Raw genomic sequence first — 144,179 nt, forward strand, 5'->3', positions numbered from 1 at the left:
CATTTATTGATTTGCATATATTGGATCATCCTTGCATCCCGGGATAAATCTCACTTGATCATGGTGTATTATCATTTTGATGTTTTCTGGATTTACTTTGATAATATTTTGTTGAGGATTTTTGTGTCTACGATTATCAAAGATATTAGCCTGTAGTTTTTTCTTTTTGTGTTGTTTCCTTGCCTGATTTTGGTATCAGGGAAATGCTGGTCTTATTGAGTGTGTCAGAAAGTCCAAAACAATTCTTCTTCAGTGTTTTGGAATAGCTTTAGAATTGTTGTTAGTTTTTTGGGGGGTTTTTGTTTGTTTGTTTGTTTTATGTTTGGTAGAATTCAGCAGTAAAGCCATCCAGTGTTGGGCTTTTCTCTGTTAAGAGGCATAAAATACACACACACACACACACACGCACGCACACTTAAATATCACTTCCCACCTACTATAATAGTTATAATTTATAAAATGGAAAATAACTAGTGTTGATAAGAATGGGAAACCTTGAAACCTTCGTGCATTGACAGTGGTAATATAAAAGAATCTTGCCATTATGGAAAACAGTTTGTCAGTTCCTTCCACAAACAGTTAAACATAGACTTACTACATGAAATAATTCCACTCCTAGGCATGTACCCACGAGCATTGAAAACATAAGTTCACACAAAAACTTGTACAAGAATGGTCATATCAACATTATGTATAATAGGCAAAAAGTGGAAACAATCTAAATATTCATCAACTGTTGAATAGATAAAATGGAGTGTATCTATATAATTAAATACTATTCAGCTAAAAAAAATCATAAAGTGCTGATACACAGTAAAACATGGAAGAACCTTGAAAATATTAAGCTAAGTAAAAGACATCAGACACAAATCCCACATGTTCTGATTCAGTTTAAAGGAAATTTCCAGAATAGTCAAATCCATTGGAGTAGCAATTTGACTAGTGTTTGCCAGCATGTAGGAGGAGAGGAAAATGAGTAGTTATGTGGTTTCTGGAATTAGTAGTGCTGATGGTGACACAACAATGTTGATATACTGTAAACCATTAAATTATACCTCTCTAAATGGTTAAAATTATGACTTTTATGTTATATGAATGTTAATTAGAAAAGAAAAAAAAATCTTAACAACAAAGAGAAATTCCCACACAAGGCAGGTTTGGTGCCACAGTGCTACTCAATGCAGTTCAGTGATTGCATTTGTTCAGAGTAAAAGCAGGTCACATTGCTATTAACATTGGAGTCCAATACATAAAACTCTTTCACCGTAACTATATGGAGTATATTGTATGTATATTTATTAAAATAGAATTAAGATGAATTTCACTGACACAACAAAATGGATCTAATTTTTTCGTGTGGAAAAAGGAACGTGTGTCTTAATGGTTACATGCCCCACCTGCTGCTTACCTGAGTAAATTTCCTCTAACTCAAAGATAATTACTTTCAAGGAAAGGAAGCCCAGAGGAGTAAGATCCAGAAGAAATAACATGAACTGAAAGAACACAGAATTATTTCAATAAACCCAAACCCAAGATTACAGGAAACTCTCATGTGACTCTGGGACTGATGTTTGATTTGAAAATACACGTATTTTGCTCCTACTCTTTCCTTCCCCATATCACACCCTCCAGAGCACCTGTCAGTAATGGATAGTTCTGAGGAGGGTGTCTCCAATGGGCAGGTGCTCCCAGAGTTATAGTTTGTATTGTAATATTTGAAACTCACTCTTTTCTGCCCTCTATTATTATTTTTGTAATTTAACACTTTATTATTTTGAAAAGGAAACAATTTTTAGATTATGGAAAGAGGAAGTGAATTAATAAAATAGCACATCATGCATAAAAATTGCGAATTCATCTCCAGTCTAAAGATTAGGTAATAGGCAAGAATATACATATCCAGGAATTTACCAGGAATTTCCTTGGTGTTATTTAAACCAAGGTGACCCGTATGTATATTTTTCACAAAATAGTCACTGTTTGCGAAGGAATTCCTCCCTTCAATTGAGTTCAGGCCTAATCAACAAGTAGTGATTGGCCAATAGCTAAACGCAAAGTGCTGTGCTAAGTTGGGGAATACAAAGCAGAATGAGAAAACATTTATGACCTCTAGAGAAAAACAAATATCTTTATCTCAGAGATAGAAAGAGATTGACTGATTTGGAGGGAGATGTTATCTTGAAGAGTATAACAAGTTCCCCTATAATTCTACTCTTTATTACTATTTAAATACAATTGGAATTTTGAAAATATGTAAAATTAATATAATTTTATAAATGCTTTTATTAAAAATTAATATAATTTTACAAATGCTTTTGTTAAGAATAAAAACTTTATTATTAGAAAAGGAAAAGGACGCAGCTGGAAAATTGAAAACATTTTGGTTATTTACTGTGAAAACAGAATCGAGTAACAGCAAAAAGTGTATTTCTGGAATGGGACCTTGACAACTCTTTTTAACACTCCACCACTTATTGCTATATGACCTTGAATAAGTTGCTTAAACTCTTTGTGTGTCAATTTCTTCATTTGTAAAATTGGAATAAATGTTTTTTTGAGACAGACTAAAATGTTGTCTAGACTAGAGTGCAGTGGCATGACCACAGCTCACTGCAGCTTCAACCTCCTGAGTTCAAGTGATTTTTCCAGACTCAGCTTCCCAGATAGCTGGAACCACAGGCACATGCCACCATACCTGGCTAATTTTTCTAAAGTTTTTTATAGAGACAGTGTCTCACTGAGTTGCCCAGCCCGGAAAATTGGAATAATTTGTAGAATCTTCTTCCTAGAGTTGTGAAGATCAGTTGAGTTAATGCAAGTAATGTACTTGACAGGGAGCTTAGTCCATGTAATCACTCAATACTAACAGTTCTTGTCTCACAAAAAGTTCCTTACATCCGTCTGGCACCAGCTGCCTCTCTCATTCCTGATACTCAGGTTATTATTCATTCTTCAGTTCTCGGCTCAGACAATATCTTTTCCATATAGTTTTGTTGACACCACTTTGGGGATAAAAGAGTGTTGACACCACTCCTCTGCTTGCATGTTCAGGCCTTTTTATGTATACACCTTCTTTACTGACTGAAATTACTTGCCTGCTACTCTGCACTTTTCATGACACACTAAATAAGACAGGAAGGGTATTCGTCTATGCTCAATAGAAGATAGAAATATAATGGGATCTTCATATATATTTGCTGAATAAAAAATATAAGGGGAAAATAGCAGATCTAATAATGCAGGCCATGAGGCACAATGGAACGGAGGAGAGAACCTTGTGTGAGAAGAGACATAATTAAAACAGGATACAGGAGGGCATGGAGGGACATGAAAAAATGATTGGATAAAAAAGAGACAGAGAGACACAAATGTTTGTAGTAATTTGTGACAAGTGGCTTTGATTGTGCATGGCTTAATCTTTTAGGGCATGAAGTTATTTCATTCTCTGTAGCCTACTGAGAGTATATACAATAATACATGTTATAAGGAATCCCCTTCTCCCTTTTTATACATTTTTAGACCTCCTGTGATTTGAGACTTTTCTAGAAGAATTTAACTCAAGACCATATTGGTTTTTTTTTAAACATAGTGTCTGAAATCAGATAACTTCCTGCAAGGCTAATGCATTTATTTTTGGAATACATAAGCTTGATATCATTGTTACCAACAGTGCTCAGAGTTGATTTTATTTTCGTTCCAACAGAAAAGGAAAAAAAGCAACTTCTTTCATGCTTTCATGCCACTCTGCATCTCTCTACCTTCACAGAGTTTCTCAATAATGGCAACATTTCCAATTCACCAATGGACTAAGAGATCACTGAGGCTAAACTAGCCTTATTAATCTTTATACCTCGGCTCCTAGCTTACCTCCTGGGAACATGATAGATACTCAGATACTCTTTACTAAAATACATATAGAAAGTGAATATAGGCCTGCAAAAAAGACGGTCTATCACCTGGAATAAAATCTAGGACAGCCCATATCTGAGATCTCTAAACAACCTAACTACAACTACCAAGAAAAAAAAAATCCCTCGATTTGAGATTTATTTTTCATTCCCATTTTTAATATGTTCCAGTTAGTTGAGGAGCTAAAATAAGTGACAAGAAAAATCTAACCTAGGTATTTAAACAGAATTATTCTGAATGTTGTGAGCTACATTTGTTTTTTACCTTTTATTGATACATACTATTTGCACATATTTATCGGGTACATGTGATATTTTGTTACATGCATAGAATGTGTAACGGCCAAGCCAGAGTATTTAGAGTATCCATTACCTCAAGTGTTTATTATTTCTGTGTGTTGAGAACATGTTAAGTCTTCTCTTTTAGCTATTTTGAAATGTACATTGATGTTAACTATCATTAACACAGAGTAATTGATATGCATAGCAAATAATATTTGCAGTAGGATATCACATATTTACAAATGTCATTTAACAAACATTTTCCAATTACTTTCTATATACAAGGCACTGGTCTAAAAATATCAATTCACATAAATCTTTTAAGAACCTTAAAAGGATATCATGGGACAAATTTAGAGCTTTCTTTTGTGTTTGTGAATGAATTGATTCCTTTTCCCTACATCCAGCAGAAATATTTGAAGAGAAGAGTATTACCTAAGAACCAGAAATTCCCTTTCTGTGTTTCAAAAGATATCAAAAGATCTAAGGAAGATGTTCACATCAAAAATGAGTATTGTAATATTTATCATCTATGATGCACTTGCAAAAAAGAAAACAATAATAATTTGAAGATTTAAGTGAATTTTTTATGACATTGGATTACCACACATTTAGAATAAAGCACCAAATAAATTGTAGATAGAAGGAAATGGAATATTTGTAGGATCAAGATAAATTTAGCTTGTCATAACATAAAGCAGGCATCAGGATAAAAGCTTGAAAATATTTTCATTTCTCCTTATTTATAACTTCAATTTACTGCAATGATTAACTGTAGGTAAAAGGCTTAGAAAGAGAGTACTGAAGTATAGACGACTTGAAGTGCCACAAAATGTTAGCTAATGACACTGACTACTTAGGAAATAGCAGATTGGGTCTATATTTATAGATCGTCAATGACAAGGAATTTGCAGATATTAACGAATATAGATTTGAACATAAGTTGCAACAACCTTTCCTACTTTGAGATGAATAGTGCATGGAAGAATAAAATGCAGATATTAATAAATCAGAGGAAAACATTGTACCAGAGTATAAAGTTGGCAGATTTATACCAATGAACTTGAACAAAGCCACAGAAGGTCTGCTTGTCAAATTTACTGGGTGACAACAGATCTGGAGAAATGGCTGATACTTTGGATAATAGCATTAGCATTTAAGGTCTGTTTAAACTTCAGATTAACAAAATTAAATTAATATATGCACATATCAGTTGGGTGTTCTGCTTGTATATCACCTCTTAATAGAGCCATTTTGACCAATCATTTCTAATGTGACCTTTGGGATTTTCTACTCGTCATCACTTCATCCTGCTTGGCTTTTGTTATAGCATCTATTTCTTCCTAATGTTTTCCCTATGTATTTATTAGTTCATTTTTAAAATCTCACTTTACTGGAAAATAAATGCATGAAAATAGCAATCTGTTTAACTTTGTATCACTAACAGTGGAAAAAGAAACCTCAGGAAATATTTAGTAAAATAATAAAATGCCCATTGATGCTCTTCTCTTAAAAAGAAATTTAACTAGTGCAGATTGGGAAAATACGACAATATTTCTTGTAAAACATGATATACATAGAATAATAGAAGTACTAGGTCCCAAAAAATATTTTATAAATTGCAGAAATAACAGATGGTTTTGCTGCTGATTAATCCATTGATCTTTCATAAATCATCTAATTTCCCCAGGAACAGCTTGCTCGTTTATGAAAGAGGGTTAGTAATAGCTAAGCCTCAGGGGTTTAAAAATGCATATAGAAGAATTTTATAAACCATAAAGCACAAAACAAATGTGAAAAATTATGATTGGAGGAGGGTGTGAGGTAGTTAACTAAATCTCAGTGTAAACCATTAGCGTCTTGCATGTGTTGAAAAAAAATTACATATACGAATTGGTTGCATTCAAAAAATAATGTACTTTTTGAACTGGCAAGACTCAAACCATATTAATGTTACTTCTTCCCAGCTATGCAGTTTTCAAGATATTGACAATTGTCTAAAGGAAGACCAAACAGATATAGGTGGGAGCTACTGTCATTTGAACAACATTGAAAAAAAATTACTTAAAGAAAGAAACATGATGGCATATAAAGGAGAGCTAGGGCTGTGATGTTTATTTTGAATATGTGAAACATTGTCATGTGGAAGATTTATTCTGTGTAGCACCAAAATGCAAACAAACTAGGGATTAGTGGTAAAAGACTCAAAAAGGCAAATAGTGGCTTAAGACCTTGGTTTAATGTAAGGAACAGTTTTCTCACCTTTAGAGCACTCCCATAAGGGTGGAGGTAGTGAACTGTGGTGGTCACATCCAAGCTAGATGGGGGCAGGTCAGCAATGTTATCACGAGGCTTCTACTCTTAAGCTGAAGTTCAGAGATTTGCAGGCTCTTCCCAAGTGCAAGATTGTAATTACTCAATGGCAATATTTTTACCATGTTTATTAAGAATAAAAGGATCATGAATTCACATTCTAACGAATCCTGGAATACTTATTATTAGAGACAAAACCAATGTATGAGAGAATGGCAGGTGACGTCAGCCCTGAATCAATGAGAAGAAGACCCAATGGGGTGTGGTATTCACCAGAGAGAGCACGTCTGCTTAGATGACTGCATCCTACAAGGAATATTTACTATAGTTTAGTATATTGGTGGTCTGCCTTGCTTGACAACATTAACTGTGATCATATTTATGACCCTTGGTGTCCTGCAAGAATTTGTTGCAGTATTTCATATGACAATTAATTGTTGCAAATACAAATTCCAGCTTAATAGATCCTTCAATTCAAAAACAGTCTCATTCTCCAGTTTTAAGAAGAAAGGGAAGAAGGCAATGCCTTAAAGACGAAGCAAGTGCTATGCTGGCAAATGTCAAATGTTAAAATAAGTTTATATTAAATGTTAAAGTATTGCCTGGAATGACTTTTCCATTATCCTGCTTGAGAAACGCAGAGGCGCCTCCTTATTACTTTATATTTGCTTTACAAAGACAAATGTATCATCATGCTCTGTATTAACTGTATGTTGACATTTTGCCACAGAAGGATGCATGTCTGCGCATGGTTTATAATAAGTGCACGTAAACAAAGAGAAAATAAGTAGAAAAGGGGAGAGATTTATTAACTCCTCACAGAAACAGATGAAATTAGTTTTCATTACTTCTTCTTTTTTTTTCCCCCAGCTTCAGCTCTCCCTCAGCGCGGGAGGAGGCTGTGGGCTGCCGGCTGAGTGCTGGAATGAGGAGTAATTGAGCTTCAGCTGAGCCGGAGGTAGCTTTCTCCTCCCAGTGTCATTCATTGCTGCAGCCTCCAGTGCCCAGTCCCTAGTTCCCGAGCTGCCTCTCTTCCCGGTGCAACATAGCTCGTCAAGACAGCAAAACCGCCGCAGAAGTTGCCCGGCAGAAGACTCCGGAGGCATTGGCTCAGGAACTTTTCACGTCATCTTCTGCTCGGGAGCCCCTTCTCGCCTCTCCGCGCAGCCTTTCCCACCGCAAATCCTCGGTGCTCATGGGGCAGGCGGAGAGGCGCTTGCAGCACTGAGCGGAACCGGACTCTAGCCCGTGATGTCCGGCACCGAATTGGAGGGCTGCCCCCCTTGTCGCAACTGGTCATCTGCCTCGGAGCTGAATGGAACTCAAGAACCCTTTTTAAACCTCACTGACTATGACGACGAGGAATTCCTGCGGTACCTGTGGAGTGAATACCTGTACCCGAAAGAATATGAGTGGGTCCTGATCGCCGGGTACATCATCGTGTTCCTCGTGGCTCTCATTGGGAACGTCCTGGGTGAGTCTCCTCCCGGGCAGACCTCCCGGGAGCTGTCACCTCCCCTCCGCCCCGGGCTGCGAAGGCTCTAAAGAGACCCCTCCCTCCCCCTGGGAAGCAAACAAAGAGGTCTTTGCTCTCGGGTGGGGTTTTCTAATTAAAGAAAATATAAAAAGTTTTCTGATTTTCCAAACCAGGACCGAGCCCTGGAATGGGTTATTCCCTGTTCTGCTGGAAGGAGGGGGAAACCGCGTTTCTTTTTCCGAGCACCTATATTACAAGCGCAGGGAGAGGGGCCGCGACAGGGATCTCCAGGTGGATTTTGTTGAGTGGGGGGAGGAATCAGTCATCCCTTTGTGTACTGTGGCTGGGTGCTTCAGAGGGGTTGGGAAGAGGCAGAGCTTGCAGAATGCAAAGATGCATCCCTAAGGAGCAAGCTCTCTTTGGCTGTGGAAGTCACAAAGCTTTTGTGAGCTAGGTGGCATTGCCCTTTGGTGAGGAGGTTTAGCCTCAAGTCAAGAGATGGCAATGAACCAGCAGGGAGTAGAGACAGAGGCAAAGCAGGGAACTGCACTCACTCAATGAAGCTGAATTAAACAGAAACCATGCCTAGAGCAAGAAGAAGGAGGGGCATGGGAGAGAAGTAACACAGAGATCTCAATCATCCATCCATCCATTCATTCATACATCCATTCAGCCAAATATTGTTGTGTTTTATTTTCTTTTCAGTCTGCTTGTTGCCAGGCTCAGGAATTATTCATGTCAACTGTTTGTTGTTGTTGTTGTTTTGTTTTCCCCAAAGATGAGACTAAGCTTAATTCTGGGTTCTCTATTTGTCCCTGTCTAGGTCTGTATGCAAACACAGGTGTCCTCGACCACTCCCCTCCCTCTGAACAGTTTCTAAGGGTTGGGGAGGGGGTGAGATGGGAACATAGTGACTGCGATGGTGGAATGTGTCAGGGCAGGAGGAATCTACCTCAAGAAAAGGGGCTTTGGAAGAGAAGAATAACTTGAAATAAATTGTGAATGGAAGGAGAGTGTACCTTGATGAATGAAGAGTAGAAGGCTGGGAGACTTTTCACATGCAGAGGGCAGTGTGGAGGAAGTCTCTGCTGAAAATGGAGATGGAGGAGTCTAGGAGTTACTCTTAATTTTCAGTTATAACAGGGGAAGAAGGTGAGTGAGGTGAGATAGGCTGGGAGGCTTTGCAGTCAAAAGCAAAGAACTTGTAGCTTCAATGGAGACTGTCAAGGAAGTTGACAGTCAGGCTTTCAGCATTCACCTGATTTTTATCTTCTCTCCCAAGTGTGTTGGTCTAGGTAGAAAGCATCCAGAGCAGTCTCTCACCAACTCAGCAGGCAGAATATATGATAGTTTGTGAATGAGAGTAATTCTCCAGAGAGTTGGTATGATATTATTTGAGGAGACAAGAAACCTTTGAGAACTTTAGTACATTTTAAAAGATTATTTTTAGACTGTTTACCTTTGGTTGATTTTTAAAAGAAAAAATGAAGGAAATGTTTTTAGGATGCTAACAAAATGAAACAAAAGAGGAAATACACATGATTAGAACTGTTGCTATAAGCATATGTCTGTTGATAATAATTGCAATCTTGCTTTCCTTCTTCTTGTTACCCATCCTTAAGATTACATCTCTTAAGACACATGGCTACCAGCATAGCAACATTTTGCTACATTATGACAACACTTATTAATAAACGAATAATCAAAATTGAACATATATTGAGTACCTATTGTGTGCCAGATCCCTTCATTTACATTCTCTCCCTTAAACATCAACATAAGCCACATTAGCCAGAAGAAGAAACAAGACTTAGAGAAATAAAACAACATATTAAGGGACATAATTTAGATTCAGTTCCATTTCTTCTGACCTCAGATCCAGAATTCTCCATTGTTATTCCACTCTAGAGCTAGAAAGCATACAGAAAATAGATTCTCTGCTCCTGATTGTCTGCAAGCTTATTGGATGTGTTCCTCTTCTCCCCTGCATCGATGCCCACTGCCAATAAAGTACAATGAGGGGTTAATGGCACTATCATTCTCTTCACCAAAAAACCTGTCCAGAGAAGCAGTATATATATATATATATATATATATATATATATTTATGAATAGCTATAAACAGCAACTATTTGCCTTCCTTATTTTAATTTTAGCCTGAATCTTTGTGATAAACTGTGCTCTTCTTTGCTGTTATTGCATGTTTACTTTGCACAGGCCTTGTAATGAATAGTCTCCATAGCATAATTGCACAGTTTAGACTTACATGTTTGCTAACCTGGGAAGTTTTAGTTTCAGGAAAGAAACACCTCTACGGTAAGGCTACTTGTTTCATAATGTCAAGGAAGATAGCACTGTCCACAACCCCAAGTGCTGAAATGGCCAATTCCATTCAACCTAAAAAGATTTAGTCAAAGCACTCTGCTCTCAAGAAACTGACATCTATTTTCCTCAGTACTGAATAACACTGAAATCCTCTCTGTTTGAACTGAAACTCATTCTTTTCTGCCATACTTCCTGAAAGTTGATGAGGTTTAGGTTTGACATTAAAAGAAATGAGTAGTGTCATTACTCACAGACAATTTCCTGCTCTTTGATGTCACTGTCAAACTTGCAAAATGAATTAAATTGAGAATTGTTTTTTTTTTTTTTTGCCTCTCTGGTACAAGTAATTTTACACATAGAGTGGTAGGACAGGATGTCACATGATTTATGCAAAATAAAGATACAACATTAAGTATGACGGTGAAATACCAAGAGGTTAGGCAGAAGATGTAATCACTGAGCCTGAAGGCTCAGTCACCATTTGTACTTTCATATAACTAACTACTTGGAAAATCTCAATCTTTTTGGGCTTGAAAATATAATGCCATGTGTTAGAAGTCATTTTCCTTACAGTGTCCTTTCCTGAAGTGATGTAATTGAATGTGCTATGAGTAGCATGACACATTTGTGATTGTCCTCATCTCTTTTTCTTCTCCTCAGAGTCCCTCTCTATCATTATGCCCCCTCTCCACTCTCATATACTCCTTTCAGAGATGGAAAGCAGTTTACTGAGGAATAATGATTTAAATAGAATTTTAGGAGTATTTACTTTCCAGTGAAAAGCTGTAAGCATGTTTATTGTGGAATTTTAAGTTTCAGGGAAGGAGCATGGGGTAAGGTTCTTTTTGGAAGGAGTATCTTTTCAGTATCTTCAAAATAATGCCACCTATTAACTATTCCTAAGTATGTCTCTTATTACAGCTAAGTAGATGTAGCAACTTATTCACTTAGTGCATTTTAAGCATTAGTATTTTTTTAAATTAATGTGTATATCAGGGGGAACCATTGGGGAAATGTAAAGAAATATAATTGATGTTAATTTTTTCTCCTGATTCCTTGAGTGAAAATTTGGGGAGAAATGTGTTCTAGTCAGTTCAAGCATTAAGTAACTAGGGAAAATGATCAATTTTCCACCTTTCTTATATCTGCATTCAAAGATATCATAAGTTTCACCTGGTATGCTTCTATCATATCTGTTATTGTCTCCATATGAAAAATGGGAAACATGTAATAAATGTCCACATCAGTCCAGTTATGTTTCTTGCTTCTTGTGTGCCATTAGCAAGTTATTGAACTATCCAAGTCAATTTTTTATAATTACAAATTAAGATCAATAATGCCTACATTGTGGAAATAATATTAGGATGTAATACACAGATATCCTCTGTAAGGACATATAAAGGAACACAGGCACATGCATATTTGTTGACACATAGACACTAATTAATGTCAATTTTTATCTCTTAATTTTCATGACTGAACTTTTTGTGATGTGGTTTATAGCCAGCTTCTGCCCTCATGTCCAGTCTATATCTCTGTAGCTCTCTGTTGCCTCTGCCCCAGCCTTTTCCTTTATTGCATATTTTCCTAAAAGATGTGAATAAAATGGTGTTGGCACATGTTACTCTCCTTTTCCACACTAGCTCCACCCACCCATCCCTTTCATACTGATTACTTAACATTGCCTTGTTGCCTTCCCATGAAAGCCATTTCTAACTATTGGGATAGTTTGCTTTCTTTCTCAGCTTAAATTTTCCTGCGTGGTTCCCATTCGTTTAGAGGTTTTGTGTTGTTAATAGACAGGTCTATCACTTCTAATGTTTTAAATAACACACACATTGGTAATATATTTATTTAACTCATACATTGTTAAAATACATAGTGAAGTATTCATAGTTAAATTGCATTGTCCATTTGTCCATTAAATAATTTACCCAATAATAATTTATCCAAATTAGGTGTGTGGAATGGGAAAATATTTGTAATAGGTTTGCTTCCTACAGGCTTAATTGTGTGTCATATATGTAAGTGGTAGAGTTGCAAGTTCATGCTACTACTCTTGAGGCTAGGTACATTTATTTTCTGCTTCTCCTAATGCCCATTTTAGTTTTGTGGGTGTTTGTAAATCTATCCTTTCCTACACAGGAAGCAAAAATGAGTTTCTAGCCTCTTTTCAGATGTAGAAGTAACACATCCCTCATCTCTGCCAAGACTCAATATAAATCATGAACAGTGACTCTAAAAGGTAATATTAAATATTAAGCTTTAAACCTATTATACATTTTAGTTGTAGAATGCAAAAATTCTTATCTGAATAAGAAACTGATACCTATGCATTTTTGCTAAAATCTTAATGCTTAGTCTTATTTAGTAAATAAATTATATCTTTGACTTAAAATCCCAATGATAACTTTTAAGATAGCTATTTCATAGATAACAGCAACATTTATCATGGACAGACAATAATGAGAATACCACGTTCAACTGATAGTTTAAATGTAATGAGTTCTTTCTGTATTTGAAAAGATATATTTGGAAAACGGGATAATAAAAAAATAGCAATTTTTGAGAGACCAAATCTAAAATTTAAATACAAACACAATGCTCCAGTTTTTAGAAAACTGTCTGGATCTTAGTAGTGCTTGTATAATAAATTGTATCGTGTTTTATATTCATTTTCATTAATTTGTATTTTAGATTGTATTTGAAAATTGTCAGGTACTGCAGCTGTGTTAGCATCCCAAAGTCTTCATGTTCTCATTCGGCTCAGAAACATCCACTGCTGATGTTATTTAACTAGTGAAAGAAGACCCTTCCATGTATTTTTCTTATAGTATTCTGACATCATCTACACCCTAAGCAATGCTGGCTTTCTTAAGTGATGGTTCACTGGTATGGTTCAGTCAATGACATGTGATTGGTGGAACTGAGGGTATTTGTCTCCAGTTCCTTTTCTCATTGCAAAGGAAAATGATGACTATTTACTGAGTACTGTATGCTAGGTCCTCTGTGTCGGGCTCTACTCACATATACTCTATTGATGCCTTACAACAAACTTATAATGAGGAGATTAATAGCTTTTACAAATAAGAAAAATGAATTTCAAAGAGCAATGTTAAGTTACTCAAAAGTTTAGTCAGACAGTAAGTAGTAGCACTAGGTTTCAAATATGAATTTAACAAATTCTGTGGTCCGTGTTTATTCCATTACTTCATCCTGCCTCTTTCCCTAGCTTCTAACCCTGACTGGAGAAGCAGGGGAAAAGGAGGAAGGAGGAGATCCTTAGATGTGCCCTCTAGACCATTTATGGAGTTGTTTGGGCATGTTGCCATGCTATTTTTCTGATAGACTACAGTTCTTCAGCTCTGAGGATGAGCTCATTTGATAAGTTAATCAAGGTCAGGCTAGGGTTACTTTACAAGAGAAAATTTCAAGGTAAAATAGGTGCTGCCAAAAATGCTTTTACCTGTTCGGGGGGTGACTCACTGGAAAAAAAAATATTAGGTAATTGTGGCCAAGAATTACTTTGTTATTGAAAGTGCTATCTTTAGACACAATTTGAGGCTGAGGGCCTAAACACTTAAGACCTCATATAATCTAAAGATACTTGTTTATTTTTCTGTTGGTCATGCATTTTCAAAGAAATGATATTTATTTAAACAAATAATGTTGCCACTGATTAAATCGAATAGGTCCATTTATTTATTTATTTATTTATTTATTTTTTTAGAAGGAGTCTTGCTCTGTAACCCAGGCTGGGGTGCACTGGTGCAATCTTGGCTCACTGCAACCTCCACCTCTTGGCTTGAAGCTATTTTCCTGCCCCAGCCTCCCCAGTTGCTGGGATTATAGGCATATGCCACCATACCTGGCTAATTTTTTTTGTTTTTTTTTTTTTTAGTAGAGACAAGGTTTCACTATCTTGGCCGGGCTGGTTTTGAACTCCTTACCTTGTGATCCACCTACCTCAGCCTCCCAAAGTTCTGGGATTACAGGCATGACCCACTGCGCCTGGCCTTAATGGGTCAATTTCTGTATCACCTGATAGTGTATCTGGAGCAGAATAATGCTATATATGAACAAAGAGGCATTACCTGTCACATCAGACATGAAATGACCTTTAGACACCGACTCTGGAACACTTTGAGATGCTATTGGATGAAGCATATGGCACATATGGCCAGTCTTTCGAATTGCTGACTCTGAGGATAAAATTTGTTCATTTCACCTTTTTGTTCACACAATGAGAAGTGATCTCTTAACCAAGTAAATGGATTAAATTGATATTTAAAATAATGTTAAATTTCTTGCCAGAAAAACTGTTTTTTCATGAACAAAAAACAAACTGCTCAAACTAAATGACTACATCATTATTCCTAAAAAATATTAAGAGATTATTATTACTGGGCCTTTACACATAATTTACATTCAATATTAAACACATGAGAACAATGTTTAATATTTATATAGTATTTTACTCTTCAGAAGATATGCTTTCCATATTCTGTCTCAGTTATTCTTCACAACAACATTATGAGGTAGAGCTTTTTTAATGAAAAAAACTCATGTGCTTGAAGTGATTTAAAATCACTGTGGAAGAAAAGCCTGGGCCTGCAGAAAAACCAAGTGGTTGTGTGTCAGCTTGGAAAAAGCTTGCAAATTTCCTGTATTTCAAGAGGCCAGGATAAGGCATATAATTACCGTTTACTGGTTTTCAGCTATGCTTTCTTCAATATCTGATTTTGTCAAAACTTCAAGGAAAAAGTCACATTACCACACTTCATAAACTTGTTAAAACTAAAATAAAATAATTTCTATGTTTTAACTTATAGTAAGAGTTTATTCTCACAAGTCCTCAAAATTTCAATTATCATAGTCTTTTTCTGTAGACGGAAGTCCATGTGGACTGTTATCATTCTGAATAGCTAGGCTATGCCAGAGTAGCAAAGAAACACTGCATTTTCATTGGCTTAGTACCACAGAAGTTTATGTCTTGCTCATGTAACCTCTAAGGTGGGTTCGAGAGTCTATTTTATCCAATGAATGATGGTTCAGGCAGCCTCCAGATTTTGTGCACCATCTCAAAAAGGTGGACTCTGTGGTAATCAGTTTCCAATGTGGTTTCCAATGACCACCACCCACCCCCAACCCCCACTTCCTGGTAGTCACACCATCGTGCGGTTCCTTTCCATATTATGCCAGAATTGGTCTGGGTGACCAATAGCTTATAGCAACAGTGAAACGATGTCACTTTCAAGATTACATAACAAAAGCTTACAGCTTCTAGCTCAAGTACCCACTTTCTCTCTAGCTCTTGGATCTCTTCTGGAAGTAAGCTGCCTTGTGGTGAGCAGCTGTTGGCTGGAGTGAAAATCTATAGCCGGCAGCCAGAGACGAAATATTGTCTGTTAACAACCTTATGTGTGAGCTTGGAAGCAAATTCTTTAGACCAGGTTGAGTCTTGAGATGATGACAACAGCACTGCTTCCCCACCCACCCCCAACTTGACTGCATCTTAGTAACAGACATTGAGATGGAACTATTCAGCTAGGCTTCTTACAGATTCCTGACGATTCAGAACCTTTGACATAATACATTTTTGTTGTTTTGACTTATGTTTCGGGATAAGTTGTTGCACAGCCTCTGAAGTGAACTAGAAGAAGCATACTGGCTCTTAACTACTTTTGCCAAAAATTAACACTTGTCAGTCATGCGCATACTCATTTGGCCCAAATCAATCATATTGTATCAACCTAACTACAAGGGAGTTGGGAGATGGTAATGTCTCTGTCACTGAAACTGTACAATAGTTAGAAGCATTTTCAACTTGCATAGACTCCAAACAAGAGAATTTGAAGGAATTCATACCACTAAGATAAGCTGATAGGTATATCATTCCAATTTGGTTCTCTGAGAATAGAGGTAATTGATAATATTAAGAGCCTTTGTGCCAATTATTGTGCTAGGATTGTGGGTACAAAGGTAATAGAATCCAAGGAACCTGTACTCTTTTTGAAAGACAGACACATAAACACATACTTTCAAAATAATGTGGTAAGTGCTGCTATGACAGATGGGTACACAGAATGTAGTCAACGTATTTGAGAAGGACACTTAGCTCTACTGGGGGATTAGAGAGAGTTGCAGGAGGAGATGACACCTAAACTGAATTTTAATAGATGAATTCAAGTTACCCAGGTGAAGAAAACTGGGTAAGGATGTTCTAAGCAGAGGAAACAACATAAGCAAAATCAAAGAGGCGTGAAATAGAATGAGCTATGAAGAAAGTGTTAGGCATTGGGTAATTCTAATGTAAGTGCAGATGAGGAGAGTCTGAAAATGAGGCTGAAGCAGTAGATAAGGATTGGCCATAAAGACCTTGTGTACAATTCTTAAGATCTAGGCTTTGACCTTGTTTGGGGGAGCTGTTAAAGGATTTTAAAGAGTGCCATCACTGGTTTGCATTTTCCATGAGAGCATTTTGAGGATAATATAGAGAATAAATACAAAAGGGGAAAGACTACAGAAGGTTTTCACACTGGGGTTTGCATCCTGTTTTGGCTCATCTGATGGCGCTTGTTTTAATGAAAACAAACAAACATACCAACTGACAATAAAGAACATAATGCAAATTCTCCAGATAATTACTTCCAGGAGCTTTCTACGTGCTGCATAAGAAACAACGGAAGAAAAAAATAGAGTAAATGAAGGAAAAGGAAGAACGAAAAAGAAAGAATACGTATTGGAAAAACTGGCTGTTTTTGTTTTGCTAAATATTTAAATTGGCCTCCCAAAGTGGTAGGATTACAGGTGTGAACCACTGCACCCAGACTCAAGTTTTCTTTAAGATGTTTTAATTATATATTTCCTAGAACATATATGCACGAATCTTGCATGCCATAGCTTTATTAATATTTTCCAATATTCTACATGTTGTTTACTATAACCATTCTTATGATTAGTTACAGATTGGGGTTTCAGTGAATCGCTGTAGTCCCAGCCATTTCTCATTTGAGCTTCTACATCACATTTTGGCCTCACTCTGAAACTCAAAGATTAAAAATTTGAGATCTAAGAAACAATATTTTCCATTTTTAAACTAAGTCCCCACTTTTTTCTAAATTTTCAACAACTTTCTAAACATTCTCACTTGAAAATTTATTTTAAATGACATTTATTTCATTCACATAATCAATGAAGTTGCTACATTGACCCCAGGTCAGCCCTTAGCAAATTTCAGTGAACATTTCCCTACAGGTTGGCATGGTAACACACTTCAAAATTTCTAAATCTGTGGAACAGCTTAGAAGCTTTTATTTACTATTCCTAGTTCACAATGGAAATACAATAATGATTAAACATTGTAATATCCTTTTCTAGATTCTTAGTGAGTTTTTATTCCTACTCAGTGGCTCTAAAATGAGTTTATAAGGCACATGGTTCGTAACCATGTGAGATCTTGATTTTATCACTACATTGCTAGAAATGGGGTCAAAAAGCCACTGGCTTTAATAATGTAATTCGTCAATTTGGAGTGAATCTGATGAGTCAGCCACTTTGGTAGAAAACCATATTGCTCATAAATACTATTTTGAAGGTAATTTGTCTTTCTTAAAATGTGAAGACTGCTAATCTTTCTGGGCAGGGGTATGGAAGCATGATTAAATGCTTAAGAAACCATTTTGTGATTACATGCAACTAAATCAACTTTTCATTATTAAAAATAGATAAAACCTTAACCTCTTCAATTACAATACTTTATACAAAAGTTTCCCAATTTGACATAGACTAAAGATTAAAATACATTAACAAATCTTACCAGCTGGTTCAGAAAAATAATTTCATAATTAATTGAAACATTTATGTGTTTGGGTTTGATTTACACTTTGGACACAGGAAAACCTAGAGAGAACCTTGTTATTTGAAATCATCAGAGAGGGTAATGGTGGCTCAGAAATTCCTGAATATCAGCAGATTTCCCTAGTTTGCAAATGTGTTTGTTATTTTTTCCCCCAGGCATAATGAACTTTATAACAAGAAGCCAAATCATCTTAGAGAAAAGGGGGAAAATAAAAATTTAAGAATGTAAAAACATAAATAAAAATGTGTGCATACCTCACACATGTACACACACAGTTTGGGGATTGGATGATATGAATAATATAATATACCCTAATTTTTCATGCAGGATTGAGAAAGTATCTTCCAGATATTAAAAATGCTAAAAACTGGACAGAAGGCCTTGAGTTTCCCAAATTCAAGACATATTTTCAACTATCCCCTGAGTAAATGAACTATAACCTTTACAGAAGTAAAAGTGATAAATAGATTAAAGATGAATAAGTCCTTCAATGAACAGCCATGCAAGAAGGAGTATCCCTTGGTTGATTGATCATTGTAGCATAATTTCTTTTCCTTGAACACACAATATTCCTTGACAATATTTCCTTGAACAGAATACAGTGTTTCCCTAAACAATATATGCCTGCTCTAGAGTTTTCACAATTGCTGATCCTCCTATGGTTGGCTCCTGCTCGGCACACAACACATTTTCTTTGGAGTTCTCTTAGAATGCCAGCTTTAAATCACTACTCCCTCATGTACTGTGATAGCATCCCATTTTAGTTTTTGTCAGATTTGTCAAAGATCAGATGGTTGTAGATGTGTGGCATTATTTCTGAGGCCTTTGTTCTGTTCCATTGGTCTATATCTCTGTTTTGTTACTAGTACCATGCTGTTTTGCTTACTGTATCCTTGTAGTAGTATAGTTTGAAGTCAGGTAGCATGATGTCTACAGGTTGTTTTTTGTTGTTGTTGGTTGTGTGTGTGTGTTTTGTTTGTTTGTTTTTGCTTAGGATTATCTTGGCTATGTGGGTTCTTTTTTTGGTTCCACATAAAATTTAAGGTGTTTTTTTTTTTTTTTCCAATTCTGTGAAGAAAGTCAATGATAGCTTGATGGGGATGGCATTGAATCTGTAAATCACTTTGGGCAATATGGTCATTTTCCCAATATTCTTTCTTCCTAACCATGAGCATGGAATGTTTTTCAATCTGTTTGTGTTCTCTCTCATTTCCTTGAGCAGTGGTTTGTAGTTCTCCTTGAAGAGGTCCTTCACATCCCTTGTTAGTTGTATTCCTAGATATTTTATTCTCTTTGCAGCAGTTGTGAATGGGAGTTCACTCATGATTTGGCTCTCTGTCTGTTACTGGTGTATAGGAATGCTTGTGATTTTTGCACATTGATTTTGTATCCTAAGACTTTGCTGAAGTTGCTTATCAGCTTAAAGAGATTTGGAGTCTTCTAAATATAGTCAGGTTGTCTGCAAATAGACAATTTGACTTCCTCTTTTCCTAACTAAATATGCCTTATTTCTTTTTCTTGCCTGATTGCCCTGGCCAGAACTTCCAGTACTATGTTGAGTAGGAGGGGTGAGAGAGGGCATCCTTGTCTTGTGCCTGTTTTCAACGGGAATGCTTCCAGTTTTTGCCCATTCAGTGTGATATTCGCTGTGGGTTTGTCATAAACAGCTCTTATTATTTTGAGATACATTCCATCAATACCTAATTTCTTGAGAATTTTAGCATAACAGCCTGTTGAATTTTGTTGAAGACCTTCTCTGTATCTATTGAGATGATCATGTGGTTTTTGTCTTTGGTTCTGTTTATGTGATGGATTGCATTTATTGATTTGCATATGTTAAATCAGCCTTGCATCCCAGGGATGAAGCCAACTTGATAGTGATGGATAAGCTTTCTGATGTGTTATTGAATTCGGTTTGCTAGTATTTTACTGAGGATTTTCACATCAACGTTCATCAAGGATATTGGTCTGAAATTTTCTTTTTTAGTTATGTTTCTGCTGGGTTTTGGAATCAGGATGATGTTGGTCTCATAAAATAAGTTAGGGAGGATTGTCTCTTTTTGTATTGTTTGGAATAGTTTCAGAAGGAATAGTACCATCTCCTCATTGTACCTCTGGTAGATTTTGGCTGTCAACCTGTCTAGTCCTGGACTTTTTTTGGTTGGTAGGCTATTAATTGCTGCCTCAACTTCAGACATTGCTATTGGTCTATTCAGTAATTTGAGTTTTTTCTGGTTTAGTCTTGGGAGGGTGTAAGTGTCCAGAAATTTATCCATTTCTTCTTGATTATCCAGTTTAAATAAACCAGAGGTGTTTAAATAAACATAGAGGTGTTTATAATATTGTCTGATGGTAGTTCGTATTTCTGTGGATCGGTGGTGATATGGCCTTTGTCATCTTTTGTTGCAACTATTTGATTCTCTCTTTTCTTCTTTATTAGTCTGGCTGGTGGTCTATGTATTTTGTTGATCTTTTCAAAAAAACCAACTCCTAGATTCATTGATTTTTTGAAAAGTATTTTGTGTTTCTATCTCCTTTGGATAAGTACATTTTTTAAAATTAAGCATTGCAGGCTTTAAACTTCTTCTATATAAATATTTAAAATAAAACTTCAATAATTTGAATTGTGTTTTTGATTATTTTGTTTTATATCTTCAGTAACTTACACATCAACTATTTTATAGATATTCTAGTAATGATTATGAAAGACCATTTGAAAATCTTTCCCCAACACTGAGATATCCTTGACATTACTAAGTGATTTATACCATGAAATTATATTGCTCTTTTCAAGAAAAGCAAAATGAAATTTACAAACTTTGGTAGTTTTTTGTTATTTTGTTTTCTCAAGTAAGATGCACCAAGGTTTCTTTAAATGATACGCTGTATTTCTGCAATGACCGAGAAGAATGTGTAATTTGCAAAACACTTACTTAAACTCTTTTTGTTTCAGAATATTTCTTTGTTGTTTTTATAAAAGTCTAAGCAAATACTTAATCATCTGTGTCTGAAATGAGGTGAGACAGCTGAGACAGAATGTTGCTATGACTCTGTACTTTGTATAATAAAAAGGGACAGACTTATCCCCACCTGAGCCTAGGATATTTCCAGCATACCTATAGAACCTAAGATTTTGGAATCCTCTGTCATTCTCTTCCATTTCTCTTGACTTGTGCCAATTCTAGGGTTCTGGACTGTGCAAAACAATTGAAAAAACAGTCACACTTTCAGGTGGAGCACAAGACCAGTGTTGATAGTAGCCGCACAGTTCTAGACACTTTAATATAGAATATAAGAGAAACACCAAGCCCTTCTGTGTGATTCTGGCTTTCAAACTCCTAAAATGTTCATCATTACCAGTTTTTAAAAATCAAAGTGTGACCTTACCTAAAGGAAGAAAATATTGGTAATTCGAGCAGACCCTAGAACAATTGAACCAAACTAATTAATTAACCAAATTAATATTGAACCAAACTAATTAATTAACCAAACTAATTAATATTGAACCAAACTAATTAATATTTATTATTATTGCAGATCAGTAATGACAATAAAATTTACAGAACAGATTTTTTGGCGTTTTTATACTTCCCTTATAACATAACTATTCAACAAAAATGTTTGTCATACACTGTTTTAGTTAACGCTACAACAATTAGTGTGATAGGGCTACTATTTGCTTTTTTTTTTTTTAACAGGTAGTGACATTCAGTATTAGAGAGCTGCTATTGTGTTAGTTGACCAAATACCTTTACATATTATCAATTGGCCTTTCCATTCCTGAGTTGGGAGTAAATGCAGTCTTACATTCCCCACTTCCATTTCTCCTTTGACAATACAGCTATGCTTATTATCTGTGTATCACATTGAAAAAATATGACCTGTGGGATTTAAACAAAACACAGTGTCATGCACATTTTATGATAAACTTAACCAAAAGGGACTTGAGTTCCATAACTAATTACTTTGCCTCAGAGAACTGCAATTCCTTGTAGGTACCTGGTCACAGGTACTAGAGGGAAAGAGGAGTGAGGAATACAAGAGCAAGTGTGAAGTCAGACATAGATTTTATCTCTTGGCAAACAGGTATTCGGAAAACTGCTCTGAAGGCTGCATTAGCATCAGCAACAGTAGAATATCTGCAGATTGTTAGTTTGCAGTCATGCAAACATATCTTTATCATATAAAGGAAGGCAAAAGCAACATAGAGCAGCAGAGGGATAAATCCAACTGTAGCAGCAAAAGGTACACAGAAAAATAAAGCATCCTGAACCAACACACTGACTTTCTAGTGCTTATCTAATTTGGAGCTATTTCCTTTTTTTATTTCATTCAGCAAATATTTATTGAGCACCCACAATGTGTAATCTGTTCTATTACATTCTGTGGAGGAAATACAGAAGTCAATGAGGCATGGTTCTTACCTACAAGGAATTTCTAATCTTGTGGGGGAGACTAACATGTAAACAATAAACTATAGCATGAGGATTATTGAAGAGGCATATGATAAGTCTTAGAACATTGAAATATAAGAGTTGGGTTTGACATGGGGAAAGAAATACTTCTTTGCTGAGGAGGTAGCATGTTGAGATACTATTGTTGACCATTTTGAAAAGTTCCGAAGAATGAAAAATTCCACCTACATTGGTGAAGTAGTAAGGTTAAATGCGAGACAGCTTGAAGATACAAAAATAATTATGCATAAACCATTCCAAAAATCATTCAGGGAATTCCAATAATACACAGATTTTTTCAACACTTTTCTGGGCAATTTTGAGTAATAGGGTCTCAATCTGCTCTGCTGCTTTCAATTGTTTTTGTGGCCTTTATTTTGTGGGTATCTGGCCCAGTCTTGTCTGTAGTGTATTATGGTGGATTGAATTAAACATATTTTGCAATCCTTGGAGTGATTTTAAAAAGACTGTTGTGTTATATCAGAGTTTCCAAAGGGGGATTAATTTGGGGCAATCGTAAGAATGGATTAAGGTTTTAAGAGACCAGACAGTGGGAAACCAACTCTTCAGGAAAGTTATTGTGAGAATAAAGTCAAGACAATGGGATAGAATATGAAAATAAAATGAAACAAATACGAGACACACTCTGAAGGTAGAAGTTGGCAACTCATCAGATGTGAGGAATTGATAGGAACAGAAAGTAACCTACTGATTAATAGAAATTTTCTGCCAAAGAAAGTGTAGTGACTATTCTCAACAAACTGACACAGGAACAGAAAACCAAACACTCATGTTCTCACTTATAAGTGGGAGCTGAACAATGAGAACACATGGACATAGGGAGGGGAATATCACTCACTGGGGCCTGTCATGGGTCTAGGGAAGGGAGAGCATCAGGATAAACAGCTAATGCATACAGGGCTTAATACCTAGGTGATGGGTTGATAGGTGCAGCAAACCACAATGACACATATTTACCTATGTAACAAACCTGCGTATCCTGCACACGTATCCCAGAACTAAAATTAAATTAAAAAAAAGAAAAAGTTCAGTGATTGTCTTGTTTTTTTCTTAAAATAGGAAATACATAATATATATCAACTGTAGTGTGTGGGTCATGATGAATTGGACAAAGATATGTATTGGACAAAGATATAGTTTGAATTGCTAGAAGAGTATCCATGTGCAGTTATCCAGAATAAATTAGGGCTTGTTCCCCAACATACTATTAACACAACATACTATTAACAATCAGTCAACTACTCTGAGATACTTGTTTTTCTGTGTGCTATGCAAGCAATATATATAGTTTATGTGAAAAGTTTTAAGAAAATGTCTTATTTAATAATTAAAAGCTTACAAGGGAATGTAAATCTCTTAATGTGGCAAGACCTTTTTGTCACAGTAAATAAATTCACTGGTTCAAAAAATATTTATTATGTGCCTATTGCAGCAAACAAAACAAAGCTCCTTCTGGTAGGGAACTTATATTCTAGTAGCATTTAGTATATATTTTGACAACTGAACCAACAGGATTTGCTAATGAATTGCCTTATGGGTATAAGAGAAAGAAAGGACTCAACATTTTCATGCCAGGTAGGTTGATGGGGGTGCCATTCACTGAGCTACGGGACTGTGGAGTAGGAGAATGTTTGAAGCAGGGAAGGAGAAGACTCAAAAGTTTGGTTTTGAGCATACTAAGTTTGATACAGTACAGATAAGTGTATGGTGGCCATTTGAACATGAAAGTAGGAGCTCAGGTAAGGAGTCAGGTATGGTGAAATAAACCTGATAGTTATAACCAATATTATATTTTATGTCTGTAGCTTTTTATACATTAACCATATATATCAAAGACTATAGAAGGAACTGTATAGTGAATAAGAAATTATACATAATCTCTTTTTTACAAGTTATTTTGCTCTTGGTTTCCTTCTGTGTGAATCATCACAGCTACATTTTCTTAAATCTTAAAAGGGATTACTTTGAATGATGCATTTACAAATCCAGAAAACAAAAACTGGGGTACAAGGTAAAAATTCTGATTTCAGAACCTATGCCTGACTCATCAAGTCAGAATTTCAGGGAGTGAAGAACCTGGAATCTACACTTTAAATAGGGCCTCAGTTCACCAAATATGAGAATTCCTATGACAGGAAAAAGAAACCTGTTATATTTGATGGAAGCCAATTGGCAAGCCAGTAGTTTTACATTTAACAGTAATTCTGTTGTGTCAATGAAGAGCTATCAATGGAGAGAAGATGAAAACACCTACCTTGGAATGGAATTTGGCAAGAAAATAAGAAATGACAGCAAAAAGACCAATAAGAGGAATCAGAGGCAACGAACAATGGAGCAAACCTGTGGGAACACAGAAAGTTTCTTTTTTTTTTCTTTTTTTTGAGGTGGAGTTTCGCTCTTGTTACCCAGGCTAGAGTGCAATGGCGTGATATTGGCTCACCGCAACCTCCGCCTCCTGGGTTCAAGCAATGCTCCTGTCTCGCCTCCCAAGTAGCTGGGATTACAGGCCCAGCTAATTTTTTGTATTTTTAGTAGAGATGGGGTTTCACCATGTTGACCACAATGGTCTCGATCTCTTGACCTCATGATCTACCCACCTCAGCCTCCCAAAGTGCTGGGATTACAGAAAAAGTTTTCTTAGTGACAACTTTATAGTTACATTTTCAGTTATATTAAATTTAAAGTAGAGTTATCAGTGTGTACAGTGGAATAATTTATTATTATATTAAGCCAACAATATACTTTAAAACTTACACAACTTTACAAAAAGAAGGACATCTCAGAAGTCTGGGCTACTGAGAAGAACTCATTGCAAAATAGACTAGCGCAAAGTATTATTCTGTATTTTCTAGCTTATGATTGTCCATATAAAGTCAGTCTTCCAGGATTAAAGTCAATGTCACTTCTTTTTACTGTGTGTCCTTTGAACTATTAAAATCTGCAACATATTGATATACAGAGTAAAAATAATTATGTCGTGGAAAGAATTGAAGGGTTGTTACAAATTTAAGGGTATTTCACTATATACAAAAACATTGTGAAATACTGGCACTAATTTAGATCTAGTAGCTCTGATATATTAAATCATAAATGTCAGAAGTTATTGGTCACAAAATAAACACTAGAATTATATGATAGTCTAAAAAACATTAAAAAAACTTCAGCAATAATATCGAAGATATGGAAGTACTAGAAGAATAAGGATTAAAACAATAAGTAAAAATCTCCTCCAAGGACTGGTCTACACTAGGATTTTAGAAATGCAATTTTTTTTCACAGAAATGTCCTTAATCCTCTATATAGAATGAGGAGAAAACACAAGACTTCAGCAAGTTCCATCTAATCCACTGCAGACATATGGTTACCTATCTTCTCTTCAATCTATTGGAGTTTGCAAATATACTACCTTCAAAGGGTAGGTGTTACCAAAACATTTTGTGCAAGATTTCTAAGATTTGAAATAAATTTGCTATAGTAGGTTAGAGATGAGACATTTTTACTTTAAACTGCAATAATTCAGATTTAAAATTTGTAAGTCTAATTTTTTTCTCTTCATTGCAAATATGTCTTATGTATACATAAAATCCTGTGTATACTTATATGAATTTTAAGGAAATATATGAGGCATTTAGTAATAGATAATTTGAGTCTCTTTTACATTCAGTTCAAGCTACTCAATTTTTGTTTTCATTCCAACAAAAATATGTAGAATCTATCTTAGCTTTTGCTAAGGAAATAATTATTGGCTGGGCACGGCAGCTCACATCTGTAATCCCAGTACTTTGGGAAGCTGAGGTGGGCAGATTGCTTGAGCTCAGGAGTTCAAGATCATCCTGGACAACATAGTGAGACCCTGTCTCTATTAAAAAAAAAATTAGCTGGCATTGTTATACACCTGTGGAGGCTGAGGTGGGAAAATCACCTGGGAAGTTGAGGCTACAGTGAGCCATTATTCTGCTACTGCACTGTAGCCTGGTGACAGAAAGTAATTAGCTTCAACACTGTGCATACACACTTTTCTGCACCAAATTATTGTTTTGTATTTACATAGAACATTGATAAGTAAGATAAATATTGATTGATAAGAAATTTAAACTCATTTTTTACTAAATCTAATGGCCTTCCTCTTGCATGCAGTCTCTAAGAATCATTTGTTAATCTACATCCTTAATATAACATAAGAACTGGGTATATGCTCTAGTTATTGGCCATTTTTCTGCTAAATATTATCTTTAGCACTAAGCATGAGTATGAGGAAACAATATCTGTGCTCAGATTTAAGAAGTGAAGAAAATATACTGGAGGTCTTTTGGACTGCAAGGACTAGTGACTGCAAGGTCACAGGGACTGATTCCTTTCAAAGTTCAGGGATAACCATTTTCTCAGAGAATGTGTCAACATCTTTCAGCCTGGAACTTGATGTTCTGCTGAGATATAATCCAGGGGATGTGTTGCTATTGAATAGGTAAAAACTAAATCAGAATACTGAGAGAATATTCATTTGTTGACTCATTCATTCATCAAACACATATTGAAAGTCTATTAATTGGCAAGCACTCTTCTGACATTAGAAGGAGCAAAGATAAAAAGGATATCATTAACCTTAAGTACATGAAAGCATCACGGGAAAGACAGAAATGCAATATATTAAAGTAAAACACAGTGTAGTGTTTACTATTAAAGAGATATAAACAGAGTACTGAGATATAGGATCATATAGATAACATGTGCTTAATGATGAGAGGGAAACATTAACTTCAGGAGGCAGAGCAACAAAAAAGTGAATGACAAAAGGGGCAAAAGAAAAAGCAGAAAGTACTGCAGAGGCAGGGCATAAAGAAGTTAAACCTTTGCTACCTTTTATTATGCACAGAATGACAAAGAAAAAACACAAACAACAACAGCAACAACACAACTTTGGATTTGAAGGTTTTTTGTTTTTCTTTTTTGTTTTTTTCCCCTCCTATTCCAAGTAGTAAATCTTGGGATTTATTTACCTTCTGGCAAACCAGAGTTTATAGAGGCATTCCTGTGATCCCTACCTCACCCCATTTTTCTGTTTTACTTATGAAACTTGATCAAAATAATGACTCCATATTTCTCATAAAATACATTACTTTAGTTTTCTATTATTTCTTTTTAGTTGATTTAAAAAATAGGTCATTCATGACCTATTTACATTAGCATCACTAATTTTAATCAAAGTAAGAATATGATAGTACTGTGTGAATTCCAGTAATATAAATAATAAAGGATTTCTCTGATCTTTCCTTCTTTGCTCCTCCCTGATGATTGGTTCTGAGCTTTTAATCACATCAGCAATGTACCAGAAAAAGGACAAAAATCTCAAGTAGGTTGTCTGTCTCTGTAACACCCAATAAGGTTTTTTTTTTTCGCCTCTAACAGACTTAAAAATAGTGCCCTAAAAATGTTTTGTTTAATTTACATGAATTATCTTCCTTTCTCATGATCATAGATAATTCAGCTAAAAAAAGAAGAAAACAAAAATAAACATTGTGTTCCACATTTGTATGATTAACTTTATTAGGAAAGAGAAGTCGAATCTTAAAAACCTTAGAATGAGGGTTTCCAAGCTTGTTTACAGGCTTGAGTTTTATTGACAATGCCTTTAGGATGCATATATTATTAGAAATATGGTTTATTGGCCAGGCGCGGTGGCTCAAGCCTGTAATCCCAGCACTTTGGGAGACCAAGGCAGGCGGACCACGAGATCAAGAGATCAAGACCATGGTGAAACCCCGTCTCTACTAAAAAATACAAAAATTAGCTGGGTGTGGTGGCACGCACCTGTGGTCCCAGCCACTTGGGAGGCTGAGGCAGGAGAATTGCTTGAACCCAGGATGTGTAGGTTGCAGTGAGCCAAGATTGTGCCACTGCACTCCAGCCTGGCACCTGACAACAAAGCAAGACTCAGTCTAAAAAAAAAAAAAAGAAAGAAAGAAAGAAAGAAAGAAAGAAAGAAAGAAAGAAAGAAAGAAAGAAAGAAGAAAGAAAGAAAGAAAGAAAGAAACATGAGTTATATACAAGTTTACCTATTTAAAAGTCTAATAGGAGAAAATGTTTTATGTTTCTAAGTATGTGGCTTTCCTTTAGAAGATAATAATGCTTTCATTTTGAGCAACAATAATAAAAGAAGTAGAGTTCCTTTTAAACACATTTTTATTTTATAACTGATTCTGTTTAAAAAATAGCATACATATAATCTAGAAAAGCAAATTATTTCTTGAAATTTTAAAAATTATTCTATGTATAATTAAATATAACTATTCATTTTCAAATTTCAAATAATAAAATATATCTGAGATGCAGATTAACCTTTATTTATAGGTGTGATTTCTACCTCACTGTGGTACTCCAAATGTTAATGAGTCTGATTTTCTAATAACATGATAAAAGAAGTTATAGAAAAAAATTGAAACTTACTTTGGGATGTTCTGTTGTGTTCTGTTCAGCTTAGTAGTATTCAGTTTCTACAAGTTTGGTATTTAATTCTGTGTCTTTGACACTCAGTAGGCTGGAAGTATGTCTATTGGGACACCAAAACAATGAGACATTAATGACAGTGCTTTATCATTGAATCTGGTACATTTTTTTTAAATGAAAGAGATGTTGGTCTCTTGGATTTCTATAAAATAACACAATTTTATGCCTTTAAATTAAAGTACAATCATATGAGAAGACAAAATGAGATTAAAAAGCAAACACGGAGTGACTCATCTAAAATATTTAGAAACCTAATAATACAGACAGAGATGCATTAGTTCCTCTAGTCATTGTGTTTTCCAGTAAAATGATTATCAAACTTACTAGGAAAATGATAATCATCAAATTATTTACTTTCATAATTAAAGGCAGGAAGTGAAAAGAATGAATGAAGAGGAAACACAGTAACTATAGAGAACACTAAGAGTGAATGAAGATAAAATAAAAATTCAATAAGATATTGACTTTTTTAAAAGAAAGAAGTATCACAGTAGGAAAGACCTCAGAGATGGAAATGTCAAGAAAATAATAAACTGAAAGAGAAAACACATCAAAACAACCTAAGGACTGACAAACTTTTATGTATTTAGGTGAAGATACCAGGAGGAAAGTGATCAAGTTGGTCTAAGTAACTACTGAAGATAAAACTAGAAATGGCTTATGTTAAAATCAGATAGAGAGAAGGTAACGGAAACAAGCATAGAAAGAGAATAAAAATAAACACAATTCTGAACAACTTAACAATGTCTAAAATGTCAATAATTGATCTCATTTTTGGTTGCACAACAGAGTGACTATAGTTAACAATTGCTTACTGTAAATTTCAAAGTAACTAAAAGAGTAGAATTGGAATGTTGCTAACACAAAGAAATGATACATTCTTGAAGAACTGGATATACCAGTTACCCTGATTTGAACTTTACACATTGTATGCTTATATGAATCAGTATTCACAATAATTAAGAATAAATTATTTTAAAAAATAAAATAAAATATCAATAATTTAGAATTTTACTCTAGCATATGGATCTGTAATTAATACTCATTGATAGTTGTTGCTTTTCCTGTTTCTGCACATTCCGCCTTCTTCTCACAGCACTACTTCTTTCTTTTGGAAGCTATCATTTTGCCATTTCACGTATGTGTTCCTAGCAGTTGGGACCAGAGGTAAAAATGCCTGATCTTCTCCCATCCCCCAAACACAGCAGCCAACGAATTATAATTTGATCCACAAGGAAATATCAGAGTTTGGGTGTTGGGTTTTACATATCACCTGTGGGAGATAAATGAACTTTTTCCCGACTAACACTTTGCCACTTGAGATGATTAGACCTAGAGTGCCTAAGATCTTTCCCTTTGCCACATTAAAAACACATCATCTATGGTAGGAGCATACAAGACCAGCTTTCAGAGACAAAAAGAGATGAGAGAGTAATGTTATTCAGGCTTTCTCTACTCCGTCCCAGTTACTTAAACTTTATTTTGTTTACATTTATCAGATTTGGACAGTTATACTTCAAAGTACTGATTAAAATAGGAACCAACCTATATTTTTCAGGTTGTGAGAAGGAAGAAAAAGAGAGAAAATGAGGTTAACAAAAGAGAATAAAAAGAAAGAAAGGAGAAAGAAAACAAGAAGCTCTGACTACCTCTCCTCTTCTACATAGTTTACACTTCTCACAGATTGTTCTTCTCTAAACTTATGTAGAGATTAGAGTGAGGATGATATATGCACTGAAACGTGGGTGGTCTTCCAGAAAGCCTTGACTGAATGAGTCAGGGCGTTTGTTGCTTTCTCAGTAACATCAAATTTACCTGCAAGCCTGATACAAATCTAACACTAACACTATACCCAATCTTATCTATAGCCCTAACTGCAACCTAACAACAACCCTACCTCTAAACTTCAAAACTAAAACCAATTATGATTTTACTCCCATCTGCCCCTAACTTTTACCCTAAAACCAACTGTAAAATAAATTCAACTCTATCTCTAAACCGAAGGCTAAAACTAACTAACTAGTAATTTTATCTCTATACCCGACTGAAACTAACCCCAAACCTAACTCCAATCCTGTCTCTAACCCTGACATTAACCACAAACCTACTTTTAACTCTAATCTTAACCATAACCTCAATCTAACTCTGATTCCAATTGTAATCTGAACTCCAACCCACCCCTACCCCTTTATCCGAAATCCATATGAAACTCTCATCAGAACACAAATTCCCATAGGCCCAAATAGAACTCTATCTCAAAGTCAAAAACTAAACAAACCTTATCTTGAAACTCAACCTTTACACTAACCTGAATTCTATCTGTAATCTTAACCCTAATATTATCATCAAATCTATGTCCAACACGACCTCTAACCCAAAACCCAAACTAACCTCAGATCTAACTCTACATCTAATTATAACCCAAACTCCAGACTGTCAGTTACCATAACCCTAAAACTAACCTTGACCCTTTCTCTTAAACTGCTCTAACACTAACTGTAAACCTAGCTGTAACTCTAATTGTAAACGTAACCTGATGACTCACTCTGAAGGTCCCTCTAATTCTAGCAAAATACTCAATCCTATCTCAATTCCACCCCAACCCCAAAAGTAAATCTAAACAAACATAACTCAAAATGCAGCTCACGTCTTAACCTTGACAAAACTCTACATATAGCCCTCATGTAACCCAATCCTACCAATAACACTGACACTAAAACAAACCCCAATCTGCATCTCTACCCTATCACCAGCACTACCCCAAGCCCAATATTTAATGCTAATCATTAAGTCTCAAACTAATTTCAAACCTATTTTTATCTCCAACCCTAACTCTAACAATAATCCCAAACCTATCTTTAATCATACATCTAGCTCTAAACCTAACCCCAACCTTAACTCTTACCCTAGCTCTAAAATTAACCCCAACACTATCTCAAACTGTAACCCCAATGCTAGCCTTCAGCCTGCTTTTAACCCTCACCCTAAACAAAATCCTGCACCTAAACTCAACCCTCGCCTTAAACCTACCTTTAACCCAAACACTAAATCCAAACCTGGACTCATGACTTGAGTGTACCAGCACCCACAAGTGTTCTGGGTGTCACTTCTTTGTTTCACTCTCATCCAACTTTATTTACTAATTTTGGATAAGGAATCAGAAAATAATGCTGTGGAATCAGGGTCTTCGAATTATTGTGTTATCCGTAGTTTGTCTTGCTGTAAGTGATAAAACACTGAAAATTAGCTTAGGAAAAAAATAAATAAATGTTGGGGTAGCGTAAGTAGGAGACGTATTGGTTCAAGGAACAGAAGAATTCAGGATTGAATTTCGTAGATACCTGGATTCCCTAGTTCCGATACTGCCATCAGGATCTGGTCTGTCACTTATTCCAATTTCCATCTCTTCCCTGTTGGATTCATTCTTACGTTTCCTGTGGCAAGATGAAATGGCCTCAGGCCCATAGCACACTAGGATCAATTACAACAGAAGATAGTATTTCTGTTTTCCTGGTTGCTCGAGCCTAAATTCTAAGGTTAATTTCTGTTAAACCTAGTTGGCTTTGCTCAGGTAAGGGGTACACTAATATGAAGAGTGGGAGACTTGGTTACGGGGGTTCTCTGAAAGAAAAAACAGGTTACTGATAATAGGAGAATGAGAAATTGATTTCATAGTGGCAAAAATACACATGACTACCACAAATGTCAGGAAAGAATTTCCTGTGATCATTATGTAGCCCAACGTTCTAATTTTTAATTTTGTGATTTTGACCAGTTTTTTCTTTTTTTAAAGCAACATTAAAAAAAGTTGTTTTTTTAATGTCATAAAATTGGAAATAGTTCACATTTTGTCTTTGAAAATTTAGAGAGTACCTCAAAAGACAGTTACGAAGGGGAGGTTTCAATCCTTTTAGGAATGTAAATGGTGGTCTTCTGTCTCAGGCAATGTAGATGCTTGCTAGGGAATAGCTGACTCGTGACTGTTTTCGTTCTAATTCATTAATATGAATTATTTCAATCTGTAAAGTTATCTCCTTTCTTCTCCTATTATCCACTTAGAGCACACATATTCAAATTAATGTATTGAACTAATTTCTCTAGTAATACATTCTGTATATCACAAAAATGGCAGTTGGAAGATGAAAACAAAATGCAGTTATGCATTTAGAGATAACAATATTCAACATCTTTAAAGTGCATTTCAAAATAATTACACTCATTTTATTTTGAAAAAATATTAAGAAGTTGTAATTTGGGGATAATTTAAAGCTGGGGGAAAAACCCTTCATCATAATTGACAATATGAGAAAAATATTATGTTAAAATTCTAGGTTTCTCCATTGTTTGCATGAATAAAATGAAAAATTTATAAGGGAAGGATTTAATCAGTCAGTCAAAAATCTAAATTCATCACAAGTTTATTCATTGCATGCTATCAATGTGCTCAGTACCTAAATGAATGTATTAAAGAAATTCACATCTTGTGTAATGAATGTAAATGAGCAGAGCATGGTGATTAAAGGTTGGTATTTGGTGCTGGATAGACCAGAGCTTTGCCATTGACTGCCTAAGTGAATATTGCCATTCATCAGATTTCTCCACATGTCAGGCCCACCCTGTTATAATAAGATTAAAATGTGTACATTAAAACTTTAAAATAATTTATAGCCAAATGCAGATGTTCTTTTACAGTGTTCCCTCTCCTTAAAATGTCCTTTTTATTCTCAATTTTATTATATATGTTTTTGTACTTGTTTGCTTTCTTGTGTTTTTTGAAAAGACTTTTTCCTGATTTGGAAGATGGAACCCACAATTGTAATTCTACTAATGGTTTTCTTTTCAGTCTATTAGCTGCTTCATAAAGGATATCTACTGCTCTTTTTTCTTCTGCACTGCTTATAATTTTCCATGAGTCCATGTATCTTTTTACAATGTCCTTAGTCTTAGTCTCTATAAGTTAAAAACTATATTTTTTTATTTTTGCTATTCATGACAAGGCAGTGTAATTTTGATGCTTCTTGTCTGCAATTACAGACTCAATATAGTTTATATAATATTATTATATATTCTCTAAATTTTATTTTGTGTATTAGCTTTCAGCATGTTCTTTAATTCTGTATAGATATTTAGACATTATTTGTTATTCTGCAATTTATAAGTATTTACAGTTTTTAAATATTTTGTTATCTAGTGTTGTCTTGATTTTGATATATGTATTGATTCTGTGGATCCGGATTCCTCTTTCCTATCAAAGAGTGCAAGTTTTTACATGGATAAATAAGAATGACATCCCCTCTGCTTGCTGCCATATCACATACATTCATGGGTATAGAAGGAGTTAAGCAGCTAAGAGTAGGAATTAAAGTAGCCTTGTTTGTTAGGTTTTCCCGCATTTTAGAAGAATAGACATCTTTTTTTCCCCTGCCTCGGTCATTTAAGCTTTTTGTATTTTGGATTAAGTATACGCAGGGAAAGTGTTTCAAATATTTTCATTTTTCCTTGGTTCCATTTATCCTTCTCTGCTTTAGGCAGAGAAGCACATGGAGTCTAAGAATGTGCTTTTCTATCCGGCCATATCAGTAATACAATTAGTAAAATTCTACTTAAACTTAGCCCTTTGCTGTTCTCTTTTCTCTGTTTAAGTCACCGTAATGATTCTGGCAGTTTTCCACAGTACCATGAACAGAAAGCATGTATAAGGTACATCTAGAATACTCGTCTATGTTCACTTCAAAAACATGCTTTTGTGGAATTCTAAAGGCAAATCTCAGTAGTGCAATTCTAATTTACAATGAGAACAAACTAAATGACTTTTTTGATGATTCTTTTTGCTCATTTATAAATATATTTTTAAATGGTATGTGTAATAAATAAATTAATCTTTTTATTACATAGCTACCTTGATTAACTAGTGGTAGAAAGATTAAGCAAAACTAATTTTCATGAGTGTAAATGAATTAATAAGTGACATATGCAATGCTTAGGGGGAATTTGCATAAATCTATGCCTGATATTCAACCTCTTGCTTAGCCAGAAGATAATTATAATATTTTATACTTCAAGAAGACCTAGTTTTCTGAATTATTTATATCCACAAACTCAGATTTTATAGCAGGTATCTAGAAAAGTAAGTCAGAAACATATACTATTAACAGGACTTATTTGCTCAAATTTAACATTTGATTCCTGCTTTTGTTGGTTTTGAAAATGTTTCTTGACCATGGATCTGAATAATGAATGTATTCAAATAGCAATTTTAAGAATGTAATAGTCTTAGAAACTGTAGATACAATGACATTAAAAATTAAACACAAGCTCCTGTACTCACAGTAGAGATAAGTTGAAAGTTATAGGAGAGCTCACAGATTCTCAGATTTGGAAAGAAGAGAGTAGAAAAAAACTTTTCATATTAAATAATATATTAATTGTGTTTCTGAAACAGCTTTGGTAGTCTTAATAAAATAAATACTGTTTTTATTTCCATTTTTTGCTTTTCAGGCAGGAAATGCTACTTGATAGCTACATATATTTGTTTAGTCTCTTTTCACCAACTACTCTTGCTAAATTCTTTCAATACACTCATGAGATTAGAGCATATTGTAAAATACCTATTAGCTATCTGTAAATACAATATGTTCCATTTTGTGGAGGTGATAGACCTTCATCAATGAAATAGTTGATCTAAATCCTAGTCCTCATTATCTTGCCTTAGTCAGTTTGGGCTGCTCTAACAAAATGCCATAGACTAGGCGCTAGTAGTTTTACAAACGACCCATTAAAATCTTTATTTGAATTTGTAATATCTGAAAACCACTGTATAAATGTAGTATGTAGAACAGAATGTTTTCAGTGCAATGCAATTTTGAATTGTATCTGTAAACCTCCATTTAAGAATATGTAATATCAAAATTTTCATATTGAAGAATCACTTAAAATCATTGTAAAAATGTAAAATTGCAAGATGATTATAAACAAAACAATGATTTTATGACTGTGATAGGACCTGGGAAATTTCTTCATCTCTTTGTTAGAAACGTGTTATATCTATTTATAGTTATTTTATGAAACTAGCTAAGATGAATTATGAAGAAAAGATACAGATTTTAAAACAGAAACTGGAATTAATGGGAACTGTGTGAGACAACAAAGAGTTTAATAGTTATTTGGAATTTAAAAAAAAATGAGTGCAAGGAATATGGTGAAAAATAGCATCTACCTATTAGGATTTGCAAAGCCACTGATTCTTCTAAAAATGTCAGCAAAAAACAGAATTAAGGCTTGTGTTCTTGGCTTATTGTAACTAGATCGAAAATAAGGAAGGCAAAGTAAAGATATATGACATTTATTGAAAACATGTAGTGTTTTATATACATTATTATAGATCAGAACGATTTTTATCATTTAATTAATTTCAGAAACTTCGTAACATCACGTTCTTCTTGAAAAGATCACGTCAAAACAAGCAAAAATAATTGCATAATTATTGTAGAATAATTTTTTGTGAGTATTTTCATTGACTTAGCATAAGTTTCCAAGTTCAGGATTTATGATGCAGTGAGAAAAAGTGCACTTTTCTAGAACACGAGAAGCTTCATTATATTCCTCTTTTTACAATTAATTAATGTAAAATTAAAATATGCCTAATCTTCTGGCCTTTGGTTTGCTTTTCTATAAAATGGGGGGATAGAAAAGAACTTCCAAATTATCTTATATATCTAAGAATTTTTGCATTTACATATGGAAATTCATAGATTATTGAGATGGAGTCTTGTTAGTATGCATTATAGCAAAGTTGGAAATAAATTCTGAATTTTATTTCATTTATATTGATTAATAAATTATTATTTCACTAATAAAATAAGGAAAATTGATTTTCCTGAGTGTGCATCTAGCTTGTGAAATAAAAATGCTCAATTATGAAAGCATTTATTGGCATTTTGAGTGAAAAATGTAATATGTAGAACAGAATGTTTTCTTTGCCTTGAACTCAGTTAAATGTAGAAATTGATAAGCTTATTTTTATGAATTTAATAATTATCTCTCTTTTCAATGGTCTCCATATCAAGTCTGAGAAATATTACTGTGATTTCTTTTAAACCTCACCATTTGAAATAAATCTGAAAGTTCAGTTAGGTTATGAGCATATAGGATACAAGGACTACATGATAGTTTTGAGGGACTGTAATTAGGACAAGATGGTAGAAATAGTAGAAAATTGTAGCTTACAATAGGAAGAACTAAGAAATGGTGCAAAATGATGGAACAGGCTGAAAGAATGACATAACCTTCTAAACACTTCAAATGTTTCAGCAGTTCATTATACCAAGATTTTCTGTCTTGAGTGGAAGGTCAGTCAAGGTGACTGATAAATTTTCTTCTCACAATAAAATAGACAACTCGCTTTTTTTCTAACCTCTAAGAATACATCATATTAAATTAAGGCAAGCAATAAACTACTTCTGAATGTTAACATATATCCGCATTCTTTTTGAAAGTCTTCTACAACTATAGATATTAGAGAAACAGTTTGTAGTATCTGTGATCCTAGAACAAATTTAGCTTTTAATATCATATCAGCTTTGTTGTTTCAGTATCTCTTCCTTGGAACTAGAGGAACTTTAATGGAATCATCATGTAATATAACTTGAGATTTATATTTGGAAGAACTTTGAACAATCATGGATTATTACCCTAATGAGAGGATATTCAGTTTAACAGGAGCAATTTCTTTACAAAAAAAAAGCAGATTTCTGAATTGTATCTGTAAACCTCCATTTAAGAATGAATTACTTGGCCAGGAGTGGTGTAATCTCAGAATTTCAGGATGCCTAGGTGGGTGGATCACTTGAAGTCAGGAGTTTGAGACCAGCCTCGCCAATGTAGTGAAACCCTGTCTCTACTAAAAATGCAAAAAAAAAATTAGCTTGGCATGGTAGCATGTGCATGTAATCCTAGTTACTTGGGAGGAGAAGGTGAGACAATTGCTTGATCCTGGGAGGCGGAGGTTGCAGTGAGCCAAGACTGCACCATTGTACTCCAGTCTGGGCAACAGTGAGTCTCCACCTCAAAAAATAAATAAATAAAAGAATGAATTACTTGTAAATGTGCCTCACTGATGATCAAATTTAATCCCTCAAGATTATGCCTTTTGATGGAAACAAAAGGGTTTATCTAGAATTTTATTCATGGTGTTATCCATGTCATCTATTGATTTCTGCTTTGATTCATGTGGGCGAAGTTATACCTCACACTTCAAGCTGGTGTCAGTCTTCCCACTTTCTGCTGTGATATGTATTCAAGATCTCCACATTACATCTGTAATGTAGTACAGCCATGATTATTAATAGGGTCATGTAGATGGACTCAAAGATAAGTTCTGTTTTAATGAGCATCAGATTTAGATTAACTATATAAATGAAAGAGCCATGCGTCAAAATGACAATTGTGTCAAAACATTTACTAGATTTCACATGGAGCTAAGCAGGAGACTTGAAATCAAGGACTGTTTTGATTATGTTGTAGTTTAAACCATGTCTTTTGGACCTTAAATCAAGTCTCAATCATATATACTGCTACTGAGGCATCTTTCAGAAGGGAGGCGTGAAGTACCGAAAAATATTTACAAAGTGAAAACTATTTTTATCTTACTTATCATGATTCTTTTATTACATATGCATTTTCTAAGATAACTATTGCACATCAGTTTGTACTGTGTTAATATAATAATAAGGTAAATCAAACAATGTTTTCTAAATCCATTAAAATAGAGTTTCCTAAGGGAGTTTAAACAATTATATTCTACCATATATTATTGGCATTCTTCAAAAGAAATGATTTAATCTCCAGGCTATCAGAATCCATGAACTAGTGAGTCATATAATAAAGGAGGCTTAATCATGCTATTTAAGTGTCATGGAAAAAGGTTTCTTGGTCAGGAAAAAATACTTAGAAAGTTGTAAAATAGCTCATTAAGAAAATATAAAGGAAGCCCACTTGGACAATGAGTGAAAATGACAAATTCAAGTTTTCAAAATATTTGATTACTGTATGATTGCTTTATTGTTTTGGTTTGGTTTTTCCCCATAAGCTGCTCTCAGAAACTTTTCTTTTGCAGGAAGAGGTTGTCATTTTATCATGGTGTGTGTTTGTTCACATGCCACTCAGTCAATCTATTATGAAGAAAGGAGAGCCTTGTAGGAGGCAGGGCCAGGCTGTTCATGCTTTTAAACTAGGTAGCCACAATGAGGCTTAGTTTGAAAAACTTGAAAACTGATTCTTCCCAATGTATTATACATCCCAAAAGAAATGTTGAAGTTCCTTCCTCTCTTCTCGCTGTTTCTGCAAATCTTACCACTTCAAGTGTTGGCAGTACTTACTGTGAAGTAGGTTTTAATATTGGTTTAGAATTTTTCTTCTTTAACTTGCAATTTGTGGTTGGAATATGATCCGCTTTTTGTTTCAGGTTGTTTAATGTTTTCCAATACGATCCTCTTGCACTCCAGTGGGTTCATTTACGAAACATTTAATGTCATTCGTGTCTTTAAAAACAGTGTATTAAGTTAGAACAAAAGTGAGCTCCTGCATAGAGTTCATGATGATTTATAATTGGCAAATTGGTTTATAATTGGTATCATTGGTAAACTATTAACTTGACCAGGTTTGTGAGCTAATAAAGGGAGTAGCAAACTTTCAGATTAAAGAAAAAAAATGCCTCATTAAAAGGGCTGTCCACCCACAAAATGCCTTTTGGTTTATTTTTTGGAATGGCACCACTTGAAACTATCTAACTCAGTATGGCCACTTTTATGGTAATAATAAAACTCATATATAAAAGGATTATTAGAAATGGGTTATTTCTTAGGCAGATATGCTTGTTTAAAGTGTGTATGAATACACACTTTAAATTACTAAATACAAATAAATTAATAGTAAAGTCATTAGGATGGGTCTGAGTGTGTTAGTGTTGAAATAGATTTTTGGGGTTTCTTCCTAGCTTAGATTGATACATTTTGCTGGGGAATTGCTCTCCAAACACACAGGACTTAGATGGCCAGCAGACAAACTCTGTGGTGCTGTAATTCTGATCTTCACTGAATATACGAGGGGTGAACATCTGGCCTGGGACAATTCAGATATTTTTTCTTAAAACTTATACTATTAATTCAAAAATAGCAACTCATCTCTTTCATTACTTATAGTAGAATAAGATCTACTGTTGCAGTGGAAAATGAGAAACCCAGTCCTCAGGGAGAGCAAACATGGAGAATAAAGTAAGTAAATGAGGACAGGAAAAATGCCAAAAAACATTGAGATGACCCTGGTAGTTTTCCATTTCCTGATCATTGTCCCTTCCTGTGGCTGGATATAGAACTGTCACTAGGCTCTATAAGACATGTTTGCATCCTTTCGACAAATTTCTCCTTCTTTTCATAAACTAAAGTTGGGTTCTTTTACTTGCAACAACAACAATAAAAACCTTGTTGGGTACAACCTGATTTTATTAACTTCTCCAGGATTTAAAAGCCCTTCTGAACATTGATTGGCATTGTTTCTACTTCCTAAGAATACACTCATGTACCACACAGTGACATTTTGGTCAATTACAGACTGAATCTACAACGGTGGTCCCATGAGATTATAACACCATGTTTTACTGTACTTTTCTATGTTTAGCTATGTTTAGGTACACAAATGCTTATCATTGTGTTACAGTTGCCTGCAGTGTTCAGTACAGTTACACGCTGTACAGGTTTGTAGCCTAGGAGCAGTTGGCTATACCCTATAGCCTAGGTGTGTAATAGGTTATACCATTAGGTTTGTGTTAGCATACCCTATGATGTTTGCACAATGATGAAATCATTTAAGGATGTATTTCTCAGCATACATTCCAGTCATTAAGCAAAGACTGACTGTATTATTAGATCTATTTTATTTTACAGCATTTGATCATGAGATATGTAAAAATAAATATAATTTTTAGAAGTATAATAACTTTCAAATCATGAACCTTCAATCTCACAAGCATTTTGCAAAGCATCAAATGGTGTAAATCAGATTGCTTGTTAAAGCAAGCTGGAATCAATATACTGCTCAGTTCTGGAAAAGGTATATCCCCTAGATATAGATGAGAGAATACAGATGTTTTATCCCCCCTCTTCTTACAACCCACATTTTACTGAGTATTTCATTTACTTCAGGAGTTGTATGCTACCTATCTTTAACTGTTGTGGAGTGGGGACAAATTCCAAATGCCTTGGTCTTATTAAAAGCCCTTCATGAGGTGGCCCCATCTTTTATAACTTTTCCTTTTCAACTGTGCCCTCCAGCCTTATTTGGTTTCTCTCAAATTCTTAAACATGGCATGCTTCACTGACCTTTAAGCTTTCACACATACAGTATTGATGTGGAGCTTCCTGGCCAATTCCTAATTTTCCTTCAGGCCTCAATTTAAACATCACTTCCTCAGGGAACCTTTCCATTATTCCCAAGGTACTTGGGTGTGTTCTTGCATAGCATGCTGGACTACATGTCACAATGCCTACCTTGTTTTACTGTTATTATTTGATCAGTGACATTTTGCCAGGGAGCCCTTGAGTTCTGTGGGAGTGGAAACATGACTATCTTGTCCCCTGTTTAGCACAGGGATTCTCTAAAAGTGGGCTTCTATGAAAGTAAGTTCTCAAGAACAATAATAACAAGTGTTACATTAATAGTCACCCACACACAAACACACACACATACATACAAAGAAATACCTTTCTTTCTCCATATTGCAAGATCATGCTGAAGAGCCAGCATTCATGAACAAATTCCTGTGCGAAGATTGGGAATGAAGGATGCATAAGTCATATTTTTAGAACCCGATTATGGCTGCAGTTGTTCCCTGAATGTGAGGCTTGCTGCTAGAGTGAATGAAGAAATTTTGACGACTTAAGACTGTACAAATTTGGAAATGACTCCAAGGTAAACATGGTTAGATAACTACACATGCCATTCCCGTTTTTATTACTATAGGAATCCCAACTTTGTTCAAGTAGTAACATGCCCAGCTTCAGTGATGAATCATGATTTTTCTAAAGCAACAAAATCAATCCTCTTTCCCTTCCCCAGTGATTGGTATGGAAGTGGACATGTCAGCAACTTTTAGCCAATAACACAAATTCAGTTTTGGAGGTCCTAAGAAAGATTTTGCTTTCTGATAAAAAGCAGAAACAGGAGAAGATTCTTTCAGGCCTCTTTCCCCTCTTCCTGGCTTGGAAGTAGTTGTGAAAGCGTATGGTACCCATAGTTTAGGTAGACATTTTATAAATATATGATGTTTTATATGTTTATTTAACCTAATGATAAATAAACATATAAAAGAATGGAGGAAGACTGAGTCTGTTTTGCTTCACAAGGTCTTGAATCAACTCTGAGATATAATTTATCTGGATTCTTAAATAGTAAGTGTCTTTGTGGTTTAAGCTGTTCTTTGCAAACAAACACATCACAAGTAATGTTATCTTCCTTTAAGCCAATCAAAATGCATTTGACAAATGGATACCTAATTTAAAATTCAAACAATTTGGACATCTCAAAGTCAGTATCTCATGTATTCATTGCGGATAACTTCCAATGCTCTTTCACTGATATTGTAGCTATGACAATTGATTTCCAGTTCCATGTGTATCAGATAGTTGAAGGGTGTCTCTCAAGGGACAGAAGAAAGTAGGAGTACATGAAAGAAAAGAGGAAGAGGAACAGAGAGAGCAGACAGGAAGGAAGAATAGCAGGACAAGGCAGAAGTAAGAAGGAGCTACCACAGAAAGCAAGTGCCTGAGGTGTTGGAGAACACAGGAAGCTAGAGGGGAATGAAAAGGAAGAAAACACTAAATAGCAGCAGATAGAGTCTAGGGGTTTCAGGGATACTGTTAATGAAAGATCAGATTAGAATAGGTAACAGTCCACCTTGTGGCATCTTCTTAAAATTATCAACATGAAAAGCCAACAATAAATATTTAAATTATCTGACATATGGGTCTTGTCATTTATTTGTAATTTGAGGAGAATTAAAACTGATCTAGTTGCTTGGGAGTGACATCAGCATAAAATATTTTTACTCAGCATTGTTATGGTGGGATTCTCTCAACCATGGCTCTTTCCCTGTGGCAAGTCTCTTTCTGGGTCCCCATGCTTTACATCCTCTGAAATCTAGGTGGAGGCCATAATGGCCCTACAGCTCTTGCATTCTGTATCTCTGCAGAATTAACACCAGGTGGACACTGCCAAGGCTTATGACTTTTGCTTTCTGGAGCAGTGATGTAAGCTACACTTGGGGCATCTTGAGCCAGTTGGAGTGGCTGAGGAATGGTGTGCTCACATGAAGGAAGCAGAGGAGTCTTGAGCTACCCTGGGCCTATTCCCTGAAACTATTCCACCCTCCTTGGCCATACAAGCTACCAAGACTGAATCATGAATAAACAGAGAATCTGAACAGATCTGTAAATAGTAAGGAGATTAAATGAATAATCAGAAACTTCCCAACAAAAAAATCCCAGGCCAGAAAACTTCAAAGGAGAATTCTGCCAACATTTAAGAAAAAAATTTAATGCCAATTCTTCTCAAACTTTTGCAAAAAATACTGAAGAGGAGGGAGCATTTTCAAACTCATTTTATGTCCAGCATTTCCCTGCTACCAAAACTAGACAAAGACATTACAAAAAAAACCACACAGACCCTCACACCAGCTAGAGGCTAATATCTCTGATGAATATACATGCAAAAATTATCAATAAAAATTAGCAAACTGAATTTAACAGTGTGTCAAAAGGATCACACACTGTGACCAAGATGAATTTGTCTCTGGAATGAGGAATAGTTTAACATATGAAAATCAATAACTGTGATACACTATATTAACAGAACTAAGGATAAGAACACATGATAATTTCTATAAATGCTGAACAATCATTCGACAAAGTTTAACACCCTTTCAAGATAAAAATACTCAACAAACTATGAATAGAAGGCATATACCTCAACATAATAATAAAGGTCACATATCAAAAGTTCACAGATAACACCATACTCAATGGTAAAAACTGAAAGCTTTTCCTTCAAGATCAGGAACAAGGAAAAATGCCCATTCTTACCATTTTTCATCAACATATTTCTAGAAGTCTTTGCTAGAACAATTAGGAAAAAATAAGAAATAAAAAGTACTGAAATCAGAAAGAAAAAGGGAAAATTATCTCTATTCCCAGATGTAATGATGTATATGTAGAAAATTCTAAAAATTACACAAGGAAACTATTAGAACTAGTAAGTTCATTAAAATTGCAGAATATAAATACAAAAATGCAAAAATCAGTTATGTTTCTATACAATAGCAACAAACTCTCTGAAAAAGACATTAAGAAAACAATCCCACTTACAATACCATCAAAATGACTAAAACGTTTAGTAATAAGCTTAACCAAGGAGGCTAAAGACTTATACACTGAAAACCATAAAAGCATGGCTGAAAAAATTTTTTTAATACACAAATAGATATTCTGTGTCCATGGGTTTGAAAACTTTATATTGTTAAAATGTGCACACTACTGAAAGCAACTTATAGATTCTATGCAACCTTATCAAAATTCTAATGTAATTTTTCTGCAGAAGTAGAAAATATTCTAAGAATACCAGATACCTACAGCATCTGAAGAAAGAAGAACAAGGTAGGAAGTCTCATACTTCCAGACTTCAAAACATACTCCAAAGCCATGTAATGGAAACAGTTTATCGCTGGCATAAAGACGGATATATGAACTAATGGACCAGCATAAAGGGCCCAGAAATAAGCTCACACATACATGGTAAAATAATACTATACAAAGTGTGAAGACTATTCAGTAGGAACAGGAAAGTCTCTTCAACAATGGTGTTGGGAAAACTAGATAGCCACTTTCAACAGTGAAATTAAACCATACTAAAAAAATCACTTCAAAATGGATTAAAAAATACAAGATCCAAAATTACACAACTCATAGAGAAAAACAGGAGAAAAGTTTTTACCATTGGTTTTGGCAGTACTTTCTTGGACATGACACCAACAAACAGGCAATAAAATCAACAAAAAATAGATGAGTGAAACTACATTGAATTAAAATTGATGCACAGAAAATAAAAAGATAACAAATTGTAAAAGCAAAATATGAAGTGGGAGAGCATATTTACAAACCATTTATCTTAAAAATATATAAGCGTCACCTACAACTCAATAGCAAAAAATTAACCCAGTTCAAAATGGGCAATGGACCTGATGGATATCTCTCTAAAGAAGATGTAAAAACAGCCAAGAGATACATGAGAAACACTTAATATCATTAGTAATCAGAGGAGTGCAAATCAAAACCACATAAGATATTACCTTACACCTGGTAGCATGACCATTATAAAACAAAAGAAACAGGATTTTAAAAAAAGTGTTGAAAAGGATGTGGAGAAACTGGAAACTTTACACAGCCACTGTGAATAACGTTTGGAAGTTCCTCAAAAAAATTAAAACTATATGATCCAGTAATCCCACTTCTATATATTTTTCCGAAAGATTTTAAAACAGGATCTCAAGGAGATATTTGTGCTCTTAGGTTTATGGTAACCTTATTTACAATAGTCAAGAGGTAGAAACAAATGAAATATCTAATGACAGATGAATTGATAAACTATGGCATGTACATATCATGGACTATTGTTCAGCATTATAAGAAAAGAAAATCTTGGGCCGGGCACAGTGGCTCACACCTGTAATCCCAGCACTTTGGGAGGCTGAGGCGGGTGTATCACGAGGTCAAGAGATTGAGACCATCCTGGTCAACATTGTGAAACCCCGTCTCTACTAAAAATACAAAAAATTAGCTGGGCACAGTGCTGCGTGCCTGTAATCCCAGCTACTCAGGAGGCTGAGGCAGGAGAATTGCCTGAACCCAGGAGGCGGAGGTTGCAGTGAGCCGAGATCACACCATTGCACTCCAGCCTGGGTAACAAGAGCAAAACTCCGTCTCAAAAAAAAAAAAAAAAATAAAGAAAGAAAAGAAAATCTTATAATATGTTACAACATAGACAAACCTTGAGGAGCTTATACTAAATAAAATAAACCAATCACAGAATGGCAAATACTGCATTAATATACTTACATCATCTAAAGTAGTCAGTCATAGAAGCAGGAAGCAGAATGGCAGCTGCTAGGGCCTGAGGGTAAGGATAAGTGGAAAGTTGTAGTTCGACAGGCATCAAGTTTAGAGCATACAAGACGAAAAAGTTCTTTAGATCTGATGTACAACAATATGCATACAATGAACAATATTGTACTGCTCATTTAAAAATGTGTTAGCTTCATGTTATGTGATTTTTACCACATTTTATTGAAACCAAGTTGTTAAAGAATTTGCCAAATGGAATTGTAGTGATATGAGTTCAAATAAAAATAAAAATGAGAAATAGTATAGACTTAATTTGTTAATATAACTATATTATCATTTTAGAGAATTTTAACTGAGCAGAGTATATAAACTAATGTTTTTGGTTCTAATGATCTATTTCTTCTAGTTTGTTTCCCAATTTTATGTAGCTAGACTACCAGTTAATCTCCTAAAAGTATTGGCACCGTATTTCCCATTTTTCTAGCTTTTCCATTACTAACTGGGATCCTTGCAGCTGTATCAATGTGATGCCAAACAATTAAATCGATCAATTCTGTGACAACAAGCCATCTGGTTACTTTAGTGAATAGGCCTTATCTACCTTTAATAAATTGATTCTATTCTCTTTTGTGCCTTCTCTTTAAATTACCATTATTCTGTAACCATAAATTAAAAATACAGCTTTGCTTGTAAAACATCCTGAGGAGTTTTTAACACTATAAAAAGGAATACATTTCCTTTGTTTCATGTTCTTGGACCCTAATTAGCATTTAGGGACCAACTGCACTTGCAAAGTTATTTTCAATTAGTAGAGGGAAGAAAAGGGTCTTTTTGTTATGTATTTGTGACTACATTTGCTACTTATGTTACTCTTGTGTCTAAATTTAACTTTAGATTTATTCTCTGTTGATATTTCTTATAACTTGAGAATATTTTAGTTTTTCAACTTCTGTATGGTGGGCAATCACTCCAAATTTAGGTTAAACTGTAGGTTGATTTAAAAATCTGGCAAAGATGTAGAAAAATTCTGGCAACTTACCTGGAAAAAAAGTAGTTACATTTTAGTACTTATTTTACCTACTAAAGTTATTTTATTCATTATCAATATGGACAAAATTATTTATTTGCAGCACTGTTAATGGCAGCAATCTACACACCAAATTTCTACTTGGCAAGCAATGAAATAGTTCAACAAGTCTGTATTTCTACATGGGTGAATTTCCTGCAACTCACACTTCAAAGACAGTAGCTGACATTTTTTCAATGAGAGATTTTATTAGATAATGAGGCATCTTAGAGTTCTCTTGTAAGTATTATTTAGTCTTAATTTAAATGTAAATGAAAGTCAATTCAAAGTGTTGTATTTTCTTAAATAAATTTTGTTTTATAAACATCAGAAATTAAATAGAACTACCATATGATCTAGCAATCACACTTCTGGGTATATATATCCAAAGGAAATCAGTTCAATATGTCAAAGAGATATTCACACTTTCATATTCATTTCAGCATTATTCACAATCGCCAAGATATAGAATTAATCTAAGTACCCCTCAATGGATAAATATAGAAAATATGGCATATATACACAATGAAATGCTATTTAGCCTTTTAAAAGAGGGAAATTCTGTCATTTGTGACAACATGATGAACCTGGAAGACATGTTAAGTGGAATAAGCCAGGCATAGAAAGACAAGTACTTTATGATCTCACTTATATGTGAAATCTAAAAAAGTTGAATTCATAAAAATACAGAATACAATGGTGATTACCAGGTGCTGGGGTTTGGGATGAGATGTGGTTGAGGAGATGGTGGTCAAAGAGTAAAAAACTTCACTTAGGAAGACTCTGTTCAAAAGATCTATTGTACATGTTGAATATAGTTAATAACAATATTTTTTATCTTCAAATATTGCCTAGAAGAGTAGTTTTTAAATGTTTTTGACACAAAATTTGATAATTATGTGAAGTAATACATTTTTTAATTAGCTCCCTTTAGCCATTCCGCAATATATACTTACTTAAAACATCACATTCTGCATGATAAATGCATACCATTTTTATTTGTCAACTTAAAAAGTATTAAAAATTTAATACAGATAAATAAAAAATTAGGAATTAAGATATAAAAATTATATATAGTGTTTATTATTGTTATGTATTTACAGAAGTATTTCTTTATCTCCATAAGTGCATTATACAGATATCCAACTAGAAGTATGACTTTATAAATGGTGTATATGATCTTTTATCTCCCTAGTTATAATTTTAGCCCTATCCTTTTTTTTTAAGAAAACACATTCTGCTCATTCTTGTCCCCATCTTTCTATGAGTTAAATTAGTCACTCTACTCCATAGTAATGCTATTGCTTTCTGAGACCATATGGTGAGACAAAGGCATATGAGTTGTCACACGCATGGTCTGTGTAGACAAAGCATATAACTTCATACATGCTTCTTGAGAGATTGTAATATAATATGTGCCAGACCTGTACAAGGCATAGAGGATAAAAACGTGCACCCAACCCAGTCACTCCCCTTTCATTCATTCAACAATATTCAAGTACCTGGAAATGCTAATGCAGTCCATTATAATTTCGTATACATAAACTAATATTTTTAAGGTACATGAAGATTGTTATAATTTAAAAAGTCTTAATGTATTTTTAAAATTACTGTAATCAAATTGAAACGGTAATTCATTATTTTCTTAATCAACGGGAACTAAAAGTATAACTTCCATCAACTTCTTTTAAGCACAAATGTAATTAAATGCCTTGGACATTCTTCACATTATACAAGGGTCTTTATACTTAAGACATTTGGTAAGCCCTACTTGGGCTTATCATTAACAAAACATTTTCAAAATCTTTTCATTTGGTCCTTACCACTATGCCGTAAGAAAGATAGCCTAAGAAGTTTTGTGATTCCTCCCTAGTTGGGCATCCCTGCGCAATGAGAGGGAAAAACAGGCAGTTTTAAGGTCAGAAACCTCAGGTTGCAGCATCGTCGGGAGATTTATAAAAGCAGCTTTTATAAAACGTCACCAACTCATACATCTTTAAAGGATGTGTTGAATATGTGCTTTGACATTCTTAGTTTTCTTCTTTCCTCTTCTCCTCCTCCTTCTCTTTGTGCCTCCATGTCTTCATTAATTCCATATTACAGTACAAGGCAAATAATAGTGCTCTGAAATGCCTCCTATTTGTTCAGGATGAAGTCTGAAAAATAAAACTGCTTTTTTTTTTTTTTTTTTTTTTTGAGATGAAGTCTCACTCTCTCTCACCCAGGCTGGAGAGCAATGGCGCAATCTCAGCCCACTGCAACCTCTGACTCCCGAGGTCAAGTGATTCTCCTGCCTCAGCCTCCCAAGTAGCCGGGATTACAGGCATGTGCCACCATGCCCTGCTTATTTTTGTCTTTTTCGTAGAAATGGAGTTTCACCATGATTGGCCAGGCTGGTTTCAAACTCCTGACCTCAGGTGATCTGCCCACCTTGGCCTCCCAAAGTGCTGGGATTACAGGTGTGAGCCACTGCACCCTGCTGAAAACTGCAATTTTATCTTAGGGCACAGGTAAGCATAAAAACACCCAAAATCAAGTATTTATATTTAGTGTCTGAGCCATATGTGCTTGTAGAGTGATACCAAATTCTAGGTATGATTCTTTACATTATCAAAGAATTCATAAAAACAGGATATAAGGTTATTGAAGGTCTTTTTTTCATTAACAAAGTAACTTTTCTTATTTCAAATTTAACACATCTATTTTATAAAAGTTATGGAATTTAAATTTTAAAATATGAATGAAGAAAAGAAAAAATCAGCATAACATAATACTAGTTATAATTGATATTTACTATTCTGTTACTTGGATTTCTTACTTAGCCCTTGCAGTTTTCTATGATTTTTTTATCCATGTGTTACAGTTAGGGCTTAGAAAGATTTAGCACCTAGCCAAGGTTATGCATTCTATTAAGTGCTTGATACCCACTCCCTGAAAACTATTTATTGATTGAGAATTAGTCATGGAGACATAATGATTTATTTTAATTAATTATCACATTAATCCCAAGGGGTCAGGCTTAGTTTTAGATTATTTAAGTAGATTGGCTGAGTTCATCAAAGCTATTACTATGGGGACGTTAATTGAAATCCACCTCTATCCAATGCTATTTCTTTTCCCTATACCCCCAATATGTGTATGTGTGTGTGTGACTGCACACATAAAAACCTATTCTAATTTTATGCAATATGGAAAGCATTCATATTTAACATGTGTTTGAACAGGGAATTTTTTACTGAGTTAAATATTATTCCTGTGTATTACATACAATTAAATATTTGACTATTGACTGTCTTTTTACATTCATCTATTTGTTTCTTTCCCCATGAAAACTGTATCAGTCTGAGAACAAATACTATATCATATGTATCATTAATTTCCCCATGGTACATACTACTTAATATAAATTAGATGCTGTTGGGGGAAAAGGGGACACTAAACAGGAAGAGTCAATTTCTTTTTTTTTGAGACGGAGTTTCGCTCTTGTTATTCAGGCTGGAGTGCAATGGCGCGATCTCAGCACACCGCAACCTCCGCCCCCTGGGTTCAGGCAATTCTCCTGCCTCAGCCTCCTGAGTAGCTGGGATTACAGGCACGCGCCACTGTGCCCAGCTAATTTTTTGTAGTTTTTAGTAGAGACGGGGTTTCACCATGTTGACCAGGATGGTCTCGATCTGTTGACCTTGTGATCCACCCGCCTCGGCCTCCCAAAGTGCTGGGATTACAGGCTTGAGCCACCGCGCCCGGCTGGAAGAGTCAATTTCTATTGTGAACAAAGAAAGAAGAAGAAGGAAAGATAAATGGAATTAAATTAAAAATGAAATTGAGAGTGTAGGTAAATCTACGTAATGAAGATACTAATAACATAAGAAGAGAAATAAGATTTGGTATAACAATGATTATTTTTTCTAATAAGTAATGATCGTGGCAGTTGGAAGACACGAGATTATTTAAGCACTGGTTACAGTCTGAAAGATGATGTGGTAGGTTAGTTGTCTGGACCTAAGGCATTGCAGTACAAACAGACAGTGAGGGAGGAGTCAATTAAGACTTACACAAATGCCGAAGTCATGGTTGAAGTAGTGAGAGGATTACCAGGACAGTGATGAATAACAGAACCTCAGCAGAAGGAGCATGTGGACCCACAGCATAATATGAGTAATGATAAGACCAAGGGAAAAGAAGCCAAGCAGAATGGGGATAGAAAAATGGTTTGAAATTTATGTATAAGAGCTGAATGAAGAAAGTTATTAATAACAAACAACAAAGAATTTCTACATAGAACTTGAAAAGAAAGCAAGAAAATTTAGAGTTTAGGAAGAAAAAATTAAAATATTAAATGTTAATAGGTAATTTTGTAGGATTTGAACACCTTGAACCTATAATTTCAGTTTTTGATGCTACTTCTTAGTATCTTTGGCTTGAAATGTGTATCAAAATGTCAGAATGTCTGTATCTTACAGTCTGTGACTTTTGAGAGGTCAATGCCATATTATTCACTACATGCATTCTTTCTTATTGGAACCACAATAATTTCTTCAATAATAATGTCAATAGACATAAATAAACAAAAAATCCAATAACACGTCTCAATGTTTTGCAGCTATCACACCAATAGCTCCGGAGACCTTGTTACGTTCCATTTATCTGTGGAAGTCTTACTCAACTTTCTGTATGAAGTACCAATAAATTTCTTAGGCAATTAGTAAGTTCACTTGTATTCTTAACCCTTCACAAAGTGAAAAATTAAAAATTTTAATCACTTTTTCTAAAACAATTCTTTTACAACGACTTTTCAAGATGTTTTGTTCTATTTGTTGACAATATAACTGATATTTTAATGAAAGTAAACATGTAGAAATGACTTAACCAAAACTAGCCATTCACAACTTTTCAGCACTTCTTTTAGGTGAGTTCAGAAACAAACTTTATATTCATTTTATTAATCCACTATGCAGGGTTGTTTCACTTCCTTGGTTACTGTGCATGTGGATGAGACTGGTCTTCTTGGTGGGATGCTAAAAGAAGGGATTTTGTAAATCAAAACCACAGAGCTATCACCTCACCTTTGTTAGGATAACAAATGTTAGCAAAACCAAAGATGACAAATGTTAGGATGTGGAGAAATTGGAACCTCTGTATACTGTTGATAGAAATGTAAAATGATGTAGCCACAATGGAGGTTTTTTTGTTTTGTTTTGTTTTTTGAGAATGTGTCTTGCTATGTTGTCCAAGTTGGCCTCAAACTCCTGGACTCAAGTGATCCTCTTACCTCAGCCTCCTGAGTAGGTGGAACTATAGGCATGAACCATCATGCTGGCTTGGGAAATTTTTATTTTCCTCAAAAAATTGAGTAGAAGGAAAAGAAATTGACTCACTTGTTAAAGAAAAAAGATTGCCAAGGCTTACAAAATTGTGAGGTGGTGAAACAAGAAACTAAAGACTAGCCAATATGAGCTATTCTGTTAAGACAAACCTTCCATTTAATAAATGCTATATCAATCTAGCTCTCTATTTTTAATCATACATTTTGTTGTTTTTGTAAATTTGACTACACCTTATGCATTCTATAATGGATGTTCCTTAAATACATCAAATTTAACATGTTCCAAAGAAAACTCATAATCACCTCATCTCCACCTCTCTACTGCTGTGATCAATCTCCCCATTTTTGTTCATTGTCCATCATCTTCTACAGAACAGATGTGTCCTAACTGATTTTTCTAAACACAGTTTGGTATACAAAATCATTTCCATTTTTTATTTCAAAGATCTATTCTGACAAACATTTGGCCTCAACCTATAATTAAAAACGTAACAATACTTATAGTTGCTTCAAAGAGCATCCTCTCATTGTCGTTGTGCAACTATTTACATTAATTGCATGTAATTCAGTTTCATACTCGTTCACTGGGGTATGAATATTACTTAGTCAAATGGGAAATTAATTAATACAATATTTATACATTCCCTTATTAAAATGGACCACACAATTTCTGATTTCTTGGGAGTTCTCACTAAATCTATGGGGTGTACATTTTGAAACAGCTGCAGTCATTTATGCCATTGCTCTCGTTGTCCAATAGAGCCAGACAGACACTTACTTGTTGTTGTTCTTTCCTTGAATTGAGTCAAAATTATAAATCTAATTTTCTCTGACATATTGTCTAAAAGGATATCATCTTACCTTACTGCGTGTGAGTCCTAAAACTGGGAAATGTTTGTTGACCTCTGATTGCAGATCAAGTTTAACTATCAAATACGGATTAACTTTCCAGTAAAACTTTTTAAATGTTCAGAAACAGAAATCTTGATGTTGGATGATAGAGATCACTTGCCAAGAACTTTATTAAGTTTTATCCTGTTGAAAAATATATAATATTTAGTGAACACCTATCTTGCATTATGTTCCAAGCTTTGTAACAACTATTTTTAGGTCCATTCAAACAGTCCTATGAAATAGATACAAGTATCTCAATCTTACACATGTCAATACTAAAGCATAGAAATGCTAAATAACTTGACCAAACTTAATAAGATATTGAAAGTGAAGTCTGAAATAGATTTTTAACTCTGAAGTGCATAAACTTTACCTCTATATTATCTATTGTATTTAAAGATAATAATTTTAAAGATTAGCCTTTTTTTTTTCTTTCAGAAAAAAATGTTTTTACTCAATTCTAGATTCTTAGCAGTACTTTTTAAAAAATTGTACTTTAGGTTATGGAGTACATGTGTGGATCATGCAGGATTGTTGCATAGGTACATACATGGCATATGGTTTGCTGCCTTCATCCTCCTGTCATCTGTACCTCGCATTTCTCCCCATGTTATCCCTCCCTGACCTTCCCACCCCCTGCTGTCTCTCCCCTAGTACCCCCAACAGACCCCAGTGTGTGATGCTACCCTCCCTGTGTCCATGTGTTCTCATTGTTCAACACCCAGCTATGAGTGAGAACATGTGGTGTTTGATTTTCTCTTCTTGTGTCAGTTTGCTCAGAATGATGGTTTCCAGATTGGTCCATGTCCCTACAAAGGACATGAACTCATCGTTTTTTATGGCTGAATAGTATTCCATGGTATATATGTGCCACATTTTCCTTGTCCAGTCTGTCGTCGATGGGCAGAAGAAATGAATGCCTGATGATTCAAGAAAAGTGATGTACATTTTTTTTAAAGTGAGAGACAAGAAATGGATTTTTGAAAATCAGTAAAGCTGTTTTGTTTGTTTGTTCCTTTTTTTTTTTTTCTTTTTTGAGACGGAGTTTCACTCTTGTTACCCAGGCTGGAGTGCAATGGCGCAATCTTGGCTCACCACAACCTCCGCCTCCTGGGTTCAGGCAATTCTCCTGCCTCAGCCTCCTGAGTAGCTGGGATTACAGGCATGCGCCGCCATGCCCCGCTAATTTTTTGTATTTTTAGTAGAGACGGGGTTTCACCATGTTGACCAGGATGGTCTCGATCTCTTAACCACCCACCTCGGCCTCCCAAAGTGCTGGGATCACAGGCTTGAGCCACTGCGCCCGGCCTGTTCCTTTGTTTTTGAAATTGAGACTTGCTGTTGTTGCCAAGACTGGAGTGCAATGGAGCGATCTCAGCATACTGCAACCTCTGTCTCTTGGGTTCAAGTGGTTCTCCTGCCTCAGCCTCCCAAATAGCTGGGATTACAGGCACCCAATTTTTAGCATTGTTTAGTAAAGATGGAATTCACTGTGTTGGCCAGGCTGGTTTTGAGCTCCTGACCTCAGGTTTTCCACCCTTCTCTGCCACCCAAGGTGCTGGGATTACAGGTGTGAGCCACCACACCTGGCCGAAGCTGGTTTTTAAAAGGAGTCATTGTACATCATTATCAATTTTCATTTTAATATCAAACATTCTGAGGGAAGAAGAAGCTTGAGACCCGGAGTTTGAGATCAGCCTGGGCAAAATAGCAAGACTCCATTGTTACAAAAGTAATAATAAAATAACACTAGTCAGAAATGGTGATGCATACCTATAGTTCAAGCTACTTGGGGAGCTAAGGTGGAAGGATTACTTGAATAATAAAACTAGAGGTTACAGTGAGGGTTGGTTGTGCCACTACACTGTAGCCAGGGCAAAAGAGCTAGACCTTGTCTCTAAAGCATAATAAATAAATAAATATATACATACATACGTATATACATACATATCAGGACAAGCTTAAAATTAATAATATTTGAGGGAGATGCATATAGTATTTGCTTCTATTTATTTACTCAGTTATTGAAACTATATTAAAAAATAAGAAGTAAAACAGAATTTAATATGTAGTGAGTTAAATATGTTACAGTAATTAGCAAATCCATGGATATTAGTTAAATATACATTGCTATAAAATGTAAATCAGTGTGGTTTGTGCAGAGCCTAGAATTTTAATCTCTGCAGTATACTTACACCATCACAGAATGGTTTGTCTTCAGTCTCTAGATTAGGTGCAAATTCATTTAATGTGGCCCATCCTTTTATCTAAAAGGTCATTCTGTTGTTTTCAGCCTTCGTCTAAGACATGCTCAGATTCTATTTCAGGGATTTATGTGAGCAAAATGATATAAGGTGCTAAAGTAGAAGTAGGTGTTATGCTTTATCTATGTTGAGTTTTTTTTCCTCTCTAGGTTCAAGTATTAATAATAAATACTCTAATATCAAAAATAAAACTTGGGTCAGTAAATTTTACACAATCAATGTCAGTCACTCAGCCACCATTGGGAATCCACTATATTTAGAATGAAACACCTGACTTATAGAAAAAAAAGTAAAAGATTGGTTTTGTGAAATTACATAATTTTAGAAAAAAATAGGCTATCTGTATTAGATAGTTTTAAAAAGAATATAAAATACTATAAAAGAGGTGGGAAAAATAGCTAGATTAATTTGAGATTGCCTACTGTTAAAATAAGTCCATATTTAAATCAAGTTTAGTAATTCTGAAAAATATCACATCCTAAAGAGGCCATCAAAGTGCCCCATAAATTTAGATAAAACTTCTCTAAGATAATGAAAGCCCTAGAGAGTAATGTTCTGCTCCATTTTCTAATTGGCAGCAAATATATAAAAATGGTACACCAGAATATCTAACACACACACACAAAAAGAAAAAAAAACAGGTAGTGCCAAATGTTGGCAAAAATGCAGACAGCTGGGGCACTTATACCAGCTGTAAAAACTGGTACTGCAACAAGCACTTTAGAAAACTTAATGGCAGTTATGTAGTAAGGGTGTCATATGCATACTGTATGACAGCAATTTCACTGTTAGATATATAACTAACAGAAATCTACACATGTGTCCGAAGACATACAGAAGAATGTTAGCAGCAGCCTTGTTTTCAATAGCCCTTAATTAGAATGAACCAAAATGTCCATCAATAGTAGAGTATTTCAGTGATCATATAATCACACACTGGAATGAAAATGATGGAACTGCTGCTACACATACAACCTAGATCTTACAAACATAATCATTAATGAAAGAAATTAGACACAACACACAAATTTTGATTCTGCTTAGATAAAGTTAAAACAGATGACAGTGGTGTTACAAATCAGTATATGGATTTCCTTTTGTTTGCAGGGGTGATATTAGTGAAGAGGAAATATGAAGAGAACTTCTGGGGTGCTGGTCATATTATATTTCTCAGTCTGAATAGTAGTTACAAGGGTATGTAGACTCTGTTGTAATTTGTCCAGTGATACATGATGGTTTGTACATTTTATACATGTGTGATATTTCAATAAAAAGGTCTGAAAACAACAGCAGCAGCAACAACAAAGCCTATTAACCACAAGAAATCATTATGTAAATTGTTTTCTTCAAATAAATGTGTTGCAAATAACTTCTCTCACTCTTTGGCATGCATTTTTGTCCTCTTTTGATATATCCTAATTTTAGGTTTGTTGAATTTATCAAACATATTGTTTATGTTTAATATATTTGAGGAAATCTATTTAAGAAATGCTTATCTACTCCAACATCGTATCAATGGGGAATTTATTTTTTAACTGTCAAATTTAGATCTATAAGTAACCTGGAATTCATGTTTGTATATGATGTGATGTAGCAATCAAATTTTAATTTTTTTCTATATAGATATCAATTTATTCAGTATCATTTATAGAATAGATACTTCTTTGATAATGCAGTACATGGCACTTTTGTAATATGTCAAGAGTCCTTATACATGTAGGTGTGGATCTCAACTTTTTTTGTTTGTTTTGTTTTTGATTTGGATCTCAATTTTTATTCTGTTCCCTTGATCTACTTTCTATCCTTGTATCAATATTATACTGTTTTGTTTACTGACACTTTGTATTGATATATGATAGCTAATAGTGTGAATCCTTTGAATTTGTTTTTCTACAATATAATACTGACTAATTTTGGCTCTTTGTATTTTTATATAAATTTTGAAATCAGCTTGCTGGTCTTTACTAAAAGAAAGCTAGAATTTTAATTTTGAATGCATTGAATCTATACATCAATTTTAGAGAAAATTTTCAGCCTTACAATACTTTTTCTTCTATTCCATGAGTATGGTATATCCCCCTATTTATCATATTAATTATATTTTACAATGTAGAAATTGTATGTATCTCTCATTAATTTTTTCCTTGATACCACACATTTATTATTCTATTGTCAATGGTATCATCTTTTTAAATTATATTTTCTAGTTTTATTTAATAGAAACAAAGTTGATTTTTATATATACAGTATATTTTATATATCAATTTCATATAGCTCTTATGTATTGCTTTATATTCAGTAAATGTTATAAAGGTATTTATTAAGGTTATTACTTTATCTGGAGACTCTTCCACACTTAATAAGTATGCCCTCTGTGGGTAATGGTAGGTTTTATTTAATCCTTTTAACTTCATTATTTTAATTTTTATTGCTTTATTATCCTTGCTCCAGCAGAATGCTGAATAGAAATTACCATAAAAGACTTTGTGAACTTACTCCTGATCAGTGAGGAAAAGACTATCTATAGGCGTTAGTAAAATATGTGTAGATATTCTCTTTTGAGAATTTAGCTGTTAATCCCAATATGACAACTTGAAGGTGGTGCATTTTTTTTCCTCCTAAGATTTTTTCTTTTGACATGGTTTTCAGCAGTTTTACGATATAAGTGGGTGTGATTTTCTCTTATATTTATCCTGGTTGAAATTTATAGTGCTTCTTAATTCTATAAATATATACTTTTAATTAGTTTAAATAAGTTCTTGGACAATATCTTCTGCCTTGCCAATATCTTTTTAAATATGGCTTTTGCCTAATGCTACTTCTATACACACATATTGAGAATCCAATCACATGTATAATAGAATTTTTGCCATGTGTTACTTGCATTCTTTTGCATTTTCCTTTTTTCTTCTCTGTTCTTTAGCTTGGATATTTTCTATTAGTTTGTATATTCCTATTAGATGGTTCTATCTTATCATTCTGTTAAATCCATTTGTTGTGTTTCCAGTTCATATATTTTTAAGTTCTATAATTTCCTTTGACAATTTTTCTACTTTTATATTCTTTATCATATATCTAATTTCTTGACATTATTAATTCAATTATTTTAAAATTTCTGAAGTATTTTATGAAAAATTGTATGACTTATTTGATGTTACAGATAATGTTATCTTCTTTCATAGAGAATTTGCTTTTGCTTTTGCTTTTTGCTTAAGCCAGCAGCTATTGGAACAGTAAACCACTAACCAGTCAGTCAAGGGAGGCCTTGGAAGTGGGGCTTCATTCTTTAGGAGAGTGTGTCTACTTCAGGATTATCCCTATTAGAGTTCATAACTTGGAGTTACAGCTGAAAGCCAGGGTTGTTTACCCACTTGATAAGCCTTCACTGCCAATTACCATCGTATTTTTGTTTAGACTATTAAATTTCCTGCGTAGCATCTCATATTATCAGCTTTATTCTCTGTTTCTCTTCTCCTTTCTTAGCTAGTATTTGCAAATTGCCAAAAACTTGAGAAAAAAAGAGGTGCTAAATGCCAGAACATCTCCCTTTTGCATTTTCTCCAGGATATTGGCCTTTCATGTCCTTGCTGCCTTACCTTAGCAGCTTTCGTATGTCTCAAAGAAATGTGTCACACTTCTGGTTATTTTAAGTGGGATGTTCTGTAGCAAGTTTATCTGCCATTACCAGAAACAGAAACTATTTTGAAATAATAAAACAAATGTATACTTTCTTACTATAACATTTAGTACTTCAGAGAACAATTGGCATTTCCTGGATATTCCCAACCAAGACGATCTGGTTGAAACTACGGTTTACTGGAGATGATTTCGGTTCTCTCCTCCTTACCCTAATTCTATATCACTGATTAATTTTACCCTCTCCACAAGCTTTAATCACAATTTCTATTCTGATAAATCACAAATATTTACATGTTAAGAAATTATATCCTCTGAAGGATAGAACTGTAAATCCAAATGCCAACTGGATATTGACACTAGGATAACTCACAGGTGCTTCAAAATCACATATACAAAGTTGAATTTCTCATCTTCTATCTACTCCTCCAAATAAAGCTACCTCATTATCCTTTATCCCCTAGCTCATTTAGCATCTCCAGCTGTCAAACAATGTGCCTGCTAATCATCCTCAGTTCTCCTTACTCTCTCATGATCACACCTAATCCCTCACTGAGGCCCGATATTTCAACTTCATTATTACTTTTGGAATTCACCTTTTACCATTTTTTAGTTACCAACTTACTTTCTTGGAATTTTAAAATTGTCAATATTGATCTCCCTGCTTCCAATATAAGGACATATAATTTCCACACATTCCCCTTAAGACATCTTTAAAAAATAGTAACAGGATGTTGCCATCCTCTTGCTTAAAATCACTCAGTAATTTTGTAATTTTCCACTGCCCCCTAGTTTGCAGGACAATATCCAAATATTTTGACTGAATAGGCACACACACACACACACACACACACACACACACTTCATGATTCATAAGTTGAGTTTAATAAAAAGAACATCTATAAGACAAAAACAATTATAGTTAGAAATTGTGATATGAAAAGTAAGAGAGAGACCCAAGAACTAGAATTATAACTTTGAATTATAATATTGGGTTTGTCTTCTATAGATGAGACATGAAGGTTTGAGAGTCAATAAGAGCAACTAAGGAAAGATCACAAAAGAAAAAAAGACAAGTGACTGGAAGACTGATACGTGGTGAAAGAGAAAAGCATTTCTACAAAAGAGATCCCCAAAATAAGTTCTAGTCAAGTGTCAGGGGGAGGATGGGATTGTGCGTGTTAATTAATGCCAAAGGGTCAAAGACAAGGAGTGACTATATGGCATGGAAGAGCTCTGAGAACATAGTCAAAATCCAGATGCATTTCTTTTTCTTTTTTTAGATTGTACTTTAGGTTCTTGGGGTACATGTGCAGATCATGCAGGATTGTTGCATAGGTACACAAATGGCAATGTGGTTTGCTGCCTCCCTCCCCTGGTCACCTACATCTGGCATTTCTCCCTATGTTATCCCTTCCTGACTGCCCCACCCCCTTGCTGTTCCTCCTTTGCCCCCCTCAACAGACCCCAGTGTATGATTCTCCCTTCCCCGTGTTCCTGTGTTCTCATTGTTTAAAACCCACCTATGAGTGAGAACATGTGGTGTTTGATTTTCTGTTCTTGTGTCAGTTTGCTGAGAATAATGGTTTCCACATTCATCCATGTCCCTAAAAAGGACACAAACTCATCAATTTTTATGGCTGCATAGTATTCTATGGTGTATATGTGCCACATTTTCCTTGTCCAGTCTATCCTCGATGGGCATTTGGGTTGGTTCCAGGTCTTTGCTATTGTAAACAGTGCTGCTATGAACATATGTGTGCATATGTCTTTATAATAGAGTGATATAAAGTCCTTTGGGTGTACACCCAGCAATGGGATTGCTGGGTCAACTGGAATTTTTATTTCTAGGTCCTTGAGGAAGCGCCACACTGTCTTCCACAATGGTTGAACTAGTTCACACTCCCGCCAATAGTGTAAAAGTGCTCTATTTCTCCACATCCTCTGCAGCATCTGTTGTCTCCAGATTTTTTTTAATGATCGCCATTCTAACTGGCATGAGGTGGTGTCTCAATGTGGTTTTGATTTGCATTTCTCTAATATTCAGTGATAATGAGAATTTTTTCATATGTTTGTTGGCCTTATATATGTCGTCTTTCGAAAAGTATCTGTTCACATCCTTTGCCTACTTTTGGATGGATTTGTTTGTTTGTTTTCTTGTATATCTGTTTTAGTTCTTTGTAGCTTCTGGATATTAGCCCTTTGTCAGATGGGTAGATTGCAAAATTTTTTTCCCATTCTTTTGGTTGTTGTTTCACTCTAATGGTTGTTTCTTTTGCTGTGCAGAAGCTCTGGAGTTTAATTAGGTCCCATTTGTCTATTTTGGCTTTTGTTGCCAATGCTTTTGGTGTATTAGTCATGAAGTCCTTGCCTATGCCTATGTCCTGAATGGTTTTGTGTAGGTTTTCTTCTAGGGTTTTTATGGTATTAGGTCTTATGTTTAAGTCATTAATACATCTGGAGTTAATTTTAGTGTAAGGTGTCAGGAGGGGGGTCCAGTTTCTGCTTTCTGCACATGGCTAGCCAGTTTTCCCAACACTATTTATTAAACAGGGATCTTTTCCTTATTGCTTGTTTTTGTCAGGTTTGTCAAAGATCAGATGATTGTAGATGTGTGGTGTTGCCTCCAAGGCCTCTGTTCTGTTCCATTGATCTGTATCTCTGTTTTGGTACCAGTATAATGCTGTTTTGCTTACTGTAGTCTTGTAGTATAGTTTGAAATCAGGTAGTGTGATGCCTCTGGCTTTGTTCTTTTTGCTTAGGATTGTCTTGGCTATGTGGGCTCTCTGTTGGTTTCATATAAAGTTTAAGGTGTTTTTTTCCAGTTCTGTGAAGAAGGTCATTGGTAGCTTGATGGGGATAGCATTAAATGTATAAATTACTTTGGGCAGTATGGCCATTTTCAGGATATTGATTCTTCTTAATCATGAGCTTGAAATGTTTCTCCATCTGATTGTGTCCTCTGTTATTTCCTTGAGCAGTGTTTTGTAGTTCTCCTTGAAGAGGTCCTCTACATCTTTTGTTAGTTGTATTCCTAGGTATTTTACTGTCTTTGTAGTAATTGTGAATGAGAGTTTGCTCATGATTTGGCTCTCTTAGACTGTTATTGGTGTATAGAAATGCTTGTGATTTAGCAAAAGAAACAGTCATTAGAGTGAATTGGCAACCAACAGAATGGGAAAAAAATTTTGCAGTTTACCCATCCGACAAAGGGCTGATATCCAGAATTTACAAAGAACTCAAATAGATTTACAGGAAAAAAACAAACAAGCCCATTCAAAAATGGGCAAAGGATATGAACAGACGCTTTACAAAAGAAGACATACATGAGGCCAACAAACATATAAAAAAATGCTCATCATCACTGATCATTAGAGGAATGCAAATCAAAACTACATTGAGATACCATCTCATGCCAGTTAGAATGGCAATCATTAAAAAATCTGGAGACAGCAGATGCTGGAGAGGATGTGGAGAAATAGGAACACTTTTACACTGCTGGTGGGAGTGTAAATTAGTTCAACCATCGTGGAAGACAATGTGGTGATTTCTCAAGGACCTAGAAGTAGAAATTCCATTTGACCCAGCAATCCCATCACTGGGTATATATCCAAAGGATTATAAATCGTTCTACTATAAGGACACATGCACACAAATGTTCATTGCAGCATTGTTTACAATAGCAAAGACCTGCAATCAACCCAAATGCCATCAATGATAGACTGGACTGGGAAAATGTGGCACATATACACCATGGAATATTATGCAGCAATCAAAAATGATGAGTTTGTGTCCTTTGTAGGGACATGGATGAACCTGGAGAATATCATTCTCAGCAAACTGACACAAGAACAGAATATGTAATACTGCATATTCTCACTCATAGGCAGGTGATGAACAATGAGAACACATGGACACAGGGAGGGGAGCACTACACACTGGGGTCTATTGGGGGGAATAGGGGAGGGGAGGTAGAGGGCAGGAGTTGGAGAGAGATAACATGGGGAGAAATGCCAGATGTACATGAAGGGGAGGAAGGCAGCAAATCACACTGCCACTTGTGTACCTATGCAACTATCTTACATGTTCTTCACATATACCCCAAAACCTAAAATGAAATTAAAAAAAAGAAAGAAAGAAAGAAAAGCTTGTGATTTCTGCACATTGATTTTGTATCCTGAGACTTTGCTGAAGTTGCTTATCAGCTTAAGGAGATTTTGGGCTGAGACGAAGGGGTCTTTTAAACATACGATCATATCATCTGCAAATGAAGACATTTTGACTTCCTCCTTTTCTAATTGAATAGCCTTTATTATTTTTTTTTCTTGACTAATTGCTTTGGCTACAACTTCCAATACTATATGAAATAGGAGTGGTGAGAGAGGGCGTCCTCGTCTAGTGCCTGATTTCAAAGGGAATGCTTCTAGTTTTTGCCCATTTACTATAATATTGGCTGTAGGTTTGTCATAAATATCTTTTATTATTTTGAGATACGTTCCTTTGTTACCTAGTTTATTGAGAGTTTCTAGCATAAATGGTTGTGGGATTTTGTTGAAGGCCTTCTCTGCTTCTGTTGAGATAATCACATGGTTTTTGTCTGGTTTTGTTTATTGGTGGATTACATTTATAGACTTGCCTATTTTGAACCAGGCTTTCATCCCCAGGTGAACCCTACTTGATAGTGATGGATAAGCTTTTTGATATGCTATTGCAGTCAGTTTGCCAGTATTTTATTGAAGATTTTTGCATCTATGTTCATCATGGAGATTGGCCTGAAGTTTTCATTTTTTCTTGAGTCTCTGCTGGGTTTTGGCATCAGGATGATATTAGTCTCATAAAATGATTTGGGAAGGATTCCCTCTTTTTTGGATTGTTTGGAATAGTTTCAGATGGAATGGTACCAGTTCCTCTTTGTACATCTGGTAGAATTCAGCTATGAACCCATCTGGACCTGGACATTTTTTGGTTTGTAGGCTATTAATTGCAGCCTCAACTTCAGCCCTTGTTTTTGGTCTGTTCAAGGTTTCAACTTCTTCCAGGTTTAGGCTTGGAAGGGTACAAGTGTCCAAGAATTTATCAATTTCTTCCAGGTTTACTGGTTTATGTGCATAGAGTTGTTTGTAGTAATCTCTTGTGGCAGTTTGTATTTCTGTGGAATTGGTGGTGATGTCCTCTTTTTCATTTTTTATTGCATCTATTTGATTCTTCTCCCTATTTTTTTATATTAATCTGGCTAGTGGTCGATTTTGTTGATCTTTTCAAAAAACCAGCTCTTGGATTTACTGATTTTTTTAAGGTTTTATGTGTCTCTGTCTCCTTCAGTTCTGCTCTGATCTTAGTTATTTCTTGTCTTCTGCTAGCTTTTGAGTTTTTTTTAATCTTGCTCTTCTAGCTCCTTCAGTTTTGATGATAGTGTGTCGATTTTAGATCTTGCCTCACTTCTCTGGTTGGCATGTATTGCTACAAGTTTTCCTGTAGACACTGCCTTAAATGTGTCCCAGAGATTCTGGTATGTTGTATCTTCATTCTCAATGGTTTTGAAGAACATCTTTATTTCTTCCTTCATTTCATTGTTTATCGAGCCTACATTCAGGAGCAGGTTGTTCAGTTTCCATGAAGTTGTGCAATTCTGAGTTAGTTTCTTAATTCTGAGTTCTAATTTGATTGCCCTGTAGTCTGAGAGACTCTTTGTTATGATTTCCATTCTTTTGCATTTGCTGAGGACTGATTTACTTCCAATTATGTAGTCAATTTTAGAGTAGGTGCAATGAGGTTCTGAGAAGAACTTATATTCTGTGAAAATCCAGATGCATTTCTAAGACACCACACTGGGAACAGAGACCTGTAATGATTTATCTACAAAGAGTAAAAAGATATGGATAACCAAAAGTTGTCATTTCCTCCAATACAAATTTCACTGAAGTAAAACTGTAACTACCAGGTATAACCATTAACAGAATTATAGATGCTAGGACTGTGGAACCTTTCGTCTTTCTAATCTCCTCAGGCTAGCCTTAAAGGCCTGTGAAGATCTATTAATAACACTGCTGTTTCGTTCTCTGACAGCTCTTGTACAGAAGGCTTGGTGCCAATTTGTGGTTGAGCCCCTCCCTGGGAGAAATCATGCCACTCAGAGACAGCTGATAAGTCATGCCTATTTTCCCACTTTCTTCACTGTATTTTTCCTGTATGAAGTATTTGTTTATGGATTTGATTCTTTTAAAGATAGTAATCTACAGGATTCAGTTGTATAGCATTCCTCTATGCATTTCCTCCCTGCATATTTGTGTGTGCAAAGATACTGTCTTTCTAATTTCCTTTCAATTATTAATGTTATGTATTAATTATTCTCCACTATACCCAACCGTTATCACGACTACAGATATACCATTGGTCTCTGTGAGAACTTTTGTCAACATTAACATAGTGAGAAGTGCCAATGAGAAAATATTTGTCTAATTAGAGACTTTTGTATTTTCTTTAGGAAATAACTGAAACACATTTTAGATATATTGGATATATTGCTATTTGTGCATACGTGGTAAATTGTTTTAAAAGTATTCTTCGTATTCATATTAGATAACCTTTCAGGTGGCACATTTCACAACACAGATGCACTTCTTAACAGTCCTCCATCCATCAGCATTGTAAAACAAGAAGCGGCACGTTTGCATGTAGTTCTTCTGAGACAGAGATGTATAGGCAACTTTACCAGGGTGTATAGGTGGAGAATGGGAGATTGAGAAAGGCATTTTGGCCCAGGAAGAGAAGCGGGTAAACTAGCAATGGAAAGAAGGGCCAATGCCATAGCAGTGGGATGGAATGAAAAACGAGAAAAAAAAAAAATGCCTCAGGATTTGGCGGAGAGTTTCTTTTACCTTTTTAAGGTAATACTTATAGTCAGCTAACCAGCTTCTTAAATCTGGATGCTGTAATGATTCTCCTCCATTCCATGACCTGTTTCAACACTGATTTTTGGAAAATTAGAGTTAAATGTAGGCTTTTTTCCTTCTGTACTCAGTTGCATTTTTTCCTTTTTCCTTTAGAGATGTTTTATTTCACCTTCCGTTCTATATGTTTAATTTAGAATATGTTGGGCATTTTATCCTTTCTTAAACATTATTTTCTATCTAGAACATCTAACTTGAACAAATATACTCAGTTCTACATTATAAAAAAATTACAATGAATTTAATGCTTAAAACTCGGAATTTAATGCTTAAAAATCGGAAGTGACAATGGAAGCAGTTTCAAAGACTTTCACTGACACTTTGTGGCAAAAAATGGAACTACAGTAAATTTTGGACAAGTTTCGTGATATGTGATTGTTTTATGTTTATAATATAACAAATAATAATCAAGAAATTATGTTATTTATTTAGGTACCTAGGTATGTAAATTAAACAACCAAAAAATTATCAAGTGTTTTGTTAAGATAACATCTAAACCGAAATATCACAACTTACTACAAATAATACTTTTGTTTCACAAATCGTTTACATTTCATCTAAAGATCGCAACTGTTGTGTTTAACATGGCATCAGTATATTGAAACTAATTTTGGAAAAATTGTGTTTTCTTTCAATCTTTTGAAAAATGTGATATTTATAAAATGAGTCACTAAGATTATCTCTGAACATTTTCATTTTTATTCTGTATTGAAGGTTTTTGAAGAACATCATTATTGGTTCAAAGTTTATTTCACATTTTGTAGTCTGTCTCATCATGGCAACAATTATTATTATTATTATTATTATTTTTTTTTTTGGAGACCGAGTGTCACTCTTGTCATCCAGGCGAGTATAGAGGTGGGATCGATCTCAGCTAACCACAACCTCTGCCTCCTGGCATCAAGCAATTGGATCAAGCCTCAGCCTCCAAGTAACGGGATGACAGATGCTGACCACCACGCCCGGCGAATTTTTGTGTTTTTGGTAGAGACAAGTTTTCACAATGTTGGCTAGGCTGATCTCAAACTCCTGACCTCAGGTGATCCACCTGACTAGGCCTCTCCCCTGAGATTACAGGGGTGAGCCACTGCACCCAGCAGGCAACTATTTTTTTTAATTATGGCAAAATATACATAATATACAATTCAACAACTTTTAATTAGTTTTAAGTATATAGTTCAATGACACTAAATATATTTACCTTAAGTACAACCACCATCCATCTCAAGAACTTAAAAAATTTTTAAAACTGAAACTCTCTATCCATGAAACAATAATGTCTCCTTCTCCATTTCTCCTAGCCCCCAGGGGGGAAAAAAATTCTATTTTCTATCTGATTTGATTGCTCTGAGTACCTCATATAAGTGGAATCGTGTAATTCTTGTTCCTTTTGTTTTTACCTTATTTTAATATAACCAAAATTAAATAAATAAGCAAATTCTTAAAATAAAATTGATATATTTAGTACAAATCCTTTGAAGGCATTCGGTAACCCACTAATTATGTCCCATGCCAAATCATATCTCAGTATCATACATATTGTAGTCAATTATTAGTTGACATTTTAAGTCCCAAGTATATGTTTAAAAAGAGATGCAATTTGCATATGTGGTTTACATGTTCTTAATCAAGCCTTAGCACCAGCATATCACCTTAGTTTACATTTGTCTAAGTGCAAGTATTGCTTTTAGAATGTAAATTTGCTAATGTATAATCTGCAAAATACTAAAACAAAAGCCAGTTTCTTATAAGTGCAATAATGGCAAAGCCCTTTTTTAGAAATAATGTATTATTTTCCCATTTGAAAATCACTTTAGTCTTTATCTCATAAAATAACAGGAAAATAATTTAAATCAAAAGACTATATCTGAATATCATTTTGAAAACACATTCTATAAAGATATCCTTCTTTGCATCATGGACTCCAGATTTCTCCTGCAGCTTGAGCCACTTTCCATGTTTTACAGAGGATGTGCACAAGTTATATGTCATCCGATTCTTTCAGAGAAATCTGGTAAGAACAAATGATAGTCTGAAAGATAAAGGAAAAGAGAAATTTGTATCTTCTTGGCACTTCTGCATTTCAAAACTATTTCAGTAAAGCCTATGTTAGAGGTGGAATTCAGGAATTCATTGAATCTTCGTTCTTGCCTTCTGCTATCTTTTTTCTCCCTTGTATGCTCAATTATTACTTACTTAGTCCTGGTTAAAGAACACAGGCTTTTAAATACAGGCTAACTGCAAATTGACTTTAATATTGGTGTATAATGGATATCACAGAACTGATTTAAAATGTGGTATCAAGTTCAGATCCTGGGACTAACAAGAATTCATCAGAGGATAGTACATGGTGGATTGAGAACCATAGCTTGCTTTATGTCTAAGAGAATATTGACAAGCAGCTAAGTTCTCTGTGAGCACTAAGATTTCACTCCAAAGGAATGAAGAAAGTAAATTCCCTGTTTAGCCATTGAGCTTTTTCTCTCCTTTTAAAGAATTTGCTCATGGGAAAATATAGCTACCAACAGTAGCAACATACTATAAGTTTATGAGCAAATCAAGTCCATACATAGTTACTGCAGAGTATATTATAGGCAGTATTTTTGTTAGGAGAAAGTCAGCAGAAACTTAGCAAAGTAAGGGAAAGAGAAAAGCCAGCTTATAATGATAAAGAGCCTTTGTGCCAGTAGAGAGATAAGAAAAAATACAAAAAAAAATCCAGAATGATCCACAATAATTTTAGAATGCAATTTATGACCATGAAGAGCACATCATGTGATTAGGTATCAAAGAAGGTAATTAATTTTGGCTAATTAAAAGATATTTTGAGAAGCAGAAACTTTTTTATTTGGCTGGTTGCTCAGTTGATTTTGGATAGTTTTGGGTACTAATTCATTAGTTAAATGATATTGAAATGGAGCATGGGCCATTTCCAGGCAGAGGAATGGCCTGAGTGATGGCCTGGGCATGGAATATGTTTGATACATAGTGAAATATCAGACTCACTCTGGTGCTCTAAGCATTTTATAGAAAACATTATAAGGGATAAAGGGCAAAAATTAAACTGGCACTCAGTTACTATTGGCCATCTGAAAATGATGTGCTCTCCAGGAGAAAAGAGAGCTGTCACTGAAATGGTAGAGTTAATACAATAAGACATTGTGCCTGTCTGTGCTGCATTAATGGATTTCATACATTTTACGATATTTATTATTTTATGACATTTATCCATTAATGACATTAATGGGTAAAATATATAGGAGTTCAGACAGGCACAATGCAGGGGAAACTATTAGGAGGTCACTGCAATACTCTAGCTAATGGTTGCAACAATCTGATATTAGGTATTTGCAATAGGAATGGAAAGAATGTAATAAAGCAAAGAGATATTTTGGGGATTTCAAGCCTAATTAATGGGAGAAAATTGAAGGTTATTATACTTAAGAGAAACATAAAGTCCAGTGATAAGTTTAAGTTGTATAAATTTAGTATGCTCTCAGCAGAAGGTGATGTTTACCTTGTATTTTTAAAACGTTGCATGGTTGAGTGGGTGAATGAATAAACAAATAAATGTTTAACACAAATTTATAGGATGTGCACTCATAGATATTTATGTAGTGTCTGTCCATTTAAAGACAGACACTAGGTTTTCTTCCAGGGTTTTTAGAGTTTCAGGTTTTACATTTAAGCCATCTTCAGTTGCTATTTGTATTTGGTAAGAGATGGGTCCAGTTTTGTTTTTCTGCATGTAGCTTATCCAGTTTTCCCAGCATCATTTATTGAATAAGGTGTCCTTTCCCCAGTGTCTATTTTTGTTGACTTTGTTAAAGATAAATTGGTTCTAGGTATGTGGCTTTATTTCTGGGATTTCTATTCCATTCTACTGATCCATATATCTATTTTTATACTATTAACATTATCATGCTGTTTTGGTTACTATAGCCTTATAGTATAATTTGAAGCCAGTTCATATGATACCTCCAGCTTTGTTCATTTTGATTAAGATTCATTTGACTATTTGGACTTTTTTGTTGTTCAATATGAATTTTTGGATTTTTTTTTTCTAATTCCATGATGGAGTATTTCTCAGCAGTAAAAGAAAGCATGATATCATGTCTTTTGCAGCAACCTGGATAGAAATTGAGGCCATTATCTTAGGTGAAGTAACTCAGAAACAGAAAGAAAATATCACATGTTCTCACTTATAAGTGGAAGCTACATTTTATATACACATGGACATAGGAAGTGGAACCATAGAGATTGGTGTCTCAGAAAGGCAGAAGAGTTGGAGGAGGTGAGAGATGAGAAATTACCTAATGGATACAGAGTACACTGTTCGAGTGAGGATTACACTAAAAGGCCAGACTCCACCACTATGAAACATACTCATGTAACAAAACTGCCCTTGTATTCCCTATATCTATAAAACTAAAAATAAATAAAATAAATACAGGTAATACTGATAATCTGAAATGTGGTCACAATAAAGAGAGCAGGGTGATGAGAGGCAAAAGCCTACTGATGTATGTGAAGGGTTTGGTGATGTTTATCCCAGAGAAGCAAAGTCTTGGGAAACAGACAAAGCCACAGTCTTCAAATATTTGAATGGACGTAATGTGAACACAACAGTTAAGATATTTTTAAATGGCACAGTAATATTATCTAACACAAACTCAAAATTCAAATTTATCCAATTGTCCCAATAGCTTCTTCATAAATATCTTTTTTTCTTTTTATTTCTTCTTAGGAGTGAAAGGCAAATAATCTAGCATCTGTACAAGGGAACCAATGTTTATCTATCTATCTATCTATCTATCTATCTATCTATATGTATGTATTTTCATATATATGCATGTGTGTGTGTGTGTGTGTGTGTGTGTGTGTGTGTGTATGTATATGTATATATATTTCCCCAAAAGTGTGCCTTGGCTGTTAAGAAAGCTGACAAGATCTCAAACTGTCTTGATAGAGTGACAGTAATCAAATCAATCATCCTTCTTGTTGCTGTTCTGTGTAGACTGCACCTAGAGAAATGATGGCAGTTATAGATAATATAAATAGAAAATGGTAGTTACAGATAATCTGAAGTGTGTTCAGAATAAAATAACCAGGGTGATGGGGGATGAAAAATCCAAACATTTCACATGATGGAGTCTGAAGATCTTTAAGTTGGAGAAACAGAGGCTACGGAAGTGGGCATAGCTGTGGTCTTTAAATACTTGAATGAGTGCCTTTGAGTTGAATTGTGTTTCTTCAAAAAGATACAATTAAGTCCTAAAGCTAATTACCTCAGAATGTGACCAGATTTGGAAATGGGGTCATTGCAGATATAATTTGATATGGTAAAGTCATATTGTAGTAGGGCGGGCCTTTAATCCAGTATGACTGGGATTCTTATAAGATGATGGTCTTGTGAAGATAGAAACACAGTAGAATGTCATGCACTGAAGGCGGAAATTGGAGTTATATTACTGCAGGCCAAAGAGCACTAAAGATTGCCTGCAAACCACAAGAGAATAGGGAGAGAATAAAGAAGAGTTCTACTATGGCTTTCAGAGACAGGACAGCCCTGCTGACACCTTGATTTCTGACTTCTAGCTCCAGAACCGTGAGATAATGTTTGTATTGTTTTAAGACACCCGTTTTAAAACAATACAGACTTATTGTCTCACAGTACATTGTTTATGGTACTTTGTTACAGCAGCCCTAGAAAATGAATACCAGCACAATGTAAATAAATAGGTAAAGTGTATTCATTCAGTTTCAATAAATAGTTAGGACCTAGTAGGTAGAAATGAAGGGAAAACAGAACATGAACAAGAACTTGCTAGTAGTTAAAGCCACCACAAAATGAATTCAAGGGCTCCAGCAAGTTTTAAATTTCCCAGTATTATAAATGTTCAAGCAGGATGAATGAAAGATGATACAGAGGTGATTATCCATGCATCAGACGGAAGGTTAGACTGAATAATCTCCAAGTAAAAACTTGTATGATCCTATGTTAAATCCCTGTCAAATACAGGTTGGTAGCTTCCTTTTTGTTTCTGCTCCAGTTAAGAGGATACATGGGTGACATAGTATGATGGGTAAGACTTAAATTCAAGATCTAGTACTTAGTTTTACTTTTACTTACTCTAGTACTTAATTTTTTCTTCGGTAGGCCCCTTAACCTCTCTCTCCTTATTTTTCCACCTGTTAAACATAGATATTAATAATATTCACTTTATAGTGTTATTATGATGACACTAATTAATAATTTAAAATGCTTAGAACAAGGCACAGCACATAGTAATGACTAAAGAAGTGATTCTGAACATATACTTTCTCTAATGTTGTCCAGATATAATGGATTAAGTCTTCCCACCAGTACCATTCCTCATATATAAAATACAGAGTTGAAAATTTAGAAATAATTGCATTTTTTTCTAAAAGTCCTGCGTATTTTTCTAGATCTGAGATTGTAGTATTTGGACAATTTGTTGGCCAAGTACCAGAAATATAATATTTTTGCCAATTTTTTCATAACAAACTGTGATAATGTGTTTGTCAACTGCTGGGATGGGTTTGTGCATGTATGAATATGGGTGTGTGCGTAGGTGTGTGTGTGTGTGTGTGTATTTGTGTCTGTTTCAAGTGTTTATAGAAAATAAATCACTCAATGGCATCATTTTCAAACAATAAAGATTGCAGTTACCTTGATTAAGGTTCACCTGAGTTTTTGGATATCACCATGCAAGAGTTAGAGGATGATATAAAGTTTTCAAAATTAAATCCTCCAAAATTTAGGTATTTTGTTAAATTGACGTCTGTTGGTAGCTGACAATCAACTTCAGCTTCAGGAACTAGTAAGAACATCTTCCAGCATATGAAACTATTAATAAATGTTATGTAATTATCAAAAGAAATCCTCATTCATTGATTTAAATTTAACAAAATGAGGTTTTATTTATTCACTATACAAAGATACTAATCCCTGCATTATTTGGGTGCATGAGTGACAGCCCTGATACGTTTGTGATGCCCCAGGCAAATTCAATAACTTTCAGTGAAGCAAACCCATGAATACATGTGAAGTCAGTGTGTACACCTGTATCATTCCAGAGCCAGTGATTTTGTAACTATTATATACACCAGACCTAGGACAAAGAATGGAGGAACTGGATGTTCCTTCAGCAAAGAGCAACTGAATGAGACAGCACAACTTTTGCACTGGGGATATACTACAAGGCTATGAGGGAGGCTGGCTATGAAAATATTGAAAAGTATGTTTGATTGCAGGGTGTTGTTTAGAGGCCCTAAGGGTGATAGAAAGGAGACAAAATTGAGTGTCTGGAACTTATATGTGCTTTTTTACAGCACTCTCATTTTCACCAAAGAAGGCAACCCATGTGGTGAAAAGACCACAAGTGTTGGAGCTATAGCCAAGTTATAGCTGTAGTTTTATATTTTGTGAACTTATACGTCCTCAGACAAGTTTCCTGTTTCTCAGCTTCCTTTTCTATTTTTTGAAAGGGAGTCTCACTCTGTCTTCTGTCACCAGGCTGTAGTGCAGTGGTGCAATCTCAGCTCACTGCAACGTCCTCCTCCCCGGTTCAAGAGATTCTCCTGCCTCAGCCTCCCAAGTAGCTGGGACTGCAGGCACATACCACCATGCCCAGCTAATTTTTGCATTTTTTTTTTTTTTTTTTTTTTTTAGTAGAGAAGGGGTTTCACCATGTTGGCCAGGATGGTCTCGATCTCTTGACCTTGTATCTACCCACCTTGGCCTCCCGAAGTCCTGGGATTACAGGTGTGAACCACCATGTCCAACTTCAGCTTCCTCTTTTATAAAATGTGGGTAATATCATTGTCCCTTAAGATTGTTGTCAGCATTAAACAATGTGGGTATACGAACCATCTAGCTCAGTATTTGGCAGTGGTAGTAGCTGAATAATTGTTGACTCTTACCATGAATAAAAAACTATTTGTTAAAAGTTCCAAATGCAGCATTTAGGAGTAGACATGGGCCAAGATCATGGATAAGACAAAACACTACAGTTCAGGGAACATTGCTAGCTCCTAATTTATCTCAACTCTGCAACCATTTCTTGAGATGCTACTACATATTGAGTACTGAGGGAATAGAAAGATGAATTAAAGACCATTTAAACACTTCTGGCACTTGCAATTCAAAATCAAGCGAAAATAAATACAGTCTTGCGATTTATTGAGAAATGTCATGCAAGGTGAATGAACTGATTTTAAGCATGAATTTGGCATTCACACAGATTGACCAATTCAATGAAAACACAGCACAGCCTTCAGTTATTTTTCCTTTTGAATACATATTTGTGGACTTTATAGAAATATTAATTAGCTTGACAGTGTTTCCTCACCAATACCTATTTTATTTGTTGAGTGACTGTTCCTTTTTCTTTTCAAATTAGTTTGTGTGGCAGTGTGGAAGAACCACCACATGAGGACAGTAACCAACTACTTCATAGTCAATCTTTCTCTTGCTGATGTGCTCGTGACCATCATCTGCCTTCCAGCCACACTGGTCGTGGATATCACTGAGACCTGGTTTCTTGGACAGCCCCTTTGCAAAGTGATTCCTTATCTACAGGTAATTATTTTTCATATTTTTTGAAGCTACTAAATGTTTAGTCATAGCCATGCCCCTTATGGTAAATTAACTAGTGATTTGAGAAATATATTTGCCTAAGGCATTGGCAAACTGAAGGAAAAGAATACTTGAGAATATTTGGGGAAACGAGTTAAATTCCAGATAAAGATAAAGCAACAAACTGCCAAATCATCATTAGATGCTGCACAAACATTTTACTTTTTTGGTTCCTAATTTCTCTATTGTTAAAGAAGAAACTTGAACCAATTAATGATTTAACCAATTAATCATGTCCCCAACCCAGTTATTGATCTTTCTTTTGAACCAACTAATGATCTTCCAGTCCAAATCATTGAGGATATTTGTTTTTGCAAGTCATTTTATTTTATACTGAAAAATTAAGAGCTACTTGGTCAAATCAGTGCCATGAAGAGGCTTCAGTGTAGGTTCTAATTTAAACTACCAGAATTGGAATCTCCATTCTGACGTTCACCACTTGTATGCTATCATGCCAAATAGTTGTGATTCACTTAAAGGATAATAATTCTAATGAGATCTATCTCATATGGTTGTTGTGACCATTTACTTATATTATTAATATAAATAACTTGGCATAGTGATCACCCTTTGGAAGATGATGATCTTATAAAAATGGTATGTTCCCAATAAACCTCAATTATTAGCATCAGAATCATCATTAGTAAATTTTTTTAAGAGTGAAAATAACTTCTTTTTCTATTTAATTGCCTTATCAGTAATTAAGAACAAATAGTTTCAGAGATTAGTGTTCTGATTATTATTATAGCTCTAAAGTGTTTGAAACAAAAGATTTATAAGATAATGATCACATTCACACATTCATCCTAAAGGATGGAGTTCCCTTAGAAATTGGACAGTGAGTGAAATGGTGACCACTGTCTACTTGTCTTCCTATAGCCTTCCTGCACCATCGGTTGTTACTGTATGCAGTCTCTCAGATGGTGATTATAATATTTTAAGGAAACAGAAAATAGGCTTCCAGTAACAAAAATTTAGGTGGGACACAAATAACCTATTACTAGACATTATACTGATTAGGCTTTTGGAATAAAATGTTGCAAAGAGATATTTAGTTCAATAGTTCAATTACTTCTTATAAAAAGAAGGGATAATTGTTTAAGGTCAAACATTGTTTATAGAATAGCAAGTGGGAAATACTGTAGAAGTTATAAGTTCCATACATATAGTATGTTTAATTATAAAGTTAGTTTGGGTCAGCCTGCTAAAAATTACTACAGGATTATAAAATGAACAGTAGCACATTTTTTTTTGCATGAGGACAATAATACATGGATAAAACTTCTTACTAATTTTTCTTCTATGAGGATAGAAGAAATGAAGGCTCTGGTGGTATTTTGCATAGAGGCACTAGGAAAATAATACATTTCAGAGAATTCTACTATTTCATTATCTCTGTGGTACTTCCAGAAAACCTTTTACTACTCTCGGTTTCAATAAATACCCAGGATAATATCTTGAGGATTCTCTTAAGTTTTGGGGTAGCTGCGGTTGCCCAGAATGTTTGATTGACTGGGAACATTTCATGTTTAATTGACTGGGAACATGAGAGATTCTCTGATGGGAAGTGAAGTGATAAGAGAGGTGCAGCACCCGGTGGCAAGTGCAGTCACATGCAAATGCACAGCGATAGCTTTTTGCAGAGTGGGCATTTCAGAGTTTCCTGTGAGTATTTGCACTAGAGGACAGAATGGAAGAAGTGTACCACTGAGTAATGGAGGGCATGGATATCTCTTAAAATCACTGACAGTCCTTTTTCACACAGCAGAACTACTTAACAATTCCTACAGTCCAAGTAACATCATCATCTCTGGAAGGATTCCGTCTGCCTCTGCACAGTGTCCAATCTAATCAATTCCTTATCTCACCTTCTTCTCTGTAGAGCAAGGAAAAAAACTACTGAGTAACCACATGATGAAAAAGACTAGATCCAGAGATCTATTCATTACTCCTCCAAAATTACTTCTTGGCAGAAAGTTGTAAATGCACAAAGAGCTTGGTTCATGGATAAAACTAGTATCTCCAAATTCTTCATATTTATTGCCCCATTTTTCATAGAAGTTTCCCAAATACAATGAAAAGTTCCAATGGGCAATAAACATACAATTTAAATCTGAGCAGTTTTTCTCCCTAGTTGTGACATTCTGAAACTAATGACTTAAATTTTGATATGACATTTATGTCTTACTGAATATTTGAAAACATACTACATAATGCCCAGCCACATTTAAGGTTATTTGGTTGCATTTTATATTATTTGGGCATTTACTAATTTGCTATAATGTATATGTTCTTTTTCTTTTAAATACAGTACAGCCTTTAGATTTATGAGTGGCATATGCACAAAAAACTTAAAAATCTCACTAATGTCATAAAGCTTAGCTAAATAATTAAAATTACTCTTTAGTATCTTTAAGAATTGTCTAACTCTGAGACCATTAACATATATTAGGCTATTTGTCGAATAACTATCATCTATTTCACTTCTCTTCCAACACTGACAACAGCATTGGTTACTTTTTCAGAGATGTATATTTTTTTAACTGCAGAAGAAGCTCTACACAGAAATGCCATTTAAAAAAAGAAGGCAAGTGAGATGTGGGAGGTGGGCAGTGGTGGTCAGACAAGCTCCCTTTCTCTCAGTCGTACTTTGCAACCTTTCTATTAGTGCTTACCGTCCAAATCTGTGATTTGGTAAAATTTCCTTTTTTCCTTAAAGTGAATCTTTAAGATCTCTTTGACATATCTATTTGCTAGTATGAAACAGTGATCTTCTCTACTAAAAGTAATCCTCAAACATTACCCTGTGCAAAAGGTGCCATAGTATAGGTCAAAGGCCAAGTATCTGAAGGCAGAAGAAATTTCCCTCTCACTCCACTTCAACATTCAGAGTCCACACTAGATTCATTTCTTGAATGACTTACTGTTCCACTGACTTGAGCTATTACCAGAATCCACGTGGAAAGATACCCAGAAGTACACTCTTAGAGATTAAAAGCAATAACAAAACTTTCAGTTATAATTGCTTATGATAAAATGCAATTTTACATCACTTCCAAGAAAATCTTATAAATTGCACATAATCGTATATTAATGTGTCAAATACACAAGCAAATAGAGTAGTTCAAGCAATGAATATTAACTCATTGATTGTCAAGTGTTCATTCAATGGATTGGTTCATCCTACCATTAGGTTAATCGCACTGGAATATATTCCCCCTTTGCTATGTGACAATGGGCACTGCTCCTGGGTCATCATTGGCACTGGATGCCAGTCTTTTAAGTAAACTGGTATAAAGTGATTATTATTATCCAATGGCATTAGGAAATACTAGAAATGACATTTGTGTTAGAACCATGCTACAGCTATCTCGTTTATCCATGTTGGTTAGATGAATAGATTATAAATCACTAAGCCTTGATGAATACATTCTACTTCTAATTGCCAGAGAGGATAAATATATCTATGATCCAGAAGCTATGAAGAAGCGACTGTGCAAATCTACACACCCATAGTTCTATTCCTAGGTTAGCAATGGTATTGAGAGGCCCTAGGTGCCTCGCTTATTTGCAAAGAAGGAATGGAGGTTCTAGAGAATAAGGCGAGATTAGTTTGAGAAAGAGAGTTGAAGGAACTCTAAAGTAGCACCAAGAAATTTCCCAGAGTCAACAATCAACCTAAGTCCATTCTCATGGAGTCCAGCCCTTTAAAATTGCACTTAAAATGAAATTGGTCACCAAGAATTTGGCAAAGATTAGGCTTTTTACTTGTAATTCCTATGAATATTCTTCTCTGAAACACAATCTTTTCCAATTAAAATACAGAATTTCAGGCTCAAGAATGAAAGATAAAACTAAGAGTATAATCATTATCATTATTATGATAATCATAAATAATAGCAAACAAGCACCACTTACATGCCAGCCCTGGAATAGACACTTTACATCTCAACTAACTGTCCATACAATTCCATGGTTAGGCACTATTAATCATCCACATTTTAAAGTGAGAAAACTGAGGAATAGAGACGTTAAGTAAACTGCCCAAGAACACTCAGTAGGTCAGATGAGATTCTCGCCCAGAAAACCTGGTTGCAGACTTCATCTAACTATACTCTGAGGCCTCTCCCATAGAGAAACAAAGGAATCAGAGTTGGTAAGAATCTTATCCTGTTGTTCATTTAGCAGACACACACAAAAATAGACATGCAACACACCACACACACACACACACACACACACACACGGCCCAAAGGTGTAAAGTGAGCAACTCAATAGTGTGCAGCTAGCTAAGCAGAGAGAGAGAGAATAGGTGGATCATCCTGACACTTAGCCCACAGAGTTTCTGCACTGTTGCCCTGGCTTTTAGATCTCTTTTACTCATTTGTACCTTTAATCAACATATCCACAAGAAAGGCCTCCAGGTAAAAGACAGAAATATTTACCCTTTCTACATATTATGAGATCAATATAACCAGGACAGAAAAATAGAGGAAGATGACTGGACCACATCTACTGTCTTCAGTTAAGGCTCACCACTTTATTAATGGACTAACAAATATTTGTTTTAAAGACACATGCAAGTATAAGTTCATTGCAGCACTATTCGCAATAACAAAGACATGGAATCATCCTAATTGGCCATCAATGATAGACTGGATAAAGATAATTGGTACATATACACCATGGAATACTATGCAGCCATAAAAAAGAATGAGGTCATAGTCTTTGCAGCAACATGAATGGAGCTGCTGTTATCCTTAGCAAACTAATGCAAGAACAGAAAACCAAAAATCACATTCTCATTTGTAAGTGGAAACTAAATGATGAGAACACATGGACACATAGGGAAAAACAACACACACTGGGGCTTTTCAGAGGGTAGAGGGTGGGAGGAGGGAGAGGAGCAGGAAACATAACCAATGAATACTTGGCTTAATACCTGGGTGATGAAATAATCTGTACAACAAACCTCCATAACAGACATTTACCTATGTCACAAACATGCACATGTACCCCTGAAATTAAAATAGAAGTTGAAAATCAAATATTTCTTAAATGCATAATATACATCAAATGTTGTATCAGATACTGGGGACACAGTTGTGAAAACAAAAAAAATAAAAGCAGTCCCTTCTATTATACAACTTTGTTCCAATAGAGAAAACAGACACTAAATAAGCAAATTAAGCAGAATAGTCTACTACCTATACATGCTGCAAAGAAAATAAATAGCAATCTGTAATAAAATGGAAAGGAAATTAAAAGTCTTTTTATAGGGAGATTCTGAGAGTCATATCAGAATCAATATTTCATCTAGCATAAGAGAGCACATTAAACATAATTACATCAAATAATCACATGGATATAGGCATTTTAAACATGTTTCTTTGTTATTTCCTTAAAGTGCCAAGTTAAATAATCATTTGTGGCATTGTTAATTATATAAAAATTTTATAAATTTATAATGTTTTTATAATTTTATAAAAATTATTTAAAATTTTTGACTGGGTGAACCTACCTAGCTTTTGGAGTCACATTGCCTAGGCTAGCAGTGAGCAAACTGCAGTAAGGAGATCCACATACAGAGCTCTCTTTTAACATGACTCATAACTTTCCTAATACACTAATGTACAAATAGCCCTTATTATTTGAAAATATGAAATAATCTACTCATAATTTTAAAATATTAAATAAATATAATTTAAATCAAATTTCTATATGATAATTTAAAAGAAAGACGTTATTCTTTATAAGTGAGGCTTTTCCAGTTTGGAATAAACATGTGTGTTTTATTTTCTTCTGTGTGAGTGTATGGTTTCTTCCAATCAGTTACAGGGCAAAATAATTGCAGCCATTATTTAAAAAATGCCATGCTATAAAACATTTGGAATTTTACAAAAATTATAAAGTTTTCATCATATCTCTTTTGTTTAACAATAAATATACATTTAAAAGTATATTTCTAATATTTCATTTTTCTTTTTGATATGATTTCTTTTTAAGTAGAAAGCACTTGCATGGATTTTTTTGGCAACTTTGAATTTGCTTATATATTGTGACTACCTTTCTTGTTTAGTAAATATATTGAGAGTAATTCTTCTAACAGCTGGTGCTTCTCTATTACTATGATGTTTCTTTTCCCTAGACTGTGTCGGTGTCTGTGTCTGTCCTCACACTGAGCTGTATCGCCTTGGATCGGTGGTATGCAATCTGCCACCCTTTGATGTTTAAGAGCACAGCAAAGAGGGCGCGTAACAGCATTGTCATCATCTGGGTTGTATCCTGCATTATAATGAGTCCACAGGCCTTCGTCATGGAGTGCAGCACCTTGCTCCCAGGCTTAGCCAATAAAACCACCCTCTTTACAATGTGTGAAGAGAACTGGGGTGGTAAGTACCATATGGTGCATATACTGGTATTTATATTACAGCAGCAAATTGAAAATTGGATTAGCATAGCCATTGTAAAGCTAGGCTTGTATATCTTATTAACATTTGTGAATACAGTTTTGCAAGAGCATCAAAACCAACTTGAATTTCAAAACAATTTCACAGAATAACTCTACCTGTCTGAATCCTTTGGAGATGTTATCTACTGTTTTCTCATTGTCATATCTTTCAGATAGGAAATGAAAGGAGATTATTCTACAATTCAGATTTGGTTATTTTAGTTTTTCTTAAACTCCTTAAAACAAAAAGCAATACGGAATACAAATCCAATTATGTATTCTTAAATGATCTGAGTTTTATAAGATGGTGCAAACCTGTATTGTCTAAAGTGTCAGGGTCCCTAGTGGACTTTAAATATAACTGGATTTTTTTATTTTAAGACCACGTCCTGGTTCATATGGTTCTGAGAATATGACCAGAGTCAGTATGTGGTTCTCTAAGTCAAATTATCCAAATTTGTTTTCTCTATTCATAATACATTGAATTGGTGAGTTTTGTTACTAGGATAATTATTATCCAATTTAAGAATTACGGGCGTCAGGCATGGTGGCTCATACCTACAATCCCTGCACTTTGGGAGGCTGAGGCAGGTGGATCACAAGGTCAGGAGTTCAAGACCAGCCTGGCCAACATGGTGAAACCCCATCTCTACTAAAAATACAAAAATTAGCTGGGCATGGTGGCACCTGCCTGTAATCCCAGCTACTCTGGAGGCTAAGGCAGGAAAATTGCTTGAATCGGGACCAGGGAGGCAGAGGTTGCAGTGAGCCGAGATCACACTGCCGAGATCACACTTGGGCTACAGAGCAAAACTCATCTCAAAAAACGAAAACAATTATAGTAAATATGAATCAATCTGATTTCTCATCTGACGTGTATGATGTGAAATTTATACAATCAGGTTTAAAGGCTTTATGTTTCTTTCGTTCAAAATTCTTAGAATCAGTCTAAGATTTTTGTGTAACAATGAGAATACTTCTATCAATACCTGATGCTAGCACAAATCTGGGCACAGGAAAGAATGACAGAAAATAAAATAACCCTGCGTTTTAGCATAGCATGCACTAATTTCAATATATCACATGAAATCTGAAAAAAACAATCTGACCTCTTCTGTGTAAGTATACTAAAATGGCTCATATTTAGGGAATTTTTACATTAGAAAATAATTTGTTTATTAGAAAGATGTATCAAAACAAGCAGTGCACACCAGAAATTAATTATGGGTAATATTCTTAAATATTATAATCTTTGAATTTCTATTACTTCCTACCTTGGTGTTTGTACTAGAACATCAAAAGGGAAAAAGTCAATCACTGATGAATTAGACATACTACAGCGAGATAATATTTAAGAGAGGCTAGGATTATTTTACACACTGTCATAAGACCTATGATAACTAATATTTTACAGTTTGTTTTATCTATCACCACAAATATCAAATCTCCGTCTTTTATTAAAATTTACTTTTTTTTTTTTAACATTGCATTTTTTTTTTTTTTTTGCTATTTTTTCCTCTGGATCATGTTCAGTTTTTCCCAGTTAATAGTGCCAAAAAAACAAAATAAATAAAAATTTCCAATATGGAAGGAATATTAATTAAGTGTCCTATATACCATTTATTAATGCTTAAACAACACCTTGAGAACTTAGTATATGTCAGGCATTGTGCCCACCTAGAGAGAAACAGACTCTGCTTAAGGGAGCACACTCTATATAGTAAGGCTTAAAAAATACACACATTTTTATAGAATAATCAGAATTTTTGCATCGTTAGATACGAAGTGCTGGGAACAGAAATGAGAGACCAAACTCAGCTTTGTCCATTTGAACAAAAGCTTACAGAGGAGCTGCTAACATTTCAGCAAAACATTAAAGATAAGATGGAATTCCCCAGGCTGGAAGAGGGAAAAGGATGTCCAGAAAGCAAGAACACCCACATCATGGGTGCTACATTAAGAAGAAGAAAGAGAGTCAGAACTTGTAGTTTCTGGAACATAGGGGCAGGTAGTCTTAAATAATTGAGTTTGGAAAGAGGATGGGTTGGGGACTGACGGTGGCATGTCTCTTACACAATTCTTTTACATTGACTTATATTTAGAAAGCCTAAAAAGGTCTTTCTCAGAATCTTGTTTTAAATTCAACAGTAAATTTAGTCCCAGAGAGATTATATTATTTTTTCAAGATTATGAAGCAAATATGTACATTTAAATCTAAAGCTTCCAACTCTTAAGTTGGAATTCTTTAAGTTATAGAGATTGCAATGAGATAAATATACAAATATTTTTCAGTATATGTCAGCAGTATTTTCTCTAAAGTATTCTGGCAATTAGTTTCTGCTTTTATAAACTTTTCTGTTTTAATGTTGCCCTGAATAATCAAGTAATGGTAACCTCCATTAACAAAAAGATTGCAATGCCATGGAATCCTGTTCAGTTATTATGATTAAGGAAATAGAAGTATGATTTTTAAATTACCTCAGAGTAATAAACATAAATACTTAACACTCATTTCTACACTTGTATTTTATTACCGAACTCTAGCAAGGACATTTTCATTAAAAAAGAAAACAATTGATGAATATATAAAAATCTAAACCTGGCCTTCAGAAGTCATTTAAGAAAACTATTTGAAGACGATTTTATAATAGCCCATAATTAAATGTGTATAAAGGCTAAAATTAAGTATTGGATTGAATTGATTATCCACAAAATCCAACTTAATAAAAGCTATAGAATTAGTTTTTCAAATATTAAATGAAATTGCTAATAACCTGTTTTTAAGAAAAACATAAAATAATTCAAGGCACATTTTTATCTTTTTTATTAGACATTTATTATGAGGATTTTTACATAGCATGTAAAATGATTGTTCATGTAAACTATTTATAAGCCCATGTTCAAATTATAATGTTAAACCTTGGCATATACATGATTTTCACAACTTAAAAATACCATAGAAAAGTATATTTTACAGTGTCAGTTCTCTAAATTCAAACATTTTTAAAGGCCAACTGTCATTTAGCCTAATTTTAAAAACTATTGTAAAATATCTTCTATTATTTGAGATCAATTTATGATCTGTGTTTATCTTTATTCTAAGTTAAATAAAAAATGTAGTTATAAAATAGAGAGTAATATCACAAATATCCTATATTATATTACATAATATAGGATATTAATAAAATAACCAATATTACAGTAGAAAAAAATCAGAAAACAATTTGGTCAGTTAATACATATCTATCAAATAACTTCTGGAAAAGTTCTGTAAATGCTATTTTACATATGGTGCAAAATAATTGAGAACTCTATCTAACTAAAACATTTACCATAAATATGTAATTATGTGTGGATAAATGATTTCTAAAACTAATTATATTCATTATTGCCTGTTACTTCTTCATAAAAAGGACCATAAGCCATAATTTCTGGCAGACACACACAACTCTCAAGAATTTAAAAAGAATCTTAATACTTAATAATTTTTAAAATATACATTTGTATGTTCACTGTTTGCCTCAGTCATATCATTTCATACTTGCACAATTTTAAAATTGTTCCAGAATTAACCTGCAATTTTTTTATTACTTGGTTTGTAAATTCATAGTTCTACAGAAAAGATCCTATAGAAAGAAACTCTTGGCCAGGATGGGTGGCTTACGCCTGTAATCACAGCACTTACGGAGGACTAGGCAGGCAGATCACCTGAGATCAGGAGTTCAAGACCAGTCTGACCAACATGGTGAAACCTTGTCTCTACTAAAAATACAAAAATTAGCCGGGTGTGTTGGTATGCACCTGTAGTCCCTGCTACTTGGGAAAGGGAGACAGGAGAATTGCTTGAATCCGAGAGACAGAGGTTGCATTGAGCCGAGATCATGTCGCTGTACTCCAGCCTGGGTGACAGAGCGAGACTCCGTCTCAAAAATACATATATACATATAAACCAAAAACTCGTTTAATACCCTCAAAGTTATAATTGCTTCACTATTCATTATCCAGTGTTTAATTAGTATGTACTATGTACTATTAGTCAAAAGTTGTTCTGGTCACTGGAGATTGGTAATATCTCTTTTTTTGAATCTTAATGACAAATTGTTCTTTGGTGGGCTAAAAAAATTGGAGCCCCTTTTTTAGTCATAGTAATTATGGCATCTGGCCTATTTAGGTTTGAAAGCATATAAATATGTATATAGGTGTATTAGTGGGAACATTTATTAAACACATTTATTAGAGGAGAAATAGTAAAATATATTAAAGATTCAGGTAAACTTAATGAACCCCTAAACTTTAAAAAGACAGTCCAAATTGAATATTGGGAAATTATATTTAATTTACTTGTTCATTCAATTATTGACAAGTGTACCATGAAAGAGGAATGTTTGTAGTTTTTAGATAATTAAGATAACATGTTGGTTGAATAATGGACCCTAACTCATCTGAGAGAAATTAAGTTTTGCCTGTCAAATACGTGATACGACTCTTTAATCTCTGATTTCAAAGACTAAAGATCCACATTTGTTCTTTATTAGTTAGTTTCATATATATAAAATATTTATTTAGATTGTGCCTATTCATCAGTTGAGTAAAAACAGTAATTTTTAGTGGTTATCAACATTAAAAATACTGTTTTTTTATATTAAAGTAATGCTTTTGTGCAACAAATTTTGTGTAGCTATATTCTAGGTCATACACAAATGTCTTCAATACATTGAAGACATTGCTTATCAAGTGCAGAAAGACTTCAAAGATATTTTCATCACACATAACTTAAAATTTCAGTGGCATTTCTGAGTTTTTAATCATCTTAGACTCTAAGTGTGAAATGAGGAATTTAGGACTGTCATTTTTCCCCAATTATCTATTATAATCTCCTTATTAAAACAATCTATCATACCCTGGAATGATAATTTTGCTTGATCAACTTTTTTCCATATCAGTGTTCATTATCATAATATGCATTCAGAAATTCAATTATATTTTTTTCTAATTATTCATAAATATACCAAATACATAAGGAGCGTTTGCTACCATCTATTCAAAATGCCTGTTATCGCAGTGATGTTGTCCATAGCTGCAGTTGAAAAAATGTTGACTATCAAATCTAGTTTCCTCTAAGCAGACATCAGGGCTTCACATGCATGTAAGTTTCAAAGTCATATAGATTTTTTAATGCTGAAAGCTCATGTGATACTTCTTCAAAACAAATAAAAGTTCAAAGCCTGTGAGTTGCCTGAAAGTGCTGAGGTCACTTTCAGATTCCTTTGAAATTGGCCCACCAAATTCTGTGTAGGCTGTGGCACTTCAAAGGGAAAGACTGTTTGTTATTCCTCCAGTCAGAATGCTTGAATTTTATTGCTTTTTATGTAACTGGCCTGTTTTACAGGATCAACTTGAAAGAAAGTTAGAAACTGATGAGGTAGGTGAATGCTACCTGGGCAAGAAAGAAGCTAAAAATGACACTTCAAATTGGTCTCTTAGACCTAGGAGCTAAAAATACAAAAATTAGCCGGGCATGGTGGTGTGCACCTGTAGTCCCAGCTGCTGTCCCTACTGAAGATTGCAGGGCAGAAAGACATCCAAACCAAGAGAATATGGGTTTAGAAGGATGAATACTGGTGGCTCATGCCTGTATTCCAAGCACTTTGGGAGCTGAGGCGGGTAGATCACGAAATTAGGAGTTCAAGACCAGCTTGACTAGCATAATATGTTGTTTAATGTTATAAAACCTTAAAATTATCATTTTATTAAAGGTACATTTATGTATTTTTAATAAAAGCACACACACCACAGACATACTATGCTTAAAGAGTAATTTTGTATATGTTCCAATAAGTGCACAAAAAGAATCATTGTCAAATTTCTATTGTATTTAGTTTTCAAAAATTTTTTACATCTGTATTTGGAGATACAACTGGGAGTAGTCTCCCATTCCTCAGGGAACTTACATTCTAATGAGGAAGAATCAATTGTTTATATTTTCTTCCCATTTTAATGAAAGCATTAGTTATTAGGTTTTCATTGAGTCAGGTCCATTTTGTATATGAAAGTTTGCAACAATCCAAATTAATTTTGTTAATAAGACAGATGTAATCAAGTCAAATAAAAGGCCTTTTAATAACTGAACACTTGACTTTTGATAGCAGAAATTAACAAATAGCTAATTGTTATTTCTCTGAGTACATTCAGTGAAATTAAGACTTCACATTTGGTACACTTAGTGCAGGTGTATATACTTTTACTCAGAATATACACATATACTGAGTAAAGGTAAGTTGTTAAATATTATGATTTTTTTTCTCCTTTGCATATATACTATGACAATGAAATCATATAAGAGGTAAATATGTACTTTGAAGAAAAGCATTGATGTATATCTTTTTTAAAAGTCCATCAGTTGTAATGTAAGATTTTGTTGTTTTGACTTTCATCCCAGGTGAAATTTATCCCAAGATGTACCATGTCTGTTTTTTTCTGGTGACATACATGGCACCACTGTGTCTTATGGTGTTGGCTTATCTGCAAATATTTCGTAAACTCTGGTGTCGACAGGTATGTAATTTCAAATAATTTGCCTGTGTTATTCCTCCACACATAATTTGTAATTTGTTATTCCTTCCAAATAATTCACCTGTGTTTTTTAGGATGTACTTATAAACAAAATTTAAGAATGCACTGAACCAACATAACATGTTCAGGAAAGTATTACATTGTGTGTTCTAAAATAATGAGAACCTAAACATAGAAATATGTCTGAGCATTTTTAGATTAATATTTAGGAAATGTATTTTATAATCTGATTGGTACTTTACATTTTAAACAAAATTTAACGTCTGTGATTAATTGACTCTTGTCTAGGAATAACATTGATTTTGCTTTCTGTAAGAAATAGCAAATAAAAATTCCTTTAGAGTTTTTTGAGACTATAAGTCTAAGAGATTATATTTTTAATCGGATTTATTTAATACATTTGAACATATGGGTTAAATCTCCAACTTGAAAGATTTTATTTTTTAGAAGATTATAGGACTCAGGCAGAATGTCTAATTTTAAAACTGTATACAATGCTGATTTGAGGTTACTATACTTTGTTAGATGATTCTGTCTGCTCTGTCAGTGAAGGTTTGTATTCTTTCACTTAGTTATTCATTCCTCAAATATATATCATGAACTTTTGACACACATGTCTCATGAAAAAGCTAAAAATTCTACTTTTTGCCATTGAGTAATTCATAGTCTAGAGAAAGGGCATAGTCAGATGCAGGGGGAAAATTACTTTAAATATAAGCACAGAGAATCAGAGCAAGATGTCCTAAAAGGGTATCTCATCCAGGCAAAGTAACATTTAAGTTAAACCTTGATGATTAGAAGGAAATCACCAACAAACACATTTAGTGGTTTGTAAGATAGAGACAAAGGATATGGCTCAGTCTCTCAAGTTTTGTAAAATGTATCCAAAAATGCCACAGTTCTTTAGATCTATTTCTCTCCTTCTCTAAACTTACAGCCAATAATTAGTTTATTTTTTTATTTTTTTATTTTAATTTTTTATTGGATTTTAGGTTTTGGGGTACATGAGCAGAGCATGCAAGACAGTTGCGTAGGTACACACATGGCAGTGTGCTTTGCTTTTCTTCTCCCCTTCACCCACATTTGGCATTTCTCCCCAGGCTATCCCTCCCCACCTCCCCCTCCCACTGGCCCTCCCCTTTTCCCCCCAATAGACCCCAGTGTTTAGTACTCCCCTTTCTGTGTCCATGTGTTCTCATTTTTCATCACCCACCTATGAGTGAGAATATGCGGTGTTTCATTTTCTGTTCTTGTGTCAGTTTGCTGAGGATGATGTTCTCCAGATTCATCCATGTCCCTACAAATGACACAAACTCATCATTTCTGATTGCTGCATAATATTCCATGGTATATATGTGCCACATTTTTCCAATCCAGTCTATTATCAATGGGCATTTGGGTTGATTCCAGGTCTTTGCTATTGTAAACAGTGCTGCAATGAACATTCGTGTACATGTGTCCTTATAGTAGAACGACTTATAGTCTTTTGGATATATACCCAGTAATGGGATTGCTGGGTCAAATGGAATTTCAATTTCTAAGGCCTTGAGGAATCGCCACACTGTCTTCCACAATGGTTGAACTAATTTACACTCCCACCAACAGTGTAGAAATGTTCCTTTTTCTCCACATCCTCTCCAGCATCTGTTGTCTCCAGATTTTTTAATGATCGCCATTCTAACTGGCGTGAGATGGTATCTCAATGTGGTTTTGATTTGCATCTCTCTGATGACCAGTGACGATGAGCATTTTTTCATATGATTGTTGGCCTCATATATGTCTTCTTTCGTAAAGTGTCTGTTCATATCCTTTGCCCACTTTTGAATGGGCTTGTTTTTTTCCTGTAAATCTGTTGGAGTTCTTTGTAAATTCTGGATATCAGCCCTTTGTCAGATGGGTAGACTGCAAAAATGTTTTCCCATTCTGTTGGTTGCTGATCCACTCTATTGACTGTTTCTTTTGCTGTGCAGAAGCTGTGGAGTTTCATTAGGTCCCATTTGTCTATTTTGGCTTTTGGTGCCAATGCTTTTGGTGTTTTGTTCATGAATTCCTTGCCTACTCCTATGTCCTGGATAGTTTTGCCTAGATTTCCTTCTAGGGTTTTTATCTTGCCAAGTCTTATGTTTAAGTCTTTAATCCATCTGGAGTTAATTTTGGTGTAAGGTGTCAGGAAGGGGTTCAGTTTCTGCTTTCTGCACATGGCTAGCCAGTTTTCCCAACACCATTTGTTAAACATGGAATCCTTTCCCCATTGCTTGTTTTTGTCAGATTTATCAAAGATTGTATAGTTGTATGTATGTTGTGTTGCCTCTGGTGCCTCTGTTTTGTTCCATTGGTCTATATCTCTGTTTTGGTACCAGTACCATGCTGTTTTGATTACTGTAGCCTTGTAGTATAGTTTGAAATCCGGTAGTGTGATGCCCCCCGCTGTGTTCTTTTTGCTTAGAATTGACTTGGCTATGCGGGCTCTCTTTTGGTTCCATATGAAGTTCATGGTGGTTTTTTCCAGTTCTGTGAAGAAAGACAATGGTAGCTTAATGGGGATAGCCTTGATTCTGTAAATTACTTTGGGCAGTATAGCCATTTTCACAATATTAATTCTTCCTAACCATGAACATGGAATGTTTCTCCATCTGTTTGTGTCCTCTCTGATTTCGTTGAGCAGTGGTTTGTAGTTCTCCTTGAAGAGGTCTCTTACGTTCTTTATGAGTTGTATTCCAAGGTATTTTATTCTTTTTGTAGCAATTGAGAATGGCAGTTTGTTCTTGATTTGGCTTTCTTTAAGTCTGTTATTGGTGTAGACGAATGCTTGTGATTTTTACACCTTGATTTTATATCCTGAGACTTTGTTGAAGTTGCTTATCAGTTTCAGGAGTTTTTGGGCTGAGGCGATGGGGTCTTCTAGGTATACTATCATGTCGTCTGCAAATAGAGACAATTTGGCTTCCTCCTTTCCTATTTGAATACCCTTTATTTCTTTTTCTTGCCGGATTGCTCTGGCTAGAACTTCCAGTACTATATTGAATAGGAGTGGTGAAAGAGGGCATCCTTGTCTAGTGCCAGATTTCAAAGGGAATGCTTCCAGTTTTTGTCCATTCAGTATGATATTGGCTGTTGGTTTGTCATAAATAGCTTTTATTACTTTGAGATACGTTCCATCGATACCGAATTTATTGAGGGTTTTTAGCATAAAGGGCTGTTGATTTTCTCTGCGTCAATTGAGATAATCATGTGGTTTTTGTTTTTGGTTCTGTTTATGTGGTGAATTATGTTGATAGACTTGCGTATGTTGAACCAGCCTTGCATCCCCGGGATGAATCCTACTTGATCATGATGAATAAGTTTTTTGATTTGCTGTTGCAATCGGCTTGCCAATATTTTATTAAAGATTTTTGCATCTATGTTCATCATGGATATTGGCCTGAAGTTTTCTTTTCTTGTTGGGTCTCTGCCGGGTTTTGGTATCAGAATGATGTTGGTCTCATAAAATGATTTTGGAAGGACTCCCTCTTTTTGGATTGTTTGAAATAGTTTTAGAAGGAATGGTACCAGCTCCTCCTTGTGTGTCTGGTAGAATTCGGCTGTGAACCCGTCTGGACCTCAGCTTTTTTTGTGTGGTAGGCTCTTAATTGCTGCCTCAACTTCAGACCTTGTTATTGGTCTATTCATAGTTTCAGCTTCCTCCTGGTTTAGGCTTGAGAGGACACAGGAGTCCAGGAATTTATCCATTTCTTCCAGGTTTACTAGTTTATGCGCATAGAGTTGTTTGTAATATTCTCTGATGATGGTTTGAATTTCTGTGGAACCTGTGGTGATTTCCCCTTTATCATTTTTTATTGCATCTATTTGGTTGTTCTCTCTTTTATTTTTAATCAATCTGGCTAGTGGTCTGTCTATTTTGTTGATCTTTTCAAAAAACCAGCTCTTGGATTTATTGATTTTTTGAAGGGTTTTTCGTGTCTCAACCTCCTTCAGCTCAGCTCTGATCTTAGTTATTTCTTGTCTTCTGCTGGGTTTTGAGTTTTTTTGATCTTGCTCCTCTAGCTCTTTCAATTTTGACAGTAGGGTGTCAATTTTGGATCTCTCCATTCTCCTCATATGGGCACTTATTGCTATATACTTTCCTCTAGAGACTGCTTTAAATGTGTCCCAGAGGTTCTGGCACGTTGTGTCTTCGTTCTCATTGGTTTCGAAGAACTTCTTTATTTCTGCCTTCATTTCATTGTTTACCCAGTCAACATTCAAGAGCCAGTTGTTCAGTTTCCATGAAGCTGTGCGGTTCTGGGTCGGTTTCTGAATACTGAGTTCTAACTTGATTGCACTATGGTCTGAGAGGCTGTTTGTTATGATTTCAGTTGTTTTGCATTTGTTGAGCAGTGCTTTACTTCCAATTATGTGGTCAATTTTAGAGTAGGTGTGATGTGGTGCTGAGAAGAATGTGTATTCTGTGGATTTGGGGTGGAGAGTTCTGTAAATGTCTATCAGGTTTGCTTGCTCCAGGTCTGAGTTCAAGCCCTGGATATCCTTGTTGATTTTCTGTCTGGTTGATCTGTCTAGTATTGACAGTGGAGTGTTAAAGTCTCCCACTATTATTGTGTGGGAGTCTAAGTCCTTTTGTAAGTCATTAAGAACTTGCCTTATGTATCTGGGTGCTCCTGCATTGGGTCCATATATGTTTAGGATCATTAGCTCTTCTTGTTGTATCGATCCTTTTACCATTATGTAATGGCCTTCTTTGTCTCTTTTGATCTTTGTTGCTTTAAAGTCTATTTTATCAGAGATGAGAATTGCAACTCCTGCTTTTTTTTGCTTTCTGTTTGCTTGGTAAATCTTCCTCCATCCCTTTATTTTGAGCCTTTGTGTATCCTTGCATGTGAGATGGGTTTCCTGGATACAGCACATTGATGGGTTTTGGATTTTTATCCAATTTGCCAGTCTGTGTCTTTTGATTGGTGCATTTAGTCCATTTACATTTAGGGTTAATATTGTTATGTGTGAATCTGATACTGCCATTTTGATGCTAAGTGGCTGTTTTGCCTGTTAGTTGTTGTAGATTCTTCATTATGTTGATGCTCTTTAGCATTCAGTGTGATTTTGGAATGGCTGGTACTGGTTGATCCTTTCTATGTGTAGTGCCTCTTTTAGGAGCTCTTGTAAAGCAGGCCTGGTGGTGACAAAATCTCTGAGTACTTGCTTGTTTGCAAAGGATTTTATTTTTCCTTCACTTCTGAAGCTCAGTTTGGCTGGATATGAAATTCTGGGTTGAAAGTTCTTTTCTTTAAGAATGTTGAATATTGGCCCCCACTCTCTTCTGGCTTGTAGTGTTTCTGCCGAGAGATCTGCTGTGAGTTGATGGGCTTCCCTTTGTGGGTGACCCGACCTTTCTCTCTGGCTGCCCTTAGTATTCTCTCCTTTATTTCAACCCTGTTGAATCTAATGATTATGTGCCTTGGGGTTGCTCTTCTTGCGGAATATCTTTGTGGTGTTCTCTGTATTTCCTGCAATTGAGTGTTGGCCTGTCTTGCTAGGTGGGGGAAGTTTTCCTGGATGATGTCCTGAAGAGTATTTTCCAGCTTGGATTCATTCTCTTCGTCCCCTTCTGGTACACCTATCAAACGTAGGTTAGGTCTTTTCACATAGTCCCACATTTCTTGGAGACTTTGTTCATTCCTTTTTGTGCTTTTTTCTCTAATCTTGGTTTCTCATTTTATTTCATTGAGTTGGTCTTCGACTTCAGATATTCTTTCTTCTCCTTGGTCGATTCGGCTATTGAAACTTGTACATGCTTCGCGAAGTTCTCGTATTGTGTTTTTCAGCTCCTTTAATTCATTCATATTCCTCTCTAAGTTATCTATTCTTGTTATCATTTCCTTGAATCTTTTTTCAAATCTTTTCTCAAGGTTCTTAGTTTCTTTGCATTGATTTAATACATGCTCTTTTAGCTCACAAAAGTTTCTCATTATCCATCTTCTGAAGTCTAATTCCATCATTTCGTCACAGTCATTCTCCGTCCAGCTTTGCTCCCTTGTTGGGGAGGAGTTTTGGTCCTTTCTAGGAGGCGAGGTGTTCTGGATTCGGGTGTTTTCCTCCTTTTTTCGCTGGTTTCTTCCCATCTTTGTGGATTTGTCCGCTGGTCGTCTGCGTAGTTGCTGACTTTTCGATTGGGTCTCTGAGTGGACACCCAGAATGTTGATGATGAAGTATTTCTGTTGCTTGGTTTTCCTTCTACCAGTCTAGCCCCTTCACTGAATGACTGCTGAGGTTCGCTCCAGACCCTGCTTGTCTGGGGTGCACCTCTAGCTGCTGTGGCACAGCGAGGGATGGTACCAGTTTCTTTTTCTGCTCTCTTTGTCCCAGGATGATGCCTGCCTAATGTCAGTCTTTTGGATATAGAGGGGTCAGGGAGCTGCTTGAGGAGACAGTTTGTACTTTATAGGGGCTTAATTGCTGAGCTGTGAGCTCTGTTGTTCATTCAGGGCTGTTAGACTGCTATGTTTGATTCTGCTGCAACAGAGCTCATTAAAAAAACCCTTTTTTTTTCTCAAATGCTCTGTGTTGAGGGGTTTGGGCTTTATTTTTGGATGTCTGTTGAGGTCCTGCCCAGCTAGGATGCAGACTAGCCACTGTTTGCCTGCCGAGGCTCCGCCCTGCTGTTGTGAGGCTCGCCCTGGCTCCGCTGTTCTGCTGTGTTCTCCGCCATGCCCTGCGGTGGAGTCTTTCTGTTGTAGCGGGTTGCCTCGGCAACGGCAGGCTGCGTCAGCAGTGGGCGTGTATCTCAGTAGGGATGGTTTGCCTCGGTAATGGTGGACGCCCCTCCCCCACAGAGCGTCTCGGGCCGTCTGCACGGGGCTTGTTTGAAATCGCGGTTTTGTTCGTCCCACTAGGCCACCCCTAACGCTCTGTCCCTGCAATCCCCTGGGCTGGCCCACTGTCCAAGTCTAGCTCAGTCTCAAGTCCAGCCCTCTCACGTCTCTGGTTGCCGGTTCAACAGGGCACCCGTACAAGCGAGCCCTGTGGGGAGCGCTGGGCAGGGCCGGCCGCCGCCACCCCAGCTGCTGGCTTCGCCAGGCGGAGGTTCTGCCTGGCTCCCGCGTCTCCTCTTTACTTGGGAATTTCCCCGTTCCGTGGGCAACAAAGATCAGTCTAGAAATGCAGCTCAGACTCACCTCTCCGCAGACACAATGAGAGCTCCAATCCTGGGTTGTTCTCACAGCGCCATCTTGAGCCCTTTAATCAGGCTTGTGGAAAGCTGTCCCATTAGTCTGTTTTCTCTGACTCGTTTTATTCAACTGAAAAGATTTACTGAAGTCATCTTAATTCATTAAAAAGATTTCACAAACACTTTATTTGGTCTTGGAGGATGTGTGTTTGTTTTTTTAATCAACCCTTATTATTCAAAGCACTTTTGAAGATCATCTTTCACTGATTGGATATGAGCAACACTCATATTTTTCAACACAATGTGGCTTATAATTTCAAAATTTCCTCTTTTCTTCTACTTTTACAAAAAAAGTCATTTTTTATGACCTTATCAGTGCAACCAGTAGCAACATTTATTAACATTTTGTTTCCCATCATTTTTTTTTACTATAGAAACAAATGTGGACCACTATAAAACATGAGTGGTGATTTTCTAGATGTTGATGACAGTTTTCTCAGCACTGTCCACCTGCCTATGAAGCCAGTGCTTATATTTTAGGGTGGTTGTTAATGCAGTTTCCTGCTTTTTAGTACCTATACCTATTATTATATCTGTCAAATTTTGTTATATTATTCTTCTATTAAAAAGTGTGGTTTACGACAACAGTTCTGTTTCATTCATATTACAGGTCAGTGGGGAAGGGTGGCTGGGGCACTGGGCTCCATGTGTTTTCTCATTTCAGAACCTAACCTAAAGAAATGGCACTTCCTGGGACATGCCATTCTGAGACTGAGAGAAAAAGAAAATTGGAAGAAAAGTGTAGTTTCTCTTAGTGTCTTTTATGAACCAGCAGGTGTTACATCTCATTTTTTGTTGGCTAAAACAAGTCACATGATTGATCCTGACCATGAATTGGGGAATCATTCTTTGACAGAAAGACACTGCAGGTCACAGGGCAATGGGGAGTTTCCTACAAGCTGGGGATTAATAATCTGGAATGATACACCATATAGAAGTCAAAAACACAAGGGCCAGACTGCATGAATTTAAATCCTGACTCCACCGCTTAGTAGTTACATAAATTTTATAAATGACTTAAATTTCTGTGACTCCCTTTATTCACTTTAAAATGGGGTTGTATAGGATCTTCCTCATAGGTTTGTTAACATGCATTCAGGTGTGTCCAAGCGAGGGAACACAATTGTGGGTTCTTAGTTTCTGTTTCTCGTTGGTCCAGTAAAGCCCTTTCCTCAACCCTCTTTTTGCTTATTGCCAGAGACAGAAACTAAAAACCATGGCTTCAGGCTGCTAACAGCCTGAAACAAAACAAAACAGAACTACAACAACAAAATAAGGTGGGTTGGACAAGTTTGCTTAGATGAATTGATTCAAGTGCCTAAAATATAGAAAGTGCTCATTAAACAAAATATTTTAATGGATGTTGCTTAATAATGGCCTTTCAACTAATTGTACTTATGTTTCTAAAATAACATGCATGTGTTGAATTGGTGTATGTGACTTTTTTAAAAAATGCATTTTGAAATACCAGTATAGTGCTTCTTATTTGTCTGTCTTCTCTACTCTACTAATATAAAGATAGTCTCACTGTCTTCTTTGTATCCCTAGAAATAGCACCTGCTAAGAACACATTAGTAGCTTTTTTCATAAGAAAAAAGTGAGTAGAATAAGAGAAAGTGTTGGGAAAGTTTCAACAAAAGGGGTCGAAGAGAATCTATTGACCAGTTACTCAGATAAAAGTTTGTAGAAATAGATTTGAATTAGAAAAATTTCCTGAAGGGAAAAAAGCATTTAATGAACATGTAAGAGAAAAGATATTTTAGATTTGGATGGAGATTTTGTTGGGGAATGTTCAGTGTTAAGATTATCCACTATTTCTTTATTTTTACTAGTTAGTGTGCATTGTATAAAATAGATGATTATAATTTCTTATTCATTTATTTACATATTGAGATACCTTTACAACTTTAAAGATTGTAATGTGCCTGTCTTGTTACCATCATATCCCTAAACTTATCGTGGTACCATCAGAGAAAGTATTTTAAAAAGTTTGTTAAATGAATAGGTGATGCCAAAATCCAAAGAATTAACTTTCCATCATTTAAGCTTAAGTTTGAAATTTCCCAAACTCTAAAATAAATTTTAAAAATAAATTGCATCACAGATTCAGAAATAATCCCTGTTCTTTTCATGAATTATCCTTATTAGTACAAGGCACCTGATTCGAAAGATTTGCAGTAAAATGCTTGGGCTGTGAAACTAAAATCATTTACAAAACAGAGTGAAATGGAAAATGCTCAGTTCAGCTGCCCTTACTTTAGCAGCCACAATAAAGTGAATTAATCCCAAATTGGTGGTTATGTAGAATTCCGCTTGAGCAACTCTCAATTTCCAACTGTATCTATAAACAAAGTTGTAAGGCATTGTGTGTGCCATAGGCTACATCAAGTAAGCCATCAAATGAAGAGCTTGTCCTATTTGCTTAGAATTATAGAGATGCATGAAATCCGTTATGTACTTTTGAATTAGTAAGTATAAGATTATTAGTGAGCAAATTGTGTGCCCTTGTCTGACTTTCTCAATAAGTCTCATTAAAAGAATTGGCTAATGCTTTGCTGTAATCAACTACTTAAATTCTCTCTCTCTCTCTCTTTTAATTATATTTTTATTTTTTGCATTTTGACTCAGAGTACTCTTGACTGTAGAGTTTCAGTCAAGAAATTCTACAGACTATTTTTTAAAACTCATTTTTTTAAAGAACTTATTCTTAGCTTGCTTGGCCCTTTCATTTTTCTTTCAATTTTTTTTCTAGTTCAGATCCTTCATATAGATCAACACTAAATCTTAATCATCATGTGAACTTGTGTTAATTTATTTCACAAATAAATTATTTATGAAGCACATACTCTGTATCTGGTATGGTGTGAGGTACTGAGGATGGACTGTAATAGATACTTTGGTCTGAAACTATAGTTCAGCTTTTCAAGGCCTTTGAAAGACCTTTCTCTTTCTGGCTTTTATCACAAAGTTTTCTGCTGCTTTTTATTCAGCACTCTTCTAAGAGAACTTAAGATAAATAATGTTTGATGATGACAAATAAGTCTAGTTTGAGAAAAAAGATAGCAAATTACAATTGTAGGGGCAGAATCAGGAAGGCGGTAGCTCCAGTCCATGGAAAAGTATTAAAGAGCACCAGTAAAGGAAACTAGACAGGTAAATACAGTAGACAGTATAAACATTTTTATCTTCTGTTATCTGATATGAAGAACAACTGCATAAAATAATAGTTATAAAAACGTGAAGATTCAGATTATAGCGTATACAGATGTAATTCAAAAAAGGAGAAGGAAATGGAGCTGTATTGGAGCAAATTAGTTTTATACAATTAAAATCACATTAGCATAATCTAAGCACATTGTTTAGATTAAGTTGCTAATTTTAATCCCCAGTGTTACCACTAAGAAAATAATTTTTTTGAAAAATGTAGAAATATAGGTAAAGAAACAAAAGAATTAAAATAGTATACAGAAAATACTCAACATCAAATAAAGCATTAGTGAAGAAATAGAGGAACACAAGAGAAGTCACAAATAGTAAAATGGCAGATAAAAATTATATTTTCTTAACAATTAAAGTAAATATAAATGAATTAGATACTTCAATCAAAGGGCATAGATTGACATAATAGATAAAAACCAACCAATAAAAAAAATCCCATGATTCAACTTTACACTGTTTAGAGACATACCTATGCAGATATACAAATAGGTTAAATGTAAAATAACAGAAGAAGATGTACTAAAACAATCACAAATAGGGAGTTAATGTGGTTAACTAAAATTAGACAAAGAATATTACTGTACATAGAGAGGGACATTTCATAATGATGATAGAGTCTATCCATCTGGAAGATATAAAAGTTGTAAACATACATTTAACAACTGAAACCCAAAATACACCAAGCAAAATCTAGTAAAATTCAGGAGACAAATAGGCAATTAGACAATTAGAGTTGAAAACGTTAATACTCACAAGCTGTAATGGATTAAAAAAAAACAGGCAGAATATTAACAGGAAAATAAAAGATTTAAACAAAACTATTAAACCACTGGACTTAACAGATATTTACAGAACACTCCATCAAAAACAGAAAAATGCATATTTATCCCAAGTGCACATAGATCTTTCTCCAGGTTATAAGAAATGTCCTAAAGCAAGCCTCAATATAGTTTAAATAATCAAAATACATTTTCCTACCATGATGGAATTATATTAGAAATTGATTATAGAAAGAAAATGTTTGAAATTTATAACCATTTGAAAATTAACCATCACACTTTTAAATAATCAATAGGTAAAAGAGGAAATCAAAAAGGAAATTAGAAAATGTTTTTGGATGAGTGAAAATGAAAACACAGCATAGATACACATATGAAATACAGCAAAACAAGTGCTCAGAGAGAAATTGATAGCTGTAAGCATCTATATTAAAACAGAAGAAAGACTGTAAATAAAAACAACCCTCCAAAAGAAACAAACAAACCAAAGGAAAAAAAAAAGCATGAGAAAAATCAAAGCCAAAGCAGATAGTAGGAGAGAAATAATAAAGATTAGACAGGGAATAAACAAGGCATAGAAAACAAAAGAAAAAATATATAATCCTGAAAGTTGGTACTTTACAAAGATCAGAGAAAATGACAAACCTTTTCCTAAGTTAATCTAGAAAAAAGAGAGAAAACAAAAATCACTAACAACAGAAATTATCTTCCCAATTTGATTTGCTTTTGCTTATCTATCACTACTGTCATTACAGAAATAAGAAGAGGATACGAGAACAGTATGAAAAAATTTATGCCAGAAAATAGCCTAGATGAAATGGACAATTTCATAGAAGAGAGAAACTACTGAACTTGACTTAAAGAGAATTAGGAAATCTGAGTAGAGATTAAATTACTAATCAGGAGACTTCCCACAGAGAGAAGCCCAAGTGGCTTCACCATTGAATTCTACTCAACATCTGAACAAGAATTAATGCCACTCCTTCACAACTTTTTCCAAAACTACTAAAAGAAAAAACACTCTCATTTCCTTCTATGAGGCTGGAGTTTGCCTGATATTAAAACCACAGACATTACAATAAAATAAAACTACAGACCAATACAGATATAAATATAGATGTGAAAGTATTCAACAAAATGCTCTCAAACCAAATTCAACAATATATAAAAAGAATTATACCCAATAAACCAACTGTGAATTAGCATGCTGTTGCAAGGTAGGTTTAACATAATGAGATGCAACGTATTAATGAAATGTAATGCAACGTATTAATGAAATAAAGCTATAAAATCACATCATCTTAGTAGTGCAGTAAAAGCACTTCAAAAAGATACAATATGTTTTCATGATAAAAATACTCAACCATCTGGGAATAAAGGGGACTTCCTCAATTTGACAAAGATCATCTATGAAAACTTGATAGCTGACATCATACTTAGTGATGAAAGACTGAATATTTCCTTACTAAAGTCAAGAACAAGACAAGTATGTCTGCTATAACCATTTTCATTCAATATTGAATGGAACTGATTCTCTGCAGGGCAAACAGGCAAGAGATAATATTAATAGTAATAAAAAGTAAAAGTCATCAAGATTGCAAAATAAGAGGTAAACTATTTCTACATGTAGGTTAGGTGATATTTTATATAGAAAATCCTAAAGATTTTGCAAAAAAAAAATGTTAGAACAAATAAAAAGTTCAGCTAGTTTTCAGGATGCAATATTAATATACAAAAATCCGTTTTATTTTTATACATGAGCAAAGAAAAATTCAAAATGAAATTAACAAAAATTAATTTAAATAGCAATAAAATTAATTAAATACCTAGAAATAAATTTAAGAAAACAAGTTTAATAAGAGACTTTGGCCAGGCTTGGTGAATCATGCCTGTAATTTCAGCACTTTGAGAGACTGAGGTAGGAGGATCACATGAGGCCAGAAGATCAAGACCAGTATGGTCAACGTTGCAAAACCATGTCTCTACTAAAAATACAAAAGTGAACCATGCATGGTGGTGCAGTGCATGACTATAATCTCAACTATTCAGGAATCTCAGTCATGAGAATCACTGGAACCCAAGAGGTGGAGGCTGTAGTGAGCAAAGATTGTACCACTACCCTCCAGCATGGATGGCAGAGTAAGACTCTTGTCTTAAAAAAAAGGGGGGGCTTTAACAGAAACATGTATATTTAGGGAATGTCCAGAAATTATAGAAATGTGGATTCTATGTAGCAGTTATAATCCCTTATAAAGAAAATTATGAATTCACTCTATTGCTGAGCATTCTAACATAGGCAACAAAGATCTGGGGAGAAAATTACCCTATTTTTGTATTTAAAAAGGTGCATCTATTCAATGATGTGGTTCTAGTCTCTATGTAGGCAACAAAGATAATCAAAAGGAAATAGTTCTGAATTATTAAAAATAAATATGTTGATCAAATCAATAAAATAAATAGATAATACGCTGATATTTTCAAATCCAATACATGAATATCATTTACAGTCTTAATTACTAGAAACTTCAATGAGTAGACCACAGTTATACAAGTTTCTCCAGTCATTTCAGAAGTATTTCCATTCAACCATCAAATAGTCCATATCTGTAACATCTTGTTCTACATCACCATATTCAGTTTCAGGAAGTTTACCAGTGCAATTCTTGAATCATATGTAGTACAGGTTAAGCATCTCTAAACCCAAAACCTAAGTCTAGCTGCTCTAAAATTCCAAACTTTTGAGAGCTAACATGATGCTAGAAGTGGAAAATTCTCTTTCTACCTCATGGGACAGGTCATGTCAAAGTCAGCCAAAACTTTGTTTTGTGCCCAACAATTTTAAAAATGTTTGATAAATTTGTTTTAAGACTATGAGTATTGAATGTTTATAAAACATAAGTAAGCTTTTGATTTAGACTTAAGTCCTATGTAAAAGATACCTTATGTATGTGAAAATAATAAAAAATCCAAAAAAAAAAATCTCATATCTGAAACACTTTTGGTCTCAAGAATTTCAGATAAGGTATATTCAATCTGTACACAACATGTACACCTTCAAGTACAAAATACTGAAGAAATAAAATAAAGGACTAAATAAATGAAAAGATATTCCATGTTCATGGATTAGAAGATTCAATCTTATTAAAATAGAAATAATCTCCAAATTAATCTGTGAATTCAAAGCAATTTCTATTAAAATTCCAGATGGCTTTCATGTTTTGCATACAAATTGACAAACTGGTCCTAAAATTAATGTGGAAATGCAAGGGACAGAGAATAGCCAAAATAATCTTGGAAAAGAAACACAAATTGGAAAACTTACCTCTGAATGTCAAATCTTAATAAAAAGCCAAAGTAATTAAGACAGCATGGTACTTGTATACAGCTAGTCATATAAATCAATGGAATAGAATTCATAGCCCACAAATAAACTCTCATATTTATGATCAATTGAGTATTGACAAAGGTTTTTAACACAGTTCAATGGGAAAAATCATAGTCCTCACGTGTTAAGATAACTATGTATCCAAATGCAGAAGAATGGAGTTGAACCTCACCTCATACCATATTCAAAACTTAACTCAAAATGAATCATAGACTTATATGTAAGAGCTAATCTTTTAGAAGAAAACACAAAAGCAAATCATCATGTCCTTGGCTTAAGCAGTAGGTTCTTAAATATGACACCTAAACCACAAGCAACAAATGACAACATAGATACATTAGACATTGACAGAATAAAAACTTTTGTGCTTCAAACTGCACCATTAAAAAAGTTAAAAGTCTATATAATATCTGCAAATCATATATGTGTTAAGGGATTTATACCCAGAACATATAAAGAATTCTTATGAATTAATAATTTAAAAAATAATTACAAGTAGGCAAAGATTTGAATAAACACTTCTGCAAAGAATATATTCAAATGGTCAGTAAGCACATAAGAAGATGCTTAACACCATTAGTTATTAGAGAAATGTTAATCATTATGAGACACCTATTCATACTCAATAGCATATACTTGTTTTTTTTTTTTTTTTTTTTTTTTTTAAAGGCAGTAATCATCATTGGTAAGGATGTGGAGTAATTGGAATCCTCCTACATTGCTGGTGGGAATGCAAGACGATGCAACTGCTTTGGAAAAGAGTTTGGTAGTTCCTCAAAATCTTAGAGAATTATTACATTACCCACCAATTCAATCTCTATCTATACACCCAGAGAATTGAAGACATGTTTACACACAAAGTTACACACGAATGTTCATAACAGCATAATTCATAGTAGCCAAAATGTGGAAACAATCCAAATGTTATCAGTGAATAAATGGATATACTAATTGTGCTATATGTAAGCAAAGAAATATTATTCAGCTATTAAAAGACATGAAGCACTGATGTATGCTACAAGATTGATGAATCTTGAAAACATACAAAGTGAAAGAGGCCAGGCACAAAAGGCCATATATTATATAATTCTGTTTGCATGAAATGTTGAGAATAGGCAAATACATAGAGGCAAAATAATTTGTCCTTGGCAGGAGCTGGCAGAGTAGAAAATAAGAAATGACTGCTAATTGATTTGGAGCCTCATTTGTGGGTGATGAGAATGTTCTAGATTAGACAGCAATGATGTGATGATAGTTGCACAACTCTATGAATATTCTGAAAATCATTTATTCGAACCTCTTAAAGCAGTGAGATTTATGGTATATGAATTATATCTCAATAAACCTTTTTTATTTGAAGAAAGAGCAAAAATGATGGGATATTTCAAAATTTTTTAAATGGAAGAATTCTTTCTTTTTCTTTTTTTACAATGTTCTTCTGCTGAAACCACAGGAAAGCAAAGAAAGGTTAAACACACAATTTGATATGTTAATATAATGAGAGGGTTATTTTTCCTGTATTTCTGGTTAAAGTTTTTTCTGTACTCCTATGGACTTTAAAATGGTCCATAGAAGGGCAAAAAATGAGAGTACCTGTATCAAGTCCCAGAGAGCAGAGGGAAAACCATTTTTTACAAAGAAGTCATAGACTGTGTGACAGCATAATGTTGCGAGATAACAGATCTGGAGTTGGACAAGGGGCAGGAGGCATCGTGAGAAGATCAGGTACTGCAGTTGTCATCCAAAAGGGCCATGTGCACACTGTGAAAGTGGAGATATTTATAGTGAGAATGAAGCTAAGAATTTGTTAAGGGATGAACGAAGGGACGAATAAAATAATAGTCCTCATGGTAAGAATTTAGCATGCAAATCTTAATACTAACAGAGCAGTACCGAGGTCAACAAAAAGTGTGTCAAGAAATCATGGAATTTAACTCTTCCTCGGAGTTGGAACATAGTCATGCTCATATGGTGTTGGGTGTAAGGGGCAAGAAAAATTTTTACGTTTTCCTGCTGAACAGGGAAAAGTAAGGAGGTTATTGTTTCATATGAGACAGCCAGTGCCTACCAAATATTTGTTCTACTCTATGATGATGAAGTGGATAATGGTTATAGAACACGGTAAGGGGAAAGGAGCCTTGCCTAAAAGTTTCTTAGCACTTAGCAAATGGAATAGGCATTTGCTATGTATTAAGAAAAAGCATCTTCCAAACTCTCAGACTCATCCAGCCATGAACTTCACTCTGTTCCTCTTCCTCCCAGATAAAATTCTTGACTTATTTCCATTGGTCATTTTTTTCTCACTCACCACCACCGCCACTGATTTCTCAGCCCACTTCGATCTAGCTTCAACTTTCATCACTACAGTGAAACTGCTTACACAAAGGTCACCAATGATTTTAAAGCATATGTATTTTTAAAATTTATTGCTTGGTCTTTTGCCAGCATTAAGCAATGTTACTCATGATTTAATTGCTCATATACTTTCTTCCTACGTTGACTTGAATACTTTTTGCTTTGAATACTTACCTTTCCTTCCCTGGCCAGTAAATGCCACTTTCCATGTTTTATATGAGGTGAATATCAAATATATACATCAGACTAGTCCTCTGGGATACACACAAATACACATAAACACTCATTGTACCTTCATTATAAATCTTGAAATGAGTTTTCATAAGCCATGCAACTAAAGTTTAAAAAAGAATAAATTCTTTTCTTAAATTGTTTTGGCTATTCCATTTCTTCTGCACTTTCATAAAAAATTAAAATCAGTACTTTAATTTCTACAAAAAAGACTGTTGTGGTATTGAATGTGATTAATTGCATTAAATCTATAGATCAACTGCCATATTAACAATACATGAACATAATGAATCTATTTAGGAGTTATTATCTCTTTGCAATGTTTAATCATTTTCAGTATATATTTTGCCAATATTTTATGAAATATGTACCTAAAACACATTCGTTATTGAAACTTTTAAAATTTAATTTCCCATTTATTGCTAGTATATAGAAGTGCAATTAATTTTTGTCTATTGATTTAGTGTCCCGCTTCTGGCTAAATTCTTTTATAAGTTCTAGTGGGTTTTTTGTGGATTCTTTAGGATGATCTTTGTAAGCAATAATTTCTTCTTAATAGAACCAATATGTAGGCTTATTTATTTATTTATTTATTTATCTTTCCTTCTTGTATTGGCTCAACGTCCAGTACAATATTCAGTACAAATGGTGAGAGGAGACTTGATTTTTTGAGTGGTAAGCTAACACTTCATTGCTAGAATAAATCTAATTGAGCAAGTAGTATCATCCTATTTTGATATATTGCAGGCTTTGATTTGATAACATTTTTAAGGACTTTCTATCTCTATTCATGAAGGATATTTAGTTGTTAGCTGTCTTTTGTTGTCATATCTTTAAATTATCAAAATAAATGTGGCCTCATGAAATTTGTTGAAAAATGCATTTTCTGTACATTTCATCAAAAGTCTGAATAAAAGTGGTATTAGTTATTCTTTACTGTTTGATTGAATTCATTATTGAATCTATCTGGGCCTGGAGATTCTTTTGTAGCAAGGTTTATAAGTACAGTGTCAGTTTTGGTCAACTTTGTCTTTCAAGTGCTTTGTCCGTTTCATGTACGTTGGCAAATTCGTCATTTATTCATAATATTTTTAATGTTTGTAGCATGTTTGTGCCTTCCTCATAACTTTACCCTGGTCACAAACACTTTGTAAGACAGAATAGGTTTTAAGGTGCATCATGTACATGCTATTTCTAATTCTTAACTGTGGTAATATATTTTTCAGGGTATATTTTTGTGTTAAATATGATTATAAAGTTTAGCTATAATTGTGAAATAAAAGCAGGGTGTGTGTATTTTACTTAATTCTCCTCAATGTCTGCTTAATTAAAATCTATAAGGTTTACAATACTGTAGTTTTAGGGATGTATTAAGTATTATTAATGAATAGTTTCTGGAACTCAGTAATGTCAGTTATTCCTCTTGATTTTATACTGACTTGCTCTGGATTCTCAGTGTCTCTAGACAGCATATCGATGGAGAAATTCAGGTGTCCTTAAAAAGAGTGCAGGATTCAGCATCTTCTATCTTTATTTAGGTCATCATTTTAAAAGGGCATCACTACATTTTATTTTTCCTGATTTCAGGAACCATAACTATGCTCCCCACAGCTGTTTTTTCTTTATGAGAACGGTTGTTTTCTTTGTTGTTGTTGTTCTGTTTTTGTTTTTTGAGATAGAGTTTTGCTCTTGTTGCCCAGGCTAGAGTGCAATGATGAGATCTGAGCTCTCACCGCAACCTCCTCCTCCTGGCTTCAAGCAATTCTCCTGCCTCAGTCTCCTGAGTAACTGGGATTACGGGCATGTACTACCATGCTTGATTAAATTGTATTTTTAGTAGAGATTGGGTTTCTTCATATTGGTCAGGCTGGTCTCAAATTCCCGACCTCAGGTGATCAAGAACTGTTTCTAATGGTTGCATAAGTCATCAGACACAAAATGTTGATTCTCTCCCTCAGGGGAATAGTCAGTGATATAATCATCAAAGTTTAATTTATCTCTCAGAAAACATTTAGAAAACGGTTCCAGATCATTTAGCAGACACATATCGGCTTTTCTTTATAGAAGTATTCTGGAACTTTCAAACATTCATTGCTGGAGTTGTTTTTAAAAAATTCTATTTAAAATGAAAGTCACAGAAGAGAAAATTTCTATCTCTCTCCAACCAATGGATTAAAAGATTGAGTTGAATCACTACTATGTGAAAAGGGTTGTCTACATAAGAAGACATGCAGAGCAAGAAGACAAATAATTTATCAGATATTTTCCATTCAAGGGCAGGTTTCTGTTAACATCATTTGCCTCTTCAAGAGAGAATATGGTCAAAGGAAATGCCATATTAATTTATCTGTGTGAACATCTATGTAAAATTCTGTTCTCAAATTAAAGATTATTAAACAGACTTTGATCTTGTGTAAAAAGCAACAAAATCTATCCAACATCTATTCAGAAAGACCACAAGGAGGGACACATTGTTCAGTACTGGTTTGCAGCACAGAGACAACAAGCAGAAGCTGAATAATCTCAAGAGAACGAAGGTGGCCTTATCTTGTGCTTGTTGACGTATTTTCCTCTTTAAAAAATTATGCATGCTGAATTTTATTGTTGTGTTCATTAAACCATATCAATCTTCATGAGCTCACAATTAAGAAAATATTGTATTTGGAGGGACTCCCTGCTATTATCAAATAACTTTGAAAAGAAATGGAAAAGTACAAGTTGTGTAAATATTCTTACAAATTCCAGCTATTTAAAATAATGCAAAACCACAAAAATCCTCAATGGATTTTGTGCATTAAGGGATAGACCACAAAATTTGTTTCAAACAATTTTATAACTACAAATAGTGAACAAGAGAGAATATTTGATTTTATATACATATATATATACACACACACACAACCCACACATATATATATTTATATATATATGAATATATGAACATATATATGCACATATATGTGTACATATACGTATATGTATATATATACGTGTATGTATATATATGTATATCCTATATATATGAATATATATATGTATATCCTTTCATTAAAAGGTTTGCTTTGTCTGAACTTGAGAAGCAGAAAATCTGAAAGCTATGGGTAGTTAAGTCCTATCTCTCTGTCTGGCAGCAGAGGGCAGCATTGATGCGTGAAAAAAAATCCATAAAGGTTGCTCGATGTTAGTTGCTGGGTTTTCCTTTGCTTTAAACTTTAGTATCAGAGCTGAACAAAAATTCCTAATAAGATAATATGGCTGTCATCCCTTTCATTCTCCTTTCCTAGGCTTTTATCTTTTTACAGGGAAATATCTTTTCCATTTACAGCTTTCTTTAGACAGTGACAAAATTTTGATGTTTCAACTTTTTTTCCGCCCAAACTACTATTTGGCATTCGACTGAATTAATGCCAAGCACATACTAAGCTCAGCAAATGTTCTGGAGAAGCAGAGGCTCAAAGCTCCCAGACCTCAGGCGTCTGGAAACCTTTCCTGACTGTGTTTTCTAATTACTTCCCCAAAGTGGAACTTTCCTAAGTCAAATTGCAATATGGGTCTGTCTCTTCTCCTTACAGATCCCTGGAACATCATCTGTAGTTCAGAGAAAATGGAAGCCCCTGCAGCGTGTTTCACAGTGTCGAGGGCCAGGACAGCCGACCAAGTCCCGGATAAGCGCTGTGGCCGCTGAAATAAAGCAGATCCGAGCCAGAAGGAAAACAGCCCGGATGCTGATGGTTGTGCTTTTGGTATTTGCAATTTGCTATCTACCAATTAGCATCCTCAATATGCTAAAGAGGTAAAACGTATCTGTTATTTGAAAATGAAATAGCCTGCCATTTCTTGGTTCTTAATTAACTTTTTTTTTTAATACGAGCCAGAGAAAAATCTAAACTTTCTGCCTAGATACCTTGCCAGGCCAGAAGACTCAGTTATGTTGTTGCCAGTAGGTACGGCGAACAGCCTTTAAGAGTGCTCAGACATGTGCTCTTGTCCATGCGTATTCTCGGTTGCATGGCAGACACAAAACAGGTGTTTCTCCAATCTCTTCAAGGTAGTTGCTAAACCTTGGATGCAGACAAAGTTCTAATGCATAGCATCTCATTTACAGCTTGTAGCTCTTTCTTGATGAGAGCAAATGGGTTTTCTAAAATTTCTTTTTCGAAAACATAGCCCCTTGTGAGAGAATTCTATCTTAAGGATAGAAAAAAGTAAGAATCTTTTGTTAGTATTTGAATTATACTTAGAAGTGCATTGGTGAGCACTTGAAAAAAAAAGCAGTCAAGACAGATGTGTATGTCGAATGTCTAAACAGAAAGAAAGAAAATTAATTTCCTGAAGTCACTGAATCACCTCAGAACAAGTATTAATAAAAATCATTTAGAGAGAGTATGTTATTTGTTACACTGCAGGCACAACTATTAAGTTTAAGAAACTGACCAATGCCATGAACAGCAGATACAGAAGCAGTGGTAAACTTCATGACCAGCCAACTTTATTGGGAATTATCAAAACCGTTGCACATAGACTGGTCCCAAGGCAATACCAATTCTGTTTATAACAGGCTTCTAACTTAAGCTAGAATTGCTCCTCTCCCTTTTCCCTGATTCGGGGTCAGTATCATATTCCCCACAGCTGGGAATTCTGGAGAGACGGAGCATTGGCTGCAGTGAGAAGAAAGGCGCTATAACCGGCTGCAAAGAGTTCGCATTCTCTTTGGCCCCTGTTTTTGATTGTTTAATGGCTTTTTCAATGAAGAAGAAATGGAAAATAAAATTTTCTTCAGTAATACTATTTCCTATAGTCCCAGCCTTAAAGGTACATAATTTTTGTGGCCTGGAGCCTTGAGATATATGCTGGCTCACCAGAAAACAGAAAGTATTTTGCCCTTCATATCTTTTCATCCTTTGCCTCTTTTTTTTTTTTCTCGCAGAAATTTAATACAAATTTATTATGGCCACTTGCTAGATAGTGTCTTCTGCTTCTAAGAACTTTATAAACATGTTATGTTACTGGATGGGTTTTCGTCTTTCTCTTTTTAACCTTCTTTCTCTTTTAGTCAGTCTAAATTCATTGAATTTACCTCTCTCTGGGTTGTGTATTCGGATTCCTGTATCTCAGAACTTGCTCCTTTTTATTTCCAAATGCTTTTTTGGTCAGTAATATTTGTCTTATTCTTCTGACTGAAATCCCTTCCTTTCCAAGAAAAACAAATAACTTTCAAAGGAGCGAGGCCATGTTAAATTTAAAATATTTCAAGTTTTGGGGCATCTTCCTCTTTTCTACAACAGAAAAACTTTTGAAAAAAAAAAAAAAACTTGAAATTGTTTTTTTTGTTACCACACAAATTTTTCTTTCAAATGTTTGTATCTTTCTTTGTCCTTGCATGTTAAATTTGATTTTTCTTTCTCCCACAAAAACCATTCCTAGCTTCTTCTCCTTAAAACTTAACTTTTTGCCAGATTAGTCAAAACTAGTTTCTTTATAGCAGTTCAGCTTTGTCCAGGATTTCAAAGATATTTTGAGGTGAAGAGTGATAACATAAAGAGTGATAACACGTGTCTTTTGTTCATATTGTTTCACTCTATATAGTATTTCTGTAAAAGGCTAGTACTCTTTAGAGCATCACCTTATATCATACGTGCATTTTTATCATGCTTTCTTATTGTAAAATACACACACACACACACACACACACACACACACACACACAAATGGGGCACACATTGCACTATCAAAGACGGAGACTTTAGCAGGAAAAATATATCATCTTTGGCCTTTAATCTTACTGAGTAGCTGTAAGTGATCTGTTGTAGGTTAGTGATTAGAATTTGATAGATGGGATATTTCTAAGTATGGATAAATTTTTTATATAGTCTTTAAGGCTAGCATAATAAAATATTTTTACGGTTTAAAATACGTGAATAATTAACACTCTTAATTTTTAAAAAATTACCAAATTTCTCCCTATTGAGAACTGTTTCTTCTCTGAGTAGTAAGGAGTCCCAGAAGGCAAGTTTCAGATAGTCCAGGATGATTGGAGTTGAAGGCATATGATACTTTGATCAATACATAAATGAAAGTAGGAAGAAGTATTTAAAGACTGTCATTTAGAAGTGATTTTCAAATGATACACATAATGGAATATTAATAAAACATAACTCAATTGTGTTTAGAAAATGAAATAAAGAAGATATAAATTCAACTTCTGTATTCTTATTCACAGGAAATACCATGTCTGCTATTTTTGGGGAGGGAGAGAACCTTCTCTGACCTGGCTTGGCTTTTGATTTATTAATTGCGCCGTGGAGGTTCTGTTCAGGCACTGAATTTATTCTAAACCAATTATGGGTTCAGAAACCAATCTGTGGTCAATGCCTGCAACAGAGGAGGACAGGGGTCAGACCAACCTCTACTAATAGCCTTGTTTGCCTTTGAATTCAATTATTTTATTAAAAGGTACTTTTCTGTTGTATTTACCTACAGAGTATTTGGGATGTTTAACCATGTCGAAGACAGAGAGACTGTGTATGCCTTGTTTACCTTTGCACACTGGCTTGTGTATGCCAATAGTGCTGCGAATCCAATTATTTATAATTTCCTCAGTGGTGAGTTTCAGCTGTTTCTTCTATAAGCGACAGTTCTAACCAAGGATGAGGAATCAATGACCACTCTTCAATTATATGAAGAGTGTATTTGCTATTCAAGATATTTTTCCCCTTACCTGATTTGTCTTGAGCATGTTCCTTTTTGAAGTAAAAATATTTGTTACTGAACTCACCAGAGAAAATAAACTAAGTGATTTTTTCCATGTAAAACTTATAAGAAACGTTATAAATAGAAGAAAAGTAAACATTCTGAGATATTGGTAACACAAAATCTTACATGACATACTTTAAACTCATGATCTGTAAAAGTATAAAATACTTTGTTCTGTTATGCTTTGCTATATTATTCCTTTTCCAAAATATGTAGCCTAACTGAGACAGAATTGAGACCTATTCACTTTTAGATATTTTGCTATATTTACATTTCTCTTGTGAGTATCATCTCTTGGATTTATCTCAATATTTCCCACTGACTACTCCTAGATAATGCATAAGTTAAGTAACATAAACTTACATATATCTGTAACTTATACAATTTATGTCTGTTTATGAAATTAAGATAATTATAAAATTCACTTGCATCACTATTGTTTTATTCACATTTTGCCTTACTGACTTTTGGAATTATGTTTTAATTAGCTACATCTTTACATTACCTTAATCTCCAACTCGTTCACTATTTCTTTGTTATTTCTATTTTCAAATATATGATAATTTTATGTGGAAGAGTAGAAATTCATTCTGTGGTGTATTTATCAAATCACATGCATCTTCCAACTTTATCTTTGGCTTTCTGATTGCCTAGGTTGAAAAAGAAAGGCAACCAATTAAGTTGCTGAGAAATAAAAAATCTAGCACAATGTCTAAAGCTCTGAACCTCACACTAAGCTGGTAAAGGCTATGAGGACGTTATAATGAGAAGTGTTTGAAGCAGAAGTCACAGGACGATGACAAAGTCAAAGGAAGAGAGGATAAGAGTGAACTAGAGGAGGCAGAATCACTGACAACGTGTTAATGTGGCTGCTATCGTGCTGGGCCCAAGAACATTCTTCTCATTTAATCACTAATAACTCCGTGGGTAACTGAGGATAAAAGAGAAGAAACGATGATTCCTAATAATGCCATTCACAGTAATAAACATGATTGATTCATTCTCATAGTTCTCCAATATTTCCCATGTAATTTGAAGACAAGGAATACCTTCTACAGTATTTTTCCCTCTTCACTTTTTGTTCTTTCTTATATAGATTATAAAACTGGTAGTTTTCTAGATATCTGAGTATACTTTTTTCTAGATATTTTATAGATTTAATTGTTTTGGTATTAGTTATTTAGAGTAAAACACAGGGATAGTTTTTGTATGGTTTTGGCTTTATATGACATGTTTCATTGTGTTTACTTATTAAATATCTCTACGTATTCTTCTACTGATGATCACTTCCATTATAGTTATGTAGATAAAACATACCAATATGTGTAAATGTATGAGGTTTGAGTATAAAAGAATGAAACAAACTCTAAGCACCATACATGAAAGTCAGCCTTATTATTTTATGGAAATACTTCATTGTTTCGAGTCTACCAAGCTTCCAATAAACTCAATTTTCTTTTTCTATTTTCCCCATATTTGCAAAATAGTACACCTCATTGTTAGTTTGGCTCAAGGGAGCAACTCAGTTGTACCCAATTCATGATTTGTCAAAGGATTTATGCATAATTTCTTTTCCTTTCATTCTCTCTGGTTTGCCAGGAAAATTTCGAGAGGAATTTAAAGCTGCGTTTTCTTGCTGTAGCCTTGGAGTTCACCATCGCCAGGAGGATCAGCTCACCAGGGCAAGAACGAGCACAGAGAGCCGGAAGTCTTTGACCACTCAGATCAGCAACTTTGATAACATATCAAAACTTTCTGAGCAAGTTGTGCTCACTAACATAAGCACACTCCCAACAGCCAATGGAGCAAGACCACTTCAACACTGGTAGAATATTTATTTATATGACAAGGATACTTGAGTAAAACTATCCTTTTTAAAATCACTGGGAACAGAAATTTTATTATCCTACTGATGTGAAGCAAAATTACTTGAGAATTCTTTCTTTTTTTTTTTTTAATCTGTTGCTTTTTGGAGATTAAAAAAAAAAGTCAGTGTAAAATTATCTCTAAACTTTTGATTGAAGTAGGTTAGAAGTTTAACCTTCAACTGAACTTATTTGAGACAATTTCACTTTTAGTTTCATGTATTAGAATGTGTGTCAATTAAATGTTTAAACATTTCTAACTCTTCTTATAATCCCTTATTATTTTAATCTCTCATATTTAAATTGGTTCCTAAAAATTGCCAAAATCTATCCAATGATTTTTTTGCTACTAAAAGAAGTAGCAATTACTAATTCTGAATTAATAATAGACATATGTTAGTTGACTTAATAGTTTTTTTTGAAAAATCACAAGACTGTTGTTATAATGTGATATCTAAGAAAATATTTATATATAAAATAGCATATTGTATTAGGTAATTCAAAAATTATCTTTCAAAACTACATACTCATTTACACAATTTTCTCAGGTTTGTAAATTGACCATTACTAAGATTTCTTGTCTCAACATATGGCCAGTAAGACTCTATTACAGTAAAAGTTTTAACATAATTTTCATCTATAAGGAAAGACTTTAACACTTAAGAATAAGCTAAATCACACCATTATGTTCTTTTAACAACAACAAAGAAATGCCATAGTCAACCTTGCTGGATCAAATTAAAAATGCACCACTGTGCTAGGTGCTAGGAAATGAGGTGGGATAGATGCAAACTTGCTTTTGAAAGAGCTGCAGTCTAATGAGGGAGACATGTGGACAGAATGCAAGGCAGCAAAAATCTGGGGGACAATTCTTGGTCATGGCAGACCAGTGAAGCTACCAAGGACAGTGGTCTTCACCAGAAAGTTTGTAACACAGTTGCACTTTTTTTTCAATTTAATTACAGTGACAGTTGATGTCAGTGGATTCCATCTGGGCCTGGGGCTGAGTACCAGGTGTTTAAAGAAGAGAGGGGCTTGCTCATAACTCACACATAAATGAATAGACTATTGTATATTTTGTAGAAAATATGAGATCTAGGAGTCAAAGCACTGAATATTCAAATTTTTTCCCTGAAAAATTCTTCAGACTTGAATATTACCTGAAAACTAAAAGTAAGATGAGTGTTTATGAAAGATTATTTTCACCTCATATTATGGTAACAGGTGTTCTGATTGTCTTGAAACAAAAGATATGGAGGACAGTATAAAAATATTTTATAGAAAATTTTTGTTATTTTCTTATTTTGTCACTACTCTCAGAGAAAAGTAATACAACCTAATTATCCACAATTTGTTTTCAAATCTTGGAATTTGGGATTCTGTTACCTTGTGCCTTTTATGACTCGAAGCAAAAACTATCTTCTTATACAAGGTTTATTGAGATCATGTTGTAAAATATCAGCACTATATCAGTGAAAGCAAAGTTTTTAACTCTCTCCTTTCTCCCCTTTGTATATTTCAGAACTTCTTTTCTTATTCATGCTGCATGAAGGGAGAGTTGTAATTTTCAGCTTGTGATGACAGCACTTTAAATAGTGTGAGGATAACTTCAAATAACATTGATAATATGCCTTAATAGCCAAGTAATAGCTCAGAGGAAGAGTAACGTCCTTAGACCCAAAAACACTTACTTAGAATTTAAGAGAGAAGGGAGAGAGATTGGGAGGAAACGGGGAGAGAAAGGAAAAGACTTACTAAGAGAGCAGTAGTTACGTAAGAGATGGGAAGTCAGAATTCCTTTGCTCTAAATCAGTGATTCTCAAAAATGTGGCTTCTATACCATCAGCATCAGCATTATCTGGGAACTTACTGGACATGCAAGTTTCTACCCTATTCCACACCTACTTAACCAGAAACATTAGGGGTGATAGTCCAGAAGCTGTGTGTAACAACCCCTATAGGTGATTCTGAAACTCTTTATGATTTGAGATTCACTTCTTTAAATGATACCACCTGACATCAGTTTATTAGCCTGTGTGAAATAAAGTCTTTTACTTGCACGGGTGTCTATCTACAACAGAAGCCACCGTCATCGCTACCGTCAATGTGGCTGGATGTCTGAAGAAAACAACTAAGTATCAGTGTTGATTCTCACTCTTGTCATCTTATTAGAAAAATGACAGTCTACAAAACAATTGCTACTGTGTTATAAGTGCAGTATGAAAGAAGACTGGTTTTAAGGCACTTGTGTGCTTTTGTCCACCTGGATGACTTGAATTTTTAAAAGTTTCAAATCCCTGTCTTATTTAAACTTACTGAAGTGTTTTGCAGAAACAGATAGTTTCTCAGAATGATCATTGCCTGGAAGGAGAAATAAAATAAAACCAGTACTTAAAAGAAACTCTGGGAATGTAGTAGACTATGTACATAGCACTCAACATGTGAATCCAGGAATCCTTCTAAAGGGTCTAGAGTTAGTATGATTACCTTAACAGGACAAATCATAAAGAACAGGTGTTCCCCAAACCTGCCAATCTTATGAAACAAAGAGGCAACTATTTACCTCATTATTTGCTAATGATACGAATGCAAAGACATCTTTTGAAAGAAATATGTTGGAACTGTTTTATGCTATACCTTGAATGTGCATCTCTCTCTCTCTCTCTCTTTTTTTTTTTGCTATATTTCAAAGATTTAAGTTGTCAATGTCATTGAGCTATTTTTATCAATAGGAATGACATAATTTTATCTAACACCAAATCCATTTTAACTTGTTATTTCTGAATTTCTACAAAACCACAAAAACCTTAATACTTGAATATTTAGTCTTGGCTAAAGATTACTCCTAGTTTGTGAGGAAATTTACTTCTAAATTTCCAAAGCGTGGAGAATGTATTGGCCATTAAACACCTGTTATAAATTACTGATGAGTTAATTGCAAGTGGCAGATACAATGACCTTGAATATCACTCCCAGTACGCATTGGTTTAATGAAGATTAAGGTAAATATGTTTATAAAATTTGTCAGGCTATGCTTAAACCTGAAATATCAGAATGGCAAAAAATCCCAAAGCTGTTTATGGACCCAAATTGTGAGGAGGGCTATTATTATTTTAATACTAATGTAATAATAGAATGCACTTAATGTAAATTGTAATAACAACTGCATTTCAAAAAAGAAGTCTTGCTAGTCATTACAATTTAGAAAGCTTTTCAGTGTCAGTTTTACAACAAATGCCTTTTCTACTTCCTACAAGTCACAACTCAAAAAAAAGTAAATTCCATAAAGTTTTAATTAATTAGTTTTCAAATTGCATGAAGCCAAAAAAAATAGGTTTTTCTAGAGACAATATATCAATGGAGAGAATATTGTAAAAATCTACTCTATTATCTTATGTACCACCTGAAATAAAGTACAAAGGCATGAAAAACACTAATTTCCCAAAGTTCAAAGAGAATTGTTTTCTATACAACTACTGCTACTAACAAGGGGTAAAAACCCCCTCCACTTGCCACGTATTTCTAGTCTCTTAAGTTTTCTTTATACTCTTTGGAGTTAAATGTCTTTTATGTTTTTCATGAAATGTATTTCTATAATTGTTGTATCCCATGTGTGTAATATTTGTCAGTTGTTTAACAATTATCTTATATCTTGAAATTCTTTATGCCTGATTGTACTGTGTCTTCATGAAGAAATTTCTTATCAAACCCGATGTGATTACACACTTACTGCTGTAAAGGATGTGCATTATGTAGTTTTTAAGTAAAAACCATATTGAGAATTCTATAATCACATTCACACTGCCCCTTCTATTGTATGAAAAATCTTGTTGTTGTTGATTAGATAAGTTGGATATTCACTCATAGTTAATGTCAAATCTTTGCAGTTAAGGATTGAATTAAGCCCTCTGGTGCAGTACCTAATGATCAAAACATTTTTTCCAATAAGTTTATATAACCATGGATAATCATGATATAAAAGGTTTCTAATGTTGTTTTTGAGAGCAGGTACTATAACAAAGAAGGTTATCACTGGTACAGAAATATTTCATAAAAGTTGTGAAAAGCAGAAACATAGAGCATTAAATTCTGGAACTTTGATCTGAGTTGAGAGATTTAGTCTACATTGACTGAGACAAAATCATGACCTCATGATTTTCAGTTTATTATCAGACTAGTAAGTCACATTTACATAATTAATTGTTTTCTGGGCCATTTTGTGTAAGGCATTTAGGATTATTTCATGTTCACTGATAAATTTTAAAATGTGCATTTTCTGCCTTTCAAATTTTATCTAAATCTGAGAAATTCCAGAATCAGATACTTAGGATATTAATTTAAAAATCAATTTTTATTCAGTACTGTTTATTCTAACTTTTATAAAAAATGAAGCCAAAGTAACCCATCAAGGTAAATACTTGACTCCTAGAAAATGTGATTTCAATAGGGGTCTCAAGCGTGAGTGAAACTTTTCCTGGTGAAATTACAAGAAAACCATGTTATTCAGTGGTAAGAATGTTTTGCTCTAAGTAATCCATTAGCACAGACTAGCTACTTGACCACTCTTCCTTCTGGAGCCAGCCCTGAAGAGTGGTCAGAGCATCTTCATTTTTACCGAGCCAATGGCCATGTGTGAGAAGATAGGTAGCAAAATTCTGGAAGCACCTATCTGGTCTTGCTCTCCTTTCACTGTTTTTTCACTCTCCACCTGGAATGCTCACCCCCAGTTCACTATCAAGCTAAATATCAGCAGACCCCCTCCACAGCCTGCCTTGCCCTGCAGAACTCCTGGTCCTTCCTTTAGCCCAACCTCATCCAGTTGCCTGGCTTGTGTTGTCTCCTGAGATGAACAAATGACAAGTAGCTAAACTGAGAACAAATGAAGCAGAGCTGACAAAAGAAGTAAAACATTTACTTTTTTATATTAAAAAAAAAAATTATATCGCCAGGCGCCAGGCTGGAGTGCAGTGTCGCGATCTCGGTTCACTGCAACCTCTGCCTCCTAGGTTCAAGCAATTCTCCTGCCTCAACTTCCAAAGTAGCTGGGACTACAGGCACGCGCCACCATGCCCAGCTAATTTTTGTATTTTTAGTGGAAACGGGGTTTCACCATGTTGAGCAGGATGGTCTCGATCTTGACTTCGCTATCTGCCCTCCTTGGCTTCCCAATGTATTTTTTAAAGAAAGCCATTCATTTTCTTCCCAAAATATTTATGTTTATAAGTGGTCTTCTGAATCTGTGTCAACTCTCTTTCCAAGCCCTAGCTAAGCTGCTTGTTTCGAGCTGGAAGGGATCCTAGTTTTGAGAATCTTATTATGTTAAGGCCATGGCAGGTTAGTGGGGAGATATGTCTGAGGAGGTACCGCTTGTCACACCTTCAGAAACAAAACAGCAATTGCATTACTTTTCAAGGCCCAGGTCCTGAGCAATAGCAAAACGATAACAATTTTTTTTTAAAAAACAGTTATTAGGTGATCAATTTCTAATTAATTTCAAAATAAGGTAATATTTTAATCACCGAGGAAGGATGGTACAAACAAAATGTTTGTGGAACTGGAAAATCCTCAACCGTGCATAGCAATATGAAGCTTACCTAACTTATAGATGAGATAATGAGAACATCTTCAGTAAAGAAGCGGTGTTCTTTTTCACAGGGGCACAGATTTAAAAGCTTTGTTTATCTGGTTTTGGTAGACTGAGTGAAAGACTTGCCTATAAAGCTGAGTCTAGATCATATAGCATGTTCATTATAAAGTGGAAAAATTGCAATTTTAGAGTATCGTCAGTACATCCAAAAAGTTTTACAGTATTTCTAAATCCAATGTCTATGTATGTCTCTCCATATGCAACACTCACTTAATCAGTCCGAATAGATTCCACAATGTAGATTAGTTTCATATCCCAACTCTTTAATGTCTCTTCTTCATTTAATTTACCCTTTGGTGTCTAGTTCTCCTCACTCTGTTACAAATATCCAAGTCCTATATTTCTGCTTTTCTAGAGAGCTTTTTCCCTTAAGAATATATTTTTCTTTTTCTTTCATTCTCTGTGTTTTTGTTTGCTTTTAACAGTCATATGGTTATGACAATTTGAGACAAGTGAAAAGGAGAGATCTGTAAGCTGCCTATCTCCTTCAAAATTTGTTGCCAGTAATCCTTAGGAACAAAGTTTCTTGATGCCAAAGATATTCTCATTAGTATTGCTGCCTGTTGTTTCATTGGTTCCCTAGAACAATGCCTGTCACATAAAAGTTATTTGATATTTATCTCTTCAATTAATGAATTAATAATAGCCACATGACAATTATTTCCCCAACTCATCATTTTGCTTCATTTTCTCACAATTGCTTCAATGTGTCTGTGGAATTATCTTTCCACTGTGAACAAAACAATATTCTGTGTCTACAAAGCACATACTTCCTTTTACTAAAATTAAACTATACTTTGAGAACGCCAAATCCTAATCTCTAACCATCTTCAAACTGGCAGGAAGTACTAGTATTTTTTTGCTCACCAAATATATGCCCAGGCATCTGCTCTCTCTTTCATGATTAAAACCTGGCATGTGTAAGAGGATTTATCATGGTAAACCTCTCTTTGTTACTGACCTTTTCAGCCTCTTGGACTCTCCTCCCCTTGCTTACACTCATTGGCACCTGGGTCAATGTGGGTAAAGCATCCAGAAATGCAGCTTAACTCTTCCTTAGTCCCTTTGATGTGACTGATTTTTATTTCTACATTTCTTCATCAAACAACTCTGTTTTGCACAGTACAGATCACATGCTGCACCGTGTCCTTATCTCCTATAACAACAGATCCTCCACTGAAATGCAGAACTCTATGTTAAGCCAATATCTGCTTCTCCATCATTTCCTCCCATCCTTTTCTTCCTACTATAACTTACCTTCTCAACCCCAAAGGGACTACTGGATTCTTTACCCTTTTATTTTATCAGTCCCATCCTGGACTTCCTTCCTTCTCTTCTCAGAAAACAGCAAGATGATCAGGTGAAATTGCACTCATGACTAGATATTATTTACTTCAAAGAAATTCTTACTATGTGTCCTGCTGAAATCCTTGACAGTTTTGATACAATGAAAGGCTGCTCTTGCAGAAGACAAGATAACTGAAAAGAAATGGTTGATATAAGGTACAAAGCCCTCATGGAGTTAGGTGGCTAGGCCAGCACAGCCAGGCACTGTTCTCCTATTCAGAATTGCTCTCCTGATACTCCAGATGAGAATTCTGCCGTGGCACTAACCACAGCACTTTATATACCCCATCTCTGCTATTATGAGCCCACATTAGTTTTTCTTCTGCTTCAGAAATTGTCCTAAAAATAATTTTATTATTCACAAATCATTCTTAAAACCATATAAATCTGCTTAATTTGATTTTTCAAACCCTCTACAACCTACACTTCTTATTGTCCAACCTTTGTTTTTAATTGGATACATTTTGAGGCAGAAGTAACTTAATCTCATTTTTAAAAATGTATTAGCTATTTATAATTTTTTAATTTATCTTCTAAAATTGTGAAGTATTCACTTTAAATGCATCTGCAGCAAGGACTTTTTACATAAATTCTATAGCTTTATTACTTCCATTGAGAACTGTTACTAGAACTTACCTCACTGTATGCTGGCATCTTGAAAAAGCAGCAGAACTATTTATCTGATTAGCAAACTAATCATATTGCATTTTTTCCTTCTCTAGGAGAAACTTTTTTCATGTGCTCAGTCATACATTTTGGTGTTTAAGAATTGATTATTTGGTTGGGTGTGGTTGCTCATGCCTGTAATCCCAACACTTTAGAAGGCCGAGGCAGGTGGATCACCTGAGGTCAGGAGTTTGAGACCAGCCTGGTCAACATGGTGAAACCCTACCTCTACTAAAAATACAATAAATAGATAAATAAACAAATAAAATAGCAGGGCATGGTGATGCATGGCTGTAATCCCAGCTACTTGAGAGGCTGAGGTTGGAGAACTGTTTGAACCTGGGAGGTGGAGGTGGCAAGTGAGCTGCGATCACACCAATGCACTCCAGCCTGGGCAACAAGCAAGACTCAGTCTCAAAAAAACAAAAGACAAACAAAAAATAACTGACTTATTTAATGCAAATATTTTTATTAGTAAATTATCTTTCTCTTCACTAAGTATGTATTCTTTCTTGCATCTATGTAGTCTACCAATTCTAAAAGCGCACTTTCTTTATGTGAAAATGTAGTCTAGGCCTTTAGAATGAATTATTACTAGGAAGTATTTATCAATCATAATTCATTTGTTTGCTCGTTTTGTTTTGAGCTGCTATAAAGAAATACCTGAAACTAGGTCATTTATAAAGGAAAGAAGGTTATTTGGATTATGATTCTGCAGGCTGTATAAAGAGCATGGCAACAGCATCTGCTTCTGGTAATGCCCTCAGGAAGCTTTTACTCATGGCAGAAAGCAAGGGGAGCCAGCATGCCATGGCAAAAGATGGAGTAAGGACAAGAGGGACAAGAGGTGCCAGGCACTTTTTAACAACAACCTCTCACAAGAACTAATGGAGTGATAACCGACTTAATACCAGAGCGATGGCACCAAGCCATTCACGAAGGATTTTCCCTCATGACCAAATACCTCTCACTAGGCTCAACCTCCAACACTGGGAATCTCATTTCAACATGGAGTTTGGAAGGGACGAATGTCTAAACTATATCATCAGGATTTTCTGGCAGGGACTACCAAGCAGTTCTGCTTCAAACTCCCTTGAGATTCTTGTTAAAAATGCGGATTCCTTGATACCATCGCCAGTACACTATTTAGTCTGAGATGAAACTCAAGGATTCTGATTTAACTGATCTAGACTAGCATTTGACCATTTATTTATCGTCTAAGATTCTAGGAAGTCAACCACTTACATGTTTTAGAGCAGAGTTCATTACAATTGAGGAGAATGTTTGGAGTCTGTGTGCTTCTCTGTCCACTTCTGACTGGGACCTCTTTGCCTGATTCTGACTGGATCAGGCAAAGTTTCATTCAAGCCACTGTCCTTGTTTGGCTCCTTAATGTTCAGAATATATTAACACAATCTCAATTTTCTAATAGCTAATTTATATGACTCTGTTCTTGTCTGGTAACATAGCTGCAGAGCTGATAGCTTGTAGCGAATGCCAAGAATGAAGTACTCAGACAGTTCCAGCTGAGTGGAGCTGTTGGTAGCTCTTCCAAGAGAGTCCACCAAGTATTTATTGAAAGGGCTTGTATTCACTACAAACATCCACTAGGTCATCATTTGAGTGGGTGACTAAGTCACCTGTGACTTTGTACACACTTAAACTGCATTCTCAGGAGGCTGTTTTCAGCGTTCATTATCACACCACACAGTCCACTCCCTGTCCTGTTTTCAGGGACAAGGAATTTCATTCCCATGCACAAAAAACATACACAGAATGCCTCAGTATTTTTCCATGCCCCAGCCTCAAATGCCATGTACATAAGCTTTAATATGTTGCCATGCAGCCCCTACATTTCCCCCTTCTTTAATTCTTAGAGCATGCTGGTCACCGAATGCAAGGTAAGATTCTATCATTCTTCCCTGGCCGTAGATGCTTTGGGTGGCATCACAGAGCCATCTGCAAATGCCTAGCAAACACCTACGAAAAGAATAAGTATAGCGGCCATAACCCAAATGTGTATGTTCAACCCAGACAACCAAGTGTTCGGGTTTAACCAATGAAAGCCTTCTTGTAATTGCTAAAGGGTACTTGTTTGTAATTGCTGTGACCTTTCTTCAAGTTGTTTCTTTAATTCACACTCAAGAGTGGAAATTTGAGAAGACAAATGGTCATGATAAGCCCCTTGCAGATGTGCTTTTTTAAATAACTGCAAGGTGGAATCTCCTTCCCAATTCTGGGTTAAATTTACAGACAGCCACAATCCTGCATGCCATTTTAAATTCATGACATAGGTTATCTTTAACTGTGTAATGTTTTGATGAGACAAGGATGTAGTGTACCAGCTACTTGAAGAGACTTTAATAATGTAGAGGATTGATTCTGCTCTATGTTAGGAATACTTTGCCCAAACAGAAGTATATAAAGGTTCTTTGTACAAATCGGGACTGTGTCAGTAACACTATTGTGCAAAGAGAGGGTATGATTGCCACCACTAGTGATGTACTCACCATCTGAAAGAACCCATTCAAGAAAGGAAGACCTGGTCTCCAGATTTGGGTATGAGCAGGGCTTAAAGCTTGTTTTCCTTTTAGTTGTAATATTGTTTCTGAAATCCCATACTCTGACAAGGTGATAAAACTGTTGGAGGGACTCCCAAATCCAATAATCTGATTTGCAGACATAAGATTACCATGGGAACCCCAATCAAGTAAGGTGCCATTATCAAACAGAGGCCCTCTGGACTGCCTCAAACTTATATGCCAGTCCCTACTCACATGGCATGTGGGAAGATCAGGCATTGTGTAGCTACATTAGAGACCTCAGTCAGATGAGTAGTAACAGCAGAAATTAAGGTCAATTTGCAAGCTTAGCATCCTTTGTGGGCTGATAGTAAAGATACTCCTGAGGAATGAGAATAACACACTTGTCATGTGCTATTGTAGAAAAACAAAGGGGGGGGTGGTATTACTAGACAATGTTGTCAAGGAGTCATTAAGTTTAATCCATCCTAAATTTTTAGTTAAAGCATAAGCCAGGGGCATCTATTGACCTCCTGTCCAAGAAGTATCATCAGATGACAAAGGCAGGTCAGCATCCCACCATGTAATAACATTAAAAATGGGAGGATTTAGAACATAAATCTAATAAACATGTTCTTGAGCTGATCCCACTTGGCAAAGGACAAGAATTACCAGCCTAACATCCATGTCTGTCTTACTTTCTCAGACGTTTCCCCCATTACCACCAGATACATAAGAAACCAATTCTCTGCAGTTGCAGGGGCTTCCGTGGCAGCAAGCTGGGTAGTTGCTTGTTGATGTAATCTCTTCAACTGTCCTCAGGTAATGTCAGGTGCCTTCCAAGTCATCATCATAATTGCTGCTCGATTCTCCAATGACAGGTCCTGTTCTCAAGGAAAGAGCCCCATATTCTCCCTTTTTTGTTTGTTAAGATATACTTTAAGAATTTAATAAGCTCATTTAATAATGGCCTAACCAGTTGAGTTATAAGGGATGTTAGTTTTATGTTGTATGTTTTGAAGTTTCAATGCATATGCAAATCAAGCACTAAGATAGTAAGGTCCATTATTAGTACTTTATAGTTTGTGGAAGGCCTAAAGTTATTATAGATTCAAACAAATTAGCAATTGCATCTTTAGTTTTTTTCTCCTGTCCGGCAGGGTAGCATGTTTCAAACCTGTATAAGTGTCCACAGTAATGTGGAGAAATTTAAAATGTCCAAAGAGTAGGTACCAAGTAACATCAGTTTGCCATTTAGCCTTAGGCACCAAACTTCGTGGGTTGACACCAAGTCCTAAGGAGAAAGGAGAGACAGAATGCTGTTGGCAATCAGGACAAGTTTTAATAATTATGCGAGCTTGAGCAAGTGTTAAATGAAACTTAACACTTCCCTTCTTTGGGCATTCTGATAAAAAAAAAAAAAGCATGATCAGCTTGAGCTGGCAAAAAAGCAGGAAAGTGCAAACCACATTTGTGGTCATACCAGAGCATCGGTTCACGGGTTTCCTTCTGATAAGGGACCAGAATGAGAGAGAATATGTGTAATGTAAAAATGGTGACAACAGGCACAGAGGAGCTCTTGTGCTGCAGGAAACAAAGCTAGTAGAGATTCATTAGTAATGCCCTTCATAAGTCAAGATCTAAATGAGTAACGCCATATACCGCATAAGCAGAATCACTAATTATATTCATGTCTTGGTGAGGAAAAGTTTGTAAAACTGGTATCAGGGCACCTAACTCTGCCTGTTGTGTAGTTTAAAAATGTTCCTGGATTTTGTGTTGTCAGTTTTGCATGGCATCTTGCCGCACAATAGCTGTCTTTTTTTTTTTTTTTTTGAACCATCTGTAAAGATAGTAGTGGATTGTGGATGAAAGAAGGGCTCAGAGACAACGATAGACACAAATTTAACAGGCACGGTTTGCAAGAAGTTCAGAAGCTTAGAGGCTGGTAAATGGAAGCTGATATTACTAATAAAGTCAGCCACTGCTACTTGCCGATCAAGATCACAAGCTAAGAGTATGAAATTGTTCCTTAACCATAGGAAAAGAGGATCATATCCTGATAACTGGATGCAAGGTCGGCACTCCTTTATGAGAAGAGAAGCTATTAAGTCTGTGGTGTTTTGTATACGTTCAGAAGGATTATGAGACAGGTAAATAGCACATAAAATACAAAAAAAAGCAAAAGATACAGCCTACTGTTGAACTAAGGCATGGAAGGGGTGGATATTTTAAGTGATTTCTACCATAGTTTGGCCCTTGAAAGTTATTAGAATGTGACTGCAAGTCTCCAGGATAATAAACCTGCACTGAGTTAGCTTAATTGTGTAAAAATTAGGCAGAAAAAAAAACAAAAGAAACTTTTTAAAAGAGTCTTTAGGTGCTGGTCATTTTTTTGCATTTGCTTTAGCTGGAATATCTTAGAAGTGAGCTTGGGAAAGCAGAGCTGTGGCTGTTCCTTTTTATTCATTCCGGGCTCTTTGGCAGCCTCTCTTTTTAACAGCCTGCCACCTGTTGCCATTCTTGCCCTGAGAGGAAAGAAGGAAGAGTATAAGTAGCAGTGAGAGGCCAGCGAATAACCAGGCAGTAAAGTGTGTGTGTGTAAGCACGGAAGCAGGATGCAAGAGGGTAACAGGCTGGGAGAAACCCGCTCCTCATCCCCCAGGACACGGACACTTGGAGCCAACCCTGTTAGGTAAGGTACTAATACTGGGCTTTTTTTACTATTATTATTTTTACCACCCCCAAGCAGAGAGACTTAGGAAAGAGGCAAACCATGGTGAGGACAAGTCTCAGGACTGGGTTGGAGCTGCCTGCAGCCACCCAGTGACTCAGTCTGTGTCTCTTGGTTTTTCCTCCACCACCACAAACCCAGAAAGCAGCAACTTGCCCAGACTGCCAGTGACAACATGGGCACTCAATGGCATCTTAGCAACTCTCCTGCCCCAGGCCTCTGTGGGCAGCAAGAAAGCCAGAGCTTTCTGGGATCAAACCCCAGAGGCAGCTTGCAACTTTCCCTCATGCCCCAGGGAAACAGAAAAAAGACAAGGCCAGAAAGGCCGATTATGGAAGTAGGAAGTGGGAACTTGCATATTAGGAAGAAAATCATAAATGGCCAGTTTCCTTCCCTCCCAGAGGCACTTCTTCAGGGAAGTTTATCAAGGAGACGTGGCCACCAGATCATATAGATATTCGCTGATCCAGGTCTTATCCAAGAACCACCTTGTCCGCCTCCAATCTCCTCAAGGGGAGGTGCTGTTGCCTGAATGGGGCCAACAGATGCAGGTCCCCTTAAGAGTGGGTGAAAAGAGGGCACTAGCTTTTCTATAGGGGCAGGAAAAGGCTCAGATCCATCCTGATCCTCACTAGAAAAAAATATTTCCTTATTTTTTCCTTCCTTATTTCCTTATTTCCCATAGTATAGAATGAAGTGGGGAGAGAAGTCTCTCCCTTTTGTTCTGCTTTCTGTTTTTCCTTCTTTAAATCTCCTGAATTCCGTTCAGGTGGAGAAGATGAGCAGTTTGACTCACTGCAATTTGGCAGATAAAGAGGCTATAATGCAGAGCGTACCAGCACCCAGGTGGTCAAAATAGTAACATGAGCAAAATGACCTTGCTCATATCCTCATTTCAGGCAGTGACCCACCTGCTCCCTTACTTCTAAATCTAAGTTTCCTTGATCAGGAAACCAAGTGTGTTCCTGCCAAATTAAGAGTATAAGCTTGTGCAGGGCTCCAGGCTCTATAGTGTACTGGATAGGCTTAAGTGGCTGTTGCATTGTTTTAAAAAATAATACTTTCTCTTCTTTTATCATTTCTTGACCCATGATAACCCCTGATATTTTACGCATGCATCCTGTCCTCCTGATTAGAGTCAAAACTGTCCCTTACTGGGATTCCCTGAAAATTCATGAGCTCTCCCCTTCACAAGTAAATTCAAGTTGATCACGTTGAACGTAGTAATCAGATAGTTCCAGCTGAGTGGGGCTGGGGGTAGCTCTTCCTAGGGAGTCTGCCCCAGCATTTGTCCACCAAGTATTTATCAAGAGGCCTTGTATTAAACTACAAACATCCAGTAGATGGCCATTTGAGGTGGGTTACTGAGGCACCTGTGCCCTTGTACACACTCAAACTGCATTCTCAGGAGGCTGTTTTCAGCATTCCTTATCATACCACACACTCCATTCCCTGTCCTGTTTTCTGGGTCAAAGAGTTTCATTCTCAAGCACAAAGAACATATACACAGTGCCTCAGTCTTTTTCTATACTCTGACCTCAAATGCCATGTACATAAACTTAAATATGTTGCCCTGTTCCCCCTACACATAGCTGCATTCCAGGCTCTTGTCAAGAGTCAGAGATATTCTCCCAGTTACAAATTGGTAACTAACACCATGTGATCACAAAACAAGTCCTAAGTGAAAGCAAAACTCTTCCTACCACCACCAAATAATGTTATGTTGGACTTACCTATAAATGGATTTCCAAATGGTTTTTCAGAAACTAACTGGAGGTAATTAGAAAAACTTAGGGAACTTATAACCATTCTTTGCATGTCAAAAGCTATGACAGAAAATAATATTTCTGGAGAATATTCTGTAAGATGAGGGAGTTCTTTTGTACCTCCAGCTTATTTAAAGTATATCCTTATATTAGCCCTTGGTGGACTGTATCATTTTATTGCACTGTACATGTGTGGGTGTGTGTATGTATGCCAACACTTTGGTATGGTGATTGCGCCCTTCATTGAGAAGAATTGCAAAAAGCATATAAGAACATGTTATTATGTTTACTTAAAAGTATTAGGCCAGGCACAGTGGCTCACGCCTGTAATACCAACACATTGAAAGGTCAGGTGGGTGGACCACAAGTTCAGGGGATTTGAGACCAGCCTGCCCAACATGGTGAAACCTTATTTCTACTAGAAGTACAAAAATTAGCTGGGCATGGTGGCACGTGCCTGTAATCCCAGCTACTCAGGAGGCTGAGGCAGGAGAATCGCTTGAACCTTAGAGTTGGAGGTTATGGTGAGCCAAGATCTTGCCACTGCTCTCCAGACTGGGTGACAAAGTGAGACATTGTCTCAAAAAAAAAAAAGTATTAAGGACATTTCTCATGACATTCCAAGGTTATATAAAAGAGAACAGACACGTTACAAAAGAAGACATACATGAGGCCAACAAACATGAAAAAATGCTCATCATCACTGGTCATTAGAGAGATTCAAATCAAAACCACATTGAGATACCATCTCACACCAGTTAGAATGGCGATCATTAAAAAATCTGGAGACAACAGATGCTGGAGAGGATGTGGAGAAATAGGAACACTTTTACACTGTTGGTGGGAGTGTAAACTAGTTCAACCATTGTGGAAGACAGTGTGGCGATTCCTCAAGGCCTTAGAAATAGAAATTCCATTTGACCCAGCAATCCCATTACTGGGTATATATCCAAAGGACTATAAGTCGTTCTACTATAAGGACACATGCAAACGAATGTTCATTGCAGCACTGTTTACAATAGCAAAGACCTGGAACCAACCCAAATGCCCATCAATGATAGACTGGGCAGGGAAAATGTGGTGCATGTACACCATGGAATATTATGTGGCAATCAAAAATGATGAGTTCGTGTCCTTTGTAGGGACATGGATGAATCTGGAGAACATCATTCTCAGCAAACTGACACAAGAACAGAAAATGAAATATCGCATATTCTCACTCATAGGCGGGTGAGGAAAAATGAGAACACATGGACACAGGGAAGGGAGTACTACACACTGTGTTATATTGGGGGGAATAGGGGAGGGACGGCGGGGGGAGCTGGGGAGGGATAGCCTGGGGAGAAATGCTAAATGTGGGTGAAGGGGAGGAAGGCAGCAAAACACACTTCCATGTGTGTACCTATGCAACTATCTTGCATGTTCTGCACATGGACCCCAAAACCTAAAATGCAATTAAAAAAAAAAAAGAGTATATAAAAGAAATTTCTGCCTGGACTTAGTGCCAGGAATACTTATACTTTTCTTGCTTGCATCTTAAGAACATTGTATAATAGAGTATTTTTTCAAATTATGCATGCTGTTCAAATTGCCTGCAGAAAGGATCAGAGGCAGATCTGTAACATGTGCAATCCCACTTTTGCATATAGGATATTATGGCAAACATTTTATGTGCTTGTTCTATCTGGCTTCACTTTATATTCCTGTCTCCCTCCATTTCCTGGCATTTTAATGTTTTTAAAACTGTATTTTTTATTTAAATGAATTTTGGTAGAAATAAATATAAAGTTTGTTAGAAAACATGAACAAGAATAAAACCAACAAACATACAAAAATAACTCATCATAACTTGTCATTAGAGAAATGCAAATCAAAACCACAATGAGATACCATCTCATGCCAGTTAGAATGGTGATCATTAAAAAATTTGGAGACAACAGATGCTGGAGAGGATGTGGAGAAATAGGAACACTTTTACACTGTTGGTGGGAGTGTAAATTAGTTCAACCATTGAGGAAGACAGTGTGGTGATTCCTCAAGGCCTTAGAAATAGAAATTCCATTTGACTCAGCAATCCCATTACTGGACTGGATATATACCCAAAGGACCATAAATTGTTCTATTATAAAGACATGCACACTCATGTTCATCACAGCATTATTTACAATAGCAAAGACCTGGAACTAACCCAAATGCCCATCAATGATAGACTGGACAAAGAAAATATGGCTCTTAAACACCATGGAATACTATGCAGCCATAAAAAATGATGAGTTTGTGTCCTTTGTAGGGATATGGATGAACTTGGAAACCATCATTCTCAGCAAACTGACACAAAAATAGAAAATCAGACACTGCATGTTCTCACTCATAGGCAGGTGTTGAACAATGAGAACACTTGGACACAAAGAGGGAAGCATCACACACTGGGGTCCATTGAGGGGGGCTACTGGAGGTATAGTGGGAGGGAGGGTGGGGAAGGGTTAATGTGTGGAGAAATGTATAGGTGATGGTGAGATGGTGGCGAGATGAGTGCAACAAACCACCATGGCCTGTGTATACCTATGTAAGAAACCTGCACATTCTGCACCTGTATCCCAGAACTTAAAGTATAATAATAATTAATATAAAGGAAAGCACAAAAAATAAAATACCTGGAAGAAGTTAAAGGGTTATATACTATGCAAAACTAAAAACTAGTTGCAGATATATTTAAGTTTATATCATTGTAGCAAGTGGTTTCTTTTCAAAAATTTCTAACCCATATCACACAGAGAGTGGACTTGAACTTGAAAATATGGTTAAGGTACAAATGCAGGTTTGGGGTCCCAGTCTCCTAGACTGTGGCTTCTGTGGAGGAGACTTAATGGCTCCAAATTCCATGATAATTGAACAACTTGTTTCTGGCTGTGTCAGAGATGAAGAGTGAATATCTCCACTTTGTGTATCTCAAAACCTCCCAAACAAAATTTGGTAACCCTCTATACCAGGATGCATCACAGTAGTAATTCGTATTCACAAAAGTCTCTCAGAAAAGGTGTTTGAAATGCCAGACATTTTAATTTTTTAAGGTTTATGTATTTATGATGTACGAGTGCAGATTTCTTACATGCATGTATTGCATACTGGTGAAGTCTGGGCTTTTAGTGTACTCGTCACATGAACAGTGAACCGTGTACCAAATAAGTAATTTTCCAACTCTCATCCCTCCACCCTCCCATCTCTTACAGTATCTAAGGTCTATTATCCAACTCTCTATGCCCATGTACCTATTGTTTAGCTTCCACTTATAAATGAGCACATGCAGCCTTTGACTTTCTGTTTCTGAGTTATTTTACTTAGGATAATGGCCTCCAGTTCTATCTACATTGCTGCAAAAGTTACAATTTTATTTTTTAAAGACTGAGTAGTATTCCATCCTCTGTGTGTGTGTGTGTATCTCAAATTTTCTTTATTCAATCCTCTCTTGTTGGATACTTAGATTGATTCCATATTTTTGCTATTGTGATAAACATGTGAGTGTAGGTCTTTTTTTAATGTAATGGTTTCTTTCCCTTTGGATATATACCATGTAGTGAGATTGCTGAATATAACAGTAGTTCTATTTTTAGTTATTTAGGAAATATCCATACTGTCTTCCATAAAGGTTGTACTAATTTACATTCCCACAAACAGTCTATAAGCATTCCCTTTTCTCTGCCTCCTCATCAACATCTGTTGTTTATTGACTTTTTAGTAATAGCCATTCTAACTAATGTGAGATAATATTTTGTTGTGATTTTAATTTGCATTTCTTTGATGATTAGTGATGTTGAGCATTTTCTCGACATTTGTCAGTGTCATTTGTGTTTTCTTTTGAAAAAAGTTCTTATTTTTTGCCCACTTTTAAATGGGGTCATTTTTTTTCTTCTTAAGTTGCTTGAGTTTCTTGTAGATTCTGAGAATTATTGCTTTGTCAGATTCACAGTTTGCAAATTGTTTCCCATTCTGTAGTTTGTTCACTCTGTTGATTATTTTTCTGTCCAAAACGTTCTAGTTTAAGTCCCATTTGACTATTTTTGTTTTTGTTGCATTTGCTTTCGAAGACTTGGTCATAATTTTTTTGCCTAGGCAAATGTCCTCAAGAATTTTTCCTAGGCTTGCTTCTTATATTTTCATAGTTTCAGGTCTTGGGTTTAGGTATTTAATCTATCTTGAGTTAATTTTTGTAACTGGTGAGAGATAGGTGGCCAGTTTCAATCTTCTGCATATGGCTATCCAAGCTTCCCAGCACCATTTATTGAATAGAGAGTCCTTCACCCAGTAAATATTTTTGTTGACTTTGTCAAAAATCAGTTGGTTATAGGTACATGGTTCTATTTCTGTGTTCTCTATTCTGTCCTATTAATCTATGTGTAAATGTTTATATCAGTACCATGTTGTTTTGGTTATTAAAGCTTTGTAGTATAATTTGAAGTCAGATAATAGGATGCCACCAACTTTTTTCTTTTTGTTTAGGATTGCTTTGGATTTTTGTATTCTTTTTTTTAAATATGAATTTTAGGATTTTCTTTTTCTAATTCTATGAAAAATGACATTGATAATTTGATAGGGGTTGTGTTGAATCTGTAGATTGTTTTAGACAGTATGATCATTTTAATAATATTGAATCTCCCAATCCATGAGCCAGGGGTGTTTTTCCATTTGCTTTTGTCATCTAGGGTTTTTTTCAGCAGCGTTTTGTAGTTCTTCTTATAGATACCTATTACCTGTTTGGTTAAATGTATTTGTAGGCACTTTGCTTTATCCTATTTTGTGTAGCTGTTATGAATGGAATTGCCTTCTTAGTTTGGTCCTTGGAAATGCCAACTACATTTAAAATCCTTTTCCAATTGATGGATATCAGGTCTTGATGATCATCTCAGTTGTAATTTTCTCAAGACTGAAAAAGTAAATATTTTTTCAAGACATATAATGAATTGTCCTCTCTCAAAGTTTTAATTCAATAATCTGTTAGATACCCATTTAGAATCTTGCAGTACTAGTTTTCTTCTAAATTAATTGTACATCTCAGCCTTTTAATTTGGGCATTTTTTCCCCCTTAAGGACCTAAGTTATCAGGACCTAAGTTTTTAGATAGGAACCATGTTATATTTGAGAAATTTGTGAGCCATGTCCTGGGCCTAGCACAGTGCCTAACAAGATGTAGACCCTCAAAACACTTTTGTTGACTAAGTTAATAAATTAAGAATTTCCTATCCAGGGTTGTGCTTTATTTCACTCAATTTTTGAAAGTGCTAAGAACAAGAGACCTTGTTAATTAGGAAAAAACAATAGTATTTACTTACCTAAACACTCTATGAAGAAGGAACATACAGATAAAGAAGGTTAAATCTCTGCCCACATTAAGCTAACCCTTCTGTAAAAAAGAATGTAAACACAGCAAAAAAATGCATTTTTTTAGGTGCTAGAGATTAGACAGGATAAGAAACTTCTGGCTCTGCCTAGAGTTAAGTGGCTTTGGGAGAGGCTTTTCTGTAGTCTAAAGGCAGAGGTGAGGAAGGCCACTATGAGTATAAGGACTGATTCACAATGGGATGGGGTATGAAACAGCATGAGCCAGTCTGGAAATTACAATTTAAAAGAAAAATGGGAATCTATGGCAGAAAAAGTAATTGAACAGGAGGAAAAAGGTAGATAGTAAAAAACATTTTATAATATTCAAGGAAATTTGAAACTTGTGTTACATAATGAGAAACAGTTTAAAAATTCTATTCAGAGGGTTAGATTTCTGTTCTGGGGACATTAATAGCCTTGTTGCTGGTGAATTTGAAAGCTAGACCTCAAAAATTTAGATTTCAGATAGGTTTTTATGGAAGTATTCATCCTCAAGAAACATGATTGGAACTAAACCAAGGCAGTGGCAACAGGGTTGGAAAATAAACACTAAATTTCATACCTAGATGAAGATTTGGGGAATAAGAGAGGCCACATTAATGTTTAATTCTATTTACAATGCATCCCAGCCACCATCTGCCTTAACAGACGTGCTTTTCCAGTAGCCAAGAGTACTAGGTGCTTTAGATACATTTGTGAAGTTTTCCTCCCCTTGTTAACATGCGTTTTTACTGTCTGTGTGTAGGGTGATGGGGGAGGCAGAGTTAGGATCACACATAGAAGTTCAGTCTTTGAATTGCCTTCTTTCTCTTTTCCCCCAAACAATGACCCCCACCTCTTCCTTCTAGCATATGTTGCCTCAAGACCCTAACATTGCTGCCAATCTGCTGGTCTTAGAGCCAAGAATCTGCCACCACCTGGCCCACCAAAGCCTGCTCTGCTAGCTGCTCTCCTGCCAATGCTGGCCTTGATGTTCAAATGTAGGTTTTAAGCGTTCTGTTCTCTTCCCCTTTCTCTCTTTGAGTGTGTGTTTCTGAGTGTGTCTGTCTCCTGTAATGAAGAGAAAGCAGGCCACATTTTCTCCACTTATGTTACATACTTCTTGGAGTGTCTCATATCAAAACCTGTCCTAAGTCCAAGCCTTAGAAGCTCTTTTCTGGCACAATCTACACTTGGGTTGTTACCTCCCATGGGTTACCTTGCTGTCAATTGAGATTTTAACATCTCATTACAGTACTCCAACCATGCAGTCCTTCATATCTTGAAATCTGTTCCTTGGCAGCAGCAGAATCAGGGGTCTATAGATTATGAATCCAGACTGTCAAGCCAAAAGGGTGACATTCTGGGACATTTAGTAAGTCAGAGAATATTTCCCAGGAAGATATTTTTTGAACCACTTAAACTAAAATGCAACTGAACTGAGATCTCTGAGCAGAATAAACGATCTTGACAAGAATTAGGCTAAGCCACATCTCAAGACATAAATATTCACATATGCATATACATTAGTAGAGTCAAGACAAAAATCAATTTTTTTTATTAGAATTAACTCTACAGAAAAAGTTCAAATGACTGGCTTTAAAAAGTTGAAATTTACCTGTCTTTCATTTGCATGCAATCTAGGGGAGTAGGGGGAAGATTGGTTTGTAGGTTTCCCATTTTCAGGGTACGAGGCTCCTCTGTTTCTGCCCGTATCATTAGACGGAGGCTTTCCTCCTCAAGATTGCCTATGTGCAAGGTGGCTGCTAAAGCTCCATTTGTATGCCCAAATAGTAGCAAGAAAAAGGAAGAAAAAATGGAAAGGCACATAACATCTGTATTTTCCCTTTTTAAGAAGCTTTCCTCCTCAACCAGTCATAGAGATGATGGCTGTTAAGGAGCCAAGGATATAAAGTGTTTAATTTGGGCTCATTGACACTTCAAATAAAATTAGGAGGAAAATAATAACACAGATATCTGATCAAAAGCTAACAGTACCTTCTGCAATAATGATTACATTTCTAGGAAATAAATGTTAAGATTCTTGAAAACAAGGAGTAATAGTTAAGGAAAAACTTCTTAGCAGGCTGGGACTAAATACTTTAAATGATTTAAGATAAAAATCTGAAAATTGGTAGAGAATTGGGGAGAAAAAGAGAATATGAACAAAGAATTCAAGAGTAAGAAAAATGTCATAAAATTACTAAGAGCATAAAACCAACTATATTTCATTAGAAAAAAATAAGTGGATTGAATATTAAAATAAATTCCAGCCATACAGTATTTATAAAAAGTGTATTTAAGGTGATTAGAAAAAAAAAAACTAAAATTAAGCACAATGATCTCCCAGGAAGGTGAAAGCAAAAATAAACTCAGATATTATTATCATTAGACAAAGTAAAAGTTAAGCTGAAAACACGACAAAGAGGGTCATTAAATAAGGATAAATATACAATCCATGGTGGCAAACTTTATAAACTTGAAATTATATTAACAAAACACAAAAAATAAAAACCGAAATATGTTGATAAAATGCACATTATCAGGTAACAAGAATATATTTGTTGTAGAAAGTAAACCAAAATAAGAATATATGTGTATCTATGACATGTATATTATATTTTGTAGCCTACAAAATAAGAATATAAAATTTTTTCTTAAAATGTTGTACATTTACAATAATAATATGTCTACTCAGAAAACCTTTTCTGGCTTGGTAAAGCCAGAAAAATAGTGATATAATAAGACAACTTAATAATTTAGTAATGTTAGATAGAAGTGGAAGAAGTGTCATATTGTGGTTGTGAACATAAACTCTGGATATCCTAGTTTTGTGATCTGGGAAAGTTAGCTATCTTCTCTCTACCTCAGTTTAATTTTCAGTAATATTAGGATAAAAATATTTCTACATCATCAGTGTCTTTTTGTTGTTGAGGAATACATAATTCATATGTATTAAACACTTAGATCCATTGTTGGCATATAGTATGTATAAATAATCTCAGTATAAATCAGTGTCAGCCTAAATATTAAGACTGTGATCTTAAATAACACTAGATTTAGAATAAAAACAAAACTGAAAAGACATTAATAATTTAAAAATAATAAAAGAGAGGACTTTAAACACAATGGATGGAAAGCAGCTATTACAATAAAAGAGAAAAATTTGGAGTGTTATATGTGCTTAATGTTTAATTAAAATAAATAAACTAAAACATAGAATTTTAAAAATTAAATGTTGGAGGGATTAGGTCAGATAATAAGAGAAGTTTCTGTTAGCAGCAGGCTGTATTTTCTGCTAATAGAGAATAGTGAAAAGGTGATTTCATAAATTTGATAAATGTTTGTAATAGCCATCCCAGGAACATCCTTGTAACTAGTGAGGAAGTACTGTTGGGAAGTGTCAATACACTGGTTAAGAATAGAATTTAGGCTGTTTGCAGTGGCTCACACCTGTAATCCCAGTACTTTGGGAGGCTGAGGTGAATGGATCACAAAGTCAGGAGATCAAGACCATCCTGGCCAGCAAGGTGAAACACCATGTCTAATAAAAATACAAAAATTAGCCAGGTGTGGTGGTGGGTGCCTGTAGTCCCAGCTACTAGAGAGGCTGAGGCAGGAGAATTGCTTGAACCCTATAGACAGAGGTGTAGTGAGCTGAGATAGTGCCACTGCACTCCAGCCTGACAACAGAATGAGTCTCAAAAGAAAAAAAAAAAAAAAAGGTGGGGGAGTAGAATTTAAAACAATACTAATAAAGCCAAAAAGCTCAATGATGCATTTTTTTCTGCTGTATGATTCAGTAATGCAGAAGGAGAGATAATTAAACTTGGAAATTGACATACAGTTATCCCTTGTCATTGCTGGGGAATTAATTCCAGGACTCCCTATAGATACCTAACTTCACAAATACTCAGGTCCCTTATATAAAATGACATAGTATTTGCATATAACTTACACATACCCTCTTTATACTTTTTTTTTGTTGTTGTTTTGAAATGGAGTCTTGCTCTTTTGCCCAGGCTGGAGCGAAGTGGTGCAATCTCCACTCACTGCAGTGTCCGCTCACGGCAATCTCTGCCCCCAGATCCAAGCGATTCTCCTGCCTCAGCATCCCAAGTAGCTGGGATTACAGGCACATGCCACTACGCCTGGCTAATTTTTATATTTTTAGTAGAGTCGGGGTTAGCCCCTTCTGATCTCGAACTCCTGACAGGTGATCTACCCTCCTCGGCCTCCCAAAGCTAGGATTACAGGCGTGAGCCACTATGTCCAGCCAGCCTCTTTATACTTTAAGTCATCTCTAAAGTACTTATAATACCAAATTCATTATTAATGTCTATGGAAATCATTGTTGTATTATTTAGGGAATAATTACAAGAAAGCAATACCTATATGTATTCAGTTACAGATGCCTTTTTAAAAAAAATTGTTTTTGATCCACAGTTGGCTGAATCTATGGATAGAGAACCCACATTTATGGAGGGCACACTATATTTAGAGTACTTAAGGATCACAAGGGACAAGCATTTGAGGATACTGAAGAATGTGAAGAAATTTCTAACCTTAGGGTCAGGCTACAAGGCAAGGAAGTGAAGCCTGGAGATGATTAGAGAATAAGAAAATCATACAAGACTAGAGCTTATGTTGAAGTATAAGAACATAATTAGAGTGAGAAACATGAGTCAAAGAAAAAGGGGATTGGTGCTTGAGAGATATGGCAGATTGCATTTTTCAAAGATGGCTACACTAATATGTATCTCATTCCCCAAGCTCTTTTTACAATGCTGTATTGACACTCGTCCCTCTGGAGGTGAGAGCCTATCTCTCCTCCCTTGAAACCAAACCAAACTTTGTAATTGCCTTGACCAACAGGTGGCAGTAGGAGTGATGCTTGATGATTTCAAAGGCTAATACACACAAGTAAGTATTGGCTTTCATTTGGCTTCTTGAAACATGTGCCATGGAACCCTGAGCTTATTTGTAGGAAGCTCGGCTATAGAAACTCTCCAAGTGGAGAAATTACATAGACATTGAGATATATTCAATGGATCTCAGAGATTCAAGGCCTCCCAATTAAGGCATCAAAAAAGTGTAGAAGAGGCTTTCAAGATTGTCTGTCAAAATAATTGTCTAATTGAAACCTCAAAAGAGTCCCTGCACCAGAACCACCCAGCCAAGCCACTCTCAAGCTCCAAATTCACAGACACCATGAATGATAGTAAATCATTATTGTTGTTGTAAGGCACGTAAGTTTTGGGGGGTGATTTACACACCGCAATGAAAAAAAAAAACTAATGAATGGAAAACATGGAAAGATGAGTAAAATAAAATAAAATAGGGAAGAATAAAAGGAGAGGAAAGTATTTTGTAGAAAATAGGCAATAGGATGAACCTCCGAAGGAGTTTTTTTTTGCTGAGCATTTTAATGAATTAAAGGTCAGATTAAATTGGAAGACATCAGGTATAAGTACTATTAATGATACATTCTTTTTTTTTTTTTTTTTTTGAGATGGAGTTTCGCTCTTGTTACCCAGGCTAGAATGCAATGGCACGATCTCGGCTCACCGCAACCTCTGCCTCCTGGGTTCAGGCAATTCTCCTGCCTTAGCCTCCCGAGTAGCTGGGATTACAGGCACACGCCACCATGCCCAGTTAATTTTTTGTATTTTTAGTAGAGACAGGGTTTCATCATGTTGACCAGGATGGTCTCGATCTCTTGACCTTGTGATCCACCTGCCTCGGCCTCCCAAAGTTTTGGGATTACAGGCGTGAGCCACCGCGCCTGGCCTAATGATAAATTCTATTTGTAGTAAATCAGCTATTTGTAAATTATGCATTGGAGATCAACTTTACATCAACCAAAAAGTTAAGTTTATTTAGAAATCTATAGAAGAAGGAAAAAAAAAAGCTATTGGTAAGTTGATTCCATTATATAGACAAAGTCTTTTAAGGAAAGGGATTAAAGTGAAGGTAAGGGGATCTGCTTTAAAATGATATAACAGTCTGGGAGCCATGGCTCATGCCTGTAATTACAGCACGTTGGGAAATCCAGGCAGGAGGACCTCCCAAAGGAGGTCTTGGAGTTTGAGACCAGCTGGGAATCACAGAGAGACTCCATTTCAAATTTTTAAATTTCTTAAAAGAAAAAAATAAAGTAAAATCATGTCTTATTAATTCCAATGAAAGCAGCAGACAGATTAAGAATATGGATGAGAGGGAAAAACTAGAAATATGACAACAGGAAAGGAGAAAGCTTGTCTCTGGCAGGGTCTTCTAATTCAGAGAAAGACAGACGATAGCAAACAGCAAAAGTTATAGATGCAACCCAAAAGCTAATTTCATTTTTATTTTTAGTCAGAAAAGTGCTTTAGTATGAACAAGTATAACCTCATATTTCCAGTATCTCTTTGTTGATCTCACATCTCTAACCAGATACTGCCTCAATTCTCTGCTTCTCTTTACAGCAAATTCCCTTGAAAGAGAAACTACCTGTTACCAGAAATTCCTCTGCTTCAATTCGATCCTGAATCCACTTCTTCTAGGTCTTCCTTGCCAAATCCCACAAATATTTGTCTTATTAAGGTCACACGGGACCTCCACATTGCTAAATCAGTATTTTATCCTTATTTTACTTGAGTTACATGTGGTTAATTACTCCCTTCTCCTTGAAACACTTTCTTTACTTGGCTTCTAGGATGCGCTGTTCTTATGGATATCCTTTCACTTCACCAGGCATCTTTGTTTGTTTCTTCAGTAACTTCGTGATCTTATATTTTAATATGTGCTGCTAGCCTCCCAACCAGGTTTCCTACTTTCACCTTAATTCTCTATGGTTTATTCTCTACAAGAAAGCAATTATAATCCCTGAAGAAAATGTCAACAAAATTCTGTCACTACTCAATACTCTCCAAGGGGTCCTTGTTTTATTCAAGTAAAAACCGGAAGTCCTTACCATATGCCCATAAATTCCCACAGGATTTTCCACAGAGGCCCCACAGCCCCTCTGGCCCTGTCCATTCTGCCTCTTACCCATTCTGCCCAGCCACAGAAGCCCAATAGCTGGTCTGTGAACACATCAAGCACATACTTAATCTCAAGGTGTTTGCAATTGCTCGTCCCTCTCTACTTGTAATCTCTCATCACTTATTCTGAGTGTCTTATTTCTGTAGTTGCTTTCCTTACTTGACTTATATAAAATAGTAATTCTTACCCTCACAAATCCATTCTGTCCTATCTTCTTTGCCTTGACTTTTTTCTTTTTTTTTTTTTAATTTTTTTTTGGATTTTAGGTTTTGGGGTACATGAGCAGAGCATGCAAGACAGTTGCGTAGGTACGCACATGGCAGTGTGCTTTGCTTTTCTTCTCCCCTTCACCCACATTTGGCATTTCTCCCCAGGCTATCCCTCCCCACCTTCCCCTCCCACTGGCCCTCCCCTTTTCCCCCCAATAGACCCCAGTGTTTAGTACTCCCCTTTCTGTGTCCACGTGTTCTCATTTTTCATCACCCACCTATGAGTGAGAATATGCGGTGTTTCATTTTCTGTTCTTGTGACCTTGACTTTTTTCTTAGAGTTACAGATACCTAATGTAGTTAGTATTTACTTTTGTTTTGTTATGCTCGTTAATCACCTAAAATTTAAACTCCAAAAGAGGACCTATTCCTCTTTTATTATCTACCTAATATAGCTTGGATATTTGTTCCACCCAAATTTCATGTTGAAGGTGGGGTCTGATGGGAGATATTTGGATCATGGGGTGGATTCCTCATGGCTTGGGCCATCCCTTTGATGTGAAGTGAGCTCTGGCTCTAACTTCACACGAGATCTGGTTGTTTAAAACTGTGTGGTTCCTCCCCTGAACTTTCTCTCTTACTTGCTTCTGCTTTCACCATGTGAAATACCTGCTCCTGCTTCATTTTCCTCCATGTGTAAGAGCTCCCTGTGGCCCCCGCCCCCAAGTGGCTGTCCCTATGCTTCTTGTACAGCTGGCAGAACCATGAGCCAGTTAAACCTCTTTTCTTATAAATTACTCAGTTTCAGGTATTTCTTTATAGCAATACTTGGCTGGCTTAATACATATCTCTAAAGCAGAAGCTGGGCCTGGAATGGAATAGGTGTTCAATAAATATTTATTGAATAAATAGGGTAAATACAGTTTAAAATATCATAATGGAACACTAGGTAGAAATAAATATGATAGTTTTGTTATTTACATATGGACATTCAAAGGTCTCTGTGGTACATTGTTAAGAGAACAAACCGAATTACAGAACACTATGTAGAGTACAGCTGTATGAAATACATATAGCATATGTTTATAAATATGCCTAGACAAATTGAAATCTATATGTCAAATATATCATTTATCTTTAGTAGGCTATTTACATATTTTCAATTTATTGTTTGTAATTTTCTTTTTATATTTTAACAATTATAGGTTACTTGTATAATCACAAAATACAGCTGAATAATTCTTTTTTTTAATCAACTTTTAAGTTTGGGGCGCATGGGCAGGATGTGCAGGTTTGTTACATAGTTAAGTGTGCCATGGTGGTTTGCTGCACAGATCAACCCGTCACCGAGATATTAAGCTCAGCATCCATTAGCTATTCCTCCTGATGCTCTCATTCCCCTCGCCCCACCAACAAGCCCTAGTGTATGTTGTTGCCTGTCATGTGACCATGTGTTCTCATCATTCACCTCCCCCTTATAAGTAAGATCATACGGTATTTGGTATTCTGTTCCTGTGTTAGTTTGCTGGGAATAATGGCTTCTATCTTCATCCATGTCCCTGCAAAGGACATGCTCTTGTCCCTTTTTATGGCTGCATAGTATTCTATAATGTGTATGTACCACGTTTACAACTGAGTAATTTCAGCAACAAAAAAATGTACTATTCCATGGATAAAATGTTTATATTCTCTTCATAGAATTTGAGCCACTTGATTCTTTGCTTTAACAATTAGATTTTGGAGGGTCTATTTTCTTAAAAAAATATTGACACTTTAAATCCAATAAGTAAATGTAGAAGTTTGGTGAAAATAGTCAGCTGGGAATGAAGAAGTGATATTAACTTTCACTGAGTTTTGGTTCTCATTATTTTCATCTACAATTTATGAATGATTAATTCTGTGTTAACTATGCATTAAAAATGATACATATCATACATATGTATGTATGTCAAAAATCTAAGAAATGTAGCCAAATATTAATATTGGTTACATATAAGTAGTCAAATCATGGTGATTTTTAAAATTTTCTTGATTTTTCAAGAAAAGAAAAGGATGCTGTTTACATTTTAATACACAGATGTGTATACAAATATAACAGTGATGCTTTAAAAATTTAATAAATGTAAGTAAAACATTTTTAAATTCTTTTTACATTTTTCAATAAATCTAAGTATTATTCTTTATCCAAATATTGATACTACAGTTACCCAAAAATTCTGACAATTTTTCCCTTTGGGGGAGAACTAGAGGAATCACTACTATACACACTTACTGCAATATTCAGTGCCCTTCCTCAAGAAGAATTAGCCTCTTTTTTTTCTAAAGTAATATTTTATCTTTAATTTACAAATAATGATTGTATTTATTCACAAGGTACAACATGACATTTTGATGTAAGCATATCTTGTGGAATGATCAAATCAGGCTAATTAATGTATTTGTCATCTCAAATACTTATACTTTCTTTATGGTGAGAGCATTTAAAATCCATTCTTTCAGCTATTTTGAAATACACATTATTGTGTAACTATGTTTTCTTGCAATATAGTATAATAGATCAGCAGAAATTCTTTCTCCTATCTAACTGAAACTTTGTACTCGTTGACCAATATCTCCTCTTTCTTTGTCCATCCTCCTACCCCAGCCTTTGGTAAGCATCATTGTACTCTGTAATTCTACCAGTTTGACTTTTTAAATTGCACATAAAAGTGAGATCATGCAGTATTTGTTGCTTTGTGCCTGGCTTGTTTTATTTAGCATAATGTCCTCTAGGTCCATCCATGTTGTCATAAATGACAAAATTTCCTGCCTTTCAAAGACTGAATAGTATTCTGTTGTTTACATATACCACATTGTAAAAGTCCATTCATCTGTTGATGGGCACTTAAGTTATTTCCAAATATTGGCTATTGTTAATAATGCTGAAGTACACATGAGAGTTCAGACATCTTGTTGACATACTGAAATTA

The 144,179-nt window shown here is 35.2% G+C and overlaps 1 protein-coding gene across 4 annotated transcripts; it reads left to right on the top strand.

Annotated features, from left to right (window-relative positions):
* Positions 1 to 7,480: 7,480 nt before the first annotated feature.
* HCRTR2 (hypocretin receptor 2) lies at positions 7,481 to 117,733 on the top strand. 4 transcript variants are annotated; one of them, XM_035295939.3, is made up of 8 exons: positions 7,481 to 7,977; positions 74,873 to 75,051; positions 81,257 to 81,500; positions 87,999 to 88,114; positions 108,893 to 109,113; positions 111,801 to 111,922; positions 113,673 to 113,899; positions 116,007 to 117,733. In XM_035295939.3, the coding sequence occupies exons 1-8, from the start codon at positions 7,755 to 7,757 to the stop codon at positions 116,058 to 116,060; spliced, it is 1,386 nt and encodes a 461-aa protein (XP_035151830.1). In that variant the 5' UTR covers positions 7,481 to 7,754; the 3' UTR covers positions 116,061 to 117,733. The 4 variants fall into 4 exon arrangements, with proteins under 4 accessions (XP_035151830.1, XP_054110103.1, XP_078226830.1 ...); XM_054254128.2 differs by having other exon boundaries at positions 113,673 to 117,733; XM_035295937.3 differs by lacking the exon at positions 7,481 to 7,977 and adding an exon at positions 47,486 to 47,616 and having other exon boundaries at positions 113,673 to 117,733.
* Positions 117,734 to 144,179: the final 26,446 nt, after the last annotated feature.

Source organism: Callithrix jacchus, chromosome 4, assembly GCF_049354715.1.
Source record: "Callithrix jacchus isolate 240 chromosome 4, calJac240_pri, whole genome shotgun sequence".
In the NCBI taxonomy this organism is placed as follows: Eukaryota; Metazoa; Chordata; class Mammalia; order Primates; family Cebidae; genus Callithrix; species Callithrix jacchus.

Coding starts and splice junctions, on each gene's coding strand:
- HCRTR2 (XM_035295939.3), top strand. CDS start 7,755: ATGTCCGGCACCGAATTGGAGGGCTGCCCCCCTTGTCGCAACTGGTCA. Junction 75,052..81,256: donor AAGTGATTCCTTATCTACAG/GTAATTATTTTT, acceptor TCTTTTCCCTAG/ACTGTGTCGGTGTCTGTGTC. Junction 81,501..87,998: donor GTGTGAAGAGAACTGGGGTG/GTAAGTACCATA, acceptor CTTTCATCCCAG/GTGAAATTTATCCCAAGATG.